Source organism: Gordionus sp. m RMFG-2023, chromosome 5 (genome assembly GCF_954871325.1).
Source record: "Gordionus sp. m RMFG-2023 chromosome 5, tfGorSpeb1-WG-v2, whole genome shotgun sequence".
Classification (NCBI taxonomy): Eukaryota; Metazoa; Nematomorpha; class Gordioida; order Chordodea; family Parachordodidae; genus Gordionus; species Gordionus sp. m RMFG-2023.
This window is the reverse complement of record NC_088779.1, coordinates 11131616-11239391: the sequence shown is the minus strand read 5'-3', so window position 1 is coordinate 11239391 and position 107776 is coordinate 11131616. Positions and strand designations below refer to the sequence as shown.

Genomic DNA, 107776 nt, shown 5'->3' with positions numbered 1-107776 from the left:
TCTTTACCAGAATAAATTTACATTATGGATAATGATAAAAAAATTTGAAGAAAGTAGGAAGGATTCTTTTATCTTTTATATATTTGAAAAAAATAGGACAATGAGTAAATTATAAATAATCTAATAAATATTTCCAAAGGGTATGCACAATTTATCAAAAATATAGTATATCTATTATATATATATATATGAATGTTTTAACATTTATTAGAAGTATACAATGAAGGGCTTTGAAAAATCATCTATTAGTATCTTTCAAGGTTGGACTATCAAATTTAGGTTATGCAACAGTAAAAAGATATAAATCAAGATTAATGAAAAATAGAAGATTATGTCTGCATCAAGATAAATATTGAAGAAAGAGCAAGAAACTATTTTATATAATTATCTAATAAATGAATCTAATATGTATGGGTCTTTGTTCTACTTAAACGTGTGACTTATTTTTATCAATAAAGTAGTTGCAATAATTTAAATATCATTTAAATATTAAAAATAATCAATATTTTTTAGCTCAAAAGCACCTCATAGTAAATCTCATCCTTCCCCGGTTGTAGCTCACCCTTTCCCATATGTTTTTCGCAAAAATTTATACTGTTAAAAAGTATAATATTTTAAAAAATTAGTTTTATGTCCAGCATAAAAGTAAATATGTGGAATAAATTGAGATATTATTTATTTAATACTATCAAGTAGTTTTATTTCTTTTGGTGTTTGCCTTTTAGGGCTCGCATCTCACCGGTCTCCCCTATTGCATTTCGGTTGTTCCTATAATTATTATCCATTTGGCCCAAGAGAATCTAAGAAATATTGTTCAACCATCACTAATCCTATCGACCTCGATATGCCTGCCTCATTTTTAATATTTCCATCAGTGCATATTAGTATAATTGTATATCCTTTATTGTAAATAGGGAAACTAATAAATTAGACATGGCTGTTAGGTCAATCCAGTATTCAAATTAGGTTATGTGTCGCCATATGGCAACGAAATTAAAAATCAAATAAAATAAAAAATTATAGCCATAAGACGTAAAGTTTTTAATAAAAATTGCCTCTATTTAAGGTATTAAACTTATAGATAACACCAACGCCATTATGCAATAAAAAAAATTTACAAATTACATACACTGAATTCTTAATTGTTATTTTTTTATGATTAATATTTTTAACGTATATAATATTCTCTATCATATGTTACATTATAGGATATTGTTCAATACAAACAAAGTAAAAAAAATTAAATTATATAGTAAATTAAAAAAGATATTTCAGGTACAAATAACATAATACCATCTCAACCTAATACAATTTTATTCAACAAAGCAATCTATAGTATTGTTGTAAGTATATATATGTATTATATTAATCTTTTACAATTTTTTGATTTCAATGACCTGAATGATTTTAATTAACTTCGAGTTCCTCTAAAATCGAACCCAAAATTATTTTAATTAAATGAATTTTGATTTTTAAATCTATAAAATAGGTCTTACAGTGTGATCATCATTATGAAGGTATTGCGAAGAAGGTTATTATAATACTAGTTTCAGTTTATTTAGATTTCAGAACAATCCTGGATATTCACTAATGTATATACACAAAGTTAAATTATTCTAACAAAACAAAAAGAATGATATTTTATAGATTTTTGATTAAAACAATTAAAAACGTATAATTCGTTAAAATTCTTTTTAGAAAATATCCAATAGAAAAAATTTTTAATTATATTTTCAAAAAAATTGCTAAAATTATAAAAAATGATTAACTATTAAAAAATATATTATAAAATTATCTACCCTGTATACGAATTATGATTAAGAATAATCGATTTGTAATAAAATATAATCGAATGGGTACATACGTTAATAAAGATAAAGGACGAATAAATATATTTATAAATAATCCCTTAAGGTAATAATTAGCAGCGCGACATTTATATTATTAGTATTTTTAAGCAACATTATTAGAAAAGATTCTAAATTATCTGTCTACCCAGTGTTAATAGTTAACGCGAATTCGCGGTGAAATATACAAAAATTGCAGGGTTATAGGAATCTATATCTCGCTTTTTGTAATGCATAATATTTACTTTACTCCATTTTACATTTCGTCGATAATATTGAAAATTATATTATTATAAATGGATAGAATTAAATGTAAGACTGAACCAGTTTCCGGCATAAACATGAACTTACTTGATAGACCAGAGGAAATCATGTAATAATTTTTTAGATGTTGGTGAGAATTAAGCAGAATTTATAAAAAATAGCAAATATGAAAGAGTTTTTGATATTCATTGCTGAAAGTAGCAATTGTTCATTTTTTTGCAACATTTTAATTTTCAATTTATTCCATCTACTATCATTATAGATATAACATACTGTTGTATCAGGAGCGTAGTCAGGAATTTTCTCATAGAAGGAAATTATTTTTTATATTAAAATGATTTCTTTTGGAACATTAATAATTTAATTGTTGAAAAATTGAATAGCTATATAAAATCGCCGTAAAATATAGAATTAGACATTATATGATGATTTTTAAAATTAATAAAAAATATCGTTTATAAATAAAAATTTAATCTTCTTTGCTATCATGCCAATTTTTCAATATTTTGTTTTTTGTTAGGAATAAAAGCTAGATGTAAATTAAACTAATTCATTTAATTGATTTTATGATATGTCGTACTTTTGAGATCGGTTTTTATTCTCAATGAAGAAATTGTACTAATTGGTTGTAGCCAAAATATAGAATAATTTGAATATTTGGAAAAATATTCAGAATATAATTTAGTATACAATACTTCCTTAACGTTTCTCCGATGATTATCTACTAAAATTAATCTTATACCAAGATTTAAATTCCAAAATTATTGGCCTTTAGCTACATTTATTTATTTTGTATAAAATTTAACTAAATATTAAATTTTTTTCAATATCAAGGTTCAACGTTAGTGATGTTAAACGGCTCTAGCCAATTTTACATTTAGATTTTATTAAATAATATTACGTAAGCCTCGAGAGTTTGCTAATAGATGTCCAACTATTTCTGCCATCTAAATACAAAATCTCTAGGGTTGCGTATTATTTGAGCTAGCCTTTTTTAAAAATCGTGCCATTTAACAACTAGTCCACGTTAATATTTGAAGGATTTGTTTATTTAGATGTAAGTCGATGCGCGATTATCAAAATCACTTGCTTTCGTCTCAACAATCACGTAATCTTGAAATATTCTTATTCGTTATATAAGAATATTCGCCATTGTCATAACCTCAAACCAATGCTATCATTTTTTTTTAAATATTGCATAAAATTGTTATGTAATTTAAATAATTTATTAATACATTCCATTGAAAAATAAATTGGCTGTCATATTGTAACTAATAATGCATCAACTTCCGTTAAAATATATGTGGTTCAGGCCATTCTGATATTTCTCTCAAAAGACTCTCTAGATCCAAAAATTTTGTAAAAGATTTATGTCAAAGTCTCCATCTTGCCGGGCATGTTTTTTGCAGTTTCTTTCTTTCTTATAGCACAAGAAATCTGAGAAATAATTTTATTGAGCAAATTTCGTCTTTTTGGATATCTGAACTCTTGACACACTCAAGAAATTTTGCATAGATAGTTATTAGAAGAAATATTTTAAACAGATTTTTTTGGTGATGAAATTTTTAGGTTTAAAAATAATAAGAATATATTTTAAATTTTCGTGGGTAAAAATATTAATACACTAGAAAGAAATATTTAAATTAATTTTAACTTTTACCTAAAATTAAAATAGAATACTACCTATTTGAAATACAATACTTTGCAACACAATTCATAAAATCTTTTTATATTTTCTCAAAAAAATTTGCAATGGAAGGGCCCCCCCCCTGAGCTAGGCAGTGTTAGATGAATAATTTTTATAAAACTAAAAAGTTAAATGAAAATTCACTTAGAAACATAGAATAATGAATATAATATTACATAAATAATATGCATAATTTTAATAAAAACTCCTCGAGACCTAACGTCCCGGTAAGGCAGTTTAATTTGAAGATAATGATTGATGAGTGAAGGTATTAAAAAATATATATACATGAAACATGAATATATAAAGTGAACATGACTAATGTGGAAAAAAAGGTAATTTGATTTATTCGTAAATTTTATTGTCTAATAAAATTAAAAGCACTCGTCGATGTTAAATACAACCGCACGCAAAAAAAATTATTATCAAATGTTACCTTTTTTTAAATATTTATCAGTGTATCGAACTATCGTTAAAAATTGATTTTATAATTATATAGGATTTTTTTAAGAATGTATATAGTGCTACATATCTATAACTGATGCGTGTCCTTTTTAATCTGCCTGTTATTTCAATAACTTCTTTTTTATAAACGAAATAAAATTAACTCTTTTTTGAAACCCAATTTTTATTAACAGGACCGACCCTAAGCCCTGTCCGTGAGGCAGGGCTGGATTTTTTTAATTTTTTACCCATGCCAGGCCGGGTGTGAATTTTTTTTAAAATACCCGGGCCTGACCTACATTTTTTTTTAAAAATACTCACTCCTGGCCAAAACAATCATTTGATGGCTAATAATGATATATCTCTTTTTAAATATAACTTCTTTTTTATAAACGAAATAAAATTTTAACTCTTTTTTTGAAACCCAATTTCTATAAAATAAGTGTTTATATCAGAGACTTACAGGACCGACCCTAAGCCCTGTCCGTGAGGCAGGGCTGGATTTTTTTATTTTTACCCATGCCATGCAGGGTCTGATTTTTTTTAAAATACCGGGGCCTGACCTATATTTTTTTTAAAAAATACTCACTCCTGGCCAAAACAATCATTTGATGGCTAATAATGATATATCTCTTTTTAAATTAAATTTACCTCCTTTCCATTTCTATAATATAAAGAAAAATTAGCAAAATGGAAGATGATGAGCAATAAATTGAATTAGTATTATTTCCATATTTTTTACAAGGTGTTCGGCCAATTGCTAGACCTTAGATTTTAAAAGATATGTTAAATTGTTATCTTAATGGGGAAATGTTATACTCCCGTTCAATTTGACGTCATTATACGACTGAATTATTATCTTATAAAGTATATAATAGAGTGCAAGAGAGTTGATTGATTAGTCTGGATCAAATTAAATATAAAAATTAGAGGATAAACATTCATAAACTAATCTTACAATTTTAAAAACCGGTTTTGTTCTAGCCAAAAACCATTTATAAGTCCAGCCTGAACTAGACCATTAATATTACCTTCAATCCGACCAGTAGCCAATAATTTTCTACTGGGAGGGGGGGCTTTGCCATTTTATAATCAGTTTTTAGTATCTACCAACATACATGCCATCGTTCGAGTGACCTCGTAGGTCACCTGGCATTTCATCTTTTTAATAAATACCGAGAATGATCAGTGTTTATTTTCAACGAGTTTAGAAAAAAAATTGACCTATCCTTTAGATTGATTATTGCCGCGTTCTTCGTCAGATAGATTCATGTTACAGGTTTCTGATGCCTCAATTTACGTGCCATTGACGCCTATAATCGAGAATATCCTTTCGTTTGTTATAAGTAACCGATCTTAGGAATATCTTTGCATTGACCATACAACATGATAGAACAAAAGCCGTCCATGCAAAAAAATAGCTAGATTTTTATCGGTCCTGCATTTGCTTTCCAGGCCTAGCGTCTGAATTTGTATATAAGTACTTTGACACAAATAATAAAAGCAACTTTCGATTACGATATAATCCCCTCTAAATAAAATAAAAAATAAATAACCAAACAATGATTGTTTTAACCGCTCATTCAGACTTTTCGAAATCTATGTATATATATAATGTAGAAAAATTTTCTTTGATAATTATTTTTAAATATTTTTTTATACGTTTTTGGAGTACCTACACACTAAGCAACTTACGACAAAAATAGTGTTTATTTAGAGTTCTGGTTACCCCAATTTACTCATTCACCTATAATATATAAATTTTTTATTGAAGGGTTGTGCTTAGCCCTATGATTCATTAGAGTTCTTTATATATTTTTTTCATACCTTTATTTCGATCAGTAGAAATTTGATTAAAGAGGTTTCGGGGGAATATAAATCCGGTAGTATACCTGGGGGCTTTTTTCGGGGTTGGGGAAGGGTGTTTAGAGGTTCATTTTCTTACATTTTTATATGAAACCTACTGCGCATGTCAAGAAAATTCATTAAAATATGGCTCTACCAATTTTTTAAGATTTAATGTATCCTCAAAAGGATTTATAGGTAACAATATTTATAAATTAGATAGAATATTTGATGAATCAAAAATTGTTCATCTATTTGAGTCAAAATTCTATTCAAAAATGGAATAAATGGTTATTTTATAGTAATCTTCAATTAAGTTTACGTTAATTTTGTAAAGATTCGTTTTTATAGGCGCAAGTCTAGGTTAGCGAATCTTAAAATAATAAAAATTCTTAGTCGATATTATTTTTAGTTTTCTAAGTTGTATTATATCGCGATTCTCATAACCTCAGTCAAATCCATATTATTTTTTATTAATACATTCCGATGCATGAAAATCGGATATCATATTGAATCTTATAAGGATCAGCTTCAGATATAATGTCTAAGTCATGCCATTCTATTATTTCTACAAGGGACTTTTGGATTCAAATATGCTGTAACAGCATGATGTCTATGGCACGATTTTGTCTGGCATTTATTTTTTAGCAGTTTCTTCTTCCCAAAATGTTACAGAAATAGTTATATTCAACAAATTCTATTTCTTTGGATATCTGAATGTACTATAAATTTGGTCTAATCATAGTTATTAGTAGAGATAAGATAAATTAAATATAATTTTTTTGGTTGACAGAATTATCTTATATTCATCAGTGTTTAATAAAGTTTAAAAAGTGTAAGAAAATATACCTTACATTTTCGTAAAATATTATTAAAAAAGCAAGATAAATTAATTTTAACTTTTTGTTAAAATTTAGAATATATCTCGTAATGGTATATGGAATCTATGGGGATTCGGACCCTTTCAACTTATAATGCTTTAAAATCTGATTTAACCGAAGATGTTTTCTAACAAGTACAGAATACCTATACTATCAATTTTATACAGTTTTGCCAGAAACATTAGTATATTTTTTTTAATTTATGAAAAAATTCTAAATAAATTCAGAATAATTATAAAGTTTAAGACAAATTTGTTTGAAATATATTCTGATTTCCGGTCAAATCAAATTTTAAAAAAATAGCTCTCAGTAAATGATTTAAAATAGAGATATGACGAATTCTCATGGATTCCATATCCCAATAGACAATATAAATTTACAAATATCTTTGCTAAGGGGGGGGGGCTCTACTGGCTACGGGTCTGACCGTCATTAACCTGATATAATGAACGGTTAGTCTAGGTTTATATATGAGATGGCTACGATTGGATATATATGTCAACCAATATTTGAAATAAAAATAATTAGTTATAAAAATTAATTAATATCCGTTTATGCGATGAAAATATAACATATATTGCTTTAAAAAAAATTAAGGAGAGACATAGGGAAATAATTATTCCCTTTTTTTAATATATATAAACTCGGTAGAGCGTAGTAATTAAGTCATTTTTTATTTAAAAAATATATAAATAACAAAATATAAATATAATAAAGAAAATGGCAACCACTCTGTTATTACTGGACATTTCTCTCTCATGAAACGATATCTATATATTTTTTTTACCGTTATTAAATTTTTTTTTCAAAAAATATTTTATCCCATTATAAAAGAAATAAAAATTTATAGGTGCTAAAAAAAATAGTTTTCTTTTCCTAAACATTGTAAAAAAAAAATTAATATTATTTATTAATAAGTTATTGTTTAATTGTTCTTTTTCTAAGATTTATTTTTATTTTGCTCCAAATGTAATGTCCAATTATCTTTTTTTAAAAAAAAAAAAATGATAATAGCCAAGGTATGATTGTTCATCTTGTAGTGTTTTTTTTTAAAAAAAAATAAACAATTGTTTAAAAAATAAAAGATTTATTTAGATGTAAACGCATAGAGATGTAAATAATTATAATATAATAAAAAGGTGTAAATGAAGATATCAATTTATAATAAATTATTTATACAGTTTTTTGTGGCAAAAAAAAGATGAGAAAAAGATAGAAATATATTTTTCAAAAAAATGTAAAAATTAAAAGGATTGAAATAAGTTTTTCAATAAATTATACGTTATAGCCAAAAAAGTGCCGTTTCCATGTATCGGAACGCGTTCCTAAAAATATGCCTAATCTAATTTCTATTATTATACTCATTTTACAAAATGTGGTATTAAAACATTTTCTAAAAAATTATCATGTATTTTAAATTTCTTGGTCCAACGCCTCACAAAAACTAAATTGGTAATAAAATTATCCATTGATCTTAAAAATTTTATTATACAATATTTAATTTTATAATTTAAAATGATTAAAAATGTTTGCTAAATAATAGATGAGTAAGTAATATGTAAAAATGAAAATAAAAAAAAACCCAATATTTATGATAGAACCATTATATATAAAGTAAAAAAGAAATAAAAAATTTTCAGTATTCCATAATTGTTCCGGGAAAATTTCAAATATTAGCGTTTTTTTTACAAACAATTTTAGCCAAGTTTGACTCCCGCAACGTTCCGTTCTAATATTAGTATTGAAATTTAATTTTTATAAAACAAATTTAAATATATTTAAATTCAAATAAAAAAAAATAGGCTATCTTCAATATAATTTGATGATATACTTATTTTTTTTGAAAAAAATAATAATAAATAAATATTACATTTATTTACTTTTTTTTCTTTGTAAAAAAAATATATTATATATTAATTTAATTTTTAAAAAATAAAAAAAAATTATTGAAGTTTTTTAAAGACAAGTAAAATTAAAATTAAATTTTTTTTTGATAAAAATCAGGAAGGTTTTGAAGATGCTAATTAATAAGATAAAAATCGACAAGAATAATATTTTATCGATTGATTCTGGAACTAATTCCGGAGAAGATGCAAATCCTAAATTTTCGTTCGCAAATAATTTTCGACTAATAAAATCCACGTCGCTTTCAATATTATTCGCTTTGATATTTCTAGCATTCCTGTCTCAAAGTAATAAAATTCAGAGCATTAAAACCTAAATTCTGATTCATTTATATATTATATAAAAAGATACAAATATGTTTTTTTCTTATTTGCTTCATAAATCAAGTTTAGGCTGAAATTAGAGTTAATATATTAATTTTTTTAAATAAAATTATTTAAATTAATTTTTTCAAGGTTTATTATTTTCTAAATTCTTTGGATTTTCTTCTTCTTTAGATCATCTAAATCAAATGTTCAAAGAAAAATGTTTCTCTTTAAAATGGCTGTCATAGTTAGCCATAAAAAAATCTGGAAGTTGAGAGGTCAATTAGAGTAGATAAATTCTCGATTGTTTATTATTTATAATATATAAAATTACAAATGAGGAAGAGAATTAACTAGTTGACGTTTATTATCATTTATATCATTAACATGCCAAATTAGTAACGAGTTGTTAAAAACTTTTTAAAATGAATTTATATTATCTTTAATATTATAATAATTAATTAAATTCGTGTAAATTTAGCAAAATAATAAATGATATTTTTGGAGGTTTATTTTAGCACGAATTATGCAAATTTAAAAATAAAATTAAAATCTTTAGAATGACCAATTTTTTTTTCAATTTTTTTTATCTTTTTAAATTTATATTACCTTTTATAACTTAATAATTTTTAAAATCCAATCTTGTATGCCAACAGCTAAGAATTCAAATTGGACAAGATAGCCGTGGTGAAAAGATGGCAAAATAGTTTTTTTGGCACGTTAATTTTAATTTGAGTAATCCTATATTGTTTTTATTTTATTCATCACACCTAAATAATTAAGGATCAGATATAAATTTTAAATTGGAAGATTTTTATTTTTATAATGTGTCTTTACTCTTTCCTTTATATATCATGTGTTATTTTTGCTTATAATTACATCTGCCATATTTATTTACCTGCCCAGCGAATAGCCCATTTTATACGTGGCGTTGTGTTAATAAAAAAAAATATAAAAACAACAAAGCATCTTTTTTTAAAAATTATTTCTATACAATTAAAATTTGATTGACTGGGGTTTACTAAGTGAAAGATATTAAATGCAAGATTATTTATGCTTAGCTTAGCAATTATTATTTAAAAAAAAACATTATTTTTTAGAAATATTAAATTTTATAAAATCCTGTTTTCTCTCAATGTATGTTAAAGACCACTGCTGGCCAGGAACCCGTTCTTTCCTATCAATCAGATACGGCCATCATTATAAAAATTCAATATACCGGTTTAAAAACGAAATTACAAATAAAAAAATATTAAATTATATGATATCATAAAATTCGATCGATATATATATATTAAAGTCCTATTTCGAAGAAAAGGAAATAATAAAGGACAGAATATCATGTGGATCATGTTACAATCATATTTATTTTTTTATAAATTTTATTTTGTCACGAATTTTCCACATATAGTTAAACCTGCATGCAATACCATTTTCGAAATTTTTTATCAATTGTATAAGGCCCCCCTTCTTTATTGCCTAAATTTGACTCGTTTTATTCTCTGAGTGAATTAAAAATCTCGGACACAATCACTTTGGTTAAAAGATTCTTATTTGTATCAGCATTTATTTTTATTGCTGATTAACGGATTCGCTAGCTCTTGCTGCATTCTAAAAATTCTAAATTCTTTGTTTTTATTTAGACCAGATGAAGGTTAACCAGAATAATTCTTAGCACTCGAAAATCTGAAAAATTTTTTTGCTTTATTCACGAGTTTAGAAACCAAATTAATAATGATGTAGACGACAAAATATAGATTCTATTTGGCGTCTAAACTCGATGAGAAATTTTTCTAGATCCTGTCATGGCTGAACCCGTCTGGGTTACTTTCACTTCATGGCGGACATATATTAGCGAAATCTCGAGATTTAGGCAATATTTTTCTTATTTAAATAATGCGTTAGCCGTTTTAAAAATCGGCTCAAATGGAGCGATTTGAATCACTAGTTCTGAGCACGATTTTGCTACTCCCTAGCTCGCTTATTGCTTCTATTTGAATTCACAAGATTAATAAATTTACTACTCAACTCATTACTACGAGCAAGATCGATATCATAAATATTAAAAGAAATTTTTCATTAATATCTAATATAATGCAATAAAGAGGCTATTTAACAACTTTATTTATTGATTATGTTTTTTATAGGATAAATGATCTAAAATGCATAATATTTTATTTTTATTATTTAAAATTTTTGAAAAATAATTAAATTTATTATTGTGTGTATTATTACAATTTTTGAAATTAACATTTTTAAAAAATCGCCATTAAGGTTGTCGTTGTGTGCGCCACAGCTGTCACGTTTTCTCTGTATGTTTTAAGTATTAAGCAAAATAAAATTTCATTTTATGCACATTTCAATATAAAATAAATTGTCGCAATTATTTTTATTAAGGTTCATTTAATTATTTTTTAAAAGCAAAATTATTTTAAATTATTTGTCCTTCATTAATATTTTTTAATAATTAAAAAAAAATACTTTTTTTAGCTTTATCTAATTCAACTAATAATACCTTATTTATATCTTTAAATTCACACTGATTCTTAGAGCATTAATTATATGAACCACCGACCGCGCAAAAATATTTAAAAATATGAAATTTTAAATAAAATTTTGGAATATTTCATAGAAAAAAGGGGTCAGAGTGTCAGTTAGCATAATTTTTTAATTGGTTAAAATGTTAAAATGGCCCCCAATGTTTCTTGAAGTGATGAATATTTAAAAAATTAAATATTCACATTTATAAAAAAAAAAATTTCTGTGATGCATTATTATTTTTTCCTATATTTATATTTTAAAATATTATTATTTTCAGAGTGTCGAATTTTTTGGGTTCGGATGGTTCATAAAAAAATTATAAAGGTTTACTAGATGTCCAGGTTAAGGTAGGTTCGGTTCGGGTTCAAAAACTTTTAATTAATTATATTTTTTTTATACAGGGTATTACATAATCGATAAATAATTTTATGAAAAATATAGGAGAATAAAATTAGCCCAACATTTATTTGTTGATTTTTATTTGTAGATCACGGTAAGACTGACAGACTGGGCTCATAGAATATTTTTTACAAGTGATGCGGCCCGGGCGGGGATACAAATCGAACTTGAACCCTTTAAAAATAATATCATGATTTCAACGTATTAATTTAAATTTCATCAAATATATCTGTCAAATTTTGTTCTCTATGGTGATAGAAAATATATTAACCCTGAAAATGATCCTTAGACAGAAACACGTGTTACTGGAATGGCATAATAGATATAATGAATCGTTTCTCAATTTTATTCCCTCCCAATATGCAAGAATATCGGGTTTTTTATTAATCCATTCGATGATGTTAAAAATGAATTTTATTAAAAGAATTTATAATAACTATTAATCCCTCTTGTTTGGTATTGTGTGATAAATTTTGAGGTTATTTGGAATAAAGATGATTCAAAATTGCCCAAGGAGTTGAGTAATTATTTTGTCTTGAACTAATGGAAGTCTTTTTACACATCCAAGTTCTTCAATTACATGACAAATTTGTATAAGATAATATTTCTAGCACTATTATTTATCTGAAAAAAAATAATTGATATCGAAATAGGATTTGGGGTTACATAGCATAAATTACTTAATATTTACAAATAAAAAATATAAATAATACTTAGAGATAAGATAATAATATGAACATGGTTAGCTCTTTTAAATTTTTTTTTTAAAAATATTAAATTATAAAGTTTCGGTTCTGTTTTGAAGTTCTGGTGGGTTCGACACTCTGATTATTTTATATTTTCATACCAACATTATTGTACAAAAAATTAGGGAATCCATTTTTATAATTTCTCATTCATATTTACCTAATCATTGTTTTAAATTAATCACAATTATATATTTATTTATAATTCACTGTTCCAACATTTTAGAGTTCCTCTTTCTTAGGCATAGTGTATATTGGGTATAATAATATTAATATTTGGGTGATATCGACTTTAGTTATTGTATTTGTTCTAAAACAAAATATTATTTTTATAATGATGTTTATTTTGATTTGTAATTATATTACAATAGTTGATAGGTTTTCGAAATAACATGTATTTTAAATGTAAAAAATTTTATAAATAATGAAAATTTTAGAAAAAAATGGCAGAATTTAGTGTTATTTATTTAGAATTATCTTTCATCTCGATGAAAAAATAGGTATATATATATATATTATATATATATGGTACTTCTCTATATAATTCTGTTGGTTGATTATTCAGCTCTCCAAACAAAATATTGAGTCACACGCAATTTGTGATAGGATAGCGATAATATTAATTTTTTATAAACCAAATATCTAACAAAAATGAGTATCTCTTATATCGTATAATTTTGGTATTTTTTATAAGATGCTTCTATACGTATCTAGGATATCTTTTTAGAGTCTGGATCTATATCTACATGTATTTTTTAAGGATCTGCTCTACTCTGTTCCACCCTGACCTAAAAGGTATTGTCTAATTTAAAATTAACACTTTAAATCCTAAAATAGATATTTGCACTTGCCCATTACATGATCAATCAAATAAAAATCTCCATAACTGACTCCTTTTGAAAAAGCCTGCATATAACTAAAAGGCAAAAATCTGCAATAAGCCATCTCCAATATATATTACGATTGCGAAGGTCAAGTAAGTACATCTGATTAATGTGAAGACTAGATTTCAAAGTAAAAATGATCACTATAAATGAATTGAGAAGCTCATAAGCAAACATAGATAGAAAGTATCAAAACAACATTGTAAAACTAAATAAAATAGAAAATTACAGATTTTGAGACAATATCATTTGCCTCTGAGCTTTTCTTCTTAAAAGCTTATTTTTTTTAAATTTAGAGTTTCAATGCTACAAAATCTTAACAATAAATTTTTATAAATTGTTTCTTAAATTATAAAACCCAAATCGTGGTTACTGAGTAACTCTTTACCCTCTTCCCATCCTGATGCTAATGTTTTGAAAGAAATTTCTTTAAAATTAGCATTTAGTTAAATATAAAGGGAAATCAACTAGATAGATGTAATAATTTATTTCCACTTATATTAGTTTAATATTCAGAGCTACTAAATAATATATTGATTTACATGTAAATTACATCCCCCCCCCCTTCCCCGAAAAAAACTAACATTATAATATTCAATTTATTTATAAAATATGTAAATACATTTTGCTCAAATCAAACTAAAAGTATTCATAAATTAATATGTAATTTTGAATTTGTAATTACAAATTCGCATTAATAAAGCGATAACAAATCACAAAATAAAATGAAACAAATTACATACTTTTTATTTACCCATTTAATATAAATATCATAACAAAAAATATAAATAGGCCAATGTGCACAATGGAATAATTTCTTGATTTTCGCTATATTTAATAAGTTTTAAAGTGATTATAAGACCTCGTTTTTAATTATCCCGCGGAAAATGAAATCGACAACACAATACATCATGTCTAATAGAAATGATATACTTCAAGATTTAAAAATTTTTTTTTTGTCCTTATATTCCAAAGTATAAAACAATTAATTGGAAAAACATCACCCAGCTCTAACACAGACTTGGCAATATATATTATATAATGTTGGAACCAAAGAAAATATCATACTCTAGTTATAAATAACATGCAATTCTACTACCCTATCATTTATATTAAAAAATGTATTCATATTTTCTATATCATTTTAAACGTTTTTCATAGCAAAAAAAAACACTATTATCAATCCACTTAATCAAAACAACTATACTGATCAAACGTTGATTAGTGAAATAAAAATATATTTAATTCCCCCCTCCCTAGACCAAATTCCTTTTTAATTGAGAGTTTTTTCTTTTTCTCAATTTCAAATTGTGAAAAAAATAAAATAATTTGGACCTTTTTTTTAATCCATCAACCCTAATCCTATCGATAAAAATATTTTAGACCAAACCAAATATTGAATCTTTAAACCCTCTTTTTTAAAATATGAAAATCAATATTTTGTTAAATAGTTTTTAAAAACAAAATTTTATAAGTACAATGCGAAGTTTTTTACCATGATTAAATTAACGAAAAAAATCGCGTAAATGGAATTTTAATTTAAAAAAATAAATAAGATAGTGTTTTTTGTATCTTTTTTGTAAAAAACAAATATTTAATATATAATGATAAACTTAGTCAAATCCCTCCTTCTTAAGGTATTTTAAAATATTATTTCACAATTTTCAGGTGTAGCATGTTTTCCCTTTTCCAACATACCCTTTATTCCGGCATATAGACGAAATTAAATAACCGATTTTGTTCTGTCATGCTTACTGATACGTCCTGCCCACTAACGCTTAAAGTTCTCCCCAAATAAGGTTCCGTTTTATTTATTTTTAAAAATCCAGTTTGATGAAAATGAGAAATACTTGGCGTTTCTCTGTTATACCCACTACATAAAAAATGGTATATTAACTAGAAATATTTCTTAGTTAATTAGGTAGTAATGGTGTTGAAAGAAATATATATTACCTGTAGCCCTGCTATCGCTAATTTAAAGAGTAAGGGAGTATTCTCATTGTGAATTTCCTTTTTTTTTGTTAATTTAAATTTGCATCTTTCTTTTTTGCAGGTAAGGGGGTTAGAATATATTGGCTAAAAGTGGTGTAAAAATGCCTGGATCAAAACCTCTAAAATACCAAAAAACAGTAGATTCATTGCAAAGGAACAATAAATTATATTTATTATTTTGATAGAATCATAAACTATTTTGATAAACTTACAAAATTGCAATGCAATAACCTAGTTTATATTCCAATAACAACTAGCCGGATTGAGCCTAATCGTTAACCGATATAATTTTTCTGAACTTTAAAAAACGGTTTGTTATATATATAAATTTTTATTTTTTGTTGTTTGATTGCATTTAAATTTTGATTGATGATAAATAAAAGTAAAACTTTCAAGATAAAAAAAATTTCATTTATATATACTTTAGTTACATATTTTATTTACTATAAATTGACAAAAATATGCATTACAATTTACAAATATATCTATTCTTATTATTGTGGACTTTTGGTTTCAGAACACCCATTATACTTTAACGTTAGATTTTTACTGATAAATCTTAAATATTTATTATACTTCATTATAATGTATCTTGTATGTTTCCTCAATAAAATTATTCCTGTTCTTTGTGTCTCTTTCTATCTTTTATTTAAGACAAATTAATTTTACTAAAATCCCAAAACCCGCATAATTTTTCTAAAACTATAGCCGAACCAAAACCTTTTAAAATCTACTGAACTGTAACCTTGTTAATTTTCCTCTGAACCTTTACCAAACCGACCTCTATAGAAAACGGCTCAGGTTCCTTATAACACTGTTGCGAGATAATCTTATTTTGTTGTAATCGATATTGAAAATTCACATAAAATAACATAATTTATTAATAATAAACATAATTCATATAAAAATGGAAAAGCCTTGTTAGTGTTACTTATTTGCCTTAAAATGAAATCAATATATATTTTTAAAATAGAAACTTTTACATACATAAAATATTTTAAAATTTAAGCTCAATATTTATAAATAACTGTGTCAAAATAAGTTTCTTTTTAATTTGCTAGTTAAAGTTATTGCATAATAAGTCTATTGTTTAACTTTCTATAATTGATTTAATATGTTTTTTAAAACCAATATATATATATAAATATATATAAACTATAACAACCCGAATATTTTGATATTCATTCATTGAAGGTCAAACCCTATTTTATTGTTAGGTTTAAAACCTATATAACCCAATTATTTAGTCTATTATGGATCATGACATGATTTAAAACATCAGTATTTGTGTATCAACTTCTCTAAATTGAATGAAAATGAAGTTATCATTATTTTTTCTCAAATTTAATCTTAAATCATAAAATCAGTCGGAACCACAAATACTAATCAAACAAATAACGGAGTCCTAATCATATTATGAAGAGTAAGAACTGAAATTAGTCATCATGTTTGCACTGGCAAAGAAGGGGGAATTAAATGTCAATTAAGGGCAAAAAAATATCCTATGAATTTTTAGCCCCATCTCATGTAGAATATATTCGTCTATTCAAAGACCCTTCCTACTTAAATTTTGCTTCAAAAATTATTTCAGGGTCTGGTAGAGGAGGGGTAAAATTAAAATTGTTATAAATTGCATTTGTTCATAAATTCTGAAATAGGACTGGATTTTAACTGCCATTTAAAATTATATGGTCTTATAATGGTTTCGAGAGGTCAAAAATATCAAAAGTGGATAAATGTTTAACATGATATATTATGTGATTTTTTAAACTATTCGAAAATTCATTCAATTTGGTCCTAGTCATACATAAAAATAAATACTTTTCCGGGTAATTTTGGGATCGGCATGGCTTTACAAATGGTTTTGTCCTAGTTTTAAAAATTGACAAGCGATGGGACGAATACCGGACCGGTCCTGCAGATTTCTTGATGTGCACAAAATGTTTCTTTTTCTGCACGGGCAAGAAAATCCTATTTTTAAAAATAGAGTTCAATTATATTTCAATTTATATATTTTTTTTTGAAAATGAAAAATAATTTAATTGGAATTTTACTACTAAGCGTTAAAATGAGAAGCGGGGAGGGGTAGGGTTCATTCGGTAAATACTTTATTCTTTTGTGACCAGTTTTAGGCTAAAAATAATAATATGTTATGATAGCATATTATTCATATCTATAATATGGGAAAACTTCCCATATGTTTTTGATAGTTTATAGGTATATGCCAAATTCCGCACTAACCTGCTCAGGATTAGGCTACAATACCGCTGGTTTACAGCAATAAAATATCGGAATGAATACAACTGTATTTAAACTTTCAAATATGAACAATTTAACTCCAAATTTGATGGTCCTTTTTTATGATTATCATTTGATATCCAATTCTAAAATTCTGATTTTTATTAAATGAAAAACAAAATTATATCAGTTAATTTTTAAGAGATACATCATAGAATTTAATCAGGAATTGATAATGTTTAAAATTATAATCTCGTACCATTTGACGCAGGGGACACTAAACATATATTGATACCTTCAGAACCTCTTCCACAAGTGATAAAAACTTACCACTTTAAATATATAGTTTCGGTATCAGAGGAAAAATCAGGTTCACTCATTTTTCTTTAAAGTCAAAAGAAAATTCAATAATATTTATATGACAAAACGCAGAAAAGGGGCTTTAGTTAATAACCCGAATCAAATTCTCCAATCATATTTGAACATAATGTAGAGACATACTATAAATTATGTCTAAAACTTCATCCTGATTAAGTGCAAAATTTCTCTCTAAATTGAAATTTGATATATGTTTGCTTTCTTATCCAGCTCGATGTCATGTCCCAATCTTCCATATTTACTAAATCAACACATTTCTCGAAAAGTCATTTACTTTTAATTAAATTATTTAAAAAAATATTAAATCCATTTTTTCCCTGGATATAAATATTTTACATTTTATATACTAATATGAGCAAAATTGGTTTATCCACTTAAAAGAAACAATTTTACTAATATTCCCAAAGATTCACTTGCAAATTGATTCAATAAGAAATTTGCATACATCGAAATGTTAAAATAAAACAAAGATTTTTTCTTTTTATCAATAAAAAATTGCTATTTATTATTGATTTAAATTTGCCACGTATATAAAATGTATATAATATCAAAATTACTTGTTATTAGTTATATGTTATACATGCATGCATTATATCGTATTAATACATATAATATGTGTAGCCCTTAGAAGCTTTTGTATGATGATAAAAATCTACAATCGTGTACCTTTATAAAGAACGCGAAATAGATAATATGTAACCTATCATCTGTGTAAGAATATTTTTATTTAAAATAATAGTGTGTAATTTTAACTACATGGCTACGCATTTTAAATAAATATTTAGTTGGCTTTATTAAATATCATAAACTAATGAAAAGACACGCAATTGAATTTAATTTTGATTTTTATTAAATAAGTTAATTTTATATGTAGTGATAATGTATTGATCAGAGACCCGCAGGCCCGTCTTGGAACTCGAACACGGGAAAAGATTATAGTATTAGAAATCCGAGCCGGTCCGGGCTTAAAAAAAATATATTAATTTATCAGTGAGAAATGTTGAAAAATTTATGATTGGGCCATTATTCATTTACTGTTCATATTTTCAAATTCTCTTTAAAACAATTTGCAAAATACAGCCAAAATTATTGAAAACTAATAAATTTTAAAAATTTCAGGGCGGGCAATTAAATATCTCAAAATTTCGAAAAAAAAATCAAATTCGAACCAGGCCTATTGATCCCTGCCGATATCTGATATTAATATAAAATAAATATGTTATATAATATTTATTTATGTTAATAATTAAATTGGAAATTCTATTCAATCGGTCGCCTTTATCAGATTTGAGTTTGAAAGTCAAGAAATCTCTGAAAAAGCTAAATGGTGAAAAATGGTCAGGCTCAATTAGGCCCATGGTAGGAATTTTTATTTGGGGGTGAGGACTGTTTATTTGGGATTGCCAATATTTTTTTTTTGAAATAAAACATAGTTAGGCACTCAGAAATTTTTTTATTGAAAATTTGTAAAAATACATAAAATTAAATATATAAAATAATATAATACGACTGATTTTTAAATATTAACATAAATGAAATTAAATTTTGTTTTCATCTATCTTTCATTGACTCTCTAAACTATTGGAAGTGCAACGTCAAAATTAAAAATATTGAATAACTTAGGTTACACTTCTTAAACTTTTTGGGTGGGAATAAGAAATTATAATGTAAGGTGTCTGCCAGAGTACCTATCAGTGTCTGAGGGTGGTTCAGTTACACTACATTAAAAAAATTAGTAATTTTAATGGATATTCATCCTCTTTATAAAAATCTTAACCCTCTAAATTTTTTATATATTATTTTAATATTTTATATTATTGATCTATAATAAATGTTTAAGTATGATCGCGGGATAGGCATGAAGTTGCTTGCCATTTTTAATATTTTAAACTTTACTAGGAAAATAGGAATTTTGAAAAAGTATTATATCTCTTCATGTAAGAATATTCGTCCTCTTTTAATCTTTTTTAAATAAGGCGGATAGATTGTTGTTTTTTCATTTATGGTTAATGATTCAATGGATATTTTATAACTAATATATTTATAAATATTTTCTTGTTCATCCAATTAATTTGGCTTAAATAGGATGTTTCCCTTATTTTGTCATAAAGACAATATTTCATTATAAGTAGATGTATACATATAATATGGTATGTTAATCTGTAGAGCTAATCCGGAATCTAACTTTGGTAATTCTAAATCTTCCAATTAATTATTAATTGAAAGCTATTTAAACTTGAAAAAAAAATTTTCTTCAGAAATAATTTCAGCATTATAGAGAACTTAACCTTGTAAATTTCATAAAAAACTTTTGAAATCCTAATTATTTATTTTTCATATACATTTATAAAGCGAAATTTAAATATTGCCTCGAATCACCACAGAATGATTTAGAATTAGAATTAGTACTTATTCCGGATTAACTTGCCATCGATTATCAAATTTTAAAAGTCATAATAGTGGTGGGAAGAGGGGTTGATGATTAAATAAAATTTATTTAATTTTATAACCATAATGGACCTTATAATAGGGGTACGCGCGGCACGAAGCTTGACCCGCAAGCTGGACATGACAAAAAAGTATTTAGGCCGGGCTGGAAAATTAGTGTAAAATATTAAAATATTTTGCATATTTAACATTTCTATCTGTGTAATGGGTTCTGAAATCATGATAAGCAAGGTTATCACTTAGCTTCATGTCTATTCTTCCTCAAAATTTAGACACCAAGTCAACGTTTTGTTCAAATTGGAGAACATTCTCCGGCTTTCGGCTGTATCTGGTAATTTATCAAATTAAAAAGCTGTCATGAGATTAATGAAAATATTTTTCTTTTTTTTATCACGATAATATTTAACCCTTTGGAAGTCAGCAATATTTCAGGTATATCACATATGGTAACCATGAATTTTTCTAAATTGGGGGAGCAACTAAGTGTGAGCATAGAACAGTCTATAGTAATATTAAGGGTATGTCCAAACTCAAAAAAAATACAAAAAGCTTATGCATTTTCAGATTATATGTCACTAGGCAGATAAGATTAAAATGTGTAAACCTTTTATTATATTTTGAGTTTGAACATACCCTTAATCCCTTTAAATTTCATTGAGTAGTTTTGTTAAATAGCTCGATTTGAGTCGATTTTAAAAAAACGGCGAACTCAGTATTTTATAAAGAAAAATATTACGCGAGCTACTCATAACTGGCATAAAGGTTTGGACATCTATTATCGTAATCTCGAGAGACAGGCAATATTTTTATGGCCAAAATATTAAAAATCGACTAAAATCGAGCCATAACATTGGGATTGAGAATTTGTTTACACTAAAAAAAATTAAGCAAAAACTCATTTTCTATGATTTGATTTTTTATGGAAATGCATGATCCCTCCTCCTCTTGCTTAATGATATTGGGATGTAGTGAAAATGTTAATAACATTATATTATTAGAATTTTATGGATATTTAATGTTATAATACTTAATTAGATATTTTAATAAAACATAAAACCGCTTATGATTTATTGATGTTGTAAAAATGAGATGAAAAACATTATTATTGACATTAAATTTATTAATATATATCGCAATTTATTTCTCTCTGGAAATAAAACTAGTATAATAGGGATAGGAAAGGTCCCCTTCCCCCATTTCAATTTTTTTTGTGATAAAAAGTTGGGGAGAAAAATTAGTATGCCATTTATGTTTTGAATTTCGGGAATAAATTATTTTATTTATTTTAAAAACCCCAAAATTTTATTTTATCATAAATAATCTGATCAAATTAAATTTTATGAATTGGTCATGTTACAAATTACACGTTTTTAATTATTCCAAATTTAATAATTGTATATACCGAGAAAATTTATTGGCCTTCAGATTAGTCTTGAACTAAGGAGAGGTTATTTTATATAAAAACATCTTTTGTCACAACTAAGATTTAAGAAGTTTGAAAAAATATGGGTTTAGAAGAGACCGAGGAATATAAGGAACCCGTGGATATAGTGAGACCTGAATTTTTTCCCTCAAATTTTTTAACCAAAATGAATAAATTATACTATGTGCGTCTAAGCCATCTTTTTTTTATATAGGTATGTATCATGTAACTCCTTCTAATACATCATATTATTTATACCTGAAAATGTATCTTTCAGAATTTTACATTTTCCCCAAAATTTTATATTTTAATGTTTCTACCAAATTCGTATAAAAGAAAACATATTTATTTTTTTTATAAAATACCTCTTTTATTTCAGCCGAAAAGGAGTCAAAAATGTCTTAAAATTAGATTTTAACGATAGTGAGAAATTCTTACTTTTTTGATGTATTAACCATACCAATTTAAGATTTATTATGTGGCCTTCGAATTTGTTTCATATATCGTTTATAAATAGATAAATATTTATAAACGATTAAATTCTAGTTCCCGTACAGCCCCGTGCTTAAACACATATTTCCCCAATTATATCTTATCCGTTTTAATTTTATTAAAGTTAGCATTTTGGAGATCTCTAAACCCCGGTCTCCCCCTATTCAAAATTTTTTTTAATAGGCGTACGCTCTTTTATTTCATCGCTCCCCCAAAAGAAATCAATGATTTATAAATTGCCAACTTTTATCAATGAGACCCCAAAAAATATTTAATATTTGAAACAATTTCGTATTCTCTTTTTAAAAAAAACAATTTAGATTTTTTTATAAAAATATTATAGTACAATATTACTTATAATGCAATAAGGCTTATCGATTTTTTCATATTTTTTTTTAAGAATAGAATTGACCGATGATGAATTTAATGATATTATATTTTTTTAAATATATATTATATATATTCCAAGGTCATATTCGCTCTTAACTTAAAGCGATGATGATAATTCAAAGTGTTGCAAATTTAAGTTAGTCATAAATTTTATTCTTTAAAGTCATTAGCAATTGTATAAATATATTTATATATACTGTATATTCTGAAGTTTAAAAAGATATATTTATTATAATTAATGAAGGTCAATAAGGAAATCTTCACAATTTCTAAATAATATGGTAATCCTTAAATAGCCGATTAGTCACAAAAAAAATATATATGATTAGTAAATTTCGATATATCTAAAGTTTTAATGTTGAATCCCAGGGTAATTACAATATTTTTTCGCTTTAACGTTTCAAAATTTTGATCCTTTTAAAAAATTTAGCGCGCTATTCTGTATTTTATTTATATGAAATATTATAAAGATGATTCATAACTACCACAATTCTTCTAAATACATATAGTTAAACTCTTATAATCGTAAAATATTCTTTATTAACACTTTTAAACAGTGAAAATGAAAGAAAATTGGGCAATAATTTAGCTCTCTCCTATTTCTGGTTCTGCGGGTCCACTATATATTAAATATATTTTCTTCTATTTTAGAAATAGTATGCAATAATTTACTAATTTGTCTGTTTTTTTATATCATCAAACTTTAGAAATGTTTGAAAATGTTATGAGACCAATTTAACAATGAGACAACAGGTAAATATATATAAAATCGGCGTAATCAGAGGGAGGAGTTGAAAATTTTTATCTCTTTAGAGATTTGACAAGTTTTCATATATATTATTTAAAAGTAATTGAAAAATTCCCCCCCCCCTCCTACACTTTTATAGACAGAGCTTTCTGCACCCCCCTTTCCCATAATCAATAAAGCTGAACGCCCTCCCCCCAACCTTCGGTGAAAGAAATATAAAATAATTCTATTAAATGCTGCCTCGCTCCTAAGCTAACCCTCGACATTTCTGATGCAATTGCATATCTTATAGATTATTCTTTTGATTTTTACGTTTTTTTAAAATATTGTTAATATAAAAATAATTAAAATCTTTAACAATAGGTATGTAATTATGTATACTATTACGTAATAAGAGGGGGAATGGAATTTTATAAATGTTCTGCAATATATTTGCCAATATTAAAAATATATAATCCTAATTAATTTATATTATAATAAATATCTGTCCTAGTTTATTTATATACAATTAAAATAATAATATAATACAACGTTTATTTTACACAATTAATTTTAAAAAGTGTCTAAATTTAATAATTGAATATGATACAAATTTTCCCATCGAACTTTCTTTTTAAAAAATTGCCAGTTTCAGGATTATTTTACCATATATCTTAATATTATCCTTTAAGTATTATATGGCTACTTTCTAATGCACCAATATTTATTATTAGAGCTAACAAAAATATTTTATAATCATTGAATAAAAGAAAATATTGTGTAATTATTATTGGTATTTGATTCTTAACATTTTTACAGATTGTATCCTTCATTCCAAAATTTGAGTTATATTATATATACATTTCCAATTTTGACATTATGCACATCTAACATAATTTTTAATCGAAAATCAGAGTTTGAAATGCTCTTCATGGATTTTTTTAAGATTTCTCAGGCGAATTTTAGATAAAATTTCACCTAAAATTTCAAATCTTTTTTTGTAGAAAAAAACTTTTATAAGTTTTCAATTAAATTATCTTTGCTCAAATTTTGGGCTAAAATTCTAATGGTGTGTCGATCTTTTATCAGATACATTTGAAGAGTATCGATTAACAAATTACATAAATAGTTACTTTTTTCGGGATCACTATTGTTACACATATATCATTAAAACGACCCTCATTCAATAATAACTTTATTAAACAGAGATTCAAAATCAAAAGACCTCAAAAAAATTGATGAAAATTAGACCTAAATAATATTTTTTTAAATTCACATATTAGATGCAAATGTTTTATTACTATTCGGACTGCTAAATATATTTTTCAAAATCAATAATTATATACAATTTAAGCGTTTTAATATTTTATCCTGTGTAATAAATGTTTTTCAGTTCATTCCTCCCACATTATTCGCATAAATTCCTTAAATTTAAATATATAATTCGTATGAAAGACTATATTTGTAAATCTTTTATATATACATATCATAAACATAATAAATACATCCTTAATAGTTTGTACATATTACACTGATACTGCCATACTACTTATAATAGTCTTACTAACAATATCTTTCCAAATCATTCTGTAATACATCAAGAAAATCTATTTATCAATATCAAAAATTAAAAAACACATATTTGATATTTTAGTTGGTAGTGGTCAGGCCGCTCTAATAATCACTCCCAATATAACCCAAATCAGAAAACAAGGCGACAATTTTTACCTGGAATGCACTGTAACAGGGGGAGACGGCGTGGGATTTTATTGGACCTACCCGAATGGAACTATCATACCTTATCAAGGAACGAGGTAAAATTCCTTTTTTAAATCTTTAGTCTTTTATAAATGTTATTTCCTTTGAAAATATATCGACTTATTTTATTTTTTTATTACCTTTGGCATATAAGGTATATTGTTACCTAATTTTTTTTATTTGTTTTTGCACACCTTTACACCTGCATTCAAATACTAATAACGCATATTTTTTTTTACAAGTGATTCATTCATTATCAAATCAATATACATAAAAATAAAATTTTAATAAGAAATATTTTTATAGTTTTTTATTTTCGGATAATTTTTCAAACGAAATTTATTTTATTTTTAAAAAAAAAATATTTTTTTTATGATTCACGCTTAATTGAGTAGCCTTCTTGATTTTCTCACTTCTTTCTCATTTCCTAGTCGTTGTTTAAAATTTTATTATATATTTTTTTTAAAACGAAAATTATGAAATTTAATTTTTTTTTAATTTTGTGATTTGTAATTGTAATAATAAAAAAAAGGTTAAGCGTAAATTTATCATATCGGAAGAAAGGTTTTTTTTAAAAAAAAAAATGTTATAATGTAAGATTAAAATTAGATTGGTTGGGGATAAAAATTTTCTTGTTTTATATTATTTAATTTAGAGGATGCATTACGTATATTTTTCTTATAGGATCGAGATGTAAAAAAAATAGTTATTTACCTTAACGATAATGTGCGAAAAAAAATATTTGAAATGTTATGTAAGTGTACGCTCTGTGAAGGCCAATTCCGGTCCTATCCATTTTAGATCAAGGTTTTTGAAAAATCATGATTTTTTTTGATTAATTTTCTTTCGTTCTTAATTTTTTGAATCAAATTTTAAAATAAAATATTCTTTTATGAATAAATCCTTTAGCAATATCGAATCGACTAAAAGGTGTTATGCGAGTAACCATTGGGGAGGAGGAGAGGGCAATGCCCTTACTACAGATCTAAAAAATGCTAAATTTTTTTTATAAATAACCTTGGTCAATCCCTAATGTTGGAGTTAGAGGAGCTTAATAAGTTCCTTTAGTGAAATGACAAAATGGCCCAAAAAATTGTCTTCAGAAGAAAAGAAACCAGCAAATAATTTAATTTTACCAGTATTTTATGCAATCTCTTTCAAATAAAAACGATTTAGTTAGCACCATAAAAATGTCAGAAAATATTTTAAACTTATTTTTCAAATTTTGATGAAGAATTTCATAAATTACGCTATTTTTCAGTTTAAAGAGTGAATTCAATGAATAGCTTTATGAATTTGATATTCACATACCTCAACTAACACCAAGACAAATCCATCGTTCAAATATTATTATGCAATAGAATAATGTTATAAAAAAAATCTCTCTATACATTTATTATAAATTGATCCATTTTTAAATAATAAATTCAAACTCTGATTTTTTTTCTATATCTGCTCAATATTACAATTATAATGATAACATTTGGAGAATTAATATAGTAGTAAATGAGGTATAATAAATTGATTTGTATGAAAAACGAATAAATTATTAAAAATACAAATAAAAAAAAGAATTAATTTAAATTGTGATTTTTATTCTAAATATTTATTGATTTAAATATTCCAACCTTATCTTGGTTGACCCATAATCTTTAGGCCCCCTAGATCAAAGAAATTTTTATCTTACTGAATTCTACATTTTTTAAGGATTACTATCCAGTGCTCCCATTATTTTTTAGGGATATGACTAGTATGATATATTCATAAGATTATTTTAGTTTCAAAATTTAGATTTATCATAAATCCAACATATTGGCATACATTTATCAAATTTAAATAAAACTATTAGGTTTATCAGTCAATCGGATCAATGTTTAGGACACAACTGTTCCATTTTGTTATTTAACGATATCAGGAAAGAAGATGAAGGAATATACACCTGCGTGGCGAATGTGAAGCAATACGTGGAAAAGAAAGGAATTCTCCTTAGGATATACGGTTTAGCAATTTTATAATTAGAAACATCTTCAAATGGAAAATTATCCAAATTTATGGAACTTTTAGTAGTCAAATTAAAATTAGAAAAGCATTGTCTTTATGAAGACTATTTTTTTAATTATTATTTCTTTAATTGTTTTTTAATCAAAAATGCTTAATACCTCACCTCATAATGGGCTCATTTAAAAATTATTTGTGGCAACTTAATTCGTTTTATACTATAAACATTCTTCTAAAATTTTAAACTTAGAACCCATAAAGTTTACGCATGCTCCTAAAATTCAAAATTATACCCTTGGGCAAAATGCTTTAATTCACTGTGTGGCTACTAGTATGACCAACTTAAGCGTCGATTGGAAGAAAAATGCGAAGATTATTACCAAAAGTAAGATTATTATATATTTTTTTCAAATGAAAAACTTAAATTAATCTTTCTAACGGGTTATCCATCAGTGAGGCTATTGGCGCTACTCAGTTGTGGATATTTCTAATAATTGACAGCTAAGATATTGAAAGATAGACCTTGATTATATGTTCTATTAATTAAACGGTTTAATCAAAATTATAATATGCCTTAATTTTTTTATTATAAACTTATTAAAGGTGGAAAATATCAACCAACGAAGGATGGACTCTGGGTAAATAATTTTGATAAGCAAGACAACGGAACTTTTACATGCAGAGCTAAAGAATATGGATTATTTTATGCCACTGCTTCCATTGATATCGATGTCAACGTTTGGTGTGAGTTAATATATGCTATAATTTTTAAAGAATCAGAACTACCTAGGATCATAGCGTAATTTTTTCTTAAAATTTCAATGCTACCACAATTAGTTCTACTAAATAACAAAACTCAATATGAAAATTTGTAAAAAAAAATCTTTTAATTAATGACTGATTATAACAAAAAATGCAAAATTTAAGGACTTTTTTTATTTAAAAACAAGATGTGTTCAAAAAAACACATATAATAATCTTATCCGAATTGGATCAAATTTTTAAGTGTTTATCATATTATATTTTAGGTAGTGCTCCTATCGAATAACCATTTTACACTATCAAATATGATCTATTTTAATAAAAGTACAATTATGAAGATAGATAAAAATAAACACTTTTATTGACTATTTAAATAATGGGAATAAAACGATTAGTACTTATAAAAATCTGTAAACCAATGTCCAAAAAAATTTTGAAGCTAAAGTTAACGAAATTGGGGGGGGGGCGGAATGGAGGAGGGCAAATTCGAAAAAAATAGCTTATACATAAATCTACAATATTTAAATATTTTACAATAGTCGGCAAGACGATCTCTGTTTTTTCTTATGGCAAAGGCCTATCAATTTGCAATTGCCAAAATAATTGCAACAATAGAAGATATCCGTGTTGCAGAAATGGATATAATTGTTCCATATAATGACACATAAATATTATTTGTGTAAATAATAAATAATTTTGCAAAATTTTATTTGAATTTTACATCACATCGATTATGAATTCAAATTGAAAAAAAAGTGGAATAGGGATGGGATGGTTTTTTGTAAGGAAATGTGATAACCTAGAACAGCGATTACGAGAATTTATCATATCATTATAGTTAACAATGCGAAGACTTATTAAAAATATAAATCGATGGCTTTTATTACCCCATAAATTTTAAGATTAAATACCTTAAAAATCTATTTGATGAAATTGCAGGCAAATGTTTTAACTAATAAAAGTTTTGAAAAAACAATCCCGACCCATTATGGTTTAGAGTGATGATTAATATTGCATTCAAAATATGTTTTAATCAAATAATATGTCATGAATCAAAAAAATCCTAACCAGAACCATTCACTAAGGTTATGATTTACATTGCAATCAAAATATTTTTTAATATGCTTTTATTTGATGCCCTTATCATATTATCATATTTTTATGCTATTAAAAGTTTAAAAAATTCCACCTATATCCGTCTACTTAGAGCGATAGAATATTGCAGTCAACATATTTTTTAAGTTATAAATTTTTAAAAAATTCTTGACCTCTCAAGGATCCACTCACTTAGAATGATAATCAGACCCGATTCTAGTTTTATCCATTTGGAGGGGGCAGACAAAAAGGGAGGGGGGCGGTTATAAAAAAATTTCAACTTTATAGAATGAATATTTAAGTTATTTGAACACAAAATTGAAATATACGAGTTTATTTGAAAAATATACAATGATCAAATATAAAATTAGATGGAAGAGAAATGAGTTGATTTAATGATTTTACAAATATTATATAATAACGTTGATATAGTTTAATTGTGCTTGTATAATGCTTATTAGGATTCAATTATAAAATATATATAACTATATTACAGTCAATGATTGAGTGTAAAACTAACAAAAATAAAGCATTGACAATATAATTTTGGTTTGAGATGTATTTTTAAATACCTTGAAAACATTTCCAAAGTTAATCGATTATGTTTTTTCCATGTCAATAAAACCAAGTTACCCTTTCCTATATCACTACTCGAACGATTATCTGATTTAATAATTTTCTTTAATGGCGAAAAGTTGACTCCAACTCGATATGGGATCTAAACTGATACATAATATTCAAAAAACATTTAGGAATGCATTTTTTTATGGGTGCAGAAATTTAACACAATCTTTATAATTTTCTAAACTTTTAGCAAATAAATTTTTAATCTCAATTACTAATCCCTTTTCAGTAATATTGGTTGCCAATAAAGGTTTAATTTTTTTATGCCTGGAAAATTAAAATGGCTATCTTGATTTAAATTTGCTAATTAGTTTATACAAAAAAATTGGAAAAATCCTTTTATGAATTATGTAATTTCTCAAGGCATACAAACTTCCTTCCAGTTGGTAAAACCAGTTTGGTATAGATTTGATCCACCATTCCTTAAGTTATAGATCTGACAAGGAAGGGAAAAAATTGCATTAGTTTCAATTAAATATTCACCTTATACGTATTTATAAAACTGAAAATCTTCCATTATTTAACAGTCTTTTATCAATATTGTTGCCAAAAAGCCCTATTTGGGTCGATTTTTTAAAAACGATTCGATTAAAGTTTTAGCCAAAATTTAGAATCAGCCACTAAGAGGAAGAGGTTGATTATATAGATCTTTTGATTAGCTGTCAATTAATACCTATATTGGACATTCCACTTTCATAATGCCAAGAAAATGTAACTTTGTAAATATAAAAATAATAATAAACTTTATTATAAATAAAGCTAAACGGGCTTAAACACATAAGTGTCCGCAATATCATGGTTAAAATGTGATAATACCGCATTCCTTATTCTTTAAAAAATTTAATTCTGAATAAGATTCCTTTAAAATTCATGACGATCCCAGTTCTGTTTTGATTATATAAAAAATTATGACATATTTAATAGCATTTTTTAAATCAATGTCAGAATTTAATGCTCTATTTAAAAAAAAAAATTCTTAGCACAATTTAAGACAATGGCTTCCTCAACTTATTTTTAGTTACGATTGCTCAAATACATTTTTTTAATGACATATTTATAGGATAGGCTAATTTATATACATCTTATTATTTTGGCAAAAAGGTTATTTTCCAATTTATTATTAATTGATATTATATTTAAACATCCTATATAGACCCCACGGCTATAATCGATAAACCGGATCCTAACATACGAGCCCTAATAGGTGAACAGGTAAATTTAACGTGTCGAACAGAGGGAAATCCCATTTCCACGATTTCATGGTACAATAACAATTTTCTAGTTAGAAATGTTACAAATGACATAACCGTACTTAATGACCGCAATGGAACCAGCGTCTTATTGGTTATTATTAATTTGATTAAATTATATTGTTGGATGTCATTTACATTATCCATCCATGGATATAGGAAAAAATCCACAAATTGTTTTAATAAAATATTAGCTTATTTATTTTTGTGTCCATTGCCTTAGAAATATATTTAAGTTCCTTAAGTCTTTTTTCCCCATTTTTAAATGAAAATAGAATAGTTAAAATTTTAATAAAATTATTCACTGTAGCTGCCCCTATAAATACTTAATTATTTTGATTTTAAAAATAAATAATTATCATAAAATATGTACTAAAAATTGCACATTTTTTTAGCAAGGCTGATTACTATAAAAATCGTCACAATTTAATGTGCAGGGGTTAATCTTCTTCCTGTTTGCTCTGACTAATATTTGTTCAGTTAGTGACCTCACGGATTAATCTTGACAGTTAATGATTTCTTTTAAGATTTTTCCAGATAAGCTAGTTTCCTCTCGACTGAGTATAGTCGCTTGTCATTCTCTACCTCCTTAATCAAGGCTGCCTTATGTGTTTCCCAATGGAAGCGTTTATCCTTTGTATTTTCCTCTAATAATGTATTTTAAGTAGGATTGTGCAAATTGGTAGAAACTTTTTTTTTCACCTTTTATAATATTTAAGAAACGTAAAATAGTATTATAAATTTTAATTTTCACATATTGTCTTTAATTTAAATAATGATGTGCTATGTCTTTTTTAAAAAATAATAAACTACGCAAAACGTAATTTAGAATCACTATTATATTTTCTTCGACCCTCATAATAATAATGATGCATGTGTTAATCATAGTAATATACTTACTCAAAACCCTAAGAATTAATTTACAAGATATTTGAATAAACTTCTATAACATCTTAGTTTATATTATATATACATTAGAAAAATAACTCCTAATAGAAATTAATATAAATCACTTTAGGGTATCACATTTTCCCTAAATTTTAACCTCTACTCCAATTACTCATTTTATAATTATATAATAAATACGTATATATTTTTTAGATTAATCTGAGAAAAGTAAATGATTTTGGTCGTTATATATGCAGAGCTTATAATTCTATCAAGGGGCCAGTAGAATTTGTCTATGACGTCAAAGAAGCTGGTATGTTATCGTAAATGTTAAATATTCTAATTCTCTTTTTTCTATTGATACTTTAAAAGCATCCGGTTAATATTATAACGTTATATTCTGTGGTAAAATACAGAGTTATCAATCTAAACTAAAAACTGTTTTGATTCCTGTTCTAATTTTTTAAAAAGGTGGTTCTAGTTGTAGCTATTTTTAAAAAATATTATCCTCCACATAAGATTTAGCGCTGTTCCAGGCAGATGTTTCTAATAAGTCAGTTTTAGCCCGTTAACACTAGTGTTGTTAAACGGCTCGATGTAAGCCGAATTTTAAAAACGGCTAATCAATATTTTAGCCAGAAAAATATTGTGTAAGCCTCGATTCGTTAGTAGATGTTCAAACCTTGTGCCACCTATGAATAAAATCTCAAAGCATAATATTTTCTTAATAAAATATTGAGTTAGCCTTTTTAAAAAATTGGCTCAAAATGAGCCGTTTAACAACACTAGTCAACACATGGAAAAAAAATATTCTACCCATTCATTTAAAAATTTTGTTTAACCTCCCCTCCCCTTTGATGTTTAAAAATTATTTAATTGATTGGTTTGGTTCCAATACATTTTTTTTAAATATAAACTTATAAACCATGTAATATTATAAGATAAACAAAATAATTCCATTCCTCCAAATTATTCAATTTCACCCGCCAATTCATCCATTGTGTCAAAAATATTTTTAACCCACCTACGGCAGCTCTATATTCCCAGGTTTTTGTTCCAAATTCGGTTGAGAGGCAATGAAAAAATTAAATCCTTTTATGTGAATTTTTGAAAAATAAAAATAAATTAGGTGCACCTTTGTTAGTATAACTCTTCTTGGATATTCTAAAATGTTTTCGCTCCCTTCTAAAAAATTTTAAAAGAGATCTGTTATTCTCCTTTCTTGTTTGTAGTTGCAAGAGTATCAGTACCCTGACCATATATGCCATTAGTTGGCTCATCGCAATTTCTTATCGTTAATAGACCATATGGCATATTGTTTTTAATATTACATTATAGCTAAACAGATTCCCAAGGCCTGGCTTTTTAATCCTGGCCTAAAATTACTTATGTAAAAATCGAGAAAAGTGTTCAGGAGTCAAGATTTTTAATTGCCATTATGGTGAGCTTACAATGACCTTAATACTTCCTCTTTCGAACCTTCATAGCCCAAAATAATTAAAATTATGCTTCAATTTATTTTAATTTACTAAAGACATACCTAACGAAGTTCAAGAGATAGAAATTATAGCAGTTAAAGCCAATTCTGTGGAAATACGTATAATGCCCCCCGCTTATGATGGAGGGTCAGAAGTTTTATATTACATGCTTCAATATAAATCTCAAGAACTTGGGTGGGATAATAGTTCTATTCTCAAAATTCCGGCAGGTTTATTTACCTATAAATTTTCATATTCGAAATATTAAATTGAATTTAAGATTATTATATAAAAAATAGTAAAGTATTAATTATATATCTACTGGAATATACAAGAATAAATAATAGTTCTAAATTTTTTTATATATAAGGATTTCTAAATATATTTTTAAATTCTTTCCTTCGATGAAAATCTAAATTGACATTCTTTTTTTTATTTTATTATAAAATTTCATCTAATTTAAAATAAGAAACTAAGGGGTTCGAAATTATTTTTTTAGTATGTCTAATTCTTACATTTTTTTCACTCCACTTGACGCAAAATTATTTGTATAAATGTTTATTAATTATTATCGTAACTGGGTATGAAATTTATAAGAATTCGGAATCTCACAATCTTGATTTTTTACCGAGACATTTAAACAGAAAAATTTGATTTGACTGGAAAACAATTCTATTTCAACGTACTGTGAATCCCAGAGTTTAACATTTCACAAAAATAAAAAATCTCCAAAAATTTTTATCTCGTAAGTAAGATTTTTAAGAAGAAAATTTTTATTTTGAAAATGCTAACATAATTTTTTTTTTTGATCTTTAAATTTTTTTTTATATTTTGTTGATCTTCAAAAGAATTTGCTCTTTGGGCAAAGTAATATCTTGAAATTCTTATTTGAAACTTGATTTTTACTTATATAGATTTATTGTAAAAATACACAATCCTAGATAGGAAAATTGTCTGAAATTCCTAGGGTGAGCAATGCAAAAGCTGTCTTCACGTGCTGGAAGGACCTTCTGAATTTAAAAATTGCTCTCATTATAAATGATTTAAAATTGTGAGATTCTAAATCCCTGTATATTTCATATCCCGTCGTTTACAACATAATATAATTTTTATTTCCATTCTAGAGGAATATCATTTTAAAAAATCATAACGTAAAGACATTATATTACTAATAAAGATTCACTTAGATATACAATCACGGGTTTAAAGCCTACCACTAAATATGACATGGAAATAGTGCCAGTTAATGCGAAAGGTAAAGGGATGCCTTTTGTTGCAAACTTCTCTACGAATGACGATACCTCTCCAAGTTCCGCTATAAATTTAATGACGCGTTTCAGCTCTATTCAACTTTTGTTTTACATCCTTTTACCTTTACTATTTAAAATAATTTTTCATTGATTCATCTTGACATAACGTACTCCCCTCTTTTGTTGAAACAATAGCATTAAATTTATCAAATCAATCCAGAGTAAAACATTATTATTAAAAATATATAAAATGGCGGCGAATATCTAATTATTTTCGATGACATTTGTAAATATATTATATTTTTTTAAAAAATGATTACATTTTTATTTTACTTCTTAAATTATTGAAAATTTTGATTTCGAACCTATAATATACAACAATTAATCTATTCAAACAACAAAAAAACCAAATGTCTGCACCCTAACCGCGGAAAAAATTTCTATCATTCATTCAATCACTTTTCATTTTTTAAAAAAATAAGAATATTAATTCACTATAATATTATATAAAATTTAATGAATTTATTTCTCGCATAATAATGGGCTAATTTAATATTATTATACTTTTCCACTCCCTACAAACAAATCTTTCTTTAAATGCAAAACGGCGATTCGCGCCGCATTATTAATTAGAATTATTTTTAGAGCGACCCACTTTAATCATATTTATCTACAATCCAAATTTTTTTCTGCTATAATTATTCTATGATTATTTTATTTTTTATCATGATAAAGAAATGGGAATTTTTTAAGTTACATAATATTATTATCTTAAAGAGTAAAAGAAAGTTGTACATATTCATATTATTTTTTTTAAAGAAAAGAATTATTTATATATTTTTTTTAAAAGAAAAGAATTATTTATACTTTTTTTAAAAAACATCCTCATTTTCTTTTGTAATTATGTTTTTAAATCATGTTTCTTTTTGTTTTTTTTTAAATATACATATATACATAGTGATTTAGAAGAGCTAGAATAATTATGCTATCAAAAATAAATATTGTGTAAAATCAAAGGTTGGATGTTATAAAATCAAGAAATTTTTAAAAATGTCGAATTTGGGAATTTGATAAGTAACGTTAGTTGCACCTATGTCAGTAGAGTAGGGTAAAAGTTGGACTCAACACTTTTATAATAACTTTATCTGGTTTAAAATATTCTACATTTGAACAAATGGGGGATGCGTAACTATTCTAATAACTTCTATTGATTAGTTGAAAGCCAGCCTCCTGCGAAGTTTTATAGACCTTATATAATATCAATTACACTTTGAGTCAAATTTGGGTGTTCTGTAGCCAAGCTTAGTCTCTTTACCTTTTTGAGTTTGGTTTCTTTTACAAAGGTCAATGGAGTAGTAAAATATCATTCATAAAAATATTATAACAAATTAATTCATTCATATATGAAAAATACACCTAAATTATACTATTCCGTTTCTTCTAATTTCTTTCTTTTATCATGACCCAACCAAAATAAAATTTTAGGCAAACTATTTTCTTTCTTTTCCATTTCTATCTCTCAGCCAAAAACTTTCTTATCTCACTTAATTATCTCTCAGAGAGATAAACGAACATCCTATATATATCACAATTTTCTATCGATTAAGTAATTCTGCAAATTACCAAATCACCCATACATAGGCGTAGCCGGAATAGAAGGGGGGGAGGGAACAAATTTATCACTTTTTGTGAATATCATTTTAAGCTAATAAAAAGTATCCCTTTCTCCTCCCACTCCCTGACCCCCAAAAATGTGTGTTTATATATTAAACAATATTTGAAAGAAAGAATGTAATGATATTTTTTTACAAAACTATTCATCATAATTTATGCATTTTTGGAAAAAAGCATTTATATATAAAAAAAGTGAACCAAAAAGGTTTTTTAAGAATTGGAATATAAGCCAATGATAAATCTTAAGACAAAAGTGAAATATATTATAATTATTAATAATAAATATAAAATTAGAAAATAATATATCAAATATAATTTTTTATAAAGTGAGTAATTTTAAATTATTTATCTTAATAAAAGTAAAATATAATTATAAAGCTATTGATAAAATTAAATAAAAAATTAAAGCACAATACAAACATGGAATATTATATGTCATAGATTTACAGTATATCTAATTTTATCAATTACATATGACAATCAAGTAATTTTTACCAATATAGCGAATTATATATTTTACAGAAAACTATAAACAGGCTTGTTAATCGATCCTTATAAGAAGATCGAATCACCATATTTTGAAAAAAAAGATGATCGAAATCCAGGATCCACCTTTTTTAAAAAAAGGATCGCGATCACGGTTCTTTTCTTATTTAAATTTCTGATCGATGCAAAATTAACTAATATAAAAATTAATTAAATATGGTATAAATTTATTGTAATTGAATAATATAATATAAGTATAACAATTAAACTATATTTATTTATAATTAAAATTAGCCTTTAATAATAAAATTTTTTCTAAATTATCATCAACCACTTTTTCATTAAGTACATGTTTAGCTTTACTAAACAAGCGCTCCACAGGAGCGCTTGATGGTAAATGTGTGTTATGTTCAATAAATGTTTTTTTTATTTAAGATAATTATTAAAAATATTAACTGAATCAATATTAGAATAAAAAAAATATTAATGGAAAGAGCATTTTGTGATGAATTTTTTCCAAAAAAGGTATCGATTTCATCCATGCATTCATTTGAAAGATCTGCATGGGGTTGACCCTTATTTTCTAAATGGGCAAATAACCTTTCTTTTAGCAAAAGATTTTGTGGCAGATTAATAAAAGGCCAATTGAGCTTAAATTTCGGGTGAATTATTGATGCCAATATATTACTGTCATCATATAGTGAAGGAAATCTATATTAATAAATGATATTTAATTTATAAGTGTTCATTTATATAAATCAGGTATCTGAAAAAGTTAGCCTTTTCAAATTTTACAGTCAGGCCTGACCAACCACATGAATAATATTGATTAAATTTAATAATTTTTAATGCCTATAATGGCCCATTAAAATTTTGCCATATATCAAGCTTTGTAGACCAGGCCTGTTAAAAATGTTTTAGTGAATTTGTCAGATCATGGCAATTTTTAAATAAATTTTGTAGATATCTGATAGCTATTAATATAAAAAAATTGCATAAAAATTTATTACCTTTTATCAATACCTCAAGATCACACTCTACAAGGGGCTGACAATATCGCAGGCAGCTAAATTTCTTTAATTTATCTATAATGTGGTTAAAACTGGGGTGATATCCCTGCATCATGTTCTAACTGCTAATCTTTGAAGAAGATATTTTGTTTTTGCATAAATAGTATTTTGCATAGATCATTGCATGGTTACTTCCATCCGTTTCACATAAAGTAAAATACTTACGTAAATTATGAAATGATAAATAAATTCTAGTAGATGATACATCTAATTGACGTGAATGCAGATATAAGTGAGAATATAATTAATAAATAAATATAACTTGTAGGCTCTAAATCTCGTACAAAAAATTTGGGAAATTATTGAAATATAAAATCTGGATTTCCGTGCCTTACTCAATCTCAAATTCTAGCAATGCCCAACATGCAGTCTGCTAATACCATATCAAGTTTCACAAAATAAAATTTCTATAATCAATTTTTTTTACGCAATATGTTTACTCAGTCTCAGTTCTTTGTCACAAACTCTCAACCAACTTTAACTAGTATCATAATTATTATCTTTTTATATTCATTACTTTTAGGTAATATATATGCTCAATCTCAACACCTAACATGCAACCTCTTAATGCCATATCAAGTTTAACAAGTTAAATTTTATAATCATTTAATTAATAGGCATTATATTACCTCATAGGAATGACTCTAAAAAAACAAATTCCAAATATATCCTAAAAGAAAGAAATTTGGAAAAGCTGACTACACAATATAATAATCATATTATTAATAAATTGGAGTTTGCTGATAAATCATCAGCTTATATTAAATTAGTAATTCAAATGTATTTGATAATATTTAATTTATATTTGTTTTATACATGTTGAATAATTTATATTTATTTTAATCATGTTTCTTTGTTTTATACATTTTAAATAATAAATATTTGTCTTATACATTATAAATAATAAATATTTGTCTTATACATTATAAATAATAAATATTTGTCTTATACATGCTAAATAAATATTAGTTGTTTATATTTTTGTATTCGATTTATACATTTGAAATAATTAACATATGTCATATACATTATAAATTTGAATAATAAAATAAGCTTCTTAATTTGCTGTAAAAATTGTATCCTAGGTTGTTCTTTTGATATTGTGTAAGAGCTAAGATAAATTTTTACCATTTGAAACCTGCTAAATATTCTATATTTGAATAATAATATATATTAAATTTTACCATTTTAAACCTATTAATCTTCTTAATTTGCTGTAGAAATTATATCCTAGGTTGTTCTTTTGATATTGTGTAAGAGCTAAGATAAAAAGATAAATTTTTGCCATTTGAAACCTGCTAAATATTCTATATTTGAATAATAATATATATTAAATTTTACCATTTTAAACCTATTAATCTTCTTAATTTGCTGTAGAAATTATATCCTAGGTTGTTATTTTGATATTGTGTAAGAGCTAAGATAAAAAGATAAATTTTTGCCATTTGAAACCTGCTAAATATTCTATATTTGAATAATAATATATATTAAATTTTACCATTTTAAACCTATTAATCTTCTTAATTTGCTGTAGAAATTATATCCTAGGTTTTTCTTTTGATATTGTGTAATAGCTAAGATAAATTTTTACCATTTGAAACCTGCTAAATATTCTATATTTGAATAATATATAATAAATTTTACCATTCCAAAAGAATTATTAATATTTAACGTAAGATTATGGTAAAAATTTAATTTTTACCATTTCAAACCTATTAATCTCCATTTTGAACGAATTGGACGAGTTGGACGAAAAATACGATGAAGTGTCTTACGATCAAAGGCACCCCTACCAAAATCTGGTGGAATGGTTGTTGATAAAATATGATGTAGATAGATATTTTTTTTAAAATAATATTTTAATTTAATTTTCAAAATTTATATTTTATTTATTGCTTTTAAGTAAAAAAATAATTTTTAAAAGGATAGATCGAATATTTAAAAAAATGAACTCGATCACTCACGATCCACAATTTAAGATCAGGATCTTAAATCCGAGAATATTGACAAATTTAGGATCGAATCAGGATCGGCGATCTTTTGATTCTATCCTTTAACAGCTCTGATTATAAAATATATTTAAAAGACATTGTGGGATGAATAATATGAAGATTAATTTTTAATATCATTTTTTATTTAAAATTAATAGATGACGTTAAATAACTGAAAGCAAATTGTTGCAATATTTATTACCAAGAGCATTGATTAGTAAAATTTGTTAAAATATTAACTGAAATATATTCTCTAACTGTTAAATATGTCTGTAAAAGTGGAATTTTACCTAGTATTTTGTAATGAATTCTATATAATTTAGGAATATCAACTATATGTCTACTTACTTTTTATAAATAAATTTCTAATACTTGTTTGGAATAAATTATTACCATGCTTTTATATTAATGTATATACAAATAATTTATTATATTTTATATAAACTAATAAAAATTTATTTCATATTTGTTCCAGGCTTATTTTTTATTAAAACCATATATTTTTTGTCAATAACATTATATAACAACTTGCTAGATACCGAATTTTTCCCTATGGTTTTAATGAAATTAAGGGCCTCACTTCCAATTATGCCTAAGCTATTGGTAACCATTGGTATGAAATGAACACATTTTTGGTGCACATTTATTCTTTTAAGGACTTCTGCCTTTCAATGGCAAAAAATGAAAGGTTTGATTTTGCTGCAAACTACGACACATGTGTAGTCTCAGACCAGTAGAAGACCCTTAGTCCAAGGAATAAGGGATATAATATCAGGGCGTATGATTATTTTATATTTTTAAGAATATCTTCAAAAGTCTCCTGATGTGTCGAAGTGATTATATGTTTATAAATAAATATATATGCAAAATGATACTATTTAATATAAAATTTAAAAACCAAATAATCTATACCAACTAAAATAAGATTTTATCAGAGATATACATTAGTATTTTCATGATCCACACTTGTAAGATCAAACACAACACACCAAAATAAATTCAACCGATTAAAGAATAATAAACGAATTTTCTTTTTCCAACTTAAAATCAAAATTCTGCATAATATTAAAAAATAAATTAAAAAATAATTTAAAAAATAAATAAAATATGACTTCATTAAAAAAATATTATTCGCAGTATGCACCTGCGACACACCCACCCTTCATATACCCAGTGATCTCCCCTAAGAAGTTGAAATCTATCGATCTTCCGACTCGTCCATTATCGTAATTTCGGTGGTCATTTCCTTTATTATTTATTGAATCGTACCTTTAAATTGTATCAATTTTTAACCTGTTTTATCGTTCATAGTACTTTCGAATTGGCATATGAAATATTTGATATAATACATATATTTAAATGGAAATTATACTTTATAAGATAGATCTATTAATGTCACATATGAGGTGATCTACAATTATACCCACCATAATAAAATAAATCATCATATAATATTATTTGGATTTTATTGGTGTTTTGAATATAATTTATTTTAAAAGGATTTCATGATAAATGTAGTCGAATAATTTTGATTAAGAAATTGTTTAATTTTTGATTGTTTTATTAAATAAAAAAATAAACCATGAAAGTGTACATAATAAGATACGATGGATAGAATGAAGTATGGTGAGATTGACGGTAATTTTTCTCTCTTTTTTTCTACTGGACGAACGATATTGATAACCTCAATGATAATCTTGGAAGGCTGAATAATAATAATGATAACGATTCCCGTTCACTATAATAATAATGATAATATTATAAATATAATGAGAATCCTGAGCTACGCTTGCTTAGTACTGTTCAAGATTTATGGGGACATACGATAATGACTTCAATGAATGACAAAAAATAATGAAGGAAATAATAAAAAAACAAAAGAAATAAAGGAAAACAGAAAAAACAGAAAAAACAACAAAATGATAATAATCTTCTTAGGATAATGTTTTTCAGGGACCAACTTTACAATTATAGGGAACTTAGATGCCTCTGTAATAGGGCATGCTATATAGACATAGCGTTATATACAAAGCAGGGGCGTCGCTAGACTTTACAATCTCAGGGGGCTCAACTAAAAAATATTTATGGAGGCTTCGCCTCCCATACCCCACAATTTGCCCCGCATTTGCCTGGCCTTCGGCCGGGTTTTACATTAATATATTATACTTTAAAATTTATAAAATAGTATTTTTTAATACAAAATCTATTTATTACAGTATAAAATATTTTCGTTTTTGATATAAAAAAATTTTGCGTCTAAAGAATTATAAATGATAAAAAAGGTTAATTAATTCATAATGCCTCAATTGATAATGGTTTTGATAACTATATAATATAATATAAGCAACTAACATTGTCAAAAGGTCATGAAACTAATATAACTCTCTATTACCATTTTAGACAATGTTTTATAAGAATGAACTAATAAGAAAAAATTTATAGACCTTACCAAATCAACAATTCTTGAAGAAGTGAATATAAACGACCAATCCAAATCATAAAACTATATGGTGGTTAGAGCTTCCTCTTAGATGACATGATGGAAGCTAGATAAATAATCGAGAAAATTATTGTATGATATTAAATTTCTAAAAGATTATCTTCCATTTTTAATGATATATAAACGACTACACATGACCATTCTTGCTTATCTAAAATATGCGATCATATGCTCTCAGCCGCTGTAGTAATTATCTTAAATTACATCACACAAATAGATGCTGGTTAATTTGCAGTCCTAGCCATGAAACTCACGATGGTAACCCATATCAGAATTTATTCTGTTAGATAAATTGATAAAACAAAAACACTAAAAATCTTTAGAAGAAATTATACAAATATATTGAAGCCTTGAGTTATTTACACGTCAAAAATGCCATATTAGAAATGAAAAATTTTGTAACTACAAAATAAGAACCAGAGTGATATCATGAAAGCAATTAAGATTTATATATTATTGTCGCTCCATCTCTAGTAGTATATTATATATTAAAATAATAGTAGTTTGTAATAATATTAAAAATATATTCGTATTAAAAATTTAACTCAAATCTATATTCCGAAGAAGAAGAAAATAAAACACGTAAAAAGAGAAGAAAAGATAACGAATTTATTACATCCATTGTGGGATGAATAATAATACGCTTATTTTAATTATTTAAAACTAATAGATGGCGTTAAATATTTGTAAGCAAATTGTTACTTATTATTATTATCAAAAGCATTTATTAGTAAAATTTTAAAATTATTAACTGTAATATAGAATATAACTGTCATATACGTCTGTAAAAGTGGCATTTTACCTAATACTTTATAAAAAATTATATATAATAGAGGATTATAAACTATATGACTTAGTTTTTATAAATAAATCTCTTATACTTATTTGGATTTGGACCTTGAAAATAATTTTAAGAAGAGAAATGATAATTAAATTTAAAAATCAGTAATATAATTGATAAGTGATTTTGAACTCGGCTAAAATATTAAATGATTTTTTCAATTAATAAATGATTATATTTATTTTATTAGGGTTATATAATAATTTAAATAGTGAAAGTCAATTAAGCTTCAACTGTTAATGCTAAATTAATATTTAGTGACTGATATTGTTATTTACATAGAATTTGATTGCAAGCTGACATAGTATAATTTATATGTAATAATCTAATTTATAATTAAAATAGTATTCATTTAATAAAAATTAAGATAGTCTTATTAATTTTTTAATAAAATTAAATCTATATATTACTCAATAGATTTTTAAAAATAATCATTCAGTGGGCAATAAAACATTTATTTTTAGCTCAAGGGGATATTAAGGAGCCATTTAAAAAAATTTTTTATTGCTTCAGGGGGCTATTCAAACTTTTCAGGGGGCTCGAGCTCTTGCGCACCCCCCCCCCCCCCTAGCGACGCCACTGATACAAATAATATATTTACCGGACATAAGACTTATTTTTCTACTCTTAAATTATCTAACCAGGCGTCAGGTACATTATTATTAATATTGTTATAGTGCAATACATGGCCTTTTTTAACACTATCCTGCCGGTAAAGGAACTAATAGATCGATTCTTTCTTACTCCTCTCTTCTTTACTAAGCTAGCTGACTACATACCGTCCACTATAATAAAACCGGTATACATCATGTATCGGATGTTTATATTAGTAAATGTACATGGTGCACGCTACAACTCCTGGTGGGTGATGAAATTGCACTTCGTGCAATTTCTGGCGTGGTAATGAATGAAATAAATAAACAAAATATATATTGGTTGACCATCATTAAAATAATATTATTCGCAGTATGCAACTACAACTCTATCGATATCCTTTATAAAATTTGTATCGATCTCTATATCATATAAATGTAACGCCATGAGACTCGCTGATATTTGGTTGATAATTGACATAGTCAATCACTTTTATTCGGATGGGTTGTATCTTATTATGAAATTAACTGCATTGATCAGGTGCGATTATTTAATTTTTGCATTGTTAAATTTTTAAATAAGCGGTGGGAAAGATAGCTGTTTCAACGCTATTAAATGTATTCAAAATAATCACGAAATTGTGTCTTTATCAAATCTGCAACCAATTGATATAGGTTCTTTCTATAATTTAAATTTAATCTTAATTTTTAGATGAACTGGATAGTTATATGTACCAAACTGTTGGTCATGAAGGCATATCATACATTGCAAAAGCTACCGAACTACCATTACACATTCAATATATTAAAGGGAAACCTCTTCATTTAGATATAGACTATGAGATGAAAGTTGGGGATGAAGTTGAAGATCTCTACTCATTATTGAAATCTGTTAAAGTTAATTAAATAATTTAAAATTTGTCAAACTTTAATAGGCCAAAGAAAATATTGAAGGTGTATCATGTGGGGCCATATGGTCTGAATATCAGAAAAATCGTTTAGAACATGTGTAAGTAGAAAAATAGGATAGACTACTATGATAAATCAATTTCTAAAATGTTCTTTTGTTTTTTAAAATAATACTTAATACATTTCCACCAGTTAAATTTCCTCAATAAACCTTTATTAATTTACAGTTTCTTGATGAACAACATTATGTAGTATCCATACCCTGCTTTATTTACTGGCACAATTATTTTTATAACTATAAACTTTTATGTCGAAATAGTTAAACAATCTCTTAGTTAATCTGCATGTCTCTGCAAAGTTCTTTAGAGTTTCACCAATATATTAATAATACACTGTCTTTTCTTTTATCACTCCCTTTTTCTAACCTTTGGTGTTATAATTGTTTAACCAATCAGGTTGTGAAATTTTGAATTCTCTCCTTTTCATATCTAAATCAAATTTTGACTTTGTCCCTCATTTGCTTTTCAATCTTATTCTATATTTAGCCTTATCTAATCTAAATTAGATATCAATTGTCTTCCAAACATAATCTTGCAGGAGATCTCCCCATGAGCTATGCTCCTCAGTTGATAGGTTGTCAAAATTTGTGTCAAATATTCTTCTAGATTAGAAATGGACTCTTAGAGATCTGCATCATGGCTCAAACTTTTTGGGCCCAAATCTATTTTTAAAAATTAATTTTAGTTAGGGTTGGGCCTAATTATTTTTAAAAAATTCTGGGCCTAGTTGGACTTAAATTTTTAAATATATCATTAGATTTTTCCAAATAAATTGATATATTTTTAAATTTTTACAAAACATTAATATTTTTTTTACAATAAAAAAATTAAATTTTTCTATATTTGGGCTGGGCTGGGCAGACAATTTATTTTGGGTCAGGCTTTTGGGTACAAATAAAATTATATTCTTGGTCAAGCTTTACAGAACAAACTGTACCCATAGAGTGAGCCATTTTAGCTGATATTTTGCTATTTACTGATTATAATTTGGAAAAATAGGCATTAAAAAATTATGGGTCAGGCTGGACTTGAAAAATTAGGCCCGATGCAGATTGCTAACTCCTAACTCTTATTGCATTATAGAGATTTTTAGTTCATATGGTACACTCTGCTAATTAGAGACTGTTATAATTTATTCTCCATTTGGATATTGCTGTGCATACGATGTGTTGTAGGCTCTTGCTTCTTCGCAATCCAGTGTATTGCAAGTGATAAGATTCTGATTTTTTGGTTATTATATCTATCACAACCATGTCTCCGGGGTTCATTCAAGCTATTAGCTTACTGTAGAACCTTGGCTCCTTCAGGTCAGATTCGATTCCTATCCAAATTCGATTAAGCATGGCTAACTTATCAATAGGTGGCACAGCAATTGAATGGGAGGAGTTAGGGTAATCGGTGTTAGAGGATATCATATTATAGAGGGTCCAGTTCCCGTAAATACCATTGTTGATATTTTCTTTGTTTGTGGGCTTGGTTGTTTATGGGTTGAATAGTGTTGATTAAATATTGATGACAATCATTAAAATTTTGATGGTGGTCTTGGGCACTGCCGTCTTGTTGGGGTCCCTGGTCGGAACTGGAGTTCCTGAGTTGTTGTAAGTAAGTGAAAGCTGGTGATAAACTTCTATACCTTTAGTAACTTTTTTGTTGACCATTGTTGAGTAAATTTTTTTACTAAGTATAAAATCATTTTAATCAAAGGTTTCAATCAAGGTAATAATCAAAAGTAAATTTTCACAAAGATTAGTGACAATAACAAAGTATAATAAAAGCCTTCTATTGTATATGTATATATCGGGGTGATAATATATTTATATGCTAAACAAAATGCAAAAAAGTGGTAGACCTGAGGTCTTTCTTTTTTTATGAAGTATTTTGCGTATCATTTTTATTTCAAAATAAAAAAAATTTGATATTCATTTTTTTTAATTATTAAAAATAAGAACATTTAATTGCACCAAAAAAATCAATAAATCTCACCAATTTTTTCGAATAGAATATAGTAAGAATAAATTAAAATTTAATACTTAAATGAACATAATAAGGTTTTATAAAAGTGTATATTTTTATTCTGTTATTACCAAAAGTTGCGAAAGACTAGACCTGGAGCCAATCTGCTATTTATGGGGCTCTGATCAATCTCAATTGCTGTCAGAAATGCTTGGTACTCCAGATTTCGATATTATATTGGTAAAGGTGGCTTGCATAGGCTTGAATCTTTCAGACTTGGGCCAAAATCTCAAAGTCTTGGAACCAAAATTGAGATTAAATCATCAAAAATTTGGGATAAATTTGTGTGGTGAAGGTGGGGAATATGAAACATTTGTTACTCGATGTAAGATGTCTAACTTTTACAAACACGATATAGTGATAGTTAAGAGTAGAAAACTTTCTATTGGAATTAATGGACAAGCAAACGATTCTAGCCTTGCTCCTGTAGGATATTTGAAAATGGATGAACTTAAGCTGGAATAAACATTTTCAACCAAAAATTAATTCTCATAAATCTTATATAATGCAATTTTTTATTCTTCTAATTTACATTAATTATACTTATTAAAACTTTAAAATCAATTATCCCCAAATATAGAATTTGAGATAAATAGGATTTCATTGATCTAATAATGTTAATGATGAATGTAAATATTGGCAAATGAACAAGAATATATATGAATTATATGAATAAAAAAGAAGTTAATAAGGTGAAATCATAGCTTTGATTACTAAACAATAGTCGCTTAATGTTTTATACATTCAATTAACATTTGTTATTTAACATCCCATGGGGCTTCAGTAAAGGTGTAAACGGTAGGGAGTTCGTCTATCTGTGATCTTGTAAATTATTTTCTACAATTATAATTGTGAAATTTTTCAGAAATCTGAATTGCTTAAAGACGATGGTAGAAGATACTAGAGTTATACTCTAGAAAATTGGAAATACTGGACAAGTATAAAATTAAACATTATGCTGTGGCAATTTTAAAACAACAAATATCATATTTTAATTTATTATATATATTGTATTATTTTAACTTAAGCTTTGCGCTTCCATCTCAATATATATATCTAAATATCTCTTTAATAAACTAACATGATATATTGATAAATTTAGCTAAATATTTCGAATCCGATCTCAAGAAAAAAATTATTAAACATTAAAAATCATACGAGTTTTATTTATTCTTTTATTATATATATGCTATAGATACTATTAAGCAAAAATAAAATAAAAAATGAGGGAAAAAACGGAAGTTTGCAGTGAGAAATTGTTTTTGTATTGTAAAGCTTATAATATTTAGCTTTTGAGAAATCCTTTTATTGCATAGGTTATTGTCGACATTTAAAAGGATTTGTTACTCAAATATCAATAGTGTTTGCGGAAAAACTCGCTTGTCCTTAAAAAGAAGTTCATTGATATAAATATGAAAAAAAAAATAGATTCTAATATAAATTAGAAATAATTGAATAATTTTCTTAAAAGAAAATAGAGAAATTTAGAATCCAAAATTTTAATAAATTTGCTAAGATCTGACCTTCTTGATTAAATCTTTACACTAAATTTGATGAAAGAGTATAAAGGGTCTTTGAATAATTAGATGGGGTTTCAGTTTATAAATATCATACTAGTCCTTATATTTCTTCCCCGAATAGTAAGATTTGAAAAAAGTTCGGGCGACTTTTAGAGGTAATCATTTGTGACGATTAAATTTTAATAAACGGTAACAATATTTTATATATGATGAAACTTTCTTCATGGTTTAAAGGTGGATTTTTTCCAACGATTTTTATAAGTAATGGATGCTCTACCTCTATAATTGTTAATGATAAATATTGTTAATTCGCTCTACTGTGATGAACAATTTAATCATTGTATATATTTGATAACAAAATATTTGAAATGTTAATATTATATAATTCAGATGAACTAAAAATTGTAAGAAAAATGACTATTAGAGATTAGCTCTGGCCGAAAACCCACTAGCCGGGCCGCGGTAACTTCGATCATAATTTTATAAATTACAATGACTCTATAGATATACTATATTTTATGGTTCCACGTCATTACAAAGAAACTATTACAGAGAATGTATTTTACAGAGACACTTTTATAGAGAAAACAAAAATAGAGAATGCACTTATAGAGAAAACAATTATAGAGAATGTCGTTTATAGAGAAATAGAGAATAATTTTACAGAAAATGATTTTACAGAGAATGATTTTATAGAGAATAATTTTACAGAGAATGATTTTATAGAGAATGTATTTTAAAGAGAATTATTTTATAGAGAATTATTTTATAATGAATGTATTTTATAGAATTATTTTATAAAGAATATTATTATAGAGAATTATTTTATAAAGAATTTTATTTAATTATTTTATAAAAAATGTTATATATAGTCATAGGAAAAAAAATTACAGTATTTGACATAATATTATATATTAGAATTACCTTATATAAGAGAATAATTGGGTAGTTATAGAATTATTACAATCGGTACAGAAAATCATTTGTTTATCTTTGCACAAGGTTTTTCGATTATTAAATGAATTAATGGTAGAACAAAATTTTGCCATGATTTGTAAAGAAATCATATAGTAAAATAATATGAAAAATTTTTACAAATATTATTATTTAATTATATTTATTTAAATTAAATATCTAGTTACTTTCTAAAAAATGTAGCCAACTTCAGTTATGATTTTGAAATGTAACTAGTTATAAATATTTTTTAGCTAAAGTGTATCTAGTTAATGGTAATCACTTAATTTGACAAAACTAATGTAGAGATTTTCATTTATAAGCTTTTTTTATCTTCAACAAAATTTATTTAGTTCTTACTTATATTATTATTCTTCCTAAAAATTTTCAATTATAAATAAGACACATCGATAATCCATTCTTAAGTTAAAAGTTATTTGTCACTAAGAGATAAACAAATTTTGACATGATTTGTAAGGAATTTTAAGAAATTTATTTTTAAAGATAAGAATACAAAATAAAATATATAAAGTTGTTAAAAGTTACTTTAAAATGTCACTTATATGTTTAATACTATTTGTATATGAAGTTTTTATAAGATAAACCTTGATTCGAAATAGCAAATCAAAGTCTTTCGAAATCATCTGAAAATTCGAACAAATATAAGTGCATTCTCTATTATTGTTTTCTCTATAAAGGTTTCTCTGTAAAATACATTCTCTGTAATGGTTTCTCTGTAATGACGTGGAACCAATAAAAAGTACTCCACGCAAAATAATTTTTACCAATAAAGGTTTTTATATTGAAAATATAAAAAAAAAATTATTTTGTTTTTTTAAATATACAAAAATTAAATATTTAAAAAAAATTATTGAACCCTAAATTTTAAAAAATTCGGGTTTGAATTAAGTAAAACATTGAGAGTTCTGGTTCAGTGTTCACAGCCCTGAAAAAAACTAATCTAAAAAAACAGGGTTTAAACAAAAATCTTGACATGAGGATTTAAAAAATTTTTTGGCTCAAAATCTTAAATGATTTTTTCATAAAAAAAATTTGATCATGATCAAACCTTTTTATTTGATAAGATTAAAATCAGTTGTAAAATGTTTGCAATAAGAATAGCTAAAAAAAATGTAACCTATCCATTTTGTTTCTGTAAGCTTAAACTCATTTTCCTTATTCTGAATTTTGGCACCTTGATCACTTTCATCCACCAAATTAACTATATTTACAATTTCTCCTTGTTCTTACAATATGGGGTGCGGTTGGCTATTTAACCGATAATAGTTTGAACAGCAGTAATTTTTCTCCGATTACATTCTTATTTTTAAAAAATTTATTCAAAAAATAAAAAAATATCTTTAAAGGACCAAAAGAATTTAAGATTTATGGGGGGAAGGGGAAGAGGTTTGAATTTTTTTTGGGGAGGGGGCAATAGGTCTAGAATCGGGTCTGATATAATGGCTTTCTCTATATTTTTTGGTGTTAATACCATCTATTATTTTTGGTACCTAGGGAAATTTATTAATGGTGAAAAAAAAAATTGGTTCAAAGGCATTACAAAATATAACAATGATAATATTTTATTTTATAAAATACATTAAAAAGATATTTTTACATTATAATAAAACATATTTTTCTTGGTGAAATTTTTAATAAAAAATGTTTTAATTACAACTTTTAGTGGAATTATTAATATATTCAATTATAAGTTCTTTCGCTTCATTTTTGACTGCAGAGAAATCATAACGCTAAAACATGATCTTTTTGTGGGAGAGGCGCCATCAGCAAAAGTGAATTCAATCGGAACCACAATCTAACATATCGTGAAAATTTGCTGAAACTGATTAAAATGTAAATATATTACCGGGGGAAGAGGCGGGACAACCCATTGATGCTTCCATTCATTTTTACTACCCTTTTTAAGATCACATAATTGAGAATTCTCTTTACAAGTGGCCTCGTTAAAAAACTCAGAATTAACCGCAGATGCACTAATAGTTAAATTTTGGATATCAGAAACTAAAAATGTAATAATACCGAATTTAAATATTTTTTACCAAAAAAAATTAATCATAAGATAAAATGATTATCATTAATGTATTGTTCTTTGTCAAATTTATTTTCATTAAAAAAATGCTATACAGGTTTAACCAAAAAAGATGATTTAGAAAAATCTTGTCAAAATGATAAGAGCTAGAGAGACCTGGCTATTTAATTATAACTACATAATAAATTATAAAATAAAAATAAATGCTTTTTTTGTCAATCAAATAATATTACCTAAAATCAATTGTCGAAAATATTTTATAAAATTGGTACTTAACTTGTTTTGAATGTTACAGCTAGACTTGTGGTGGAATCACTATATAAGATGCATGCATTATCATCAATACCTTCGCATTTTATATCAACCTTATCAAACTTTGCAATATTGCCTAGATTTCATTTAAAATTTTTTTATTATTATAATTACTTTGCCCAGAGGTTTTCTCGCAAGAATCGAACTCTATAGACTTGGATTTAACAATACTAAATATGACCACATTTATAGCGAAGATCCATAAAAATTTGCACATTTTTTTAAAATTATGAAAAGATTTTTAGAATATATTAATGATAATTTTTCAATCGTGTAAATAATATATTATTAAAAATACCCAGCTGTTATTTCGTATTATAATTATTTTTTGATTATTATTTAAAGATTCATATTTCATTAATGACGACACTACACTTACACTTAAAACTGAAAATGGTATATAAGTGTTTTTATAATGATACATTATTTACTCTTTCTTTATACAACACATATACACCATATTATTTTTATATATTTCAACCATATGGTTTTCTTTAAATTGTTTTCATTTTTGCATTTGAAAATAAATGTTCTTGTCTTGTTAGCTTCCTTCCCTAAATAATTTTTATCGTAGGCGCCTAAATTAGTATTTACTACGAAACGAGATTTGAAATATAAGCAAGCATCATTAACCGAAAAATATAAATAGTAAAATCTGTTATGACAGTAATATAATAGTAACAAAGCTAAACTCGAAAAAATTAAATATTATACAAAAAAATTTTTATTCCCTATATATTATAATATTAATAAAATTATGCCAAAAAATAAATATGATATTTTTTTTATATATAATTTATAAATTAAATAATGTAAAAATAAAATAATATATTATAAGATAAGATATTTTTGCAATAATTTATTTATTTTTAACAATTGATTTTTAAAAATTTTGATTAGATAAATAGTAGTGCTCATTCTTTTTAAAGGAATCAAATCTGCTTTTTCTTTGTCAAAATCTTTTCTCAAACAGGAAATAAGTTCTCCTTCTTTCGCTGATATTTTATTTCAATTAAAAATATATATTCAATATTATCAAAATATAAATTATGTAAAATACTTCAACTGCATACCTTTTGACTTAGTCTTGCAGAATTGCATTAACAATTGGCTTACAAAATGAAATCATTTAAAGCCATTTTTTTAATATTATAATGGTTATCGCTGGAGTGAGATTTCCAAATGCATTTCTCTTTCTCTAAAATCGAAAGAGCAATAGGAATAGGTTACATAACCTATAAAATCATATATATAATCATACAATTTCACCTATGAACGACTTTTCATTATCTGAAAATCTCTGTAACTTGGATTTATCACAAGATTAGTCAAATTTATGGCCATTAGTTAAATCAGATATCCATTTCTACCTTAAAAATGGTTGCATAGTTTGGATGATACCCATATTTATTCCGCAATTGAGCTAAAATATTTGAGTTGGGGCACATACCCTTAGTTTTTTTTTATTTGTGTAAAAAATGTTTTTAAAATAAATTTTATCAATAAGAATATAAATTTATATACAATGTTTGATTTAATATTATTTAGATTAAATCTTGACTAAGAATTTAACAATTTAAAATAAAAGTGAAGGAATTTGGTGGTTGATGTGAATTAAAAACTGGCTTAAATTATTTATATAATATAGAAAAACAAATAAAAGTAATTTTATAATTTAATAAAATGTTTTTTCCATATTTTTAAGAAAAATATGAAGTAACGTTTTACATAAATGTCGTTTCTTATCTTCAAAAAAGACACCACTTTACAGCATTACTATTTTAAAATAAAAAAGTTTAAAATAATATTTCTATTCGTAATTTGGCTATAAATTATTTTTGTAAAATAAAAATATATTTAAAAACATTAGATGAAAAATTAGAGTTTATTTTAAAAAAAATTCGAAGGATTTATTATTATAAATTAATCTATCTATCTAACAATACATTTTGAGAAGTTAATTTATTTAAGAAATATTATTTAGGAAAGATTCATAAAAACCTAGCACCCACTCAAAACTGTGTTCTAACCATTTTTATATACTATTTAATTTATTCTATTTTAAATTTAGAAAAAAATATAGACACATTGCGTAACTATTTTTAGTAAGAATAGTGTAAACTGGCCCTCTATAGGTAAGATATAGAATAATAGGCACTGATTTCTTTAGTAAGTTATTTTAAGGATAATTTATGCCAATGTTTTATGATATTAATAATAAAATTCTTCTAAATTATTATACTAGGAATAGGAATGCCATTTTATTTATATATATATTTCTTCATAAATTTTAAAACCGCGTGATAAAAATTATTAATAATCCCAATGTTTCATATCAATTTTAATATTCATTGTCTTTTCTCAGCTAAAAAGATTATTTCCCGAAAAAAATAATTTATCTTTCTCATTATTAATTATAAAGTGCTTTCATGTATGATCTAAATTATCTATCTATGATTCGATGAACCATCCTTGCATTTATTTAAAACCTTATTGAGTTGACTTAAAAAAATTGATTATGGTCTTAAATTTTTTTTTTTAGAAAATTGGCTTTAACAAAGGGAGAGCAGAAAATTTCTCCTTATCAAATTATAAATTTTTCATAAATATCATCTTTAAATTAAAATTGCCCACCCTCCTCTCTTTCAATAAAAGATGTTGAAAAAAAATCTCTTTAAAAAATAATGAACTAATGGCGTTTAAACCATTATAAGCCCCTTTCTCTTAAGGAAGTCTTGGATAAGCCTATAAGTTAGAATAAGGGTGAAGGGACCTCGTGAGATTCTTTAGAAATAAATATTTTAAATATGGTATCAAGTAAAGGTTAATTAAAATGGGGGAATCAGAATATAGTCAAAAGATATTTCAATTATATTTGATACCTATATATAGAGGTCTGCAAAATAATTTTTCACAACTCGAGCCCGAATAGAAAAATAATTTCAACCCGACCCAAATAGCACTAATTTTTTTTAAATTTGAATGTGAATATTATAATATCTAAAAAACAAATTAGAAATTATGTTTCATAAATAAAAGTTTATTTGACCGCCATAATATAATCAATATTTATATAAAGTTGCATTATCAATTCGAAACTATAGTTGAGTAATGGCTAAATATTCAGGCGCCTGCAGAAAAATCCGTTTATATTAAGGCCTGTTAATTTACATTAGTTTCCTCCAAATTTGAAAACTATACCTTTTATTTAATTTAAATATCAAAAAATTGAATAAAATCGAATTTAAAAATTATTGCGTTTATATAAATAAAATAATGTGCATGGTATAATAAAAGTATTATAAAGATATATGAATAGTATCACATAGTGAATAATTGTGATATATAAATAATGAGGAGTCGAGTTTATCAGGCTTTAAACAAGTTCTCCTTTCATCAAAGAGCCGCTGAAAGCTCTCTTTCAATGTTAACCCAGCTAGCCAGGAATTTAAGAGCTAGAACACTTAAATTGGGAAAGCCGTTTTGATAAGTCTTCCACCAATTTAAGAATTGGTAAACGATTTTAAATATTGAAAAACTAAGGCTATTTTTAAATAGATTCTAGCTAAATATGTAATAATGAATGATATATAATAACAATAGTTTGGTAAGATGTTATGTAAAATAATAATTGTAAATAACATGTTATTCTAATTGACATCATGAAATAAAATTATTATTTAGAATATTTATATTTATTTGTTGTCGAACACCTCTTCCGACACGAACCAAAAAATCTTTTATGTCCGAACCCGAGCTAGGGTCAGGTCGGGCTACGTACAGTATATCAAATTATTCTTTCTATCCCCCCCCCCCCCAGACCAATTCGAAAATATCTTTTAATAGCCAATGTAAAATTCCCTCCGGGAATATCGGGAGAATTTTGAGGAAATTTGTAAAAGTGTCCCAAATAGGGGAAAAATGATAAATTTGATCATTTTATTTAACCTAAAATGAGTCATATTTGACCAATGAATTAGATATACTAAATAGAGTAAAACCAAAAACTAGTTTTAAACTTCAATATATTATTTTTTACAAATATACTTTTATTTAATGCTGAAATTATAATAATCGAAATATATATGAAATTAATTAACCCGAGAATGAAGAGTTTAACTCATGCTCTTCTTCTATAATGGTATCACTATCTACTGATAATATATTTTGATTTTCTACAATTTAACTAGATGATTATAGTATTAATTTTATGTCGTAAATAAAAATTGCATTTTATAAAATTTTTACCAAGCGTTCATTGCTAAGTCTAATAATATGATTATATTCTTAAAAATATTTATAAGGCACCTTTATAGAGTATAGTTATTAGGTAACGATTCTTTTTTATTATATATATAATAGGAGTTATAGCTGATTTCACAAAAAATAGGTTCGACTAACATCAAGATATACGCAATTTATCACTTTCTAATATGCATTCCCGGAATTTTAATATTAATATTGAATTTCGCCGAAATATCCGGCGTTTTTGACAGGTTATCTCCTAGTTTTTATTATAATATAAAATGTGAATCTTTTTTTTTTAAATTTAAAACTTTAAATACTCATGGAATCATGATGCAAAAAAAATATGTATTTTTTTTTACAATTTTCTAAAAAAAATTAGGTTTATGGAATACAATTTACATTTAAGAAAAAATATAATATTTGCAAATTTAATATCATAATAATAATGGAATGATCAAAGACCAAAATCAGCAAAAAACATGGAAGATTAAAATTTTTTATTAATAATTTTTATAATTATATTTAATTACGGTCGGTTTTATATAAATTATAAGCGACTTTATTATTTTTACTTTGTATATATTAAATAAAGAAATGAAAGTAAATTATGAAAGATATATTAGTGTAGTGTAGTTATAGTCATTATGTACATATTCATTAATGTTCTTCCAATTTTTTAATTGCAAGCATTCCATATTCCATAACTACATGCAATAATATTCAGAAAGTCATCATAAATAAATATATACAGAGAAAATTATTATTATTTTTCTATATATTAATAATGTTATAAAATATAATTGAAAATATAAAATTAAAAATATAAAATTAAAAATCGGACAAAGTTATATCAAATATATTTCCATTGCCTTTGTCAAAGCTTATATCATCAATAATGGATTTTTTTGGTGGTGCAGTATCAATCCTATCATTTGTAAATTTTAAATTTTGTTTAACGATATTGAAATTGAGATTATAACGATTGTTTTTATCATTATTATCACAATTAGGCGTTTTAATATCCAATTTTTTATGAAAAATGTTCCCTCTTTGATTAGGATCCTTAGCTCTACGTTGATATTTTGAAACCTGTGCAGGAAAAATATTTTCTTTTTGTAGATAATCCTTTGATATATAATTATAATAAATATAACAATGAAATATTATATAAAACGAATAATTTTTATGATAATATATTCGGTTGATAATAAAGATTTGAGACGGGCGGGTATAAAAATTGAACCTTGGGCGGGTGGGTTATAAATATTTATAAAACAATGGGCGCTATATATAAATTTTTCTAGTAAAATGAGCCGATGTATTTTATTCATTTAAAATATAAAAAGAGCCAAGCTAGCTAATTAAATTATTTTAAAAATTAGGCAACTAATTTTCTGATGAATGGGCTTGGAATTTTTTAAAAATCATTGGCAGATGTGTTAAACCTGTTTGCAAACCTTAAGTTTGTAATTCGAAGAGCCAAATTACTTGTAAATAATAAATTTTTTAAAAAATGGAGTGCCTTAATTCAAATTAGTATGTTAAAAAATTTCATTATATCTCTGAGTCTGAATAAGAAAAACAATATACCGTGTATGTGATTTAAAAAGCTATATTATATTAATATACCTCAAACATCCTCTTTTTATCGTTAGGCGTTCTATTTTTGAAAAATTTGTTTTTCTTCTCATTCGTTGATTCTTTCTAAAAAACAATTAAAAAAATGATATAATCAATATATTATAAATTTAAACACGTTAATATTTTTTTTACAAATATAATATGTTCGACGGGTTTAGCGAATTTAGCGCAACGCTCATAGGCCGAGATTTTTAGTATTCAAATCTTAAATTATATAAAAATAAGCGGATTATTGACTTAAAATTTATAGCAATTGGGTATTGCAGAAACGTATTCTTGAATGGGTGAAATTTTAAAAATATTGCAACTAGACCATCTCTTTTAGAAGATAGTAGGATGAAAAAGGAAATTTTATTCATTTCAATATCTTCCATGGTTTTATGTTTTATAATTTGATTTTAAAAATGGCGAGAAAAAATAATATAAATAAAAACTCGGTTCAACATTTATTATAAATACATTTATTAAATTAAGATTTATTTTTTAAATAGTTTATTCAATAAAATTAAAGAAACGAAGAACTAAAAACTCGCTCCTGAGTTTTGAAAAATAGAGGTGCCCCAGATTATTTGAAAAAATATCTGATTTATAACAACACTGTAATTTTTTTTATCACACAATCATTTTCTTTGGTATGGCATTAGTTTAAAGAGTCAACGCAAATGCTCAATTTATTCGCTCTATAAGTTTATGTATATATAATTTTACTCATGATTTGATGGATTAATAAATGTATAAATTATTACAAAATGGTTAAACATAATCTCAAGTAAAGAGTTTTGATAAAAGGCAACTGTCTAAGTTGGACAAATATCTTGGTCGTCACATTACCCAAATTAGACAGTTTTGACTGTATTAATTTATTAAAATGAATTTTTTTTTTTATAAATATTTTAATGAATAATAAAATTTTAGTATTATCTTATTTTATTAAATTAATATACCACTAAATGTCGCAATGTTTTGCTAAAAGATGACTACTATAATAATAATTACTCAAAATTGAGTTTGAATAGGAAAATTAATTTCTTCAATTTTAAATGATTTAAAACTATTTGTTCTATTTTTTACATTTAAATATATTGTTTTTATGTTTTTATATATTTTACTCTCACTCATTCTTATAAAAAACAAAAAATTTTATATAATATAATTTATTATTTCAAAAATCGGAAGGTAAGGTTGAGCATTTTATGAATAGGCTCAGTTTGCATCAATTAGGTGATAAATTAGGATTTTTTAAGGCAAAAAAATAAAAAATATTTCTTGAAATGGAAACTAGATTTTAAAGAATTTAATGCAATTTTTATAAATATGTAATATCAAAAAGATCGATCTTGATGAACTATTTGAGAAGTCACTAATGCTTTAATGGTTTCTTTAGGATCATATCATAATGGTCTAGTGATACTTTAGAAAATGAATTAGGTATACCTTAGAGAAAATATATTCCCCAAATTAAGAAAAGATTATATGATTGATTTTTCAATCCCTTTTTCTATGGCGTCATAAAAGAGTATTTAGCGGGCTGATAAGTTTATCGTAGGAAAAAGAACGGCCACAATTTATAACTCTCAATCATACACGATTGCGGGTTAACCATTATCCAATTTGGTAAATACAAATTTAATATAACTTGGAAAAATGGGACTCACTGAAAAATATTCAATAATCAGATAAAAAAAAATTAAAATTTATATATATGTGATGTTTTTGCTATAATATATTTTGTATCTAAATGTAAATATAATTAACTGAATATTATTAATTGGATGCGAGTGTAGCTAACCTAGTTCTTAAAACAAAAGAAATTATTTTTCTCATTTAGAAGAGGCGTAAAATTAAAATTTCCTCTCAAAAACAAAATTTATTAAATGAATTTTTAAAGTCCTTTAACTAACGATTTCATAAAGACTTAAAGGGGGGGGGGTACCAAGGATATTTTTTTATTCGCCCTCTAATATTACAGCTGAATAAGTATAAACTAGAACACTGGAGAGCAAACATAATGGAAAGATTAAATCATGTTAACTTATAAATGACTAAAATTTTCTCACCTGTGATTTGTCAAAAACCTCAGTTGCCAATATTTTATTCGTTATTGGTGGGGATATGTAGGGTGGCGATATTTCAAGGTATTCCTCATCATAATAATCTCTCTTTTTTAATATCGCGTTAGAATTATCTTTACTATAATCGTTGAGATTATTGTGAGCATTTTTGAGCATCATTAGAGGCTTCAAACATAACTTCTTATTGGGTTGTTTCTATAGGAAAACAAAAAACAATATAAATTTCAAATAATATTTTTAACAAACCAGTGGAGGGTGCCTGAAATTTATCAGATATACAATATTTTATAAGTATTTTAAATTGCATCCTTAGCTATTAGCATCATTATAACATATTCAGAGCTTTCTGTTCTACATATAGTCCCCTTTCCAAAAATAATTTGCAGAAAATATGGGGTGAGCCACCGCCTTTCAATTAATTTGAAACTTTTTAAAATAATATCATGAACGGCTTTTAAAAGTATTTTAAACTGAAGCCATGCAAGTCCGCCATGAAAACAGGCCTAAAAATTTTAAAATGCTTCGGGCGTTATCGATTTTTTTAAATTGGACGGGCTAGAAAAAATTTTAAACAAATTTTAAATATGTAAATGGAAAATGATATTTTCTCAAATTTTTTTTTAAACAAAATAAAATAATAATTAGAATCTATGTTAAGCATTAAGTAATGAGTGATTTTTACTTGATTTAACTTATAACTTCATTAAAATGAGTGTTATTTATATATCATTAATTAAAAATTTAGAACCGGCCAGGGTCGGACCTAAAATAAAAAATAAATTATAATTATTTATTTTTCCTTTATAGCCAATAAAAATAGAATATTTAGGCCTCCAATTATATATATTTTTTAATAATTAAATTTTTAATATAAATATCTATTCTACACTTTTTAAAGAGTATTATTTTTAAAATCCCCTTTTTATAGTATATAATGCCTCAATCCCATCAAGTTCTCTCGTTGAGAAACTAATTAAGTTAAGCGAAAATGTGAAGAAAAAAAGATGTTCTTTGCTAGATGAGAGAACTATAAGACAAGATTATCAGTGTTGTTAAAAGCTACTTTTAAAAAATATTGCGCTATCTACAACAATTTACACCCAAAAGGTGCTTATTTTCTCAATAAATAGCTCCAGCTACTACATGCAGCGTTGCTACTTTAAAAATTATGTAAAAATTTTTTTCCTTAAGAGCTAATAAAATATTGCAGTCCCAATTAGATAATTATTTTAATAATCGTAAATGAACTCTTTATAAAAATTTAAAATATAAATACTACACCTAATAAAATATTAAATTCTGTAATTTACACGTATTATATTGTAATATAAAGAAGAGAAATACTGGATAGGGAGTGGTTCGCCCTCCCCATGAAAAATATGATTTGGTAAAATTTGTGCCTATTATACTTTTATATGTTGTGTTTTGTACTTTTACAATTACGCATATATATAATTTTAGATACGAGATGTCAGTTAACTTCTACATTATATGTAGTCATACATATATATATATTTATATATAGGAGATGCCAGTTATTTTCAACGTTATTTGTATTCATACATATATTTATAATATTATATATGAAATGTTTATACATATATTGCTCGTGGAGCAATTATTAATTATCATCTTATTTTTTCTTTTGTTTTGTATTCAGTAAAATCATCTGGTAATATTCAGAAAATAAAGTAGTGCAAATCAAATATTCTTTTCCGGAAGGTTTGAAAGTAAGTAAGATAAGGAGGTGGAGAGGTAAGGGAATGTTTTTTTATAGTTGGTGCCGTGACCAGGATCCGAGGGTATGGGTTAATGCGGGGTAAACAGGTAAATAAATAATATTTTGATATCTTAATATTTTATGTTTAATCGTATATACGCAATGTACTATGGATTTTATGGAAGAAAAATGGTATGTTAATTGTGGAAGTATATGAGTATACGGGTCAAAGTGTTGTGAGGTTTATGTATTTCCATTTTTGAATGAGTATTTAAATAATTTTAATTCATACATTATAGGGGAGCTATAGTTGTTCATTTTAATATTTGTATTAAAATTTTTAATTTATATCTTTATATTGGGGAACTGTAGATGTAAATTTTTATGAATTTAGAAGTAGGGGAGATTAAGTGTTAAGTAAATAATAATAAGATTGAAAGTATGTAAGGGTCACTAGGTGGCAGGATTGCATTTAATTAAAATAAGTTACACCAACATAATACCTGGGGAGGGGGGGGGTAACAGATATTGTTATCTTGTGTCAGCTAACTCTTTATTGTGTCAGTTTTTGTGTTAGCTACCATTAGATATGGTCAAATACCTATTACCTTACAATTTGGTGTCAGGTATTTTGGGAATAAGTTTTATTGGTGATTATTTTAAGCCTTAAGACTCTTTGAATGGAGGTAAAGGTCTTCCGTCAGAGGAAAATTCAGGACCTAATGATATGCGGGACAGAAAAGATTACTTAATATTTGAATTTTGGGGATTTTAATTAGCAGGAATAAATTTGGGTCTTGTAATGTAAATAAAGAAAAATAAGATACATATATATATCTATACATAAATAATTACTTTTATATGGGTGATTTTTGTTTAAAAAAGAAGCAAATGTTGTTACATAAATTGGTAGAGTCAGAGTTTTTGTAACAATATGTTTTGGATGATTATTGGAAATTTACAAATTATGTGAAAAAGAAAATAGGTTTCAGTTGGATACTGGACATGTTTTTTTTTTTAAATTTTATTTTATAAAATATACTTTCATAGTTTTATAACACATCACATTTTATTATATATATTCAATATATCAATAAGAGATTTTTGTTTGGTCTCACATTTTTTTAAATATATTTTTTCACATTGTAAATATTAAATGTATATGAAGGAAATTTCATGATTAGGTTATTGAGTTGAATGAAGTTTATGGAATAATGTGGATGGACAATGGGTAAATGTGAGAAGGGATCCATTTACAGGTTGCATTGTTTTTGAACATTATTGGTGATGATATTAGCATGATTAATAGATTTTTTTTTTATATTTTATTTTCACAATAAATATGTAACAATTTTTGATACTTATTTTATTTGTTTCAAAATTTAAATTTTAGATTGTAATAAATATTTTCATTATGTTTATGTCAGACAATCATATATTTTAATATTTCCACCAATGTTAATAATTGAGTGAAATATTTTGCACTTTATTTTTAAAATCCAAGAGTTTATTGAGATAAACCATCACATTAATAACATATATATTAATCTTCAATGAAATGATATGTTGATATTGTTGTTTTCCTTGCATTATTCAAAAATATTTTTGTAAGTTGGGTAAGAATTATTCTGAGCCCATTTTGATATGTAGCTTTTTAATTCTTGTATTACCATTAGGCCTATTCAAAAACGAATTCAAAAACGAATCGAATAATTTACTATTTGAATTCGTACGAATAATAAAATCTACTATTTGTATTCGATTCGAATTATTCGAATTAATTTTTTTAATAAAATAAATCATACTCAAATATATTGACAAATTTTTTTATTACAAATTTGATTTTAAACAGAAAAAATTATAATAATATGTAATCAATAATCTGATAATAAATAATATATAATCAAGTTATAAACAAAATTAAAATATATATTATTAATTTAATTTATAATTTAAGCCAATTTTTAAGGCAAAGAGTTTTTCTTATATTTTCTTCCTTATATGACATGCGGTTTTTTGACAATAAATTAGTTCCAACTGAGTAAAGCCTTTCACAAGCAGTTGATGGTCCTTGTATAGATAGATAATCCCTTGCCATTTTCGAGAGTATGGGGATCCGATATGCATTTGCCTTCCACCACATTAACGGGTCAGTATCACTCTTTGCTCTTGGTTCACTCAGATAAAAATCTATTTCACACAGTTGAATATTATAAACAATATATAGCCTGTTTTGTTGAATTTTATCCTTATTTGTTTGACAGTTATAATTAAGAGCTTATAAAATAAAATCATATTTAAATGGGGGTAAATTAAATACCTGTATATCTATTGTAAATCTCTTTAAATTTGTCCATTAACTTGGATATATCAATATCATAATCAAGAGATATTGATTTAAAATATTCTACTTTAAGCCTGGGATCTAATATTGTGGTTATTATTGCATCATCGGCAGTTAAATTATAATAGCCCAACACTTTATCACTGCTACTTTGAAACTATTGTTAAAGGATTTATGGAAACCAGGTTTTTCATTTTTTAGATGTTCAAGAATTAAAATATAATAAGGTATAACCAAATTATAAGTAGGATAATTCTCCCCACATACCATATTTGTAGTTTCATATAAAGGCAATAGTATAGCTTTAATTTTTATAAGATCCTCCCATTCTTCCTATGACAAATGTTAGATTTATTAAACAATTTATTAAATATTACGAATAATTCGTTTTATTCGAATCGAATAAATGATTATTCGTATTCAGATAAAACAAATAATTTATTATTCGTATTCGTAATTATTCGATTAGATTCGAATTATTCGAATCGAATATTCGAATTATTTTTGAATAGGCCTAATTACCATATTCCTGTGGTATCCTAATTGGGGTTAAAATTTATTAAGTAAAAATAACATATTTGTAGATCTGTTATTGTTTGTACAATGAAATTTATTGTATCATACATTTTTTTTTTGAAATTTCAGTGGTACGTTCAAATAAAATATTACCATTCATATATTTTTTTGAAAAAATTCAGTTTTGATTGTTATTTTGAGAAAGTAATATATATAATATATGTCTCATTTGACCCCTGATGTGTTGGAGGATACAGATAGTGAAAGTGTGGCAGCAATAATGATCAAGAGCTATGACTCAGACGAAAATTATTATCAAGAGCTATGACTCGAACGTAATGATGGAACGATGTGAGGATGATCAAATAAACGATGAGAGATGAAGCAAAGGGGCAAAATTACATGAAAATGAATCAAACGTATACAATAAATTAAAAAAAAATAATAATAATACTTTTGGGATAATGAAACACCGGGTTTTTTGAAGGGCGGGCATGTTGTGTTTTGTACTTTTACAATTACGCATATATATAATTTTAGATACGAGATGTCAGTTAACTTCTACATTATATGTAGTCATACATATATATATATTTATATATAGGAGATGTCAGTTATTTTCAACGTTATTTGAATTCATACATATATTTATAATATTATATATGAAATGTTTATACATATATTGCTCGTGGAGCAATTATTAATTATCATTGTCTTGGATTTTCTTTTGTTTTGTATTCGGTAAAATCATCTGGTAATATTCAGAAAATAAAGTAGTGCAAATCAAATATTCTTTTCCGGAAGGTTTGAAAGTAAGTAAGATAAGGAGGTGGAGAGGTAAGGGAATGTTTTTTTATAGTTATATCTAGACAAAATTTTTGTACTTGATAAATCTCCTCCTTAATTTTTTATTTCTGAAAAATGATCCCAGAATTTTTTTCTTCTATTTAAAGAAAATTCATAAATAAGAAAAATCGATCAAATAAATAATACAATAAGCACATTATATTATTTAATAAAATTTTCACATTAAAAAATTGAAAAATGGGACTTCCCCAAAATGCTATAATTCGTATGGGATCTACGTTTAAGCTTTTCCAAGTGTAAAAGGACACAAGCACTAATTTACTAAAAAATCTCAACATAATCGTTTGAAGGTAAATATTCGTTTTCATTTTGAACTTCACCCAATCGATTCAAAATAAAATGATAACTATTTAAGATTGGAATATATTTTGTATAGGGCAAAAAGAAATTTTCATGTATTAGTTTTTTTTACATTAAATACAAATAATGCGATTATAATAACATACGCCATTGTTGCTTATTATTTGTTCCAAAATTTTCTATATTTGTTTTACAATATTTTACCTATCGTATATTATACCCTTGTGCAGGGATCCAAACCGAAACGAATATCGGTTCGGTTCAGGTTCGGATAAAAATAACGGTTCAAGGTTCAGGTTCGGTTCGCAAAAAATTAAAATATCGGTTCGGTTCGAACCTCTAAAAACCGGTTTGAACACTTTTGTATTCATACCTACTTTAGGATTATGTATAAGGAAAATTTTTTTTCATTTCATTTTCATAATTAAAATAAAAACCTTCATTTTTATTAATTGCACATTATAAAATAATATTTAACCAATAAATATATCAATGAATAATTTTAATATGAACAAATTTTTTTATTAGCCGCACAATTATTTTCAAACTTCGTCTCACTCAAATTACATCTATAAGGAGATAATATAAATTTAATTGTTAAAAAACATCTTTCCACACTAACTTGGGTAGCTGGCATTGCCAGTATGATATCACATTTGATGTGTCATGATTAATTTATTATATTATATTTTTATATACTGATTTATTGTAGAAATTATATAGCCAACATTTACGATTATATTTCTTGTTCTTAATTCATTGAATAAATAAAACTCAGGTATAATAATTTTAATAAAATAAATTTTTGATCAATTTGATTTTCCAATATTTCTTTTTAATATTAATTAATTGAATGTTAATTTATGTGTTATAGTAAAACTAATATGCAATAAAGCCAAAACTGTGTACTGCTCAATCTGCCTGGCATTTGCAGTATGCGAAAACACTTTCACAAGAAGTTCAACAAATTTTCGACATATGCATTTAGTAATTAAAATACATGAAATTCAAGAGTTCATATTGGTGCAGTCGATGCCTACCTCAGACCATCAAAAAACAAGTCATTTGATAATTGAATTAGTGTTAAAATATTAAAAGGAAAAAATCGACAAATTTATAACAATGTCCACATAATAAAGTTTTTAGGCAGATAAAACTTATCCTACAAAGGATCAAATTATACTTAAACACTTAGCCAATTTAAAAATCAAAATTTGAATCATGGAAATTTCCTGGAAATGATTCGTATTATATCAAAGAATGATTAAATATTCAGAGATCATTTAGAGAAAGCTATTTTAAAGAGCAAACGTAGAAAAGAAAAGCTTAAACTCTCTGACAAATATAAGAGAAGTGGTCATAACCTTGTTGTCAAAAACAATGCTACAAAGTTATTGATGTTGTTCTTGATCAAATCAGGAATTTAATAAAAAAGGAGATTGGTAACAAACGGTTTAATTTTCAAAGGATAACCTTGTTGTCAAAAACAATGCTAAAAAGTTATTGATGTTGTTCTTGATCAAATCAGGAATTTAATAAAAAAGGAGATTGGTAACAAACGGTTTAATTTTCAAAGGGATATTACTCAAGACATTAGCGTTTATGATCAAGAAACCATTCACCTACAATACATATATAATGGTAAAATAACAGAAAGGCTTTTCGCACTTACAAAAGTTACAAACTCTTCTGGAAAAGAATTTTTTGATATCTTGAGTGACTTTTAACATGGAATTCAAATGAGAAATATAATAGGAGAATTATTTGATAGTGCTGCAAATATACGAGGTAAATTTATTGGGTTGCATGCTCTTATTAGACTAGAGGCCCCAGGTAGTTTTTTATATTTGGTCTTAGAGTCACATAATAAATCTCTGTATATGTGATTCATGCGATAATATTGAAGGAAAAAATTTATTTGGATTATTGAACAGACTAGCAACTTCTTTGGTAAATCATATAAAAGGATGAATACTTGGGTAAAACAGAATAATTCATCTGGATAAAGTAAGTTGAGAAGGCTACAAAAAATAGGTGAGACAAGGTGGTGGGCACGTGAAATAGCCCTTAGATAGATATATAGTAAAGAGAGCTTGCTCCCAATAAGGATAAATGTACTTCAATTTATAATAGATAATAAATCATTTGAGGCAAAAACCTCATAAGAAACTCAGTCTTTGATCGATAATTTATGTTGATGTCATTATATCTTCAAACTAAAAATTTAAATATTTTATCAGCATGGAAAATGATAGAAGAAGCTAAGTCTTCTGTATCATCGATAACTATTACATCGATTCAAAATAAAACAATAAAAATGGCTTCTAATTTAAATGAAACATTTTAATATTTATAGCTCCTGGAGACTATCTGAGTATGAAATGCTCTGTAAAAAGATTGAATTGAGTGAAGAGAATATATAGAGACGAAGGTCAAGATGAACGTCCTTAAGAATCGATTGACCTTTATAGGGTCGAAGTATTTCGTCCTATAATTGATCAAATTATAAAAAGAAAGAAAGAAAAATAGCTTGTCGGAACTGTTTTTTTGATGAAATAAATAGTAAAGGTATTTCTGAAAAGGCCTTGGAATAACTGGCAGAACTGGCAAATATATTGAGTGTTAAATTAAGTAACGAGTTGTGTTCATTTGCCAGTGTATTCAAAGATTTAGTAGTAGAATTAAATGAAACGGACTATGATATCGAATGTACCAGTGAGAAGTCTAAAATGTTACAATATGATAATAACTCAGAATGTGATAATAATTGTAACAAGTGTTTAATATGAGTGTATGAAATTCTTAAAAGACACAATATGCACACAAGTGCTTACACTAATTTATTTTTGGCATATGAAACATTTTAAATTTGTCATTTACGCAGGTTAATTGCGAGAGAACATTTAGTAAATTAAAAATTATAAAAAATAGGTTGAGAGCTAATATAGGCCATGAAAATTAGAAGCATTTTTAATGATGTCAATTGAACGAGAGCTATTAGCGCAGATTGAACTAGAAGATATTCTTGTTTATTTGCACAAAGATTCAAAGTTAATGAGAGATTTAATAACGTAAAAATTATATATTATCTTAATTCTTGTATTTAAATCTATATCTATTTACAATATGATCGGTGCCTGATTTTATAAGTGCAGCAATTTTATTCTCTGTGTAAAATTGTATAAATGCAATAATTTTATATGTGTAATTAATTGATTTTATATATTGAGTATATATTATATTATATTTAACACATATGATTTGATTTTATGGTGTAATATCATTGTAAATCTAATAAAAAAAATATATGTACAATGAATATTTTTTTAGATATGCAATGAATAATTTTAGATGTGCAATTTTTTAAAATAAAATATATGATTATCGTGTTTATTAAAAATATAAATCGTTTGAACTTATTTTCAAAAATAAGAGGTAATAAAAATAATGTAATTAGAAAAAGCCATTTAAAGGAACCCGGCCGAGTAAAAGCGGGCCGAAGGCCCGAAAAATAGGAGAATATGGGGGCGAAGCCCCCATAAAAATGAGGCCGCTATAAAAAATGCCCACGCGGCCGTAGCGTCGCAAGTCCGCCCCTGATGTAGCGCATCTACTTTCAATACTTTAACAACGTTGTTAAGAATTAATCAAAATTTCGGGTCGGGTTAAATTTGTGAAGCGCTATTATAACTGTAAAAGTGGAATATTTTATAATAATCTCTAATGTCATAATATTTAAACATATATACATATTTGTAAAAAAAAATTTTTAAATATATTAACCTTATCATATTCCATGTCGAGATTTCGTGGTTTAGGCTACAGATCATATAATGAAATATAAAATTCTTCAGAAATATAAATGTTATATTATTAAAAAAATCTTAATTTAAAAATTGAAGTAACTTACCATATCCAACTTTGTTTGTTTTATGGCCACCTTGAATTTGTCTTCTTTGTAAAAGCCAGGAGTCAGTACTTTAAGTTTAGCCGATCTTTTAGTAGTCATATCCACGTTATCTAGCTTGTTAATCTTTCGATTCTTAATTTTGTCAATAGGAGTTTCCACCAATACTCCTTTTATTGCATCTGTTTGGACGGGAATTTGTGATTTTTTTATTTTCTATTAAATAAAATATGGAATATTATTAACCATAAATTATTGTGCTATCAACGCCTTTTGTATAAGTTTTAAAATATCTAAAATAAATGTAAACCTTGTTGCTTTGGGACTGTAAAGTTTGTATTATTTTGTTCTTTTCTTCCATTTGTACAAAATATTCTGTATCCTGTAGGTAAAAGTAATATAATTAAGTTAGATATTGTGAATTATAAACTCTTTTTATATATGATATGCTTTCGATCTAGATAATAGGACTGGTAAAAAGTCATGATTTTTCAATAATTTTATAAAAATAGATTTATTTGATTAAATCACATAAAGGCCATTTCCAGACATAACGTTTTTTCAAAGCGGGTTTTGGGTAATGTTACTAGCTTCTCTCCCAAAAAACTAGCTTATTGAATTAATTTTTTATATATGATATTTAAAAAAAAAAATCCAAATCCCTATTTTTTTAATTGTAAATAGAAAACAAACTGGTTTGATTTTAATAACGATTAAATGGCCTCTTGAAATGTGGTTCCGGATTTTTATTTTTAAATATTATATTATATAAAAAAAATAATTAAACAAGTTATTATCTTTTGTTTGTAAATAAAAAAAAATTGCTGGTAACATTGCTCCAAAAACGCTTAGGAAAAACGTTCTGTCTGGAAATGGCCTAAGGAAAAAAAATCAACCTGACAACTTGTGAGAAATATTTTTCGGAATTTTGTAATTAAACTTAAAGCGGGCTATAGGCAACTTGTAAAAAAATTATCTTAAGAGTCGAGCCAAAAAACATATGGGCAGGGTTGAAAACTCAAATTTCAAGGGCCAGCAGTTCGAGTTTATATCTAATGTAAACTCTGTGCGCTATCACGTATAAAATTGCATGCCATAGGACGTCTTAGCTCTTTCTTCCTTACCCAAATTGATGTCAGATGAGATCAAAAATATCTAAAAGAGACAGAAGGGATATATTTTTATTTCCTACATTCCTTAAACAAAGTGGCTGTGATACCTCAATGACTAAAAAAATCGTTGATTAGCTATTTAACTCTGAGATTTGAGAACGACCTCTTTCTTTTTATTTTTCCAAATCAAGGGTCTGATCCTAAATTCCTAAGCCATCTCATCCAACATTGTCTTGAGCTAAACAATTAAGAGATTAGTTGTGCATTCAACAATCTGCAATGTAAAGTTTCTCTTTCAAATACCAGTCTCAAGTGTGATAAAAATATTAGAGAGGTTATCACTCTAAAACATAATGGCAAAGATTAACCCCGTTATATCTTATTCATTCCAATAATTCAAAGAGTATAGAATTTTAGCATCTCAGAAATCATGGGAATGTTTAATAACATCAGTCCAAAATTCACTAAGACATAAAATCAGTTTCTTCTATTAATTTTATTTGATAAGATTTTCTTTACATTCCCAAAATAAATAGGGATATTCTATGTAGTTGAAGCGGATAAGTTAGTGAAATATTTAAATATCTCCATTAGCGAAGGCATCGCCTCTTATAAAAGATTTAAGTGCGTCTCGGGCAAAATTGAAAATCCCAAAGAGAAATTCTAGACAAATTGTAATCTTATTAATTCACAATTACATCGACTCTTTTACGCTTCATAATCTTTCAAAAATATTATCATATTTTTTTTATTATTCAATGTTTATTGTTTTTATATCTTTTTTGCAATTATTTTGAGGTAATTTTTAATAAAATATAGGAATGCGTCTCGTAAAAAAATATTATCTTAATATATACCTACACATACTACCTATCTTCAAAATTTACTAAAGTTTTCCGAAAAAAATTATGATTTCTTAAAAAAAATTTATTTCTAATAAGTTTAAATGGTAATAATAAATTATATGCCTCTTAAGTCGTAACAATTTTGATCAATATTATTAGATACCAATAATTCAAGATAAGAAATGATAAAATTAACTTTATCTTGGATCATATTAGTTAGGTGTTTGATTTCATGGTCCTTTTGGATTAACATATTTTCACATTTTACCTGTAATATAGATTGATTTATTAGAGATTTTAAGAATCAATTGAAACCTTGTATTCATCTTCTTTTAACTTTATAGTTTCCACTTCTTTCTCTTTTTCGTTGATAATGCTATCATTTTCCAGCTAATATACATATAATTAAAAAATGGCAATTCGATGTAATCATTGGCGTCCGAAAGGAGGGACAAGAGAGTGCTTAGCACTCCTCAATTTTTATTACGTTAGAACACCATGAATGTTATTTTTTTTAAATTAGATGAATTTAAAGTTTCTAAATTATTTATTCACATTGATATAATTATAACTAATCAAAAATGCTCGCCTTTTATATCATTTTTAAGAGCACTTGAAAATTTTAACTTGTAAGCATCCCTCCCCCCAATAAAAAAAGAGTAACATATTTGGTTAATATCCGTTAGTAATTATTAAATTATAAAGAAGATATAACTTGTACCTGCAATGATAAGCTATCAAATTATTTATAACTTTCTAAAATTATATTTTACATCCCTTTTATTTTTTTTCAGTCAAAAAATAAGTAAGTTATCCTATTTTTTCATAATTATAAAATGTAGTGAAAAAAAGCGTCAGTTTAAAATAAATTTTAAAGTTAATATTCCACACTTAAATAAAATAATTAATAACACTACTATTACCTTGTATCTCTCCATGGTAAAAAGCATCTCGTTTCTTTCATGTTCCTGTAAAGATTCGGCTTTCATTTTTTCATTTTTACAGTTTTCTATTTGACTCTGTAACTTTTTATTCTATTTATTTTTAAACAAATGATTGAGGGAAAATCAATTTACTCATAAAAAATACAAAGGAATTAATATACTTCTATAATATGTTCCTCTAGAGTTGCATTAATTTCTATTAATTTCCCATTCAAGTTTTCCGATTGACATTTTAAGGTTAAAATGGTCTTCTCAGAATTTTTAAACCTCATTGATAATTTTCGGTGCTTAGCAACTAGGACATTCTTGCACTTTTTATTCATTGAATCCAAATGGCTGATCTAAATTAAAAAACAATGTTTTTAGTTTCATATTTCCTATTTGGTTGAAACTGGAAAGAAATACTTAAATCTTAATATAAATGCTTAAAAGAAAGATTTTAAATAGGGTGGAGTAGACATAATATCTCCAAAATAAAAAAAATAGGGAAATAGGGGTATTTTTGTTCACTATCTTTTGGTCCGAAATATTTTTAATCGTTCTTTTTTTGGCCTGGGCCATTTTTGCCTTATATTTATATTATTTAATACCTTTTTCATATATTGTAATTTAAGTCTTTGCCAACTAATGATTCGATTTTCGTAAAATTTACTCCTTTTTGTAAGATTTCTCATGATTAGTGTATTTTTTTCCAATGTTTTGTGAAGACCTTTAATCTTGTTAATAATCATAGTAATAATAGTAGAGAATAAAAAAATGTAAAAAATACTTTGTTATTTTTTGTCTTCACCATTTTATTAAATCTATAATTTACTTCCTTTAAACCCTTTTCACTCTCTTCATATTTTTGGCTATTATTAAAAAATGAATTTAAAATTATTAAAAAAATTTATAATTTGATATATTTGCCATATCTATTTTTTTAACCTTAACTCAGAATTTTGAACATTGCAGAGTGAGATTTCATTTTTCAAAGTCTCAAGGTTAGTTTTCAGATTCTATTAGAAGGAAAATGAATTAATATTTTATTATGTATTATTTTAAAAATAGTAATAATGCCTAATAAATATGATAGAATTGAATCAAAATAAATTATACATCAATTATTTGAGATTTTTTGTCGATTAAACCATTCAAATTTTCCATATGCTTATCTTTATCATTTAGCTCTTTTACCATGGCAGTTATAGTTTGATTATTTCCAATAATAATTTCGCTAGTTTTTTATAACCAAAAAATATATTGATGTTATTTTAATGAGAATAGTTATAGGTTAAAGCTGAATATCATTTGTTTATTACTCATTCTCTTTAATTTTGATCTCGTAATCAGAGTTAGCAACAATAGCCTTTAGTTTGATGTCATTTTCTTCATTTAAAGTTTGTTTTATCTCTGTTAACTCATTCTAAAAAAATTTAAGATATTTAAAAAAAATTGGTAATATAATATAAATTATCAACGTTATTAGATATATAAATAAAGAATCATATCCTTTGAAAATAAAGTATAATAATATATATGCTGCTATTTATTTCTTCTGTATTTTATTAGCAATTACCAGTATTTTAAAATATATTTGGAGTATAATAATGAAATTATTAGTATTTTACTTTTACCAGCATAAATAAAAATATGGCAATATTTTATAGCTCCATATATTTTCAGTAAATATATCTTTTTTTAAATTTTATCACTTCTACCCAGATTTTAATGGACTTGCCAGTAAATATATTTAAATTATATTACTTATCTTTTTTTGGTAACTCACTGAAACTCGGGGAAAATTTTAATATTTTTTTTTTAATTTTTTTTTATTTAAAAATAATAAATATGCGATCGGTGGGAATTTTTTGATGCAACAATAATTAAAAGTTTCATTACTCAAAAGTTTTAAGAATTTCATATATTTTGTGAAAATTTTCACAAGCATTCAAAAAGACTGGGATGCTCCTCTGATAGCCCGTTCCGTTGAATACTATCGAACAGGCCCTTTGAGGATAATCCCAATAACTTATATGCAAACTCAGGTTACGAATGGTTGGAAGCCATTCCCAGTTCCAATTTTGGCCTCCTCATGGCGATCAGCTACACATTTTCATAGCCCTCCGCCTTGGCTGTAATGTTGTAGTTCCCTCCATTTGTATCGACTTTGGCCAGCCCATTGAATTGAAAGCTTACCATATCTTGCAATGCAAGTTCTCCCATGGACGACAACCTCGTCATTATCAACAACATTCTCCTAGCTGCCCTTAAAGAAGCTAATATTCCATCCACTCTCAAACAAAAATGCTATACGTCCCGATGGTATTTCCCTGATTCCCTGGACTAATGGTCTCCCGCTCGCTTGGGACTATACCTGTGTTTTGCAGCAAAGCCCAACCTCTCATTTTCTGCTATTGAAAAGGCAGAAATCATAAAAAAAACAAATACGCTGGCCTCACCAACACTACCAATCGTTACAAATACCCTAGGCAGAGGCCGTCAATTTCATTAAAATCATAGGAAAAAAAATGAGACAGATCTTAGGGGACCCCAACCAATGAAGGATTTTATCTTCGTCAGCAGATTTCCCTGGAAATCTTCTGGTCCATAATCTTTTCTAGGGTGATATATATGTACCCTTTTTTTCTTTTTATGTCTTTCTTCATAGATTTTTAATATATATTTATTTTTTTAAATTTAATTTTTTAATAATCCTCATTTGTTTTTTAATATATATTTTTAATTCAATAGTGCATATCCCATTTAAAATAAAGTATCAAGTTATATATACATTAAAAATGAAAAAGATGTGTGCTAATTTAATGCTATTAAGTTAGGACTACAATTTTTATTTTGTGAAAATTTTCACAATTTTTTAATTTTACATTAGAAATAGAGTAATTATTTAAAATTTTTAAAAATATGTGTGCTATATTGGATGCTACTAAGTAAGGACTATTAATAGATAATTAAGTAATAAATATAATATATAAACTGATAATATAGATATATATAATTTTAAGGAAAATTATTTAAAAATTTACTTATATTTGACATATTTTTAATAATACGAAAATAAGAATATTCACATATATAAATGAGAGGAAGATTTTCTTCTGGGGATGCTCGCCTGAAGATCCCCTCATAAACGCCCAATACGTTGAGGGATCGATATATCATCAGGGTCTATAAAGTTCCTGCTATGATTGACCGAGTAATGATCATCATTTTCATTAAGATTGTTATAACTTGAAAAATATTAAATTTTAAGATTTGTGCTATCGCAATTTACTATTTTTTTTAATAAAAAAAATATTTAAACAAAAAAAATAAATAAAAATATTTAAAAAACAAAAAAAATATTATAAAAAAATAATATTAAAAATTTCCCCTGAGTTTCAGTGAGTTACCCTTTTTTTTAATCTAATGAACACTTTTATTAAATTGTGACAATTTAAAAAATATAAAATGGTCATTTTATAAATAACAAAATATTTTATTATAATTATAATACTTGTTTATACAGTATTTGCAGTTTGTAGTAACACATTTCCATAAATGTATATAAAATTTCTTATAAAGTTTACTTTAAATAATTATTGAAAAAACATTTGTGTAAAACCTAACTATTTTTAAAATATTTTATAATTTTTTTAAAATTTTAGCGATTTTTTTTTTAAAATCTGCAATGATTTTTAATTTTTTTTAAACTTGAAATAATTTTTATTTTAAAGATGATAAAATTTCGAAATCGACCTCGATATGTATCCATAATATTATCAACAAATTCATTAATGGATAATGCTCCTAATTATCGAGCGAGGCTTATAAGCTAGAATTATCATGACATCATATTTTTACCACATATAGCCACAATTACAATTTTTTAGATAAATAAAATTAAAATATTAAAATAGTTGTTATATTCTATTGATTTTCCTACAGTAAAATATAAAAAAACTATCTTGTAAATTTTTCTTATTTAAATAAAATGATTTTTCTTCAATAATTAAGGAAAGTGTTAAAACAAATCTATTTATACTGTAGTATAAGATAATATAACTTAATTAATGGTATATATAAATAAATTTTATTTGAAAAATATGCAGTTTAACTAACCTAATCTTTTTACCTTTGGATCTTACCTGTCCTAACCTAGTCCATGAGATTGCTTTCCGAAATATTTTTGTCCCATGGCTAAGAGATTTCTAACTGAGCATCAACTTATAAATCTCAATGATCTATCATCAACCATTTCATTAAAAGTTATAGAAATGTTTTTTATTTACTGATCAAAAAATACTGACCAATTTTGTTATTAATATACTGTGAATAAATATTAATATACTGATAAAATGGGGAAAAAATATATATATTGATCAAAAAAATAAATACTGAAAATTCCATAAAAATATTGAAAGTTTCAATAATTCGCCATATAGTCGCCTGAGAATTAGAATATTTTTTCACTTTTTATAATTTTACAGTGGAACAATTTAAAAATTAAGTTTCTATTGTTTTCAATAGGATGGTTAACCTTATATTGGATTTAATTTAATATTAAATAAATATTTCGGATTTTTTAATGTAAATAGAATGGTATAATTATAAAAAATTGATTTATGTAAAAAAGTCATTTTTGACAAAAAGTGGATGTACAATAACCTTATTCTCAGGCGAAGAAATATAGATTTTTTTAAAAAAATTTGCGTAAAAATGTTAAAATTGCTTGTAGATATTTTCATAACAATGGACTTTCAAAAATATTAATGTAACCCTTTTTTCGACGGGAACAAAACTCATTTCCAAATAATAGATTCCTGAATTAATATATAGTTTTTAAAAAAAAACCTCTAATTCCTTTTTGGCATTGTTAGTGCTGTGGCATAATTCATCCAATTCCTGATAATCTAGATTAAATTTATTAATCGTATCAATATGTTCGTCTCGCTCTTTAACCATATCGTTCTTCGTAATGATTACGAAAAATAAAAAATTTAATATTTCTAAAATAAGTTATTAACTAATAATTTTTTAATATTATACGTAAATTAAAAATACAGCTGATATATTATTTGCAATTATTTATTCGAAGTATAATAATTATTCCACTAAATATTCTAACTTTTAAATCAGTTAACAAAGTTATCTCTTCTCGCATTTGATGAATTTTGATATCTTGATCATCTACAAATATTTATATTATCATATAAGTTTTATATAAATTTTTATTTAAACGGTGGATAGATAGTCAAGTGGACATCTAGCCTACTAAATATAGGAGATGGTGATGGCCTATAATCTAATCAGTGGCATAGCTAGATTTTAATGATTAGGCGTGCACATTCCCATGGAAATTTCTTGCTAATAGAAACCATTTTAAGCCTGCTCCAATTTTCCCAGCTGTGCCACTGTTTAAAGCGAATTCATAATAAACGCGATAATACCGTGAAATTGTCTAACAATTTTTTGATTATATATTCTCCCATAAAGAACGATATCGTGATATATTCGCTTTTATTATAAATGCAATCTTAGCCATCGTTGTTTAACATTATAATATAGATATTGGATACTATATTCTCACTTTTGATCTTAAGGGTATCATAGTAGATACTTTTAAAATTATTCAGTTCCGTTTTGATTTTATAAATCCTAAAAAAAATTAATATTCAAATTATTAAAGTTGATTATTATATACTCATCATATTTGTCATAAACATGCGACTTTAAGCTGTTAAACTTTAATTTCCAGTTCAAAATTTTAATCTCAAAATCATTCAGCAATTTTTCCAAATGACCCTTTATTTTAGATGTCGTGCTAGATTCGTTATATGTCATAGCTTTACACTTTTGTGAAATTTTAACAAGCTCCGATTTTACATATGCATTTTCATCCTAAATTACAATCAAAAATAAGTTTGTAATATCTATAATTAGTCGGTAATATCATGTTATATTATTATGATATAATAGATTTATATAAGGTAGGTAGAGGTCCGCAGGCCAGGCTGGTATAATAATTTTTTACAAGTTGTAGGGCCCGATTAAATTTTTTATAAAGGAAAAATAAATTTTGACTAATAATTGCAAAAATTCAGGGCCGACCGGATCGTAAAATTTTTTTGTCTAAGTCACACGGCGCGGCCTGAAAATCTTTTTGTGCGGGCCGGATCAGGCCACGATCTCTAATAGTGAAACATTCATAACAAGACCCCTTAAGAAATATTATGCTTTATTTAGAATCGAGAGATGGTCTATTTCTATTATAAAAATTTTTTAAAGCATTTTGATAAAATTTTAGCGTTTTTCAATTATAATATTTTTAATAATTTTGAATTTTTTAAAATTATACCTGAGTAGATGATAACTTGGTGAGTATATTATTCAAATATAACTCTCTATCCTTTAATTCCTTTTCATAAAACAGAATTTTATTATTGAGCTGAACTAAAAAAACCACAATTCATTATAAATAAGTGAGTAATAGCGCTAACTTTCGTTATCTGTGGCAATGTTATATTTAACATTAATATCCTCGCGATCGATTTCACATTTATTCAGATTTTCTTTCAAATTTTGACAATCATTATCTTTATTATTAAACTTTTTGCACAATTAAAAATATATGTTGTTCTTGTTATAATTAATAATTAGTAGCCTTCATTATTAAATCACTTCTTAAAAAATTGGGCTTTAATATGTGAAGGGTATGATAATCATAAAATCAAGTTTACGCAATAGAGGATTAAATAAAATTATTATAACTCCATTCAATAGCATTGTTAACTAACGTTTTGAACTGCTAAATTTCTTTTTTTAAGAGTCCTCAAAAACGTTTTGATTAAATGGAATATATCTTACACGTAAATTAAATCTAGGGATGTCGATCATGCATTTCTCCCTTAATTATTTATTTATCTCCAATGTCAATCAAATTTTATAAATTAATCATTTTTAAAATAAAACCTGGATTTGCAATCCTTGAATGTTATCATTTAATTTATCTTTTGTATTTTTTTCTAATTCAACTATAATAACAATTACTTAAATAGAGTAGATGTAAATCTTTATAATTACGATCAGCCTTAAGGTTTGAAATATTTCTGTAATAATTGGTTTCCAAAATTTGAAAATTTTCTAGTAGCTTCTAATAAATGTAGGTATAAATAAAATTTTTTTATATAATTTAACTCTATATTTAAGTTCATCTTCTTGACGAATTTTGTAAATTTCTTCTTTGGTATCATTAACTAAAAAACCAAAAATAGTCAATAATGAAAGATAATGTATTATTAAATTTTAAAACTTTGTCAAATTTATAATAATTTACTTTTTTTTATCATGGTTTTTTTTAAAAAGAAAAATGATATAAATTAAAAATGTATTCAAAATTCTAATAAAATGTTCTATTTTGTTTAGAAACTTGACTTTGAAATATTGCTATTTCCATAATACTATATTGCCTCACTGTGTGTTGGAATTATCTAACCAAGTGAATATTTTTAGAATATAAATTGATAAATAAAAAAATCAATGCAAGGTTGAATCGGGGTTATTTTTGTCAGACCCAATCCAAGAAAAAAACAATCCGAAAACTCTTTTTCAAAGATTCGAAAAAATAGGTTCGAATACAATTCAATTCGATTTTTTTATTGTACTGTTAAATAAAAAAAGTAGGATATTACAACTAAGGCGGAAAAATTCTTCATAAAAATATTAGTAAAAACGAAATCATTTAAAATTAATCAAGATTCCAACCGAGTTTGAGATAATGTCTATCCAGTCTGGCCAAACTGTATTCGAATCTGCATGTTCAGGTTCTAATATCCATTCATTTATAAAGCTAACTCTTCAGGCTATATTATTCATTCATTTATAAAGCTAACTCTTCATGAAGGCTCTAAAATTCATTCATTTAAAAAACGAGTTCAATTTTTTATGACAATATTTTTATGAAATCCAACTATTTTATTTTTACTTTTAGTTCGTGAATCTGAATACCCATAAAAAATTATAGTGAACCCTAACTATTATGGCGGTTTTTTTTCTTTACAAATAAAATTAAAGTGAAAGCATTTCGATTATTGGGATAAATGTATAATTTTAAAAATCAAATTAAATTAAACCAACACTAAGTTGACGACAGGAATTAAAGTATTTACAATAGAAAATGAGTGTGAAAAATCCCATTTTCGACCCAAGAAATTAGAGGTGTCTGACACTGTTTTATGAGGTTATGCAATTTTCCCGATATAACTTGATATCGGCAGTTAATATTGTCAAAATCTCGATTTTGCTGATTTTTAAAAAATGGCCGTCATGATTATAGCTAAAAAAAAATAGCACATACATATCGAGATTTCTTCATTTGGTTAAATATTGAGGTTTAGATATTATTATTTTGGCTAAGATCTTGATTTCTCAATTTTTAAAAGTCGGCGAAATCAAGATAACACTATCGGCCAATTACTGAGATCCGATATCATTTTTTTAAATACCTTTAAATAAATATTTCTTAGCCTATAATATTTTATTTACGCTCAAGTTAGTATGTAATTTAAAATATACTATAAATTAATATAATTCTATGATAGATTCATGATATAAAATATGTTTTTGATAAGTATTTTGCATTTTATTTGTTGTTAATTATAATCAGGATTTCACAAATTGTTCAAAATAAAAAATTTTTGATCTCTAAAATTCAAAAAAAATTTTGAGAATGCAAAAGTAGGTTTTCAAATTTTGCCCAAAACTCTAAAAAAAATCTTTCATACTTGAGAAATTTTTATTTTATATATCTATTATTACAAATCCTCAAATTCAAATAGATAAAAGAGGGAATTTATTATATTGTTAATTTTTTTTTAATTATTAAAAATTGTTTGTTTATCGCTTAACAAGTCTATCTCTTGGCACAGCATTTTTTGTATTGAAAACCTGTTCACTGAGTATTCAATATGGCAGAGGTATATTATATTTTATAAAAAAGGTTTAACATTTGTAAATTATTTAAGGGTTTCCAAAGATCTATCATTTCTCTTGAAGAATTTTGGTAATTCCGAGTTATCAGTCATCATCAAAATAAGCTATTTTTCTTGGCATGGAAATAATTTGGCATTTATTTCCTTAGAAGTCTTATTTTTATATCCATTATTTCCACTAGCATTCTATAATATAGTTGAAAACATCCAATAATAAGCGCCTAATTTGTTTTTGTGTTGGCAAAGTCGTTAATAGAGGCATTACTTTTTTTTGAAGAAAGGTAATGCAATTTGTTATTCAAAAATAATGAGTTTCCACTAGCATTACTCTATAATAAAGTTGAAAACATCCAATAATAAGCGCCTAATTTGTTTTTATGTTGGCAAAGTCGTTAATAGAGGCATTAATTTTTTTTAAAGAAAGGTAATGCAATTTGTTACCTTTTCAAAAATAATGAGTTTTGAGTAATGATATCTGAAAACATTATTTCTTACTTTAAAAAAATAAACCGTCTTCATTTTAACCAGCTCTTTTTAAGGAAAAATCTTTAAGGAGATTGGAATTTTTTTTAACTCAGTGGAATAGTCTTATGAAGAACAGCCAAATTAGATGAAGATTACGATAAATAGGAATTAAATATTTTTAGTTAATGACAGTCATTTATAGGTGAATATTGTATGGTTAGGTTAGTAATTAAAAAATATGATATGTAATGTATTTATATTATTTTATAAGCTGTGGAATCCGTTTCTACGGCTCTCTCAAATTTAGAGATAAAATAAATGCATTCCCACTCCCACGATAATTATATTATGCCTAAAAAAATGTCAATAAATAATATCATGTTTTGTAATCTGCTAATTAACGCAACCCTACAAAGATAAAGATTAAAGGTTTAGAATTAAAATTTTGTTCACAATTTACATTTGATAGTAAAATTTTAAATCGAACAGATTTATTGTCCCTGGATAAAATTAGGGGGTAAAAGAAGGAAAAAAACCATAAACTTATTTTCAGTTTGAGAAAATATTTTGACAAATACAAACAAAAATCACACTTATATATTTTTTTAAATAACACACATAACAGAGTAACTTCTGTTAAAGATATAAAAAAAATTTGTTGACGATCTGAATAAGGATTCTCATTCTTTAAATATTTTTAGTAAATTCCCATAATTAAAATTTTTATTAAATTTAATACAACCCTTCCATCCTCTGTGTAAGTTAATAGTTCGTAGAACAGTTGTTGAACCCTAATCTTGTTACAAAATCTTGCCTAAAATAACTTATCCTATAATTTTTTTAAGTAATGAGTCACTTTTTTCACAAAGTAACGAATGACAATAGGGTTAATTTTTATAAGGCAACAGAAAGGCATGCGTAACGTTTTGAAGTAACGATTATAGCACTTTTTAAATTGATATAAATATTAAGTATTAAAATATAACGTAACCTAAAAATAAGTTATGCATTCGTATTTTTCCCATTAAAGTACCGTCGTTACCTGAATTATTGTTATTTATAACGCGTTACTATTCATCACTATATTATAATCATCGTTTTAAACTAATATTTTAATTAGTATCAAAATTAAAAAAAGTATCTTTATATAATATTTTTTTAAGGAATACAAATGTTCAAATATATATAATATATTACAAATATCAATTTGTAGAATATTCAAAGTTTAAGTTCAAATAACACCTTAATGTTTCACATATATATTTTGCATTATTGAAATAAAATTTAATAAAAATTTCTTTTTATCTACAATTATATCGGAATAAGATAACGATTTAGCCGATAACCAATTTCTAAAAAATGCTCGGTCCAATATCAAAATATCGGTGTATCCCAACAAAAAACACAAATTAAAAGTCAAATACACGATGTATAAATTACGAGTCAAAATCAATTTAATTGTTTTTGATAATCAAATAGATGCTTACATATTATAATTTGTTCATTCATATTTGTTGTGAATGTTTTTAAAAGTTGGCAAAGGTCCCTAGTAGTTTCAATTCTGTTTTAATTACAATTTATAAGGTCAATTAAATTTTATCTACTTAGTTAAGATTTCGTCTTGCTTTTCATAACTTTTATCTATCAAATCTCTAAGGTTTTCATTTTTTACCTATAATTATTTTATATTAAGACAAAAAGATCAAATAAACTTTCAAATCTACATTTGTCTTTCTAAGTGAATTGATCAAGGCCTCATTATTGCTATTTAAAATTTCCTTTAATAAAAAATTTTAACAGATATTGTTTTAGACTTGACCTTTTCTTTAATTTTAGCCTCCATCTCTTCCTTCCATTCCTGTATCTTAGCAGCTTTTTCGCATAAAATGTGTTGTATATCCTCATTTTTTTTCTTAATTTCTTTTAAATCTTCTTCACAATTTTCGAATTCCGAGCATGTTATTTTTTCATTATATAATGGATTAACAGTATTTTTGATGCTAACTAAAAAATTAAATTGTCTCAATAATATGGATAATTTTTTAATTTTACCTTTTTTTTCTTCAAATTGTTTGCTTACTCTTTTTGTTTCGTAAAAATCAGGAAATTTCTAATTCAGTCAACAATTAAAATATTAAATTTTATTATTTACAATAGATGGGAACATTAATGTGTAAAAGCAGACGACTAAATAAATTTGGTACAGATCAACTTAATTACCAATTTTAATTATTTTTATTTAATTTAAAATAATTAATTCATAAGCTTAATATTATAACTATAATGAAATCTTTTTATTATTTTACATAAATAAAATAAATATAATTACAAAATATAAATTTATAATTAATTTAATCTATCTATAACATAATTTATTGACTGTTAAGAGGCGGTTTGAGGTCTATATTTTTGATCATTTGATCCATTAACCAATTGATGCTTTCTTTTATTCCTTCCCTATTCAAATAATAAAAAAATTTAAATTAGGAGATGAAAACCAGTGTTGTTAATGCTACTATTATAAGTTCTGCAACTTTTCAAAAAAGTAGCGGGCCGCCACTTCCAATATTTATCAGATAATAATTAGCCGAAATTTAATGTCCAATTTTATGCAGGTAGAGAATTTGTTAGATTAAATGTCATATTTTCAATGAAAGGACATATCCCATAAATTTAATCATAATAGAATTCTTAAAAAACTTATCTTCTAAAAGGTAGAGATTGAACAATTTGCTAAATATAGATATTAAAATTAATGTTCTCCAGCTAAAATATCATAAATTTGGAACAATATATTATTTTTAAAAAATAGAAAATTTAAAATGCCAGGAATCGCATGGCTCTATATTTATATTCTGATACGTTTAAAAAGACAAGAGCACTAACATTTTGATATATTTAAAACGATATCTTCCAGTATAATCTCATATCACTGCTCATTCATCTTTCTGAATTTTTAATATTTTTGAATAGAATTTATAATATAAATTTCCAAAATATAAATTCTAACAATTTTAAATCTAGGAATTATAACTTCTTTTATTTAAAATTAATAATATTGTTAATATTTATTATAATATATTTATTTAGAACATTTTATGTTTTATTCTGTTTGATCTAAAGGGGAAAAGAATTATTGGTAAAAATGAAAATTGTCAAAATTAGCATCATGCCATTTAGAAGTTATAACTATCTGGTCTAAGTAAAAATTTATTGTCTTACTTATTAATTCGTTAATCAATTTCGCCAGCCACAAATAACCAAATTCTAAATACGTATCACGCATTAAGTGTAAAGTCATCCAAAAATATGGAAGCATTATCTCTGATATTCAGAGTTGTTAAAGGATATAGATACAAGTATCTAAATCCTATGTATAGATATAAAAATGTGGTATCTGTATCTTATCTAGATAGATTTTTGATTAAGATATCGGTATCTAGATATTATTTTAGACGATGTATCTGTATCTAGATCCATTTAAAAAGTATCTTTTAACAACTCTGCTGATATTTATGTCAATAATTAGTGTGCATTTCATACTTTTTAGTATTTCAATTCGTTTGGTGGATAGTTTAGAGAAAATAATTATTGATAAAATAAAATAATTTGCAAAGATTGACATCATGGTAAAAGGAAATTATAAAAATAGAAGGCATGATTATTACCTACTAATTCATCAATTAATTTTTCTAATCAATAAATAAAAACTGGTTATAAACGAAATAAAAACTATGGCATGCCTTAAGAGTGTTAAATATCGAATTTTAAATTAAGATTCAAAAATCAATTATGTTAAAATTAGGGGTGTACCATTTTTTGAAGGACGATCCGATCCAATATTAAATTAATATCGGCCGATTACCGATCAGATATCATATCTGATTTTACATTCTGTAAACATGCTAATTATTTTAATTTTCAAATCATATATCTAGTGTTGCAAAATCGCTCAATTTATCCATATAAATATTATTTGCTCATTGATGACAGAAAGTTTTAGATATCTAAATCTCGAAGCTTATGTAATATTTACAGGCTAAAATATTGAGTTAGTCGTTTTTAAAAGTCGGCTCAAATGAAGCGAATTTGTATCACTACCATCTACTCATCTTATATACTTTTTAATAATTTACATCTATAATTTAACTCCATAACATAAGTCATTTAAATCTATTATAATAGTTATAGTTCTTATTTATTAATCTAAAAATATTTATAAAATAGTTTTATTGATAAATAACTTATTAATAACATTAGTTTATTTACATAATAAATAATAAACAAATATATGAAATGAAATAAATTTATTTAAAAAAATATAACAATAAAGGTAAAATATCGGCCTGATTCGATAAAAAATATTGGTACATCCCTAGTCTAAATATATTAAAGTTTTTCCCCAATTCAAAATATTTTGAAATGTTATGATTCTATAATCTTTATAGAAGTTGTATGTTCTTTTTATTTATTTAATAAATATATTATTAAATTTATAAATATCTAATTTGCTTAACAATATAAATTTTATTATTTATAGTTTTTTAAAATTATTCCCTTGTCTGTGCCACTGTATGGTATAGTAAGTTAACTCATGATAATAAAATTTATTTTATAAAAGTTTGAATTTCCTTATTGAAAGGTTGAGATTATGAGATTAAAGCATGAAAGTTAGCCAGATGCGGTTCCCAAAACTAAAAAGCAAAAAGTGAGTACAGACATAAAAAAATTAAACATTATACGTGATACGTGAAATATAGCGCATATGCCCTCTAACCGTTGAGTAAACAACAGAGCTACGCTAGGTATTCCTCACTTCCATCTAATTGGAAAAACGAAATTAATTTGGGTACGAAAGTAAAAAAATGTGAGGAGCCCTCTACACGTTTGTGGGCAAGCCGCACATACTTGTACGCACTTAGGCGTCCATAGGCTCCAAGAGAAAGAGCGGGGCAGAGATAAAGAGCCTATGCCCAAGAACTGCGCGTAAGTTAATTACTTTAAGAAAAATTTTGTTCAGGCATATATTGTTTCAAACAACATTTAAAATATAAAGTACATACCAATTGAGTTTTAGTTTGTCCTGATCTATAAGCAACACAGTGGTTTAGAAATATTAAGAAATTATTTATTTCAGATATCTATCCTTAATACGGAAAAGTTTTTTGATAGAGTTTTTGCAATTATTTAGTTTGATGAATTGCTTCATGTTTAAGTTAAGTTCCATTACATCTTTTATTGTTTTATAGTACCTAGGGATTTATATTTATTGTATTCTTTTTTTTATAAGTGTATAGCCATTTAATTGCATCATGAACTAGATTATGTTCTGAGTTCCTTATGATGTGGGCGAGGAATTGAATGCGCAGTTTTTTTAAGGTAATGTTTATTGGGGTGTGTTTTGATACCTTCCATAGATTATTGTTGGATATTACTCTCGGGTAGAAGATTCCGTTAATGATTCGGAGGCAGTTATTTATGAATGATTGTAATTTTCTGTTCTCCGTTTTGTTTAATTCCCATAGATCTCCTCCATATAGCAATATTGGAATAACTGTGGAATTAAAAATTCTTAGTCTGGTGTGTACAGATATTTCTTTTATTTTCCATATTTTCATGTATTTATAAAAGGCTCCTCTTGTTTTTTGTATTCCTATTTTCAGCTCTTCTTTATAACCTCCTGTGTTGTCAAACATGACGCCTAGATATTTTATTTTGTCAACTATTTTGATTTCATTTCCATCGATTGTGAAATTTAGATTTTGAGTTGCGTTTGGAGAAGAAAGAATACAAGTTTTTTAAATTTATTTTTAACCCCATTCTTAGGCTAAGGGTTCCTAATAAATATAGCATATCTTTCGTTTCTTCGAAGCTAGTCGATATGATGACTATGTCATCGGCATAAGATATTATTTTGTTTTCTAAACGTATTGTTGTGTTTGAGCTTATTTCTATTAGATTTGCGCATCCTAGGACCTCTTTTATAATTTTACTGATTATAATATTAAACAGTAACGGTGATAGAGTACAGCTTTTTTCACACCTTTTTCTATTCTGAAGGTGGGGGATATTTTATTGTTGACTTTAAAGCAGGCAGATAGTTTAGAGTAATGATTTCTCAGAATGTAGATAATATTGAGTTCGATCTCACTTTCCAAGAGTGTCCTCCATAGGGCCTCGTGATTCACAGTATCGAATGCTCTACTAAAATCTATAAAAGTGAAGAAGGCAGGGATTTTATATTTGTAGCATTTTTGTATTGTTATTTTTAATGCTAGAATTGGCTCTAGAATATTTTTATTTGGCCTATATGCGCAGATGTATTTGGGTAGTAAGTCTGGAATTGAAGACATGATCCTGTTTTTTAGAAGGACCATATCTTAGATACTGTAGATGTAAGGGCTACCGCACGATAGTCTTTAAACTCTCTTGGGTCATTTATTTTGGGAAAATTGCATAAATAGGACTTATTCCATTCTACAGGTGTTTTGCCACTATCCCAGATTTTGTTATATAGAGATAACAGGAAAGAGGATACAATTTTGGGTGCTGTTTTTAGATGTTCCGCTGTTATATTATCAAGCCCAGGGGCTTTATTATTGCGTAATTTTTTAATTACTTTTTCGATTTCCTCAGTGGAGAAACCGGATGAGGGTGGAGTTACATGCTCATTTGTGTTTGTCTGGCAGACGGCTTTCCTTGAATCAAAGACTGTCATATAGTAATCTAACCATAATGCTATTTGTTCATCCTGGTCCGAAATTTAATTTCCATTTGCTAAGACTAAAGAAGGTAGCTTCTTGAAACTGTAGGGTTTGCAGAAATATTTTTGTTTATTATAAACTTCATATATTCTGTTTTCTTTCATATCTTTCTCTATTTCAAACGCTTTTTTTGCCACAAACTTCCTTCTATCACTTCTCAGCAATTTCTGTATCTCTTTCCATTGTTCTCTGTTCAAGTTATTAGCTGACTGATTTTTCCTACAGTTTCATTGGATAACCACTCTTTCCTTAAGTATACATTTATATTTGGTAACATGTTATAGGATTCAGTTATATCTTTCTTGAAAAGATTCCAACATATATCTACGTTCCCATTTGAGGTTATATTTAGGAAATTTTCTCTCTTCCTGACCAACATTTGATCAAATTGTTGTATATCCTCTTGTGATTTTGCTTTTATTTGTTTACGGTTAAGGAGAGGTTTTAAGAAATTTATTCTATGTCTGGTCATATTTGAGCCTATCTCTTCGCGATCCCATATATTTTTTATTGTCATTTTTGCCACTATCTATATATATGACTCCATGAGTGATGTTATGAAATTTTTCAAAAATGTCAAGTTAGAGCAAATTTAAAATATTATTGTTTTGGTCAAGGAACTTTATATCATTCACTACCTACAAAATCAAATGATTCTAAAAAAAAACCTGAATACATTGTAAAAAAAATTATAAGAAGAAACATTTATCAAATTTTATTTAAAGCCAAATATTCTTTGTAAAAATCTTTTATAATAAAAATTTTGTAATTTTCGAGAATAAAAAATTATTTATGATGAAATCACAAATTATTTTCAAACTCTGAAAAAGTTCTTTTATAAAAAAAAATTAATAATATTATATTTAAAAAAAAATTTCTTGTTTAAAAAATTATAAAGATATATAATCAAATCACAGAGTTTAAAAAATATCTTGTTTAAAAAATTATAAAGATATATAATCAAATCAGATAAGTACTTGTTTTTTTAAATATTATTTTAATTATAATTATAAAAATGGAAATTCAATTACTTTTCTTACCCAAAATTTAATTTTATAAAATTATTTTTTTTAATTTTTAGAATAGAGGGAGTTCTGACTATGATTTCTTTGTTTTTAATAATTTTAATTTCCTATTTTTGCTAATGTTGATTTAGAGGTTGAAATTTATGAAGAGGGCACTATTTTAATTAGTTTAGGGGTTGTAGATCCCTGTTCTAATGAAGAGGGTAACTTTTCAATTTTTTTAATATTTTTAAATTCATTTTGAATAATTTTGGTTTCTGTAAATCATTCAAAAAAGATTGGATCAATTTTCTAAGTTCTTTAAATTTAGTTATCTTGAATAATTTTGACTTAACTGGTTATTTGGTATAATTAAGGTATTTAATATATCAAGTAAGTCTTGGTTTAGTTTTTTATTTTTTTTATATGCCCAAGGCCAAATCCCTGAAAGTTTTGGGCCAGTGAATCTATGATATAAATTATAAGTTTATTTTTATATTGTCAAAATAAATTTCAATAAAAAAAGAAAAGACTTGAATTTTTTATACCCATTTATTGCTGATATGGAAAAAAACTTGTGTTGATTAATTAACAAGTTTGATGTGAGTGAATTAAATTCATTTCTAATTTGAATCAAAGATAAACAATCTTTTAGATCTTGTTTGTTCAATAATATCATTATTGGTAAATTATTAATGAGGTGATTTTGTATAATTTTCTCTAAAATATTATAAAGGTATTTAGTAAGTTTACTTAATTATAACTAAATGCATTTTTAGATTCTGTAAGCCTTTGGGTATCTGATGAGTCAATGACATAAATAATTGCATGTGCTTCTGAATAATACTAAGATTATTATATTTTTATATAAATATTAAAATATACTTTGTCCCATAATGATTGAAGTTCTTCTTGTCCACCTAGATCCCAAAAATTTAATTTGCTTGGCCCAATAATTATGCTACCGACTGTTTTTATAAAAAATATACTTAAAATATTTTTATCAAACTATTCATTCCAACAGTTGTGGTAACTCTATGCAAATTCGATTTGTTCAAATTTTGAGAGTATTTTATTTTCGCTTGCTCCAGATAAGTCTAAAAAGATATAAAACAATATAAATGATTTTACTGTTTTTCCAGCATTGTCTAATCCTAGTATAAGAACAAAATACTCATCTTTTTTTGTTAAATATTTGTAAAAACCATAGAAAAGAGAAAACATCTGGAATCGAACGAATATGCTGAAAGTACCATAAAAAGATAAATGAGCTCTCAAATATTGATCTGAATAACAGTCATTTTATAATTGACGCTAAGAAAATCTAAGATCAATTAATAATTAATTTTCACTTTAAATTTTATTTTTGGTTAGCGAACGATATAATTATCTTTTTTAAAAAAATATCATTCTTGTTAGATGAAAATTAATTTGGATTAAGATTATGCAGCATTGATTGTTTTTTTTAAAATAATAGGAACAAATTCATATCATTCATTCCTTATTAAAGTATAATTGCCATTATTCATACCATTTGATGTAAACAGGGGTGTATTTAATGTACCCGTTTTGGGGAATGAACAGGTACCGATTTTTTTGCTAATTAAGAATTATTTTTTTGCCTTTTGATAATTTATTTGAACTGGTTATCAGGGGCGTCGTTAGCCTTTATAATTTCAGGGGACTCAACTAAAAATATTTTATGGGGCTTTGCCCCCCCCCATCGGTCCGCTTTTGCTCGGGCTTCGGCCGAGTTTTATATAAACTAGCAGAAAGCCTGTCAAAAATGATGGGGAATGAGATTTTTATTCATTTTTTACGATAGATGTCATGCCAGGTTCAAGCTCTCAATATTAGGAAGCATCCAAGATCTTATAATTTTAAAAAAGCTTATCAAGCCCAGCTCAACCCTTAATAATTTGTAAAAGATATTCCTAAGTCAGGTGCAAGCTAATATTAATTTTGAGGATCCAAGCCCAGTCCTACCCATTATAATTTTGAAAATTTTTTCCCGCCTTGAAGATAGTTAAATTTTTAATATCATTACATGAACGGGAAATATCTGATTTACCAATTAGTCTAATATGGAAAAAAAAAGTAAATTCCGTTTAAGGGAAACTGGGAAGGTCTGGGCAACCACTTATTAGAGAATCATGACAAATAAAATAAAAATAACCGACTCTTATACTTTTTTGTAATATGATCAATTAAAATTATATATAAATAATATGTTGTTTATATAAGATTATTGTTGTTTTTCAGATAAATTTAATGTATGACTTGCATTTCCGAAATTATTTGTCAAAGAATTTGATAAGGGATATATATTTTTTTATATTAAGTAAAAAAAAAATGCTGTCTATTTAAATTACAAAAATGCCATTAAATACTAAACCTTATATGCAAATTATTTATATATATTTTTAAGATATTTTTTTTTATTGTCATATATATTTAGGATAATTTTTTTAAAAAACAATGAGAATTATTTATTATGTATTTGATAAAATTAAGAGCAAATCCTTGTTGACATTTTAATTTTTGATGGAAAAAATGACAAAATAAATCTGGGCGGTCATCTGGAGAGGAAATAATTAATATATAATTTTATATCATTTAGGGTTGTAGATGAAAGTAATGACGGATTAACAAAGCAGTGTACAAAACAAATTGCATCCTGATAAAGATGATATGCCTATGCCTTGGGATACTGGTAAAAGAAGAACGCAAAATGATATTTCTGTCAATGTCAACATTGGTATCCATCTCTAAAATAGAATCATGAACGACAATGTTAACTCAACCATAAAACGGTCGTAAGTATTGTTATAAAGGCCACGACAGAACTACTGCATATTTTTCCATTAATTAAGTTGGTGAAATTGGCTGTACTGTACATTCAAGTTTGAACACGCAAAACGATATATCTGTCAATGTCAGCATTGGTATCCCCTAAAATAGAATCATGAACGACAATGTTAACTGAACCATAAAACGGTCGTAAGTATTGTTGGCCACGATAGAACTACTGCATATTTTTCCATTAATAAAGTTGATGAAATTGGCTGTACTGTACATTCAAGTTTGAACATTCCTCTAAATATTCATGAAAGTTTCTCAGAGAATCGGATAAAGTAATATTTATATTAACTCCTAGTGAAGTGAATGATAGTACAGAATTAAATGTTTATATTTGTTAAAAAATAGGCGGAGGTGGCATAGGGATTGTGGTAGTGGTGATAGAAATATCAATTGGAGAACTGGGTGAAAATAAAATAAACATAGATATAAAACATAAGATAAAAAAAAACAAAATAAATATGATGAGTTCATTTCAAGCGTAGTTCTTTATTATTTTGTCTACCAGTAACTCTAGAACGGGTAAGGCGTTTGTTTAATCGTCATTATTTTCTTTGCTTATCTTTAATAATAGATTCATCATCCTAGACAAATAAAGAAATCAGGCAAAAAATATAAATAAACTATTGTTGAAATTAAACAAACATTAAAATATAGTAAAACCGGTAGATGGGTCAATATTAGATGCATATTTCTAGTAGTTGGAGGGCTATCATCAAAAAAATTTTTTGGGGGACTTATCAAGCCTATTATGATATATTCTAAAAGTTAAAAAATAACATGATGAATGTAATGTTATTAAGATTAAGGTTAATTAATTGAAAGGTAATTAAAAAATAAGATTAAAAAAGGGAGGAAAAAGAAGGTATAAATTATTATAATATAAAAATAATAAAAATTAAATTAAAGGAATTGATAAGGTTTTGAGAAATAGTGGTTAATAGATAATAGAAATAGAAAGAAAAGAATGAGATAATAAAATTTAGTGATAAATAAATTCATTAAGGGAGAAAAATAAAGAAAGAGTTATTTATAAGGATTGGAGATTATAAATAAGTTAGGATAAGAATATTTAAATATTTGAATATACTTGATTATCTTCTTAATCATTGGTTATGAAAGAAAAATATGAGTATAAAAAATTTTAATGTAAGTACTGACAAAAATTGTGAGTATATTCAAAATAAATATACAAGTTGAGTATCTTGTAGAGATTTCATTAATGTGTAATTGATAATATGAGTTGATAATTGATAAGGTAATCTAAAAAAAGAAAGGATTAAGTGAAATATTAGCCTGAATATTTTTTATTAACATCGTTTATTTCATTCATATTTAGAAAGTTGAAGGAATATTGTTTATATCAATTCAAAGACGATTTTTCAAATCTCTCAAACCATGTTAGGTATGTGTACACCATCAATTCTCTAAATTCCATTCATCTGTTTGTATAAAATAAATAAATAAACATACGATACATGACATACGATGACATGACGTAGCGATGACATGACGTAGCGATGACATGACGTAGCGATGACATGACGTAGCGATGACATGACGTAGCGATGACATGATGTCACGATGACGTAGTGAGGACATCGGCAAATTATAATATAGATATATTATTCTTTTTTAAAATTTGATAACTCTGAACGATTATTCTGAATTTCATATTTTGTCATTTATTATATTATGCATACAAAATAAACTAGCATGTAAATAATTAAAACAATACAGTCAAAACCGTTAAATTGCGAAATAATGGGACCAAAATATTTAAAAATTTCGCAATTATCCTTTTTTTCGCAATTATACGATTAATAATCAATAATTTATTTATTAAAAATCAGTTTGTATTTTTACAAATATTTATCATCTATATATATTTTAAGCATATAAACCATCAAATAAATACAATTTTTCTAACAACTCTATATTTATTGAATAAGAAAACGAAATAAAAAAAACAATTTTTAAAATTTATCTAGTATGTTAACATCTGTCATTGTTGCCCGCGTAATATTTACTATAACATTTTATCACATGACAATTCATATATTTAAATAGTTTTAAATAATATTATAACCAATAATTATATTTACAAATTTTATCAAGCAATCCAGAAAAATAATAATCTAAGCTAAGTAATTTACAAATTTATAAACTGACCAATGACATATAATAATACCTAGACTGACGATTCATTCATTAAAATGCATTTTTAAGCGTCGTTAAAAGCAAATCAGCTGGACCCGCCATTTTGGTAACCTTTATAATAATTATTTTCATGTTAAAAACTAATATTAAATTTAAAACTTACTTTCTTATTATCTCGATGATCAGGCAATTCTATAATAAAGTTTGCATCAGATATAATATAAAATTAGGCTCTCGTTTAAAATTTTAATATTTATTACAGTAACGATGGCGTTTCTAGCTGATTTGTATTGATGTACACTTTTAATGAATGAATTGTCAGTCTAGGTATTATTATATGTCATTGAAACTGACACGATGGCGATGCTAATTTTATTATTTTAATTTACATAACTTAATTTTAAATGTTAAATAATTAAAAAATTAATATTAATAAGCAGGCCAGGGTTGAAAATTTAACTTTATTCTATTTTAATTCACATTATATTTGATTTGAAATTCTAAGCCTATTCAAAAACGGTTTATCCATAAATAGCTTCTTTTTTTAAATTAAATTATAAGAACTCTAGATTCCCTTCATCATTACAGTACTTTATACCTTCTATATCAACTAATCTTTTTAAAATAAACTTATCTAATTTTAAATGGAAATGTATTAACATGCCATGCTGGAATGAAAGTTTATTAATGCTTTGTTTATATAATATTTTATTTGAACTTATTTTATTATACATACATATACATGCAACACAATTATAAAATAATGTAGGATTTATTAAAAATATTTTGTGATATGATGGCTAGACTCTGGATTAAATAATTCTTTTTCTTCTATATTTTCTTAGTGAATCTTGGTCCCTTATCATGAGCATATTCAAGAAGAAAAGTAATGTAACCATTAAGAGCCTGATTTTTTGTAATTAAATGATTTGATATCTCTAGATTCTCTTATGATTGGAATGATGTTTTACTCTAAAAATAATTTAGACATGATTATAATATATAATAAAATTACCATTTTTATATTAAAAAAAGTTAAAGGTGCAGTTCATGTAAAAAAAAATCACGAATAATTTATTTCGATAAAAAAATTTTATTTTTTCACTTATCCTATTAAATTAACGCTATTGTCATATAAATGGGACCTGTAATATTTCGCAATTAACCGATATTTGGCAATTAACCGATTCGCAATTATAAATGTAATTTAACATTATGCCATAGTAATTATCAAAATCGCAGAGTTTCGCATTTAAAAGTTGCACTTAAGCGATATGCAATTAAACGGTTTTGACTGTACAAGACTTTTCTAAAAATAATATTTATTAATATAAAATCTATTTATTACAGTATAAAATAATTTCGATTGCTGATAAAAAAAATTTTGTGCCTAAAAAATTACAAGTGATAAAAAAGGCTAATTAATTGATACATATGCCTCAATTGATAATGGTTTTTAAAACCACTTAATATAATATAATTCTTAGCAACTTACATTGACAAAAGGTCATGAAAGAAACTATTATAACTCTCTGTTACTATTTTAGACAATGTTTTATAGAATAGACTAATAAGGAAAAATTTATAGGCCTAACCAAATCAACAATTCTTGAAGGAGAGATTATAAACGACCCTTCCAAGTGATAAACCTATATGGTGGTTAAGCTTCCTCTATGATAATATAATGGAAGCTAGATAAGTAATCGCGAAAAATATTGTGAGATATTTGTTATAACCTTGTATATTTTTTTATTGGGATTATTGATTTAATTTTAAAATGTTGTTGAAAATTTAAAATAATATTTTTTTTTGTGTTATAAAAATATAAAGAAAATTATCAATATTCGATTTTATTATTTTATAAAGAAAATTAATATTCGATTTTATTATTTTATAAAGAAAATTATCAATATTCGTTTTGTTTTATAAATATATAATAAAAAATTATTGTGTGTGTTAATTTACCTCATTATCAGTTTTTAAGTTATCTCAGTTTAGCAGTCGCAACAATTTGGTGCCGTTTTTAAAAATAAATAAATAAAAAGATACCTACAGTTATTCAGCGGCATAAAGCAAGTATTAATCACTATACGAAAATTACAATAAAGTAAAAATTTGAAGGTGAAGGTAAAATATATTTTTGTATAACTAATTATGACCATAATCACTCTTATATATTTGTTATCGTTAACTAAAGTAAAAATATTTTTAATAAAGGTTTTAATTAATTTTTTGTAATTTTATCTGTTCAAAATTCATAAATTATTATATAAAAATTGAAATATAAAACCAATTTAGTGTTGTTAATCGGCTTAGCCGAGTAGGCTCGAACAGAGCTCACCCAAATTTTGGGTCGTTTTTTTGACTCCAACTCAAAGTTTTTGTCGTTTTTTACGACTCCGACTCAAAATTTGGGTTGTATTTTTCGACTCAAACTTGAAATTTGGGTCGTATTTTTCGACTCAAACTTGAAATTTGGGTCGTATTTTTCGACTCAAACTTGAAATTTGGGTCGTATTTTTCGACTCAAATTTGAAGTTTGGGTCGTATTTTTCGACTTAAACTTGAATTTAGATCGTATTTTTCGACTCCAACTCAAAGTTTGGGTCGTTTTTCTGACTCAGACTCAAACATCGGGTCGTTTTATTCAATCCTACCCAAAATATGGATCTTTGTTTTTAAAGACGACTTAAAGTTAGAGTTGCTTTTTTTCACCCCTAACCCAATATCTAGATCATTTTTTTCGACCAAAGTCAAATAACATTTAGTATATATTAATATTATAGGCGGGAAAGTTACTTAAAGCTTCTTTAAATTATAATGCTCTGATTAACTATTCATCATAGTTATATTTTAAAATTTTTAAGTGAAGATGTACCATAGAAGTGCCATTTGTCATGATGGTTATTTTTGAACTTTTTTAAATGAAATAGATAAAAATATATATTGTAGGCATGTTAAATCAAAATTTCAGTGATGTTGTACCATAGATAAGTGGTAATTGTCATAATCGCTATTTTTGAACTTTTTTGAGTTTTTTTAAAGCAAATTGCTAAAAATATATATTCTAAACATGTTAAATTAAAAATTCAGTGAGGATGTATCATAGATAGGTGACAATTGTCATAATCGCTATTTTTGAACTTTTTCAAATTTTTTTAAAGGAAATAGCTAAAAATATATATTCTAAACATGTTAAATTAAAAATTTAGTGAGGATGTATCATAGATAGGTGACAATTGTCATAATCGCTATTTTTGAACTTTTTCAAATTTTTTTAAAGGAAATATCTAAAAATATATATTCTAAACATGTTAGATTAAAAATTCAGTGAGGATGTATCATAGATAGGTGACAATTGTCATAATCGCTATTTTTGAACTTTTTCAAATTTCTTTAAAGGAAATATAAAAATATATATTCTAAACATGTTAAATTAAAAATTCAGTGAGGATGTATCATAGATAGGTGACAATTGTCATAATCGCTATTTTTGAACTTTTTCAAATTTTTTTAAAGGAAATAGCTAAAAATATATATTCTAAACATGTTAAATTTAAAATTCAGGGAGGATGTATCATATATAGGTGACAATTGTCATAATCTATTTTTGAACTTTTTCAAATTTTTTTAAAGGAAATAGCTAAATATATATATTCTAAGCATGTTAAATTAAAAATTCAGTGAGAATGTATCATAGATAGGTGAAAATTGTCATAATCACTATTTTTGAACTTTTTCAAATTTTTTTAAAGGAAATATCTAAAAATATATATTTTCTAAACATGTTAAATTAAAAATTCAGTGAGGATGTATCATAGATAGGTGACAATTGTCATAATCGCTATTTTTGAACTTTTTTTAAAGGAAATAACTAAAAATATATATTCTAAACATGTTAAAGTCACCTATCTATGATATATCCTCACTGAATTTTTAATTTAACATGTTTAGAATATATATTTTTAGATATTTCCTTTAAAAAATTTGAAAAAGTTCAAAAATAGGGATTATGACAATTGTCACCTTTCTATGATACATCCTCACTGAATTTTTAATTTAACATGTTTAGAATATATATTTTTAGATATTTCCTTTAAAAAAATTTGAAAAAGTTCAAAAATAGCGATTATGACAATTGTCACCTATCTATGATACATCCTCACTGAATTTTTAATTTAACATGTTTAGAATATATATTTTTAGCTATTTCCTTTAAAAAAATTTGAAAAAGTTCAAAAATAGCGATTATGACAATTGTCACCTATATATGATACATCCTCACTGAATTTTAAATTTAACATGTTTAGAATATATATTTTTAGCTATTTCCTTTAAAAAAATTTGAAAAAGTTCAAAAATAGCGATTATGACAATTGTCACCTATCTATGATACATCCTCACTGAATTTTTAATTTAACATGTTTAGAATATATATTTTCATATTTCCTTTAAAAAAATTTGAAAAAGTTCAAAAATAGCGATTATGACAATTGTCACCTATCTATGATACATCCTCACTGAATTTTTAATCTAACATGTTTAGAATATATATTTTTAGATATTTCCTTTAAAAAAATTAGAAAAAGTTCAAAAATAGCGATGGTGACAATTGTCACCTATATATGATACATCCTCACTGAATTTTAAATTTAACATGTTTAGAATATATATTTTTAGCTATTTCCTTTAAAAAAATTTGAAAAAGTTCAAAAATAGCGATTATGACAATTGTCACCTATCTATGATACATCCTCACTGAATTTTTAATTTAACATGTTTAGAAAATATATTTTTTAGATATTTCCTTTAAAAAAATTTGAAAAAGTTCAAAAATAGCGATTATGACAATTGTCACCTATCTATGATACATTCTCACTGAATTTTTAATTTAACATGCTTAGAATATATATTTTTAGCTATTTCCTTTAAAAAAATTAGAAAAAGTTTAAAAATAGCGATTATGACAATTGTCACCTATCTATGATACATCCTCACTGAATTTTTAATTTAACATGTTTAGAATATATATTTTTAGATATTTCCTTTAAAAAAATTTGAAAACGTTCAAAAATAGCGATTATGACAATTGTTACCTATCTATGATACATCCTCACTGAATTTTTAATTCATGTTTAGAATATATATTTTTAGCTATTTCCTTTAAAAAAATTTGAAAAAGTTCAAAAATAGCGATTATGACAATTGTCACCTATCTATGATACATCCTCACTGAATTTTTAATTTAACATGTCTACAATATATATTTTTATCTATTTCATTTAAAAAAGTTCAAAAATAACCATGACAAATGGCACTCCTATGGTACATCTTCACTTAAAAATTTTAAAATATAACTATGATGAATAGTTAATCAGAGCATTATAATTTAAAGAAGCTTTAAGTAACTTTCCCGCCTATAATATTAATATATACTAAATGTTATTTGACTTTTGGTCGAAAAAATCTAGATATTGGGTTAGGGGTGAAAAAAAGCAACCCTAACTTTAAGTCGTCTTTAAAAAAAAAAGATCCATATTTTGGGTCGGATTGAATAAAACGACCCGATGTTTGAGTCTGAGTCAGAAAAACGACCCAAACTTTGAGTTGGAGTCGAAAAATACGATCTAAACTTCAAGTTTGAGTCGAAAAATATGACCCAAACTTCAAGTTTGAGTCGAAAAATACGACCCAAATTTCAAGTTTGAGTCGAAAAATACAACCCAAATTTTGAGCCGGAGTCGTAAAAAACGACCCATATTTTGGGTCGAAGTCGAAAAAAACGACCCAAACATTGAGTCGGAGTCGAATAAAACGACCCGAGCTTTGGGTAGGGGTCGCGACTCGCGGCGTTTTAACAACACTAAACCAATTACGAAGGACTACTAATAAAATATATAAAAATTGAAGTATAAAAAAAATAACCATGTTTAATCGTAAACAAAATATAAAAACGTTTAAATATGTAGAATGTAGTAATAATTATTTTTATGTAATTGTAATTGTACTAAATAGATTAATTTATATATGGAGAAGAAATATATTAAAGAATATATTAAAGAAAGTTATAATGAATAAAATAATTGATGAAAGGGAAAAAATTATTGATGATATATCTAAATTTAAAGATGAAATAATGGAAATATGGAAAGCAAATATCATTAGCGATATTAAAAAAGAAATTAATATCGTTAGAGATACTGTAGTAGAAAATAAATTTGAAAAATTTATGTTGGAAATGGATAAAATTAAAAGAAAAATAGAAGAAGAAGAAAAAAAATAAAGGGATCGGAAAAAGTAAAATAATAAATAATAATGAAATAGAAAAATTTTAAATGGGAATTAAAAAAGTAATAATAAATGAATTAGAAAAATTAAAATTAGAAATAGTAAGAAATGAAAAAGAAAAGGAAGAAATAAAAAAAAGGAAATTGAGGGAATAAGGAAGATATTAAGAGAAGATATTGAACGTAAAAAAAGGGAAGAAGAAGAAATAGAAAATAAAAAGAAAGAAGAAATGGAAAAAGTTGAGGTAAAAAAATGGAGAAGGAAATTTTTAAATTGGAAGTAGAAAAAATGAGAATAAAAATAAAAGAAATAGAGGAACAAATTAAAAAGCAGAAAAATGAATCTGAACATATTTATGACGATAATAAAAGAGGGAATATTTATCAAAAAGAAGAGGGCAGAAATCGACAGATAATAAGGGGGCCAAATGGACCATGTTTTATTTGCGGAAAATATGGACATATAAACCGAGATTGTAATGAAAGAATTGTGCAGAAAACTCTTTCAATTGTTTGTGGAAGATGTGGAAATACTGGTCACAATGCCGAAAAATGTTATGTGTCAACTTTGAAAATACAGGAAAACGAACGAAAGGTAACGTCATGTTCAAATTGTGGAAGAACAGGTCATACTTTGGATAAATGTTTCAGAAGGGAACAAACAGGTATCAATGCGTTTCCATCGGTTGCGTTTCCACTTGTTAAAAAAGGATTACCAGGAACGAATATTAAAAATGAATATAATGATGTAATACCTAAAGAAACGAAAAATGAAGGAAATAATGCTCAAGTAATAACTTGTTTTCGGTGTAGAAATATCGAACATTATGCGAGGGATTGTATTATAGTATGACTGTATGATAGTGAAAAAACAACATTTGGGGTTATTACATCGGAAAACCCATTAAATCAAAAGAGCGAATTAATACCGAAAAATACATTAAGATTTAAAAATAAATTGGGAATCAAAATAAAAGAAGAAATAAGTAATAATGATTGGGTTAAATAAAGAAAATGAGCAGCCCAAATCAAACGTTCAAATTTGTAATATGCCAATTTTAGTGATGTAAAGAAGTTTATAAATTATGGCCTAATCAAATAATAAATGATAAAATAATAGTAAAACAATTAAATGGAACTGGAAGGGAATTTACCGGTATTAATTAAAGGGACAGTGTATTTTTTGGATCTTTGGATACTTAAGGAAGAAATTGGTGCGATTATGGGTTGGGCTTGGATATCAAAATTTGGGTTAGAGAATAATTTTTGGGATATGTTTCAGGTAAAAAATAGAGTTAATGAAAATATTGAAATACCAAAAATGACCGTAGAGGGGTTGAATATTAAAAACGTAGAAAATAAATTGGTAAAAAATATGATGTCAGAAAATATTAAAATTAAAAATTTGATGAATAATAATGAGGAAATTAAAGAAATTCATAATTTGGAATTAGATGTTGTTTCAAAAACTGATGATGATTTTAAAAATATGGAGATTAAAAATGAAATAATGAACGAAGAAATCAAATTAGAATGCAATGAGAGAAGTATAAAGAATGGAGAAATTGTTTTTGTGGAAAATAAAGTTAAAGGGTATTGATAAAAGTGAAAATTTAGTAGATAATATTTTGGAAATTACGGGAAATGTAAAATTAATAAGTGGGGAAATTGATCAAGTTTTTCTGAAATTGTAAATATAATTGCAATGAAAATTATAATAATGAAATGGATAAAATTTTGGATTTGAAAATCGATAATGTTTTGTAAGCTAATGTTGAGGATTTTAAGTTGGAAATTGATAATAAGGTATTTGAAGAAGAATCCGAGCTAGAAAATATTTATATAAAATGTGATAAATTGTATAAAGAATCAAATTTAGGGCAGGAAAAATTGCCTGTATCACTAAAATTCCCGGCGAAATTTGTAAGAAAAAGATGGAAAACGAAGATTTGTTAAAAGAAAAAGTGTCACATGAAAATTTAGAAAAGTTACGAAATATGGTGATGAATTTAGGGGTTAAATATGAAGAAATTTTTGAGGAAAAATTGGGATGTGTGGTGGATTATGAAGTAGATATACTTTTAAAAGATGGATATATACCAAGGTATTGTGCAGTTCGCAGGGTACCTTTCGAATGGAGGGCCGAAATGGAAAATGAATTAAATAATTGGTAATGAGATTTGTCCTATTGGATATAGTGAATGGGCAACACCATTAGTTTCGGTGAGGAAGGCCAATGGAAAGTTGTGAAATTGTGCTGATTTTCGCGTTACTCTTAATCCATGGGTAGTTGAAGTAAAATACCCGTTACCAAGAATTGAAGAAATTTTAGCAAAGGGGAAAAATATTTTTCTAAGATAGATTTTTCATGTGCATATTTGCAATTACCTATGAAAGAATGTACAAGGAAATTATTGACAATAACAACGTTTAAAGGATTATTTACTTTTTGTCGGTTACCATTTGGGTTAAGTATTTCAGCTCCAATTTTTGAGCGCACTATGGCGGCAGTTTTCAGGGTTTGGAAGAAATTTTTTATTATATGGACGATGTTTTAGTGATGGGAGTAACGGTTGAGCCACACAATCAGAGATTGGAGGAAGTTTTCATAAGAATCAGAGATAAAGGTTTAAAAGCGAATCGTGAAAAGAGTGTTATGGGAGTAACTGAAGTTACATATTTGGGACATAAAATAAATGGGACAGAAATAAGGCCCTTAGATAAAAATTTAATGAGTATTGCAAATATGAATAAACCGACTACGACAGAGGTACAATTATTTTTGGGTAGGGTGAATTATTATCATCGTTTTATAGAAGATTTTGCTAAATTGGCTGCGCCATTATATGAATTATTAAAGAAAAATGTACATTTTGAATGGAAAAATGAACAAGAATTGGCGTTTATGGCATTGAAATTGAAAGTGGGAAAAGAACCCATTTTCGTATGTTTTAATAATGAATTGGAAATGATTTTAGCGGTAGAAAAAAGGTGTGGGTGGAGCATTGTTATATTTAATGGACGGATTTGAGAGACCTGTTTTATTTTTTTCGAGAGTATTTCGGGATGTAGAAACACGGTATTCGGTGATTGAACAAGAGGCATTAGCTGTTATTTTCGGTCTTAAAAAATGTCGGGAATATTTAATTGGTAGGAAAAAATTTGTAGTATACACAGACCATAAGCCGTTAATTTATTTATTTAAGGAGAGAATTGTTGATTTCACATAGACTTCAACGGTGGTTATTATTAGTGGGTAGTTTTGATTTGGAATTAAGGTATAGGCAAGGAAAAGAAAATCATTTACCAGATATTATATCGAGATTGGGAGTTGGTGAAGAGACCGATGAGAAACTATCAGGTCAAGATAGGAAAGGTGAAGCAGCCTTAATCTATGCTTTAACTTGTGGTTTACGGGTCCCACCACATGAGAGGATATTAGAAATTATACGTTAAAAGAAAAGAAAATGAAATTGCAAATAACGGGAAAAAAACCATGGGAAGCCGGTGAAATTTAAATGTATTTAAACTGAGTTAACGGTGGTAGACGGTTGCATTATGAGAGAGCATAGGGCTATTATACCGAGTCAACTGAGAGACAAAGTTCTGAAAATATTACATGCGGGACATAAAGGGATTTCGCGAATGAAACAGTGGGGAAGGGAATGTTTGGTGGCCTGGAATGAATGGGGAAATTGAAAAAATTGTGAAGTCTGTAACGCATGGACAAATATGACATGTCGGGATAAGAAAAGTGTTTGGCCGAAAGTAAATAAGGCTTGGGAAAGGGATTTTTTTGAGTATAATGATAAAAATTTATTTTAAGTGTAGATGCCTTTTCAAGGTAGATTGAATTTGAAGAGGTACATGGTTTAACTACGTGTTATTAAACATTTAAAGAAATTATGGTCTAGATTCGGTATTCCGAAATGGGTGATTTCAGATGGTGGTCCGGAATTCGTGAGTGAAATGTTAGGAAGTTTTTGTTTGAAAAATAATGTGCATAGCATCAACGTATCACCCTAGTTCTAACGGACAGGCAGAAAGATTGGTGGTGTTGTAGTTTTGTATTATTATGATATATATTTGTACTTATATATTATAAAATGTCAATCAAAAAGAATATATTTTATTTATTATTTATTTTATCGAGAATTGATATTCAAACACTTGGTATTTTTTTGTTTTACTTTTTTACTTTTGACTTTTGATAAATATATTATACGAGATAAATTTTAATGTTCATGTTTTATGGAAATATGAAAATTATTTTAATTTGATGTTAATAATTTGATTCAGTCGGGGATTTTATAAAATGAAGAATATGGAATTGATTTTTTGAAATATATTGTGAAACAAATTATATTATTATGAGATTTTGATTGTGAAAATTGAAATATATTTTGAATAAAGAAATTCTTGGAAAATATTATTTAAATTCTTGGAAATTAATATATTTACATTTAAAATATTGGTGCAGTGGTACCAGGATTCGTTAACACTTATTAGGGAAAAAATAAGTTTGAGAAAAATATAAAAATTGAAATATTTAGAGAAAAAAAAATAAAACAAGAGAGTTTTATAAAAATAAATTTCAGACGTTATTAATCAAGAAAAATATTTTCTAGACTGGGTTCCTAAAAACATTAGTGGATTCCGGATATTTAAAGGTAAGAAATTTATTTTTATATTATAAATTACACAACGCAATAGTAGGATTTTTGGATTAAAATTAGAAATATATAAGATAAAATTTTAAATTTTGGATAATTAATGAAAAAATGGCTTTTTATTTTAATGATAATTATAATAAGCATAATATTAATAAAATGTCAAATTTTAAGAGTAATTTTAATAAAATTTTTAATTCAAATTTTAATAAAGTGGATATGACAAATAATGTCATTACTGCATTAATTTTTTTTGTGTTTTATGTAATCTTAATTATAATGAAACAATTAATAAGGAAAATAAAAAGAAGATCTCTTAAAAATAGAGAAAGTGATATAAAAAATACAAATACTGAAAATATAATTCCTAAAGTTTTGGTGAAATCTTCAGATATTAATGAAGATATAAAAAATAGTTTACATTTAATTTTGTTAGAATTAAAAAATTTAAATGTTAAAAAAAATGTTGAAGAAAAAAATGATAAAAATTTAGATACGAGTGACGTATTTAAATTTCTTCAAAACATTGAAATATCGGAGGATATCAATAAAAAAATAGATTCAATTGTGATTGAATTTAAAGAGAAAATTTCTGAAATTTTGAGTAAAAAGCCAGAAGAAATTTTGAAAAATAATAAAACAGATAATACTTTGAGACAAAGTATCGACGAATCTATAATTTTACGTGAAATTAGAGAAATGAAAGAAAATATGAAAAATTTGTTCAGAGAAGTTTCCAACTTAAAAATCAAAAGTAATAATGTGATAGAAAGTTGTGAACTTTGTGGAAGAAGAGGACATATCGGTAAAAATTGTTATTCAAGAGACCGAAAAATAAATGAGAATGGTAATGCAAAACCAAGTGAAAAAAATGACATAGTGTGTCATAGATGTGGTTTTATAGGACATATAAAAAGAAATTGCATGGTGAAAGAAGCCAATTTTAAAAGTGGATTTCCGCAAAGAACCTCGGTAGTGTTACAACCGGTGGTTAGAAATATACAAAATCCTATTATTAAAAATGTGGATAAAATTGAAAATTATAATACAGATCATGATAGAATGTGTTTCAAATGTGAAGAAATGGGACATATTGCTATACATTGTATTCAAAGTGTGAGTGGGTCACAGTGACTAAATGATTTGAAAGAGAATCATATAAAAATAGATAAATTAATTTTTGAAAATATTAAATTTTGTGATTTATATAATTTTATTAAAAATTTTGTGGATATATATATTAAAATAGATAATCATCATGGGAATGAAGATTATACATTGAAATTTAACTTGAATAAAAAGAGTTGTAATGTTGGGAATTTTTATGGTCATTTCGATGAAATAAAAAAATTTAAATTAATCAATAATCTGAATAAAAAGGATTATTGTAATCAAATGAGTGATATATATCCAAGGGAAATTTTAAATAAAACATAAATGAGATTCAGAGACCTTTAAATTCTGAGATGAATTTAGGTATGAATAATAATTGTATTGAAAAAGAGATTAAAATAAATATCATTCAACCGATTAAATTGCCTAAAATTTTAATAACTAAGAGAGCAAAGGAACAGAGTTCATGTCCTCATATTAATTTAAAATTTGGTGGACAAATGGTTGAAATGTTATTTGATACCGGGGCAAGTATTTCAATCATGTCTTATGAAAATTTTTATAAATATTGTCCTAATGATATTAATGGTGATTCAAATATAATGAATAAAATTGTAATGATTGAAAATGAAAGTAATCAGTGTTCGTTTTTTTAGTGTCAATATAAAATTGTGTAAAGCATAATTAAAAGTTAATAAAAGTTTTAATAAAAATAACATCTGGGAAGAAAAGTATTATTTATCTTAATCAATAGAGAAGAATATTTTATTTAAGAATTAAATTGTTATCAATAAAATAAAAAAACATTGACTTTAATAAATTCATGTGAATAATACCATGTGGTATGGTATTGGAAAGTTCAATGAAATATAAACTTTTGTGTAGATTAATTTTTAAAAAAAATGTGTATTTTTTTTTTAATTTAAAGAGACATTGTTGTGAAACAATGTATAATTAAAATTTTTTAATATTATGTGATAAAGAAAAAAACTCTTAAATAAAAGTCGGTGGACAATAAATGACTTTAAACTTTGACCTAGTGAAGAATTATGTAAAAT

General features: G+C 25.6%; 6 protein-coding genes and 1 long non-coding RNA gene across 9 annotated transcripts; 4 read left to right on the top strand and 3 right to left on the bottom strand.

The window, feature by feature from the left end:
• The first annotated feature begins 8937 nt into the window (after positions 1-8937).
• LOC135929333 (neural cell adhesion molecule 1-like) lies at positions 8938-35721 on the top strand. The gene is made up of 9 exons (XM_065465868.1): positions 8938-9160; positions 25491-25650; positions 27444-27592; positions 27843-27977; positions 28196-28336; positions 31227-31417; positions 32425-32524; positions 33746-33919; positions 34867-35721. Exons 1-9 carry the CDS (start codon positions 8986-8988, stop codon positions 35088-35090), a joined length of 1449 nt encoding a protein of 482 aa, XP_065321940.1. The 5' UTR covers positions 8938-8985; the 3' UTR covers positions 35091-35721.
• A 2695-nt stretch (positions 35722-38416) lies between these two features.
• LOC135930392 (uncharacterized) lies at positions 38417-38904 on the top strand. The gene is made up of 4 exons (XR_010572757.1): positions 38417-38557; positions 38614-38653; positions 38693-38748; positions 38787-38904. It is a non-coding gene; the product is annotated as an uncharacterized LOC135930392 (long non-coding RNA).
• A 5691-nt stretch (positions 38905-44595) lies between these two features.
• LOC135929413 (diphthine--ammonia ligase-like) lies at positions 44596-48021 on the top strand. Of its 2 annotated transcripts, none has more exons than XM_065465979.1 (5): positions 44596-44635; positions 44678-44769; positions 44807-44991; positions 45030-45103; positions 47153-48021. In XM_065465979.1, the coding sequence occupies exons 1-5, from the start codon at positions 44613-44615 to the stop codon at positions 47538-47540; spliced, it is 762 nt and encodes a 253-aa protein (XP_065322051.1). In that variant the 5' UTR covers positions 44596-44612; the 3' UTR covers positions 47541-48021. The 2 variants fall into 2 exon arrangements, with proteins under 2 accessions (XP_065322051.1, XP_065322052.1); XM_065465980.1 differs by having other exon boundaries at positions 44600-44635; positions 44820-44991.
• Positions 48022-51116: 3095 nt separating this feature from the next.
• Positions 51117-52185, bottom strand: LOC135929655 (uncharacterized). Its single transcript, XM_065466342.1, has 4 exons — positions 52026-52185; positions 51877-51987; positions 51417-51571; positions 51117-51365 (listed from the first exon to the last, which is right to left on the bottom strand). Exons 1-4 carry the CDS (start codon positions 52126-52128, stop codon positions 51255-51257), a joined length of 480 nt encoding a protein of 159 aa, XP_065322414.1. The 5' UTR covers positions 52129-52185; the 3' UTR covers positions 51117-51254.
• Positions 52186-56987: 4802 nt separating this feature from the next.
• LOC135930156 (putative leucine-rich repeat-containing protein DDB_G0290503) lies at positions 56988-84028 on the bottom strand. The gene is made up of 25 exons (XM_065466939.1): positions 84014-84028; positions 83914-83971; positions 83681-83865; positions 83574-83639; positions 78907-79015; positions 78765-78859; positions 78111-78307; positions 77997-78064; positions 77535-77596; positions 77261-77377; positions 73729-73832; positions 73526-73643; positions 73018-73143; positions 72589-72768; positions 72407-72517; positions 71799-71873; positions 71680-71751; positions 69837-69908; positions 69530-69742; positions 64171-64269; positions 63913-64093; positions 63631-63869; positions 59858-60067; positions 57789-57863; positions 56988-57284 (listed from the first exon to the last, which is right to left on the bottom strand). The coding sequence occupies exons 1-25, from the start codon at positions 84026-84028 to the stop codon at positions 56988-56990; spliced, it is 3144 nt and encodes a 1047-aa protein (XP_065323011.1).
• Positions 84029-84139: 111 nt separating this feature from the next.
• LOC135929347 (ADP-ribosylation factor-related protein 1-like) lies at positions 84140-90876 on the bottom strand. Of its 2 annotated transcripts, none has more exons than XM_065465880.1 (6): positions 90761-90876; positions 90639-90726; positions 90515-90597; positions 90394-90475; positions 90178-90349; positions 84140-84318 (listed from the first exon to the last, which is right to left on the bottom strand). In XM_065465880.1, the coding sequence occupies exons 1-6, from the start codon at positions 90851-90853 to the stop codon at positions 84234-84236; spliced, it is 603 nt and encodes a 200-aa protein (XP_065321952.1). In that variant the 5' UTR covers positions 90854-90876; the 3' UTR covers positions 84140-84233. The 2 variants fall into 2 exon arrangements, with proteins under 2 accessions (XP_065321952.1, XP_065321953.1); XM_065465881.1 differs by having other exon boundaries at positions 90178-90252; positions 90383-90465.
• Positions 90877-101188: 10312 nt separating this feature from the next.
• On the top strand, positions 101189-101788 carry LOC135930155 (uncharacterized). Its single transcript, XM_065466938.1, has one exon. It carries the CDS (start codon positions 101189-101191, stop codon positions 101786-101788), a length of 600 nt encoding a protein of 199 aa, XP_065323010.1.
• The last annotated feature ends 5988 nt before the right edge of the window (positions 101789-107776 follow it).

Coding starts and splice junctions, on each gene's coding strand:
- LOC135930155 (XM_065466938.1), top strand. CDS start 101,189: ATGGAGAAGGAAATTTTTAAATTGGAAGTAGAAAAAATGAGAATAAAA.
- LOC135930156 (XM_065466939.1), bottom strand. Junction 78,860..78,906: donor CATTGCCACAGATAACGAAA/GTTAGCGCTATT, acceptor TGGTTTTTTTAG/TTCAGCTCAATAATAAAATT. Junction 57,285..57,788: donor ATAAAAAGAGGATGTTTGAG/GTATATTAATAT, acceptor TATATATCAAAG/GATTATCTACAAAAAGAAAA.
- LOC135929413 (XM_065465979.1), top strand. CDS start 44,613: ATGAAATTAACTGCATTGATCAG. Junction 44,636..44,677: donor AAATTAACTGCATTGATCAG/GTGCGATTATTT, acceptor TTTTTAAATAAG/CGGTGGGAAAGATAGCTGTT. Junction 44,992..45,029: donor CATTATTGAAATCTGTTAAA/GTTAATTAAATA, acceptor AAACTTTAATAG/GCCAAAGAAAATATTGAAGG.
- LOC135929347 (XM_065465880.1), bottom strand. CDS start 90,853: ATGTTTTCTCTTTTCTATGGTTTTTACAAATATTTAACAAAAAAAGAT. Junction 90,727..90,760: donor TAGACAATGCTGGAAAAACA/GTAAAATCATTT, acceptor ATATCTTTTTAG/ACTTATCTGGAGCAAGCGAA. Junction 90,350..90,393: donor AGAATCTAAAAATGCATTTA/GTTATAATTAAG, acceptor ATAATATTTTAG/AGAAAATTATACAAAATCAC.
- LOC135929333 (XM_065465868.1), top strand. CDS start 8,986: ATGCTAATTAATAAGATAAAAATCGACAAGAATAATATTTTATCGATT. Junction 9,161..25,490: donor TCTAGCATTCCTGTCTCAAA/GTAATAAAATTC, acceptor TTGATATTTTAG/TTGGTAGTGGTCAGGCCGCT. Junction 33,920..34,866: donor TATTCTCAAAATTCCGGCAG/GTTTATTTACCT, acceptor TTACTAATAAAG/ATTCACTTAGATATACAATC.
- LOC135929655 (XM_065466342.1), bottom strand. CDS start 52,128: ATGTGCAAATTTTTATGGATCTTCGCTATAAATGTGGTCATATTTAGT. Junction 51,988..52,025: donor CGAGAAAACCTCTGGGCAAA/GTAATTATAATA, acceptor AATGAAATCTAG/GCAATATTGCAAAGTTTGAT. Junction 51,366..51,416: donor TTGTCCCGCCTCTTCCCCCG/GTAATATATTTA, acceptor ACGATATGTTAG/ATTGTGGTTCCGATTGAATT.